Here is a 121562-nt window from a genome sequence, read left to right as displayed (position 1 = left end):
GGAGAGGCAGGGAGGGGCATAATTTATATTTGGTACTTCCATGATGAGAGATACCCATATTTAATTGCATCTAGATTGGTTATGAACAGTGTGCCATAATCACATGAACAGATTTCATTGATATGTATCACCAAATGCAGCAGTGCCAGAATATACTATTCTTCAATTTTAAAGTTTTTCTTGCTTCATATTAATGCAAATGTATTTTTTTTTTCTTAAGTTACATCGTTAGCTCTGAAGAGCACAACAGACACCTATTCCTTACAGTACCTAGTCTAGTGTAATAGTGTAGTAATGAAGCCTCAAATGATGAATCAAGCAGGACTAAGGAGATGGTTTGTGACATTCTAACTCCCATTCTATAGCTCATTCCAATTGGCATCATTCTCCAGGCCACTGGGGTCCCTCCTACCTTGATAATACTTCTGGTCACACAAGATCCAGAACTTTTCCTATCAAAATGTTATCTTGACTTTTAAATTCCCAGGTCTCTATTTTTCCACAGTAACCTGCACTCTGGTACTTTAATCTGTGATAATATTTCAATGGGGTTGAAAAACATAAAAGCTCCTTTTCACAGTCAAGCCATTAGACCCTCTGTCTCAGGTATCTTTCCTAAGCATCTTTCTACTTGCAGGCAGGCTCCAGGGATTTAGCCCGCTTACCTCTCTTCTTGCCAGCAATCATGCATCTACTTTACTTCTAGGCCTGGCTTTGCGAATGTTCTCTCTTAGATTCCTAGTGAAAAGGCCTGTGGCGATTTAAAAACTATAATTGTTTCTGGATGACTTTATCTTTCCTACATACTTTAGCCTGTCTCAGTAAACTCTCTCCAAACAGGGGATATGTTACAGGACAAGAGTTTGAGGGAGAACTAAATTAATACTGGCCATGGCCATGTTTGTATTCTTTTTCCTTGGTAGAAGGCAATGGGAATAGCTAGAGTGGCATTAGTTAACTCTAGGAAAGATTTGTAGGTCTAGGGAATAAATGTAAATGACTTACATGTGGATTCCATAATAGCCTCATGTAGACTGTATCTGTGACAAGTCATATTCTTCTAGATATCTGATTCCCCCCACACCAGCTCAAAGGTATATGGAAAGAATGTTATTAGGAGATCACTGATTTACTTCGTTGTGTCTGCCTTCAATAGATAAGACATACAAGCAATAAAAATGCATGTACATTCTCCTGGCTAGTCTCTGTAAAGAGGTGCAAATAGGCCCAGTGCCAGGAAATGCTACCAGGCATTGTTTTGTCTTTTGAGTAATGCTTCCTACTACTTTTATCATTTACGTGGGTATTCCAATCCAACAATATTAACAAATTTATGTTTTACAATCTTATTGACAAATTAAGAAACAATCCTGCAGTCAACGCCTATGACCTAATTTTTTGTATTTTCCTGTAAGTTAAAAAACATAGGTACCATCTTTGGTACTACTGATGGGGCCAATCTTAGAAACTGTTAAAATCTATAGTGCAAAACAGTTATCAATATATTCAATTACTAAAGACAAGCAGTGACATGAATAACAAGTGCTTTATATTATTGCAAAAAGTGGAATAGCTTTCTATTAATTGAGCAAAGGTGTTCTGTTTAAAAATAAAATTCACAGTTGAACACTGCTTATGTAGACTCAAAGTTACCACTCAGTAGTGCCATCTGTAACAAATTCTTATCTGAAAAATACATACTAAACTACTGAGCTCATTCTGAAACAAATTTGGGATAAAACATACATTCAAACTTGAGTTTAAAATAAATTAAGAGATTCCAATTATTAAGGTTTGAATATCTCTAAGACAAAATAGGGTTTAGAAAACCTAATACTTCTCTCCTTTTATAACATTTAGAGGTCTTGATTTGTTAGCTATTGTAGCATGCTTGTTTATTGGGTATTATGTAATATAGGCCACCACTAATAATTTTGGGGAGCTTTGTGTTCAGTTGATCATGGACATGAATTTTTTATTGTGAACTATCATGCAAGTTACTGCAAATCAAGTTTTTGGAACGAATAAAATAACTATAATACAAACGTTCTTTGTAATAAACGTTTGTATTATGTTTTTTGGGACTAGTAATTTAGAGGTATTTGTTTTTCACCTTTGCTGTCTAACAATTTCCAACACCAAGAAGGAGCCAGTTCTTAAGTCTACATTCTACTTACCTAGTATGTGGACTCTTGAAGACGAATACCATTGCAGCACTGTGCTCAAAAAGTGTGGGAAAATGGAGCAAAAGCTCAATTCCATTCTTTCCTTGCCTTTAACGATCAGAATTTTCAGTTTGCACTTTTCTGGAGGGATGAACAATATATCCCTCTTATCTACAATGTGTTTGTGATTTGCTAAACAGTTTTTGTTGTGTTTTAAAATTTTTTTTTCTCCTTTTGTTCTATTTAGGAAACAAATTAAGGAAGTTAAGCAGGAGCAAAGGTATAGGATCAGTAGGCAATCATTCCTAGATACAGATGTTAACTCTATGTAGAATGCTTGTCGTCTTCATTAGATCGTAAGTTCCAATGAAAGCAGGGGACTGTGAACACACCAAGCCCTGCTGTTTCCCCAGCATATTGCACTTGGTAGAATTCAAATATCTGTTTAATGAATAAAGAACCCTTTCACATTATGAGAAAGCCATCTGCTGCCCTAAAATAACTGATATACTTAGGTAAATTATCTTGGATGTAATTAACTTTCAAGAAAAGCAGGGTATGATATAGTTGACATATAATGAACTAGAATTTGTTGTTTGTTGTCCTTGTTCGTCGGTAAATAGCATGATAATGGATAAGTCACTTGAGCTCTCTGGATCTCAGTGAATGAATTTATGAAATTAAGGGACTGGACTAGATGAAACCAGATAGAAAATTCTAAGTCATTTAAGTTTTAAATTGCTTCCCAATTCTGAAATCACTTAGTGAGATTAGGTCAAGACCACAAAACTTTCAGTTCGTAAATAACAGACAAGGAATATTAGAAAATTTAAAATTTTTAATAAATGTGCTTTGTTCACAAAATGTGAAAAAATACAACAAACACAAACATACATTTTCAGGTAAGCCACCTCCCACCACTTGGCAACTACCATATAAACCACTTGATCTAGTCATAATCCTGAAGAAACCAAGCAAATGATCATTTGTTTTTGAAACATCAAATTATTTTGGAGAATACTGTTGTGAATGTGACAGGAGGCCCCTTAACTTCTTCATATCCAAACAAAATCATTCTCAAGAGTACCCATACAGTATTAAAGGCTCTAATAACTTCTTGTGTCATTACATATATAATCTGGCACCAAGCCACATGACTGCTTATATTTTAACATTTATATGTTGAATTGGCTTTGGTGGAATACGTATTAGTTTAAATCCTGCGCCAACCTAATTTTGAAGATGAATTTACAGTAGTAACAAATGAGATTTATAAATCCAAACAAATTTATACTAAGTGAGAGTATAGGTTTTTATAAAGAGATTTTTCTTTAAAGTACTACTTAAAATACATCATGCACACTTTGGAGCATAAGCAGAATCAACATCTGTAAACAATCAGAAGAATTTATAGCACCAACATTTTAGCTGTAACACATGGGCTAACTCCAAGGTCATATATCAATACTTACACCAGCCTCTCAAAAGCACTGTTTTCATTTACTTTCAAAGCGCTTTTGTTTGGTATGTTGCTTTTCTTTGCCTTTAAGATAGCATTTAGCCAAATCACAGAAAACGGACCGTATGGTAAAGGAGGTACTAACAACACACATTTTTCTATGTTACCCTGAACACAGTGTTTTTTTTCTTCTTTTGGGCGAGTTACAAGACTTGACCTGTAGTTCTTAATTGGAAAGAAAGTCCTAATTATTCCTTATTATTAAGTAATCTTATGCTATTGAAAGTAAACGAAAAACTTGAAGTTACTTCTGGCATATTTGAGCAACCAATATTTATTGCATTTACTCAACTGACTTTTAGGTTAATTACAGTCTTGTTACTTTCATTAATTTAGAATGTGAAATTTAATTTGAAATATTGGGTATACACACTCAACCATTTATATCTTAAAGGGTAAATTTTTTATTTCTAAATAAAGTTTGACATTCAGAGTTAACTACAGCAATTCACAATAAGCACAAAAACACTTTTATCAGAGTAAAGAAGTTCAGTTTATGAATTTAGGATCAACTATTGAAAATGCAAATTTCCTTTAAAAACGCACACACACAACATTAACCATGAAATCTGAAACTGTGATATTTCAGTGCAAAAACCTCAGTATGAGGTAATTTTAATGTAATAACCACTTGAAAAAAAATCCACACAGTGGCACTCTTAAAAATGATAGTTTACATGACAATTGCTGGCTGACAAGACAATGTGGACTAAATGTTCTTAGCCATTTAAACTAATCTTGTCTTGTTGGACATATATTTCTCCTTAATCATTTGCTTCTGATTCAGAAACACAGAAAGGCATTTATCAATGTGGAAAGGGAAAATTCCCACAGCCAACTAATGGTTTATATATTCAAAGAAAAATTTCTGCTAGGATTTAGATAGAAATTAGAATACCGAAACGTCAAAACCATTTTATGAGATTACCAGCAGAGGGTTAATTTAAAATTTTTCTATATAATTCCAGACTTGTAGTGCAGCACCTCCTAATGGAAAGGTGAGGACCCTATTAAGGTTGGTCTAGGTAGAACATAAGCTCTCTTACAAGTGCAAACCCTTTCACAAATGTGTTTCGGGTCAGTATTGAGTATTATATTGTTCCTTGCTTAAATAGAAAATTTTGTAAATGAAACCTAAATGTAAAAAAGTAAAAGTGAATTCTCACCGTTAAATATACTTTACACCAAGGCCCAAATCAACAAGAAAGATATGAAAACTCTATTTTGGCAATGGTGTTTACTGTACTATGCTAATCAAATTAGAATACATACTTTGGGGGAAATATCTCCCCAATGTCTGATGCTGCCAAATGAGCAAGCAAGAAAGAATAAGAATTATCAATTCCAAGAAGTTTGGGGAATGTTCAATCATCAGACAAAACTGAGCCAAAATGGCTTTCTATAACAGGTAACAATTTAGTTAGAAAAAAGAATAAGTGCATCACAAAACTACTAAACCAATCTATCTCTGTCACATTTAACTTGTGAGTCATCAAAGTGCAATCTACAGCTTTCTACATATCTTAGTTTCTCATTGCAATGGTTTAAAGTCAACACTGAAAAGATGAAAATAAGAAAAATACATAGCAAATTATGCTTCATTTTTCACAATAGCACTAAAGAGAAAAAGGTACCTTTCTATAATATCTTAGTGCTAAATGCTAAAATAACAGTGGTTTCTGCTATGACAGGAGTCACTCTGCATGAAACTTTAAGCTTTCTATATAAGAATAAATTTTAAAATCCAGAAGTAGAAAAAAATAGCAAACTCTGTAAACCTTTGCATTTCTTCTATGCAAAGCAGGTTTTAAGTACTGAGTTCATGTTAGTATTTCTGATTAGTGTAAGCAATTAAGTTTAGGAGTCTGGACTGAAAGGGCCTTTTGCTTTTATATTAACTTAAAAGTAATATGGGATCTTCTAGCTCATAGAAAGGAATAGAGCTGGATTGACTTTCTCCAGAATCTGAGTCGTATGGAGCTTCAGGGAGCTCTGTGAAACCATATGCTAGCTGTTCATCTTCTATATCTGATCGAACGTAGCAGGAAGAGTTAGAATATTCCTCATCTTCTATACTGTTGAAATCTTGAGGAATATATAACATCCCTGGGTAGTTCCTACTAACCAAGTCACTTGTGGTTTTTAGGGAGGTTTTTCTAAATGCCATCAGATGCATATGTGAAAATTTTGAATACTTGAAACGTTTAAAGCCCAGGGACTCTATAGCAATCTTCCAGCTTTTCATCATCATAGCGTGACGGTTCTGATGGGAGGAATCAGGTGTGATGATAAGCAATAAACCATTTAACACTAACAGTTCATGGGCTTTCTTGCAGCAAATCCATCGCTGGTAAGGTGATGGAAAATAGGAAAGAAGGAGAGAGAAAACAACCACATGGAAAAGTTCTCCAGGAAGAGAATCAATAGGGTTTTTTAGCTGCTTCAAAAAGGCATCTATAGCATCCTGTGCAAGCTGGAGTGGTTGCTGAAGCTGCAAATTCAGGAAGTCACATTTATACACACTCTGCAGAAAGGGAAAAACAAGGCATGTTAAGAATTTTAAGATTACCTCCACCTAATTACATACATTTTAAACCAAGCTATTTCATAGCATTTCTATATAATTCAAGCTTTAATTATGTACCTTTCCCTTATAAAGATTCCACTTGCAGAGACTTATTCAACCAAAACTTTTACTCAGAAAAATCTCAAAGTAATTAAGCCCAAAGAATTTCTAGTCATTATTAAAAAAAAATATTTCTGAGTAACAATTAATTAAGAATTAGAAATAATGTTTAAGTATATATTTTTTAAAAATAATAAGGGTTTATTTGAAATTTTATTTGGGTAAGAGCCTACAGGGATGACTTATTTCTAAACTTAGTCATATTTATAGTCACTTAAACATTTATAGTTACCAAAAAACAGGTTTACATAAAAATAACTTTAAACAAGAAATACCATGAAATAAAGATGAATCAAAGAAGTCAAAGAGGATAATTAAAGCAGTTATAAATGTGTAAAAACAAAATACCAGAACTTTTAAGGTCATGAAAAACATCTTTTCAACCATTAACTTTAACCATCTCAAAAGTAATTTTAATAATATATTGATTCTATTAAAAAGCTGATCTCCGGCTTGAAACAAACTATGTATTAAATTTAATTAACTGAGTCAAATGACCATGAGATACACTACAAGTAAAGAAATAAACAGCACTGTATCATTTGCTGAATATTAAAACTCTATGGAGACCCTCTGCCTCTGCCCTGAAGGGGCTGGATGGGCGAGTTTGGCGCGATGGCTCGATCCTGGGCGGCAGCGGCGGCGGCGGCTGGAGGCGGCAGCGCGTCCTCCTCCCTGCCCTGGCACCGGCGATGACCGGAGCGAGTGGCCGCGGCCCCCGATGAGACTGCTCGCGGGCTGGCTGTCTGAGCCCGGCGTCCGTGTGGCTGGCGCGGAGGATGTGGACCCTGCGGAGCCCGCTCAGCCGCTCCCTGTACGTGAACATGACGAGCGGACCGGGGTGGGCTGGCGGCAGCCGAAGGCAGCAGAAAGAACCACCAGTGGTTTGTGTGCAACAGAGAGAAACTATGCGAATCACTCCAGGCTGTCTTTGTTCAGAGTTACCTTGATCAAGGAACACAGACCTAAACAACAGCACTGAGAAATCGGGCTGGCTATTTATCCAATTATATCACTCTTTTGTGTCATCTGTTTTTAGCCAGTTTATGTCTAGAACATCTATCAATGGGTTGCTAGGAAGAGGCTCAATGTTTGTGTTTTCACCAGATCAGTTTCAGAGACTGCTTAAAATTAATCCAGACTGGAAAACCCACAGATTTCTTGATTTAGTTGCTGGAGACGGAGAAGTCACAAAAATCATGAGCCCTCATTTTGAAGAAATTTATGCCACTGAGCTGTCAGAAACTATAATATGGCAGCTTCAGAAGAAGAAATACAGAGTGCTTGGTAAAAATGAACGGCAGAATACAGGGTTCCAGTATGATATCATCAGCTGCTTGAATTTGCTGGACTGCTGTCATCAACCCCTGACTTTGTTAAAAGATATCAGAAGCGTCTTGGAGCCAACTAGAGGCAGGGTCATCCTTGGTCTGGTCTTACCTTTTCATCCCTATGTGGAAAACATAGATGGCAAGTGGGATAAACCATCAGAAATTTTGAAAATCAAGGGATAGAACTGGGAAGAACAAGTGAATAGTCTGCCTGAAGTTTTCAGAAAAGCTGGTTTTGTTATCGAAGCTTTCACCAGACTGCCATACCTGTGTGAAGGTGACATGTATAAAGACTACTACGTTCTGGATGACGCTGTCTTTGTTCTCAAACCAGTATAAACATGTGGAGGTTGAAGTCTTCAGAGTCCACCCCAAGAATGTATGCTCCGGAAGAGGGTCTGTGTTCTCAATTTTGTGAAGGGAGGACATTTGGGGGCTGCCATTCTAAATATCATGCAGGAATTTTAAAAGCCAAAATACTAATTATTTCTTTGTAGTGTGTAAAAAATGTTTTTGAAAAACAAAACCCCAACTCTTTGAGGACTTTTATTAACTCTTTACTCAGTAATGCAGGTCACACTCCGATTATGGGAGATATATGTATTTTTTTGAATTTTATTTATTTTTTATACAGCAGGTTCTTATTAGTTATCCATTTTATACATATTAGTGTATATATGTCAATCCCAATCTCCCAATTCATCACAGCACTCCTCGCCCCCGGCCACTTTCCCCCCTTGGTGTCCACAGGTTTGTTCTCTACATCTGTGTCTCTATTTCTGCCCTGCAAACCGGTTCACCTGGAAGATATTTTTTTTATACTTAATTGCAGTAGGGACTCATTCTCAGGCAAAGCAACAGTCATGACTTCACATGGAACCAATAAATATGGATTGTCTTTAATAAAATGAAGACTGGCAATAAAGCTGTCCATCCAGTTGCAAATACTGGTTACAGGATATAGCCACTGATACTCTTTTACGTTTAGAAATTCTATCATTATTCAAAAAATGTTTTTAATCATGCTAATAAACTTCTTTGGAGATGGAAAAGAAAAACAAAACTCTGTGGAAATAATCCAGAATAAGAAAGCAGTTTTAAAATTAGATAAAAATTAGTTACCCTTATATACAACAATAGTTAATTAATTATCAAAGATATGAGCTAATACCTTAGTCCCTCAATTCTGTTAGTGTGTAGACAAGCTGGTCACATAAGCATCTGGACTATCTATTAGGAAATGCAACACAAAGTTCTACTACGTGGAACTACGCGGAAAAAGATTTTCTTCCTTTTGCTCCTTTTGGGGCAGGGGGATAGCTTTATTGAAGTATAACTGATGTACAACCTGAAGTATAACTGACACACAAACATTTAAAGTGCACACTTTGGTAAGTTTTAACATTTATACACTCATGAAACCACTACTACAATCAAATTAATGAATAGATCCAACACCTGCCAAAGTTTTCCTGTGCCCCTTATATAATCCCTTCCTTGTACCCTCCCTGTTCTTCCCCTGCCACTAGGCAATCTTTGATGTGACTCTATCTCTATAGATCAATGGGTATTTTCTAGAATTTTATGTAAGTGGAATAATACAGAATAATGTACTATTTTCATACAGCACAATTATTTTCAGATTAATCCATTTTTTTGCTTGTATTGATAGTTTATTCCTTTTTAATTGCTGAGGTAGGCTACTATATTAAGATATACCACACTTCGTTTATCCATATACCTTTCATAGATAACTTGGTTGTTTCTAGTTTTTGGCTATTACAACTAGAGCTGCTATGAGCATTCCTGTTTGTCTTTGATTGAACATGTTTCATTTGTCTTGGGCAAATACTGAGGAAAGGGGTGGCTGGATCATACAGTTCCTGCATGTTTAACTTTTAAAGAAACTTCAAAACTATTTTCAAAAGCACTTATACTGAGTTTTACATTTCTACCAGGAGTTTATCGCAGTTCCAGTTCCTCCAAATCCTCATCAACACTTGGAATGGCCAGGCTTTTAAATTTTAACCATAGTCACAGGTGTGTAGTAGTATATTGAAGTTTTAATTTGGATTTTCCTAATGAGTAGTAATGTTTACCTGAGTATCTTCTTTGGTGAAGTGTTTGTTCAATTTTTTTGCGTAGTGAAAAATGATTGGGTCGTTTTAAATGTTAAAAACCTATTTTCTTTTTTTTTTTTTTATAAATTTATTTTATTTAATTAATTAATTTATTTATTTTTGGCTGCGTTGGGTCTTCGTTTCTGCGCGAGGACTTTCTCTAGTTGCGGCGAGCGGGGGCCACCCCTCATCCCGGTGCACGGGCCTCTCACTGCTGTGGCCTCTCCCGCTGCGGAGCACAGGCTCCGGACGCGCAGGCCCAGCAGCCATGGCCCGCGGGCCCAGTCGCTCCGCGGATGTGGGATCCTCCCGGACCAGGGCTCGAACCCGCGTCCCCTGCATCGGCAGGCAGACTCCCAACCACTGCGCCACCGGGGAAGCCCCAAAAACCTATTTTCTTATTGAATTTTGAAAGTTCTTTATTCTTCATTCAAGTCCTTAACCTGATATATAACTTGAAAATATTTCTCTCAGATTATGGCTTGTCTTTTCATTCTTTTAACAATGTCTTCTTTTTTAATTGAAATATGGTTAATTTATAATATTAGTTTCAGGTGTATAGCCCAGTGATTCAGTATTTTTAGAGATTATACTCCATTAAAAGTTATTATGAAATGGCTATATTCCAGAGTGCTGTACAATATATCCTTGTTGCTTATCAATTTTATACACAGTAGTTTGTATCTATTAATCACATACTCCTATCTTGCCCTTCTTCCCTTCCCTCTTCCCCACTGGTAACACTAGTTTGTTTTCTATATCTGTGAGTCTGTTTCTGTTTTACTATACATTCATTTGTTTTATCTTTTAGATTCCACATATAAGTGATATCATATAGTATTTATCTTTGTCTGACTTATTTTACTAAGCATAATATTCTCTAGTTCCAAACATGTTTTTGCAAATGGCAGAAATTTCATTCTTTTTTATGGCAGAGTAAGGTTCCATTGTGTGTGTATGTATGTGTATATACCTGTGTGTATGTATATATATGTGTATGTATTTTCTTTATCCATCCGTTGATGACACTTAGGTTGCTTTCTTATCTCAGCTATTGTAAATAACGCTGCTATGAAAACAAGGGTGCATTTATCTTTTTCAATTACTGTTTTCATTTTCTTCTAATATATACCCAGGAGTAAAACTGCTGGATCATATGGTTATCTATTTTTAGTTTATTGAAGAAGCTCTATATTATTTTCCTTAGTAGCTGCACCAATTTACATTCCCACCAACAGTGTACAAGGGTTCCCTTTTCTCCACATCCTCTCCAACATTTCTTATTTGCAGACTTTGAGGACAGCCATTCTGAGGTATAAGGTGATATCTCATTGTTGTTTTGATTTGCATTTCTCTAAATTAGCAGTGTTGAGCATCTTTTCATGTTCCTATTAGCCATCTGTATGTCTTCTTTGGAAAAATGTCTATTCATGTGTTCAGCCCATTTTTCGACTGGGTTGTTTGTTCTGTTGATATTGAATTGTATGAGTTGTTTATATATTTTGATATTAACCCCTTGTCAGTCATATCATTTGCAAATATTTCCTCCCATTCTGTGGGTTGTCTTTTTGTATTGTCGATGGCTTCCTTAGCTGTGCAAAAGATTTTAAGTTTAATTAGGTCCCATTTGTTTATTACTGCTTTTATTTCTTTTGTCCTAGGAGACAGATCTGAAAAAATATTGTTACAATTTATGTCAGAGTGTTCTGCCTATGTTCTCTTCCAGGAGCTTTATGGTATCATGTCTTATGTTTAAGTCTTTAAGCCATTTTGAGTTTATTTTTGTGCATGGTGTGAGGGCGTGTTCTAACTTCATTGGCTTACATTCAGCTGTCCAATCTTACCAGCACCACTTGCTGAAGAGACTGTCTTTTGCCCACTTTATATTCTTGTCTACTTTGTCATAGATTAATTGACCATAGGTGTGTGGGTTTATTTCTGGGCTCTCTATTTTGTTCCATTGATCTATGTGTCTGTTTTTGTGCCAGTACCATGCTGTTTTGAATACTGTAGCTTTGTAGTATAGTCTAAAGCCAGGGAGCGTGATATCTCCAGTTTTGTTTTTCTTTCTTTTTTCAAGACTGCTTTGGCAACTTGGGGTCTTTTGTGATTCTATATGAATTTTAGGATTAATTGTTTTAGTTCTGTGAAAAATGTCATGGGTATTTTGATATGGATTGCATTAAATCTATAGTTTGCTTTGGGTAGTATGGCCCTTTTAACAACCTTAATTCTTCCAATACAAGAGCACAGGATATACTTCCAAGTTTATGTGTCATCTTCACTTTCCTTCATCAATTTTTTATAGTTTTCAAAGTATAGGTCTTTCACCTCCTTGGTTGAGTATATTCCTAGGTATTTTATTCCTTTTGATGTGATTTTTAAATGGGACTTTTTTTTTTTACTTTCACTTTCCAATAGTTCATTACTAGTGTATGGAAAAGCATAAGATTTCTGTATATTAACCTTATATCCTGCAACTTTACTAAATTCATTTATTAGTTCTAATAGTTTTTTGGTGGAGACCTCAGAGTTTTCTATATAAACTATCATGTCATCTGCAAGTAATGACAGTTTTACTTCTTCCCTTTCAACTTGGATGCATTTTATTTCCTTTTCTTGACTGACTGCTGTGGCTAGGACTTCCACTACTATGATAAATAGAAGTGTGAGAGCAGGCGTCCTTGTCTAGTTACTGAATTTAGAGGAAAGGCTTTTAGCTATTCACAGTTGAGTATGAAGTTAGCTGTGGGTTTGTCATAAGTGGTCTTTATTATGTTGAGAAATGTTCCCCCTATACCAACTATGATGACAGTTTTTATCACGAATGGATGTTAAATTTTGTTAGATGCTTTTTGTGTCTATTGAGATGATCATGTGACTTTTATCCTTTTGTTAATGTGGTGTATCACATTAATTTGCAAATATTGAAACATCTTTGCATCCCTGGACTATATCCCACTTGATGATAGTGTATGATCTTTTTAATGTATTGTTGTTGGATTTGGTTAGTTAATATTTTGTTGAGGATTTCTGCATTTATTTTCATCAAAGATATTGGCCTGCAATTTTCTTTTTTGTAGTGTCTTTGCTGTTTTTGGTATCAAGGTAGTGTTGGCTTGTAGAATGAATTTCAGAGTGTTCTGTCCTTTTCAATATTATGGACTAGTTTGAAGAGGAAAGGTATTAGCTTTTCTTTGTATGTTTGGCAGAATTCCTCTGTGAAGCTATCCAGTCCTGGACTTTTGTTTGCTGGGCGTTCTTTTAAATTACAAATTCAGTTAAACTACCAGTGATCAGTCTGTTCAAATTGTGTTTATTCTTGATTCAGTCTTGGCAGGTTGTATGTTTCTAGAAATTTATCCATTTCTTCTAGATTGTCCAATTTGTTGGCATATAACTGTTCATAGTATTATTATTATTTTTTTTGGTATCTCTGTGGTATCAGTTGTTATTTCTCCTCTTTCGTTTCTTATTTTGTTAATTTGGGTTCTCTTTTTTCCTTGGGTGACCCTAGCTAAAAGTTTATCAATTTTGTTTGTCTTCTCAAAAACCAGCTCTTGGTTTCATTGATCTTTTCCATTATTTTTGGCGGTCTCTATTTCATTTATTTCCTCTCCGATCTTTATTATTTCCTTCCTCCTGCTGACTTTGGGCTTTGTTCTTCCTTTTCTAATTCCTTTAGGTGGTCCACGATTAGGTTGTTTGAGATTTTTTTTCTTGAGGAAGGCCTGTATTGTGATAAACTTCCCTCTTAGAATTGCTTTTGCATCCAACAGATTTTGGGAAGTTGTGTTTCCGTTTCCATTTGTCTTGAGGTATTTTCTGATTTCCTCTTAGATTTCTTAATTGAACCATTGTTTTTTTTAGTAGCATGTTGTTTTAGTCTCCCCGTTTGTTCTTTTCCCATTTTTCTTCCTGTAACTGATTTCTAGTGTCATACTGTTGTGGCTGGAAAAAATGCTTGATAGAATTTCTATTCTCTTAAATTTGTTGAGACTCGTTTTGTGGCCTAGCATGTGATTGATCCTAGAGAACATTACACATGCACTTGAAAAGAATGTGTATTTTGCTGTTTTGTGATGGAATGTCCTGTAGATACCTATTAAGTCCAACTGGTCCATTCTGTCATTTAAGACCACTGTTACCTTATTTTTTTCCTATCTGGGTGATCTGTCCATTGATGTCAGTAAGGTGTTAAATTCCCCTACTATTATTGTATTCTTGTCAATTTCTCCCTTTATGTCTGTTAGTTATTTGCTTTATATATTTAGGTGCCCTTGTGTTGGATGTATATATGGTAATGAGTGTAAAACTTCTTATAGTGATCCCTTTATCATTATATAATGCCTTTCTTTGTCTTTTGTTATACACTCTGTTAAATTCTATTTTGTCTAATATGAGTATTGCTACCCCCACTTTCTTGTCATTGTATGAAATATCTTTTCCATCCCCTCACTTTCATTCTGTGTGTATCTTTAGCTCTGAAGTGAGTCTCTTATAGGTAGCATATAGATGGGTCTTGTTCTTTAGGCCAATCAACCACTCTATGTCTTTTGATAGGAACATTTAGTGTATTGGCATTAAACTGATTATTGATAGGTATGTACTTATTGCCATTTTATTACTTGTTTTCTGGCTGTTTTTGTAGCTTTGTTCTTTTCTTCTTTTGTTTCTTCCCTTGTGGTTTGATGAACTTTCTTTAGTAGTAAGCTTGTGTTCCTTTTTTTAAATTTTTGTCTATCTATTTTAAGTATTTTTATTTGTGGTTACCACAGTGTTCATATGTATTGACCTATAATATAAATACTTATTTTGAACTTACAGTCATTTAAGTTCAAACACATTCTAAACGATCTACATTTTTAATTCCCCTCCCATTTGTGTTTTGACGTCATATTTTACATCTGCATGATTCTCCCTTAACTGTTTATTGCAGTTACAGTTGCTTTCACAATTGATTCTCTGTCTTTACTATATATTTGCCTTTCCTAGTGGGATCTTCCCTTTCCTGTAGATCCTTACTTCCTTCCACTTAGAGAAGAGCCTTTAACATTTCTTTTAGGGTAGGCTTAGTACTGATAAACTATTTTTTGCTTGTCTGGGAAGTTCTTTATCTCGCTTTCTATTCTTTTTCTTTTCTTTTTAAAATTTTTTAATACAGCAGGTTCTTATCGCTTTCTATTCTAAATAATCGTTTTGCTGGGTATCCTAGTTTGCAGGTTTCCCCTTTCAGCATTTTGAATATATCATGCCACTCCCTTCTGGCCTGCAAAATTTCTGCAGAGAAATCAGCTGATGGCCTTACAGGAATTCCCTTGTATATGACTCTTTGTTTTTCTCTTGCTGTCTTTAAATTCTCTCTTTAAATTTGCCATTTCTATTATGCTATGTCTTGATATGGGTCTGTTTGGGTTCATCTTTTTGGGACCCTCTGTGCTTCCTGTACCTGGATATGAGTTTTTTCTCTTTCAGGTTTGGGAAGTTTCCAGCCATAATTTTCTCAAATACATTTTTGATCCTCTTCTCTCTTCTCCCTCTGGGACCCGTTTAGCCCTATTTGTGGACTCTCTGTTATATTTCATTGATAATCTTGACACTAATACCACACTGTTTTTATTACTATAACTTTAAAATAAATTTTGAAACTCTCCAACACTATCCTTTTAAAAAGTTGTTATTCTAGGACCTTTGGATTTCCACACAAATTTTAGAATACATTTTTCAATTTCTACAAAAAAACCTGCTAGAATTTTTATCAGGATTGCACTGTATCTATAGATCAATTTTGGGAAAATTGATGTGTTAAAGATTTTGAGTTTTTCCGCCAATAAATATAGTATATATCTCTACTCATTTAGGTCTTCTTTACTTTCTCTTGATAATTTATAGTTTTCAATATACAGGTTTGCCATATATTTGTCAGCTTTATATTTCATATAAATATATGTTCCTATATTAAATACTTCATATTTCTGATGCTATTATAAATGGTACTATTTTTAATTTCTAGTTGATTGTGGCTAGTATATATGAATTGATTTTTATATGTTAATCTAATATCTTGCAACCTTGTTAAACTCACTTACTGGTTCTAGTAGCTTCTCTGTAGATTCCACAGAATAATGTAATAGATGATCAATGTCATCTGTGAACAAAGACAGTTTTACGTCTTATTTTCCAATCTGGATGCCTATCATTGCTTTTTCTTGCTTTCCTGCACTGGTAAAAACCTCTAGAGAACGCTGAATAGAGATGGTGAGAGTAACCTTATCTTGTTCTTTTTTCAGTTTTTATTGGAAAAACATTTTTCTTTCACTATTAAGTATGATGTTAGCTGTAGGTTTCTTTTTTAGTGTATTACTGTGATGAAAAGAATAAGTGGAGTTTTTTTATGGTATATGTAATTTTATTTTTAACCATTTTAAAACTGAAGTATAGTTAATTTACAATGTTGTGTTAGTTTCAGGTGTACAGCAAAGTGATTCATTTATATATATATTCTTCAGATTCTTTTCCATTATAGATTATTGCAAGATACTGAGTAGAGTTCCTTGTGCTATACAGTAGGTCTTCGTTGTTTATCTATTTTCTATATAGTAATGTGTATATGTTAATCCCAAACTCCTAACTTATCTCGCCACCAAACCCGTCCCCCACTATCCCATTTGGTAACCATACATTTGTATTCTGTCTGTGAGTCTGTTTCTGTTGTGTAAATAAGTTCACGTGTATCATTATTTTTAAAGATTCTACATATAAGTGATACCATATGCTATTTATCTTTCTCTGTCTGACTTCATTTAATATGATAATCTCTAGGTCTATCCATTTTGCCACAAATGGCATTATTTCATTCTTTGTTATGGCTGAGTAATATTTCATTGTGTATATATACCACATCCTCTTTATCCATTCATCTGTTGATGGACAGTTAGGTTGCTTCCATGTCTTGGCTATTGTAAATAGTGCTGCTATGAACACTGGGGTGCATGTATCTTTTCAAATTGGAGTTTTCTCCAGATATATGCCCAGGAGTGGGATTGCAGGATCATATGGTAACTCTATTTTTAGTTTTTTAAGGAACCTCTATACTGTTCTCCATAGTGGCTGCACCAATTTACATTCCCATCAACAGTGTAAGTGGGTTCCTTTTTCTCTGCACCCTCTCCAATATTTATTATTTGTAGCCTTTTTAATGATGGCCATTCTGACTGGTGTGAGGTGATGCCTCACTGTAGTTTTGATTTGCATTTCTCTAATACTTAGTGATACTAATCATCTTTTCATGTGCCTGTTGCCCATTCATATGTCTTCTTTGAAGAAATGTCTATTTAGGTCTCCTGCCCATTTTTGATTGGGTTGTTTTTTTGATAATAAGCTGTATGAGCTGTTTGTATATTTTGGAGATTAATCCCTTATTGGTAGCATTGTTTGCAAATATTTTCTCCCAGTCTGTAGGTTGTGTCTTTTTGTTTTGTTGATGGTTTCCTTTGCTGTGCAGAAGCTTTTAAGTTTAATTAGGTCCCATTTGTTTATTTTTGTTTTTATTTCCATTACTCTAGGAGACGGATCAAAAAACAAATATTGTTGCGATTTATGTCAGAGTGTTCTGCCTGTGTTTTCCTCTAAGTGTTTTATAGTATCTGGTCTTATATTTAGGTCTTTAATCCATTTTGAGTAGATTTTTGTATAGGTGTTATAGATTATTTTTTTTAACATTAAACCAATCTTATACTCCTAGAATAAATCAAACTTAGCCATGATGTATTACCCCTTTTGAAATACTGTTGGGTTCAATATGCTAGAATTTTGTAGACAACTTTTCTATGTTTATGATGGATATGGTCTATAAGTTGTTGTTGTTGTTGTTCTGTAATGTCTCTGGTTTTGGTATTAGGGTAATGGCCTCATAGAATAAGTTGGGAAGTGAAGCCTTTTGAGCCTGGAATTTTCTTTGTGGGAAAGTTTTTAACTGCCAATTCAAATTTCTTTAATACATTTAGGGCTACTGAGGTTATGTATTACTTCATGAGTGAGCTTTGGCAGTATGTGTCTTCCAAGGAGTTTGACCATTTCACTTAAGTTGTAGAATTTATTGGCATAAAATTTTTGTAATATTTATTTTCCTTTCTTTTAATATTGGTAAAATATACATGATGTCACACCTTTCTCTTTATTTCCTAATCAGTATGGCTAGTGATTTATAAATTTTATTGATCTTCTCAAAGAGGTAGTGTTTGCTTTCATCAGCTTTTCCCTACTATTTTCTGAAGGTTTTCTATTTCATTGATTTCTCCTGTAATCTTTATTATTTTCTTTCTTGTATTTTAGATTTAATGTGGGTTTGTTTTTTTTCCTAGTTGGAAAGTTGATGTCATTACTTTGAGACCTTTCTTATTTTTCTAATAAAGGTGTTTACTATTGTAAAATTTCCTCTAAGTACTATTTTAGTGATTTTAGTGGCATCCTATGCATATCTTATGTTTTTGATATCATATGTTTTTATTTATCTTCATTTGAAAATATGGTCTAGGGCTTCCCTGGTGGCGCAGTGGTTGAGAGTCCACCTGCCAATGCAGGGGACACAGGTTCGTGCCCCGGTCTGGGAAGATCCCACATGCCACGGAGCGCCTAGGCCCGTGAGCCATGGCCGCTGAGACTGCACGTCCGGAGCCTGTGCTCCGCAACGGGAGAGGCCACAACAGTGAGAGGCCCGCATACTGCAAAAAAAAAAAAAGAAGAAAAGAAAATATGGTCTAACTTTCCTTGTGAGTTCTTCTTTGACCAATGTTCTAATTGTTCCATCAATTATTGAGAGGGGGTAATGAAATCTTCAACTATAATTTTATAAATGTCTATTTGTAATTGCTACCTTATCAGTTTTTGGTTTACGTATTTTGAAGCTCTGTTATTAGATGCATATATACTGAGGATTGTTTTGTACTCTTGATGAATTGACCTTTTTATCATTATGAAATGGCCATCTTTACTGCTGGTAATATTGCTCTGACATCTACTTTGACTGTAATAGTGCCACAGTGTCTTTCTTTTACACATCCTATTTTGTGTGTTTATAATTGAAGTGCATTTCTTATAGGCAGCATATATTTGAGTCTTGCTTTTTTTAATCCAATCTGACAATTTCCACCTTTTAATTGGGGGTATTTAGGCCATATCTATTTAATGTAATTATTGGTAAACTTAAGTTTAAATGTATGATCTTGCTATTTATTTTCTATGTTTCCCATCTGTTCATTGTTTCCTTCCCTTTTCTGCCATCTTTTGGATTAAAGAAATTTCTTTGTAATTCTATTTTATCTCCTTTGCTGGCTTATTAGCTGTAACTTTATTTTACTGGTTGCTTTAGAATTTATAGTCTACATCTTTAACCTATCATAGTCTACCTTCAAATAGTATTTTACCACTTTATATATATTATAAAAACCTATTACTATACATATAGTATATTTCCCTTTCTCCCCTCTTGTGCTCTTGTTATCATACATTTTATTTTTATATAGATTATAAACTCTACATTACAACTGACTCTTGAACAACACGAGTTTGAACTGCACAGGTCCAATTATACATGGATTTTTCCAAGAAATATACAGTTAGTCCTCTGTATCTGTGGACATGGAACCCAGGGATATGAAGAGCCAACTCTAAGGACCTGAGCATCCACAGACTTTGATATCTGTGGTGTGGTGGGCTGTCCTGGAACAATTCCCCTGGGTGCTAAGGGTCAGCTCTACTATTAGTTAGCTTTTATCAAGTTCAGAAAAATTCTGACCATTATTTCTTTCATTCCTTTCTTGGGGGGACTCCAATTATGCTTATATTTGGCCATTTGAAATTAACTCACTGCTTGCTGATGCTTTTCCATTAAAAAAAAATCTCAGTTTAATTTTGGGTAGTTTCTATTGCCATGTCCTCAGTTTAACTTTTCTTCTTCAATATCTAATGTACCGTTAATCCCATTTAGTACATGTTTCATATCATAGATCATAGTATCCATCTCCAGAAGTTAGATTTGGGTTTTTTAAATTACCTTCCATGTCTCTACTTTACTTTTTGTTCATACAGAATACAGTCATAATGTCCCTATCTTAATGTCCTTGTTTCCGAATTTTAACATCTGTGTCAGTTCACAGTTGGTCTGTGCTGGATGACTGACCTCCTCATTGTGGGTCCTATTTTCTTGCTTCTTTACTTGGCTGATTACTTTTTTATTGGATGCTAGGCATGGTGAACTTTACTTTGCTGCGTCCTGGATGACTTGGTATTGCTATAAATATTCTAACTTTGCTCTAGGATGTAGTTAAATTATCTGGAGACAGTTTGATCTTTTTGGTTTTTGTTTCAGGATTTGCTAGGTGGGACTACAGCAGCCTTCAGTCTAAGGCTAATTATTCTCCACTACTGATGCAAGGCTTTTCTGTGTACTCTACCCAGGCTACTGTGATTCTTGAGGTTTCCAGTGTGGCTGGTGGGAACGGGTGCTACTTCCAGCCTGTGTGAGTGTGCTGGGCACTATAACCTCTAGATCTTTGAGGTGGTACTTCCTCCAGTCTCATGTAGTTTTCTCACAGACGTGTACTGATAAGTACTCAGCTGAGTACTCAGGGAGGATTCTTTGCAGACCCCTGGAGTTTTCTCTCTGTGTAGCTCTCATATCTTTGGTACTTTGTCCATGAGCCTTAGCTGTCTTGGTCTCTCAGGACTCTCACCTCTGCTTCTACAACTCAGTACCAGCTGGACTCTGCTTGGGATCCCCTGTTTGTGCCACATGTTGGAAACTCTCTGAAGGCTGTATGCTGGTGCAACCATATGGCTCATCTCATTTGTTTTCCATCTCTTGGGGATCACTGTCCTTCATTACCTGATGTCCAGTGTCTTGTATATTATTTTGAATATTTTGTCCACTTTTTAGTTGCTGCAGGCAGGGGGAAAGTGGATCAGTCTGGTCCCTGTCACTCCATCTCGACTGGAAGTATAAGTTTCTTCCCTTTGTTTTAAAATTAGTTATAGGGTTCTGGAACTATCAAAGTCTGATTCTACTACTGAACTCATGTATAGTAGTTCTTTTGCCTATCTAATGGCTTTACAGTTGAAAATTTATAGCTCTCTATATAAATAAGCTTAATATTTTAATATTTGAGCCTTAGGTTTAGATCAAATGGTCATCATGTCTTACCAGTCCTTGAAGGACATCTCTAATGTGTGTCTTGAGGAAGGAAGGGGAGAGAATCCATGTACAAATCCACCTGCACTTTAAAACTATAGCTTCTAATGGCCCAGGAATTCTCTGCAGTGGTAAGCTAAGAACAGCTGTTTTACCATACAGCAAGTATCTGTCTACCTTTAGGAGATAATAGTAACGCTTTTAGCATTTTCTTATTCGTCAGTGTTAGTCACATAGATTCAATATAGACAGTCAAGCTCATAAAAATTAAAGAATAAATTCATATGAAAGTTGACTCTTCATGCAGGAACTTTTCAATAATAACAGCAAACATTTCTTTAGCACTCACTATATAACAGGTGCTTTGTTAGGTGCTTTAAATACTTTTTCTCAAGTAAAGACAACAACAATCTTATAAGGTATAGTCCATTACAAACCCCACTGCACAGACGAGAAAACTGAGGCTCAGAGAGTCAAATCAAGGTTGAAAATAAGATTTCATTCTTTATTCAAGAAGTATTTAATGAGTACTTAGTATGCCAGGCACTCTTCTAGGTACTGGGAATATAGCAGTGGAGGAAAAAAATCTCTGAGCCTGAGTTTATACTCTACCACAATCTCTTTATAACAATAAAAATTTGTAAAAAAATTTTTGTGTCTGGTACCATATCAAAAGTATAATGGCAAATGTTATAAACTTATGTCATTGAGGGGAAAAAAATCTAATTTTAAAAGCAGAGGAAACATTCTTTGTAAAGTTGTTTAATCTACTAAGTACAAATAGCTGGGATTTAATAAAGTTTTGGCTGTCTCCAAAGCCCTTGCTCTTTCCACTATTCCATAATAGCTCTACATCAGAGTACATTTCAGAAAGAGATGCATTAAAAAATAAAATAAGGAATCTTTGCAACTTACTGAAGTTTCTTGATTGAAATGATAGATGATAAACAGGGAACAAAACAAAATGAAGACAAATATGGTATTGGTCAAATTAATATTAGTTAACTAAATGCTCAAATTTTCACAAAATATACTTTTAGTTTTGAACAGAAATAGTCTCTTATCAACTTGTACACAAGAAATATATTTGCTATTTCAGGAGTGTAAAGACAGTGCTTTCCTTTGTACATATATATGTAAAATATTCATCTCAAAACAAACAGAACTATGCATACCTCTACAGCAGGTACGATGTCTATGCCAACAGTTAGAAATTCTTCAAACTTCAGAAATGGGTTAAAGCAGCTGCCAACATCAAGTAATCTGATCTTTCCTGAGGTTTGTAGCAACCTAAAAATAGATTATTTTCATTATGCTTTTTTAAGATGAAATAAAATATAAGAAAAATTCAAACATTTGAGAATAAAAAAAATCATATAGATTACTGGCTCTCTTTTTGGTCTCATGATCCCTTTACATGTTTAAAAATTACTGAGGGCCTAAAAGAGCTCTTTTGTTTATGCAGGTTCTATCAATAATACCATATTTGAAATTAAAACTGAATGGTTTAAAAACATCAATTCATTTATAAAACAATAACACTATAGTATATGCTAATGTAAATTATACTTTCTAATGAAAATCTAGATTAGAAAGACAGTAAAAATGAGTTACTGTTTTACATTTTTTCAAGTCTCTCTAATGTTGGGCTTAATAGAAGACAGATGGATTGGCATGTCTGCTTTGCATTCAAGCTGTTGCAACATCACATGCCATGAAGTTTCTAGAAAACTCAACCGTACACTCAAGAGAGGATGAGAGTAGAAAAAGCAAACGATATTTTAGTATTATGATGAAAATAATTTCCTCCCCACAGAGACCCTAGAAGGGTCTCAGATCCCCAGACCACACTTTGAAAACTGTCTTTGTAGATGAAAGAATCCATTCACAAATTAATTCTCAGTAGTCAATATAATGATGTCTTTGGACTTTAATTTGTCTCAATTATTTAAAAGGACCAAAGAGCAAAGCAATGATAGGATAGTATTTCTTAAGTTATGAAAAATTTTATTTTGTTCAGGAGCATTCCTTGTGTCCAAAAGTAGTAGGAAAAAAGAAGGTAAACAAAACCGGACATGACCATTAAAGTTAGTCAAATGCAACTATTGATAATACGGATCTACATAGCGGCAAATAAGGATGAAGGAAAACAGTGGATTTTTGTTGGTCTGAAGCCTATAGTCCTAGTGTTCAGACAGTAAAGCAATAATAAAAACCAACTTAAGACATATGCCATTTTATTGATATTAAGACAATTTTGCTGAAAAAAATTATGAGTAGACACTGGAAACATAAAGGAAAGAAATATAGTGAAATAACTGGGTAAAAACAGAATCTTGGTTCTTTAAAGCCTATAGGGCAGAGAAAATCTGCCCAGCTTCTGTTCCTTTTACCTCAGCTAGCATATTGCCATAGTGTCCATTAGAGAGGTGTTAAACTACAGACTGTAGTCAAGCTCCTGGAAAAGGCACTGTAAGTCAAAATAAAATAATATAATCTAAAGTTGATTTTTTTTTTCAGAAAAGGAATGCAATAAATAGGGGTTACATTTTTTACCAAGAGCCTGATGTCCTAACATTTTATAGAAATGACCATAATCACCATTTGATTATAAATAAACTGTATACAGGACCTGTTTAATATAGTACATGGCATTTTATAGTACCATAAAAACAATATGAAGCAATTAAAAGATTTTTGTCAACAAAATTTTATTTAAGAACTCATCCAAAGAAGGGGTTATGAGGGTATAAGCAAATAAAAGGAATAGCTAGAAACTCCCTCAGCAACAAGAGCTGATCCTAGGGCTCAAAAGGTAATTTTCTGTACTGCAGCCAAATCAGGAAGTAGATTATTATGTAGTTTGGGTGATGTGTATAACAAATAATCATCTGTAAAGTTGAATTAAGTTTAGTGATACTTGAAATATCACAATACACTAGCTCTAAGGAAGAAGGAGGCCAGCGAACTACTGTGGTATAGGTTCCAAGTTGCTAAACAGAGCAAAAGATCCAGTAGATAGGTACCTTGAAATGCCTGGCATATAGCTGACATTCACTGCTAAATTAACAAATTTGAATACTCAAATCATAACCAGTTTGAATAAATGAATCTATAACAACATGTAATACTAAGTACACTACTAGATTGCCATTCTAATCCTTATGTGGGGCTATGGTTAAGAACAAGAGTTCTGGAATCAGAGACACTAAAATCAAAACCTGATTCTGCCCTTTACCTGTGTGATATGGGGACAACAATGGTACCCACACTCAAGAGTCGTTTCTAGGATTAAATGAGATAATGCGTTTATAATTCTTGCCCTAGTATCTGGTACATGGTAAACGCTCAAAAAGTGGTAGATATCATTGTTAGCTATTAATATCATGTTATATATAAAATCTTTTGTGGTTTGTCCACTAATGATCTTCCTGAACATGGTAAAAGCAGAATTTTACTATCTTCCTGAACATAGTAAAAGCAGAATACTGGTAGACTCTAGTAAATTGGGTAACAAAAAATTTCTGATAGTCTTTAAAAAAGTGCTTCTTAGAAATTAACCTTTCTACCTGGATGGAGTATTCCAAATCATTCAACTTTAAAATATAATTACCAATAACTTAATATCATGGATTAACTTAATAACATTAACTCTCAGTAATACACTTAATCCATTTCAAATTCTTTGGTTGAGCTCTGTAATTTTTTTTGCATCAAACATATATTTAGTTTAAAGACTAATCACAAAGTGAACAGAACATCCAAGTAGTTATCACCCAGGTCAAGAAATAACACATTGCCTGCACCGTAGAAACAGGATCCTCCCTGATGACATCCCCTACCCCTTTCTGTAATGGTAGCCACTATCCTGATTTTAGTGATAATCGTTCCCTTGATTTCCTTTTATAGTCTTGCTACCTATGACTGAATGTCTTCTGAATAACATAGTTCAGTTTTACACTACACATTTGCTTTTGTGACTTTCTTCTTTCATTTAATATTAAGTTTGTGAGTGTCATTTGTGTTTCTGTAGTTAATTCATGTACATGGCTGTGTGACAGTACCTTTATACAACACATCCCATTGTGATTTTGATTAGAGTGGCACTGAATCTAAAGATCATTTGGGAGAATTAACGTCTTTACAATATGGACTCTTTTAATCCATGGACATGGCATAGTTCTCCATCTATTTAGTTCCTCATTGTCTCTCAATAGCTTTAACAATTTCTCTTAAAAGGTCCCATGTATATTTTGTTGGATTTGTATTTCTTGTTAACTCATATTTTTTGGTGCTTTTCCCCTATGGATAAACCTTGTTATTTTTTAAAATTTGATTTTTCATTGTTGGTTACAGAAATGCAATTCAGTTTTGTACAATGATTTGTATCCAGCAACATTACTAAATTCCTGTTATCTCAACTGCTTATCTGTATATTATTTTGGGTATTCTAGTCTAGGTACGTAGTTACATAATCTGTGAAAAATAATATTATTTCTTCTTTTCTTATCTATCCATCCACCCACCCATCCATCTATTTTTTGCCTCGCTGCTTTGCCCAGGACTTCTAATACAATATTAAACAGGACTAATACAAGCAGGTACTATTTTGTTTCCAGTCTCAGAGGGAACATTAAGTATAATGTTCACCATTAATGTATAACTCACCGTTAAATATAATGACTGTTGCAGGTTTTATATAGAATCCTTGATAAAGCTGATGAAGCTTTTATATTTTGCTAGCTCCTTTTAAAAAAAAATTTCACACAAATCTATGTTAGATTTTATCAAATGTACTCAGCTACTGAGATATGACTTTTCTTTGATCTGTTTATGTGATACAGTATACTCATTAATTCTGTAGTGTTAAATCAATCTTGCCTTATTGGGAAGAATCTAATTTGGTTTTGATAAATTACTGTCTTCATAACTTAAAGGATTTGTTTTATATATGTATATATAGTTGGTTCTATTTGTGATGGGTATGGTCTATAAAGTCACCACAATCACCAAACCATGCTCCTAAGGGAAATACAAGACTAGGCCTCTGGTTACAATACTTTCAACACCAGAGCAACACATAACCTGGATTTATGTGTATTTCTGTTTAAAGGTAACTTATTTAATATGTATTATGATGCATCAACACTGAACTCACAGCCAACATCATTATAACTCATGCCTAAGGGAAGCATATCTAATACACTACTTTCTCTGTAAGGCATAATACAGCATTCCTGTGCTTAGATAGGCTCGATAGAACTTTAACATTATGCTTAAGGGCCATTTTTAAAGCAAAATAGGGCTTCCCTGGTGGCGCAGTGGTTAAGAATCCGCCTGCCAATGCAGGGGACACGGGTTCAAGCCCTGGTCCGGGAAGATCCCACATGCCGTGGAGCAACTAAGCCCATGTGCCACAACTACTGAGCCTGCACTCTAGAGCCCACGAGCCACAAGTACTGAAGCCCGCCCGCCTAAAGCCCGTGCTCTGCAACAAGAGAAGCCACTGCAATGAGAAGCCTGCGCATCGCAACTAAGTAGCCCCCGCATCGCAACGAAGTAGTCCCCACTTGCCGAAACTAGAGGAAGCCCGCGCGCAGCAATGAAGACCCAATGCAGCCAAAAATAAAATTTTAAAAATAAACGTAAAATCAATAAAGCACAAAAAATGTGATATTAAATAGACTGAAAATGGGACATTTTTATACTTGAGAGCTGAAACAATAAGGCAGAGCTTGCACTGTTCAACTTCAGCTGGGAAGGTGTGTGTCAGATGACAAATTTTTCACCACCCTCAGCATGTCCACAAGTGAGTCTGAAAATGCCATGAGTACTCACCTTGGAGTTGAATTTTAGTGAGTAGGTGAATTTGCAGATATGGAATTTCTGAATAATTAGGATAAACTGTGTGTGTGTGTGTGTATGGATTTTTGCATCTATGTTCGTGAGATCAGACTATAATTTTCTGTGCTAGTACTGTCCATGATGGGTTTTAATATCAAGGTTATGCTAGACTCTTAAGATGAGTGTGGGATAACTCCTTTCATTCTATTTTTAAAGAGTATGTATAAGAACAGAATTCATTTTTCCTTAAATGTTTACTAGAACTCGCTGGTAAAGCCATTTAGGCCTGGAGTTTTATTTCTGAGATCTTTAACCACTGATTTAATTTCTTTAATATTATTACAAAATTCCAACTTTTATCTCTGGCTTTTTCTATCTTCCTGCTCTTTACTATTTCCTTTTCATTTGGAGGGGGAAAGGGCCTTATTTGCTGAGTTATCTTTAATGTCTTGAGATAGATTCTTAGTTCACTAGTTTCAGCTTTTCTTTATAATATATGCATTTAAGCTATACATTTTCCTTTAAGCGATGCTTTAGCTATATCCACAAGTTTTAATAAAAAGCACATTTGTAACATTTTTTGACAAAAAATTTCTTCACAAAAAGTATCATTATTATTTAGTTGAAAATATTTTCTAATTTTTATTATAAATTTTCATCTAATGGATTTTTTTTTGGAAGGTTATTTACTAATTTCTAAACCTTTGGGTATTTCCTTATTGCAATTTGGTACCAATTTTTAGCTTAATAGCATTGTCTACATAATTCAACCCTTTGAATCTTACTAACATTTGACTTATAAATTTTTATAAATTAAATAATACCTTAAATATTTAATATAATTTTTTAAATTCACAATTTTTTAAAAAACATTTTTATAAATGTTACCTGTATGCTTGAAATGAATATTACTTTGTAGCTTTGGGGTACACTATTCTATATATGGCTATTAGATTGTTAATTATGTTGTTCAAATCCTCTACAGTCTTACTCACTGTGAATGCTTGCTCTCTGTTATTGAGAAGGTGTGTTAAAAATCTTCCAACTTTTTTTTAAAGAAGCAGATAAAGATCGCCATAAATTGATTTGAAATAATAGTTATTGAAATTAAATAATTATGAACACAGTATTCTGATTATAATCATATCAATGGGTGAAATTTTAAGGACAAAAAACTGCAAAGAAATCCTGAATTTTACTTAGTATGTTGTTGTGGTACTAGTGCAGCCACTTAAAAATTATTTTGTGTGTATTGAAGGGCTGAGCAAATAGGGAAATAAACTAAAGTTGCTGGGAGATACAAATTCAGAATGAGGGAAAGGAGAGAAAGAATCCTTCGGAGATAGACTAGAATTAGAGGTTTCATATGAAAGGGTGTAGATGCAATAACACCCCAGTAGCAGTGAGGATACCTAATGCCAGAATTTGGTCCCTTGCTAAAAGGAATTGGCACTTTTTACAGGAAGGCTTATTTCAGGGTTGAAGCAGAGAAAGTACAAGGTGAGCTTCAACTATCTTGTACAAGAAAGTAAGGTAACGCTCAAAAACTAATAGGAATATATCAAAAGGTCAAAGGAGCTAGCTTACAGGAGTTTCCACTGGCCTAATTTGAGATGATTTTAGCATCATAATAATGATAGGAATGAATTATAACACACTGAATTTTTTAAAAAATCTATCAGTCTACAGAACTTTAAAAAAGAGGGGGAAAAGGGAAAGTTTTTCTTTATGGAAGAATACCAACCAATAAATGTGTAAGCAAGCTAGAAATAGAAAAATCACCTATTTCCAACTATTATAGTAAAAAAAAAAAACCGAAACAAAACTTGACTCAGGCAAGACCATGTTAAAGTTACAGTGAAAATTGTCAAGGAACAGGAAATTGTCTCGATCTTCACGTATAACCCAACAGATTAGAGATTAAAGGTGCCTTTACAGTGAAGAAATCTGGTGGATACCAATTTAGTCAAATGATGAAACTTAACATGAATGATAATGGGACAAACTGACATATACCCTCTTAGTGATATACTGAGAACACAGTATCATCTATACCTATCAAAAATGTTTAACATGGATCTATCATGGGGAATTTTCTAGATTAATCAAGCCTAAGAGATATTCAACTAAATACAATATATAATATTTGATTGGATCTTGGATCAAACTACCAACCCACAGTTATAAAGAACATTATTAGAACAATCTGGAAAATTCAAATGTGAACTATGTAAACATGTAACTATATCAATGTTAAATTTCCTGAATGTGATGACAACTGTATTGTGGTTATGTAGGAAAATGTCCTCAGTCTTTGGTGATACATGATAACGTATTTAATGTTGAAGTAACTCAAATGGTTCAGAAAAGAAACAAAAAGAAAAATGTGTCTATATATACACACATAGATTTATGGAGTAAATGTAGCAAAATATTAACTGTTAATGAATCTTGGTAACAAACATAAATGAGGGTATTGGTTGTACTACTCTTAAAATCTCCCTTAGAGTTTTGAAACTTATCAAACTTTAATGCTGGGGAAAAAAAAAACAAACCTCCTCAAAACAACTGTAGGTTTGTCTGTCAATTTTTGCTTTATGTATATTGAAGCTATACTATTAGGCACATACAAATTAAACACATATTCTCCTGTTAAATCACACCTTTTATTATTATGAGAAATATACTTTATCTCTAGAAATTATATTTATTCTACCATCTTATATTTTGGATATGTCTCTCATAAGCAACATAAACTGGATTTTTATGACAATAAAAATTTTCTTTTAACTAGAGTATTTAGATCATTTACTTTTAAAGTGATTTACCAACATATTTTGATTTATATATAGTATCTTACCTTGCACCTTCTATCTGCTCTATCTGTTCTACGTTTCTTTTCCTCTGCTCCTTGCTTTCTGTAGAATCACCCTGGGAGCTTCAAAATTACTTAAAGACTCTGATTTAATTGGTTTAGGATGGAGCCTGGGCATCAGGGTTTTTAAAAGCTCCCCAAGTGAATGTATTGTGTAAGCCAAGGTTGAGAACTGGTTTTAGATTTTTTCCTTTTAAATTTTAATAATTCCATATTGTTTCATTTTACTGATTTCAAAAATTTATAGTTTGTCCTTTTAGAAAAATATATACTTAACTATTGAATAATCTTAGCCTTCTCTCAAACCATACAAATGCTTGAGACCACAATTCTGTTGTGTGGTTATGTTAGTCTTTTTGTGTATTCTGTTTTATAAATGTTTGTCCATATTTACCTTTTCGGTTGTTGTTGTTGTTGTTCATTCTTTCTTTCACTTCAGACTTTCCATCTGGGGTCATTTTCTTTCTGCTTGACACCTCTAGAATTTCTTTTAGTAAGAGATTTCTCTCTCCCATTCTTTTCTCTCCTTCTGCAACTCCATTAAGAAGTTAAACCTTACTTTATCTTCTATGTCTTTAACCATTTTAATTCATTATTATTTTTTTTCCTTGTCCATATGTGGCATTCTGGATAATTTCATTTACTCTGTCTCACTCAGTTCAATAATTTCCTCTTTAATTCACGTCATACACTGAGTTATTTTAATTATTTTATTTTTTATCTCTAGAAGTTTTCTTTTTAATTTTGGCTTTCCAAATGGCTTGTAGGTTCTTAAAGTTTCTAGTCCCTGCAGAAACTTTCAAGCATTCTTTTATTTTTAAAATATTATTTTATAAACAGTGACTCATAATTCTAGTGTCTGAGGCCTTTAAATATCTATTCTTGATACCTGCTGATTTTAGATCATGGCTCCTTGTTTCCATACATGCTTCGTAATTACTTCTTACTGTGAGATGTTTTTCTTAAAAAATTATTTACGAAGTTTCTTTGAGCAGAAGTATTCATTTTTGCTCTGTCAGGCAATCTGGGATACCACCAGTGCCGGACCACTTTCAACCAAATAAACAGGGTTTAAAGTCTTTTGGACCACCCTCGTGATGTGAATTTAGGAGTTTATGCTTAGGATGTCCTGTAGTTTCAACTTGGCAGAGTCTGTCATGCTGTGGACGAACAGGGTAGATTTATTCTGGTTCACCCTTAAACTGAGAAAGTAATTTTCAGAGTTGAAGCTCCAATCAGTCGAGTATAAAAACTAAAGTTGAAGTCTGCAGTTTGGAAAAATGCTCTCAAGGCTAAAGAAGCTTTGTGCTCTGCCTCCCTTTCTGGGTTCCTGCCAGCATTTGCATTTGGCCCTACCAATTCTTTGGTGTTTTTAAGATTTATCCAACATTTTATAAAAATTATTCTTTTCAAGTTTGAGAGATTAGAATATCCTGCTAGCATATTCTAGTTAACTTTCAAAGTAAATATATAAACAGATAAAATTAATTTAGTCTAGTTGGTCAGCATAAAATCAGTCTGTGACAAAGAGTCAATAATTATAAAAGGAGTATAAGAAGTATTTCATTATTGTTCACAGATATGAAAATACTTATTATGTGAATACATTAGGTGTGCTAAGAGCAAAAACAGCCTCTGAATAATCTATCAAATGACTTTGAAGTTTCTTAATCAAAAAAGGCCAGAGGGCCAACCTTAAGTGACCTTATATGACAGACTTCATAGTTAAAATGCCAAATACAGATATGACTAAAATGACATTGAATTACCCAATTTTCTCATTTTAATCACTATTTCAAATTTTTCTGCAAGAGAAATAAGCAAGTCTTTTATGTTAATACTACGTAAAAGCTATCCTGGTCTCTCTCAGGTTTACCCTTAATAAATTCTTATGGGATTTGTAATCCCATAGTCCAAAATAAATAAAATTTATAAGGACTACTGTCACATCAAGATGATTTTTATTGATAATGACTAAATCCTGGCACCTATATTTCTGTATTTGAAGCACCAATACTTCAAAATTAAGCAACAAACATTACTACTTATGCAAATTCTCATATTATAAATTTACTTGGAGGAAAAGTCCGTTTTATTTGCAAGTTAAATGATGGGTAAGGTGGTGGTTAGGTATCTGGAATTCAAAACATTGGCCTCAGCAAAGTAAGAATAATTCATTTAACAAAAGAAATACTTAAACAGTATAATAGGGTGTTTTTCTTTTTTTTCTCAATAGTACCAACAAACTACTCTTCCTCACTGAAGCTGAAAGATCTTGAAATTCCAGTATCCTGGCACCCAAATTATATTTCAGAATACCTTTCATTCACAACACAAAAACAAAACAAAATCTTTGTCAGATCGTATGCTCTAATTTTTGATGTGGAAATGTAAGTCTGAAGCCTCAAGGTTCTAAAATCAAAAATAAGATTAGATTTTGGAAGGAAATTTTCAAGTTTATACTAAATAGTTATAATCATAAATATATAGTTAAGACTGTTTAATCTTAGCTTAGAAATTGTTTTAATTTGAAATTATTCATCGAAACAGTATTTCAAATCTTCTACAAAAAACCTGAATACCTTTAGTATCATTTTTAAAAATACTTTAAATGTATACATAACTGTAACTTGACAAATACTTATTGAATACTTATTGTACCTGTCTACCTCTTTTTAGGAGCTTGAGATTCCCAAGTAATTCAGTTCAGTAAAGAAGACACACATGCAAATACAACATGAAAACAATGCAATGACTGTATAGTAAAGGAGTGTATAAAATGTTATAGGAGCAGAAGAACACTGGTAGAAGAGAAGGGAAATCCATATCTGGGACCTGCAGGATAAGCAGGCTTCTCCCAGGAGAAAATGGGAAATGGGGGGTGAAGAATAAAGGGAAGGACTGTTGAGGTAGGTGACTGTCATTCCAGTCAGAAAGCATAGTAAGTGCAAAGGTACATGTTTCCAAGTAGGTGTGGACTTTCCATAAAATCTGTGAAACTCATAAAGTGCCTTTTGAAATGTCCAGTAACTGATTTCACTGTATTGTAGTTTTTAAGTCCAGAGTGACAATTTTTTGTTCTTTTTGCCCTTAACATTTTAAAAACTTTGAATTTTAAAAACAAGCAAACAAACAAAAAAGCCTCTAAACACATTTCCTAGAAAACAGAGAAGAATATTATCTGAAATGGCTCTTTCATTGATTTATCCAAGACTTGAAATCTAATTCCACTACCAAGAATAAGTACATATATGTATATGGCACTATTTTTCAAACTGACTTACATATTTTAATAGAACATTCACAATGTAATTTCCCCAAGAAAATTTCCCCAGAAGAAATAGTTACTAAAATGCCAGTAACAGCACCTTCTTCATAGTGTTGTATAAACATTAAATGAGTTGACTATGCATCACAGATGGGGACAAGGAGTAAAGAAGTAATAATTATCAAAAGTTTGGTACAGTTAAAAAAAAAAAAAGCCTCTGGAGACAGTCAACAGAACTCTATCTTCACTTCTGCTTTACTACCAAGTGACCTTGGAAATTTTACTTACCCTTTTTTGTGTCTCAGTTTCCTCATCTGTAAAATGAAAGGCCATTCTAATTCTAAAATTCTAGATCAGTTCTTGATAGAATACCACCCTCTTGCAGATTTGAAACCTGTCTGTATCAATGTCCCATTGAAAATAATCAAATAAACAAAAACTAAGACTTCTTAAAAAAATTACTACCTAGTGAATTTTCCTGAGGTCCAAATTTCATGAAAATCTATTTTGTCAGATTGTTAATAGACATCTAACAGCAGCAAAGCTCTAAGGGGCATCTTTTTCAATGTTCCATATATAGGATAAAAACTGGCATAATTATGGCACTGTCAGATGCAACAATAATGAACCAAAGTCTTTCACTGCCTCAACATGGAGGCAAAATGGAAAGGGACTCTGTCACTTAGGATGCCTCTGCATGAGGCTCTCTACCAACAGTTCTTAATATTTTTGGGTAACAAACTTCTTTGAGTATTTGATGAAATCTATGGCCTTTTCCCCCTAGACAACAATACACATATGATACATAAATCACATTTTTATATAATTCAGGGTGGTTCACAGACTCTGCTTGGATTATCTGAGTTTCCATGTATAGGCAGTGATGATGAGGATAAAGTTTTATAGAATCATTGTCTTGGTCTGGTATAGTTTTGTTGCAAGGAACAGAAAACCACTTAAACTAGCTTAAGTAAAGTCAAATTTATTTTAAATATGAAAAGATAACTCATGGAATTCAACTTTAAGAAGCACAGTTGGTCTTCATGGGAACAGAAAAGTTACCAAGGAGACAGTCTTCTGTCTCCTTCTTTCCAGAAAGCTGCCTCAGTTGCCTACAAAAAATTTCTGGACTTTGATGACAAAAATAGACATGGTCCTATATCCCTGAACTATACTATTAAAGTATAATTATTTTTCACTTCAGTTTAGAGTAGTTAGTATTTACATACACACTCAGGATATGAGCTAGATTAATGTAATATTTGTGAACTCCTCTCTGAGTTAACGTTTAGCATTCTTTGTTAGGATGTGCTCTTTAAATCCCTTCCAAGACACCTGTAACTCTCAGATAGCCCTTCTCAGATTATACTTTTCATGCTTTATTCCTCTTCCCATAGCAACCTAAGACTTATTACAGCTATATCATTTTCTACTGAAACATCGCTCCAAAAATTAACATCAAACTCAACCACAATAGACAATTTGCCACCATTAAGAATGTTTAAAAGAAATGCGAAATGTAGGAGTTGTAACTTCATTAAACAGTTGTAATAAATTTTGTGGTCTACGGCAGCACTGTTGGAACATGTTAGTGTTCTCTGGAGACTACTCTGGGGCATTTAAACACATTTTTCTAAATGTGCACTAGGCTGTATGTAAGGCTTAGATTTTAAAGCCTTTTTTTGACACGTAAAATGTGATTCCAAAGAGATCAAGGAAAAGAAAAAAAAAGTCATTATACCTTATGAGAAACAAAACAAAAAGGAATGGCTGAATTTACTAATGTTGGTAAGGCAAATATTTGGAAAAAATTAGTTTTTCTGATCAGGAAAATCTTTATAACAGGTCAACAGTCTGACTAGTCAGGAAACAAATGGTTTTCTAAAGGACAGCTAATTGAAATACAGTTAGACTGGTTCCTAATTTCAGCATATATGCACTCACTTATTTACATTCTGTAAAGTGATAAAACATACTGATTAGAAAACAAAGTTTAGCTAGAAAGTTTGTAATGCTTCCTCTACATTTTAATGCCTCTTTCAGATGTTCATTTACATTCCTCAGTAAATTTTCATTTTGCTTCTTTAGACAGATTTAAGCAGAGAATCTTAAAATTGTATTATTTAAAAACATTTTTAAAACTTAAGAATTCATAGTCTTCTAACTTCATTTGCAGTTTTTCAAAAGTGTTAAGAAAAAAATCTTATATGTAAAAAACATGTATAGGCTGGTCAAATGATAACTTTCTATTTAAATTTCCCATGTTGGTGTTTACTCAATATTGTCTTTGTTCTCTTTTCCAAAACAGTTATAGTAAAACATCACATTTCTTTACTCTCTCCCCCTCAATTCCCATCCACTGGTTAAGGAGTTTAGTAAGGAAATGCAGGATTTTATTTCCTACAGAATTTTCTGTCTGGCATGCTGCCAGTGTCAACAACAGCATCTTGAACTCCTCAAGACATATTAAGAGGGAGCTGTAAACTCTAAGTAAAATTTTTTGCTCATTACATAAGAAAATCTGGCAATATTTACCCAAGTATGCAGTTTACAACAGTTTTTCAAAGTGCTCTCTACAAAGCTGTAGGTATTTTCCAGAGTCCATTCAAGGGCCAACAAAGGCAGGTATGGGAGATATCTGGAGGCTACAACTTCTATACCCTTTGACCGTACCATAAAATGTTTCCTCTGAAGAAAAGGTTCTATGGTTAAAATGGTTGAAATCAATGGTCTAGGTCTTATTAATTATCCCTGCTGGTTTGATGTAGAGGAAGGGAGAAATTAGATTTCCATATCTTATCTTTTTGAGAAGAAAAAACAAGAAGAAAATGCATTTTTGAGAGTTAGTATGTAAAACAACAGCACTGTCACTCTGACTCTGAATTCATGACAGTCATATATATGGAAATTTTTCTAAAGCCAAATTTTAGGGCTGATAGATGACAAATAAGTGGGGAAAATTTATTAGTAGATACCTTGGATCATATAAAAATCCTTAGTTCCACCTATCCTCTTGTCTCAATCATTCCTTCAAGGAACAGCAAAAAAACCCAGTTAAAATAGAAAACTTCTGACTCTGATGACTTGGTTTATTATCATTTATTTAGCAACTCGTTCTTAGCATTGTACATAATCCATTTCATTTCTATATGTATTACAAATCCCTGAAATGACGCTAACAATTATTGATTTTGATGGCAATGTGTAAAGCCAGACAACAGCTTCCCCTCCGTATTTTGGTAGTAAAGAACAAAAAATATATTGGAGGGAGATTAAGTGTGTGAGTAAAGGTTGTTTATAGGCTAAATAATCTGCACTAAGTAGATGAAGTCAGGCTTTAAGAGGAAAAGAGAAAACAAGAGTTAGCTCATGGAGTTGATTTATATCTGAAGGGACAGTTTTTCCCAAAGCGCATTTCACGAAATAGTCTTGCAAGTCGCTTCTTTGTCAATAGGTCAATGAATGTGGAAAATATAATCTCTTTTTGAAGAGCTACAGGCATGTAACCATATAATAGCTCTACAATTAAGAAACTCAATTTAATTTTAATGTCCAAATTTATTTTGTTGACAAACTCCCTTTCAAATTATGTATTACTTATTTTACAGAACTTCTCTGGGAAACTTTTGAGACGAGATAGGGATTCATGAGAAAGGCAAGGATATCTAGTTTTTAAGCAAAACATCTGAAAAAAACTGAAAGGATGACCCAGAAAATCCATATACAGAGATCAGAGAAGGGTATAAAGAATTAAGTGAAAAGATCTCAGCATGGTTTCACATGAATGCCCAGATTCCTGCTCTTATTGACAACATTCTTTGTGTTGCCATCATGGTGATCATTATAATCATATAACAATGGTCACTATATCGGCAATGTAAAATTCTTATGAGTAGGTACTACTACTCTCATTTTATAGATGAGGGGAATGAGGCTTAGAGAAGTTAAATAACACATGGAAGGTCATATGCTAGTAAGTGATTGCAGGTGGAATTAAAATCTGTCTAACTCAGCAGCCTGAGCTTTTAACAATTATGCTCACTACATTTAGCATAGAAGGAAGTAACAGTTTGGATACAAATTAACAGTTGTCCATGCATAAAGTAAATATGCTATGGAAATATATACTATAAATGTAGTTCTTCATTTTGAATACAAGCTAGTCATATGTATTAGTTTTCTATTACTATATAATAAACTACCACAAAGCTAACTTTAAAATACAACCTAATTCTATAGGTTAGAAGTTCCAGTATGCTTGCCTGGTACTCTGCTCCGGGTGTAATAAAGCTGAAATCAAGGTTTCAGCAGGCCTAGGCTCTCATTTAAGAGTTTTGTGAGGGAAGAATCCATTTCTAGGCTCATTCAGGCTGTTGGCAGAAACCAGTTCCATGTGGATGTAGGACTGAGAGCCCTGTTTTCTTGCTGGCTGTCTGCTCAGCTTCTAGAGGCCACCTGTATACTATGGCTCATGGCCCACCTCATTTTCAAAGCCAACAACAGCATACTGAATCCTTCTTATGCTTCAAATCTCCCTGATACCCTCCTTTTCCCCTCCTCTTCTGTTGCATTTGGAAAAAGTTCTGTGTTTTTAAGGGCTCATGTGATTAGATTAGGCCTACCCAGATAATCTTCCCATCTTAATCAATGGATTAGTAACCTTACCAGAAAAGACTAAGGTCACATGAGGAAGAGGGAAGTCTGCCTCCAGACTACTTTTAGACTCAAGATGCAACATTACCACTTCCCTGGGTCTCTAGCCCGCTTTCCTGCCCTGCAATTTTGGACCTGCCAGTCCCTATAATCATGTGAGCCAATTCCTTAAATCTCTGATCCTCTACACACACCCACATACTATACTGGTTCTATTCCTCTGGAGAACACTGACTAATACACACTCCCCAAAAGAATCCCTGTATCTGGTGGTCAAGCTTCCTGTTTTTGTGTAGGGTTACCTGAGAGATGAGAAGGAGTTCCAAAACACAGAGGAATACCAGTGGCATATCCCTGCTATTTGTTCTCTAGCAGCATACCACAATATATTGAGTTTCCTTGCTCCCAGGTAAGTCAATAGATGACTGAATCATTGGTTTTAATTAAACTAAGCCTCATGAAAGAGTAGCTTATCAAGATTCCTGGCAAAGAAGCTTAAAGGTTGGGGCTTCCATGGTGGCGCAGTGGTTGAGAGTCCGCCTGCCGATACAGGGGACACAGGTTCATGCCCCGGTCCAGGGAGATGCCACATGCCGCGGAGCGGCTAGGCCCGTGAGCCATGGCTGCTGAGCCTGTGCGTCCACAGCCTGTGCTCCACAACGGGAGAGGCCACAACAGTGAGAGGCCCGCGTACCGCAAAAAAAAAAAAAAAAGAAAAAAAGAAGCTTAAAAGTTGAAGATAATCTAAAAATGGAAACGCAAGGGAGTTACAAACAAAACAAAACAAAACAGATCTGACACTTCGATTCCTAGTAAAAACATTTCTTAGCTAGACTGAAGCAAGCAAAAAAAAAAAAGACTAAATCAGATCTGGCAAGAAATTGGAAAAATTCAAAATTATAAAGTTAATTGAAATGCAGATTTATATTCACTCACGACCTTGTCCTAAGTGATATTTTAAAATACTGTTTAGGGCTCCCCTGGTGGCGCAGTGGTTAAGAATCCGCCTGCCAATGCAGGGGACACGGGTTCGAGGCCTGGCCTGGGAAGATCCCACATGCAGCAGAGCAACTAAGCCCATGCACCACAACCACTGAACCTGCACTCTAGAGTCCGCAAGCCACAACTACTGAGCCCGTGGGCCTAGAGCCTGTGCTCCGCAACAAGAGAAGCCACCGTGATGAGAAGCCCGCGTTCCACAACGAAGAGTAGCCCCCACTCACTGCAACTAGAAAAAGCCAGCGCGCAGCAACGAAGCCTCAATGCAGCCAAAAATAAATAAATAAAATAAAATTTAAAAATACTGTTTATTTCAACTTTCTCACCTGTTATTTATGAAATAAACAATTTGTTGGTAAACTACACTTCAGTATTTTTTAACAACTCAAAATTTTGTGATAGGGCATTATTCTTTAAAGGCAAGGATCTAGTGCTTGAGTGACAATATATTTTATATGTAACGGAAATCTTTTAAGAGTTAATATAGTCTTACCTGTCTTCTTAAAAATGACTTGAACATTACCTTTTCTGGACATCAGAGGTATTCATCATGACCATTAATCATCTTTATAGATATATAAGACTCTGCCCCTCCAAAAAATTTGCCTGTTTCTAGAATTATTTGTTGCTTTTCTTTAAGATAGTTGGTCTTTTCTCTGTCACATTTTGTTATTATGTAAACTGACTCTTCTGTTTTCTTAAGGTTTCTAATCTATTATGCTTTGAAAAACTCTCTCCTTTATTTCCTCTTCTTCATTTTTGTGTATGAAGGCCTAATTCCATGGCAATTACTTGAACTGATCTCATCTTTATTCAGGGTGGTTAAATATAAGTCGGCTAAAACTAGATATACTGTCTTTTATTAACCAGGGTAAGAAGCCAAATAGTAGAGATATTAGATTACCAATGTTTTCTGAAGATATAAAGTGTCACACACAACACCCCCCAACATCTGCACCCCCTTTTTAAAACCTTTACTTAGTCTACTTCTAACATTTTAATCCTTTGTTGTTTCTCCTTGGGATCACCCATAATCTGTTGTATTTATGGCTCCATCCTACTCTAAATACTTTGGGCCAACATCACCATACTCAATGGTATACAGAACTGAAAAGATATTCTAGGGATAAAAAGAAAATAAAGGAAACAGAGTACTACTAATTTTCCCTGTTTCTAACCTCGATTAAGTCATCTTTTTCTAAAGTCACAGTTAACTTAATCATGAGATTTGCACTATTTGGGGTTTTGGTTAAAATTAATTTTACAGTGCCTTCTAACAGAATTCATTCATTCACCGATTTAGTGTGTTCCTTTATGTGCAAGGTTACTGTGTTAAGCCCCCAAATTATAGCAGAGAATAACAGAGTTTGGACATCTGTCCTCATGATGCTTTATACACTAGTACATGGTCTGGAAAATTATAATGGTTAGGAAGATTATAATGCCCCTTGGGCCAGTTACTAAAGTGAATAACTTAATTCTTTTAGAATTTTCTAACCCTTTTTTAAAGTTCTCAACTACTACTAAAGCCTAAAGAAAACCTGGCCTTTAGACACAGACACAAGTTCTCTTGTGATTTTATGATAGAGTAGATTATTTTACTTAGAATAATTTACTGTGAATTCTGTCAAACATACAGCCTTTCCCAGGTTTTCAAAATTGTTTCTACCTTTGAGAATGTGTATTCAATCTAGAGTTAATCCATAACAGTACAGAGATCTTGGGAGGAATAGGCTTTTCCTCTTAAACGGAAATAGACATAAACATTGCCTAAAGGCTTAGAGATTGAGTGAGGTAGACAATGTCATTCTGAAATACCTTACTACTCTACACTCATATTTATAGTTTAAGTGGTAGGCTGTGACCTCTATCACTGTTGGCTTAGATAAAAATTAACACAGGTAACATTGTTTCTTTGAAGGCTAAAAACCACTGCTTTGGAAAACTGAGGTAGAGAAGAATCCAGCTGGCTAAGGTTCTTTAACAACTTACATATTTCACAGAAGGCTTCCACCTCAGATTCACATTTCATCTCTGGTCATGTTCTTAAGGCCACATTCTTAATTTTAAAATATTCTCCAGAAGTAAAGCAATTACGCTCATACTTTCTATATTAGATTACTCAATTGTTTCCATTTTTCTTTCATTTATTCAAATATATACTGAGTACTTATTGTATGCCAGGTATTCTGTAGGTACTGATGATACAGTGGTAAGGCAAACTTACTGTCCTTAAACTTACACAGCAGGAATCTAATTTAGGTAAGTGCTGTATAAATAAAACATCATGAATTATTTTCATATGGCTTTCTATAAGTAGAGCTGAACTGAGTGAGAATGGGAAATACACACAACATAATAATTATATAGTACTACATGAGGACCACCACTTCAAAAAAGAGTCATAAATAATATATGGTTTGGGAACTGAAGTGTCTATTCACTCCTCCATATACAGTTACTCAGTATCACTAATTTGGCTATTACCAGTATAGTAAGAATAAACTTAGTAACAATGTGTTATTAAATTTGGTGCAGGGAAACATTTCAGAATTCTGTGCAACACTGTGACTAATCTAAAGACTCCAGCTCTGACTTTGGCAGATCCTCAAGTAGGCAGTCTCCATGGGCCAAGTGAAGCACGGAGAACGGTCGAGAATCAAGGAAGGAAAGCTATTGGGTGAGAATCAAGGAAGGAAAGCTATGAACTACTTGCTGCTGCCTGGTGAAACAGAAGAGGTCAGGAGGGAGTGGGCTGAAACCCAGGAAGGCGGCTGTTTATTGTTTACAGAGTTTCAGTTCCTATTTTATCTCTAAATAGCAGCTTTCCCACAAGCTTCATGGTTGAAGGTTTAGAAAGCCAGACACTAACTATTCTTCACTATAGATCTCAAACTATAGATCCTGTCTAGGCCTAAGTACTAGATCTCAGAAGAGCTTTATAAAATCTGTAGAGTACTATCCTTAACCATGACAGTTATCACAGCAATATTTTGACACTTTCATATCAAAATGCTGTGACAAAGATTGAGTTACATTTATCAAAAGGCAAGTGACTGAAGAAAAAAATGTCAAAGAAAACATATGTACCATCACTCTCGAACACTCCATATAAAATTAGTGAATGTTTTCTAAGGTTCAATACCAAAAAACCAAGTTATCCTAGTTAACTAGGAAAGATAGCACTAACTAATAGAAAATCCATTCTCTGAGTGTAATGAATGATTTTAAAAATTACGGACCAGAAGGACTTACCTACAAATGAGGGGGGGGATAAGAACAAAGCTTTCAAGTAAATAAAGCATTTCTTTTGGAGAAGTACTAAACAGGAGATTTTTATTAAGAAAGTGATTCTCCTAGGGATAAGAAGGAGGTGATGATTTAAAGTTGCAGCACAAACAACACAATTTACTCTTCAACCCACTCAGTTCTATACATATACATACATCTTCTGTTCCTTGACTTTAGCCAGTTGCTTGTATATCTCCATCCTCTAATTTAGTTAATGCTGTTGTATTAGCATTAAAAATAAATCCAGTTAAATTCTTATTTAGATGATTCAAGATAATAAAAAAATTTACTCTATAGACTTACAAGTACAAAATAATGTGTGTGTTGTAGTCACTTGGGGAGAACTCCTGAATTTCCCTAAAGACATTATCCTATCTTAACCTTTTCACTTGCTATCATGCTTCTCTTTAGAGTATCATTACTCTATAAACACCCCCCCCCCCCGCCCGAAGAACATCCTCTCAATCTGTATCCAATTAATGATTATCCTCCTAACTCTTACATTCATTATACCTTCCTTTTCATTCCTGTTATACATAAGCATTCCCTAAAGTTCCATAATTAAGGTTTCTCTCTTTCCTTCTCTCTTTCTACTTTACAATTTTTCTCCAGACTGATTCAGGTGATATTCTGTATATCCAGATGATGTCATGTACTTCCAACAATCAAAATAATCCCCAAATGCAGATGATACTTCTATATCTACTTTATGATTTTTAAAATGTTTTTCCTAGCTCTAGACTCACATTTCAACAATATGCAAGATAATAATAAACACATGCTGTTGAATTCAGTAATTTAACAAGTATCTATTGGGGACCTTGTATGTGTTGGCACTATGCTAGGAGCTGAGTTACCCACAAGGCAGACATGGACCTTATCTTCATGGGGTTTACAATGTGGTCTAAGAGGAAAGACAAACCATAAACAGAATAAGGAAAATACAATGAGTTAGAGCAGGGGTTTTTAAACTTTTTGGTTTCAGAATACCTTTCTACTCTTAAAAGTTACTGAAGACATCAAAGAACTTTTCTTTATGTGGGTTATATCAATTGATATTTACTGTATAAAAATTATAGCTGAGTAAATTTTTTAAAAATTATTCATAAAAATGGCAATAATAAAATCATCACAGGCTAACTTTATAAATAGCATTTTTGGAGAAAATTATATTTTCCAAACAAAAAATTAATGAGAAAAGTGACACTGTTTTACTTTTTTTTTGCAGATCTCTGATGTCTAGCTAAACAGATAATAGCTGGATAATCATGCCATCATGCTTTAGTGTGCTTTTTGTGTATTTCCCATTTCATCACATGACATTAAAAAGACAATTACTCAATAGTTAAGTTTAATACAATTTATAATTTTTATTGCTTCATCACCAACAATCAAGTTGAAACTGGACTTTTTTTTTTTTAAATTGTGGGTTCATGGCGAAGAATACGACTATTAATATAATTTGGTTTCACTGCCTTGATTTGTGCTAAGATGTCAGCAACTTTATCCACCATTGCTTCTGAACTATCAGTACAAATAGCAACATGGTAAAAAAGGCAAATAATATTTTAATATTAACATGGAAATACTGTGAACTCACAGACCTCCCCAAAAGGGCCTCAGAGACTCCTAGAGATCCATGGATCATACTTTGAAATCTGCTATGTTAGAGGATTCTGGCAGCCTTGTTGATGATACCAAATCTAGGAGTAAAGGAAGTTCCTCCTCAGAGTGTTGAATGTTTAAGACTATATGTAAGGATTAACAGGAAATTATCCAGGTGAAGGGGTTGAATGATGGGTTGTGAGAGGATGCTCTGGGCAGAAGGAAAAACACCAGGCCGAAGCTGGAGTTCTACATGAATGAAAGAAACATCAGTATTATTAGGTCATATAGTTAAAAAGAAAAGGTACTGAGGAAATGAGGGATGCCGAGGTCAATAATGAAGGACTTTCTATGTTATGTTAAGGAGCCTGCATTTTATCTGAAGAGCAAAAGAAAATCCCTGAACAGTTTTAGGTAAGAGAGCTGGCATTATCAGGTTTATGTTTCAGAAAAAAATTCTCAGGATGAACTGTGGAGAATGAATTGCAATAAGACTGGAAATAGAAGTCTATTGTAATTGCCCTGGTAGGAGAAGAGGACAGAGAGAGGTAGACTGACTGAAGTGATATTGAGAACTTAGAAATGATAATAGGACTTGGTGATTAACTGGATGTGGGAAGTGAGACAGGGAAGGAGTCAAGATAAAATCTTTAAGTTTCTAGCTTGGGCATACAGATGCATTTAATGAAACAGGGAACATTGGAAGAGGAACAAATTTGGGTGATTCAGAGAGTAGGAAAGGGGAGAATATTAGCTTGCTCATGATACAAGGGTATCTCACAGGCACAAACGCAAACAGAGTTTAGTAGGCACCTAGATATATGAAGCTCAGATCAGAGCTCTGAACTGGAAATACAGATTTGGTATCACCAGCATATACGTGGTAACCAAAACTATGGAAGTAAATTAAGCTGCCATGAGAGGATATGAAAATGAAGAGTAGAGAGCACAGGACCAGCATTTAAGAGGCAAAGAAAGGGGATGTACTGCTATTAAGAAATGACAAGAAATGTACTGATAAAAGGACGTGTCCTTACAGCACATGTATTAAGATGAAGACATTTATTTTTTAAAGATAACACTGCAGTCATAAGGAGAAGAATACATAAGTTGATTGTTAATAACCACTAAATTACCATTAAGACTCATAAAATAGGTAATATAGCACATGCCTCTACCACCCCCATAAAATGAATAACATTCATTGATATTTGTTTCAGGACGAGTTTTATTAGGCCTTAGGTAACTCACTAGAAAATGGTAATTTGTTAGTTAAAACACCAAAGACTCTATTTCCTAAATTATACTTCTATAATTCCATGTAAGTCTAATTAGCTTTATATTTTTTATTAGATCAAATTAGATTCAACTCCAGTTACCAAAATAATAAACAACTTGTTTTAGATAGTAAATCTTTAATTTACTATCTGTTGAGGACATAATATACAGAACTATAATAAAAATCCTATAAACTGAAGTTAACAGAATTTGGGGGGAATGCTTTAAATCTTACTAAGGAAGCACATTTACTTTAAGAATTCCTCCAAACAGGGACTTCCCTGGTGGCGCAGTGGTTAAGAATCCATCTGCCAATGCAGGGGACACGGGTTCAAGCCGCGGTCCAGGAAGATCCCACATGCCATGGAGCAACTAAGCCCATGAGCCACAACTACTGAACCTGCCCTCTAGAGCCCGCAAGCCACGACTACTGAGCCCACATGCCTAGAGCCCGTGCTCTGCAACAAGAGAAGCCACCGCAATGAGAAGCCTGTGCACTGCAACGAAAATTAGCCCCCACTCACCGCGACTAGACAAAGCCGCTGCGCAGCAAATGAAGACCCAACACAGCCAAAAATTAAATAAATAAATAAATAAAAGAATGCCTCCAAACAGAATTTTTCGTAGAAAATATTTTTTGGTCATCATTTTCCTTTATATATACAGTCAGATTATAGAGGGCTGGATCACGGTATTCTTCTTATGACAATTTGCCCATTGTGCTATTGTTACCCAAATGATGCTTTGAACCTATATAATCATCACTACTTTCATTCTCAACATCTAGTACTTTGGGTCATTATCTGAAAGCTCAGACCTTTGGGGTCTTTATACATAGTTCTTCCTATTTTTTTTTAACAGTTAGAAGACTATACAGCATTATTTTATTTTTATAAATAAAGGGAGACTCAGGAATGTTAGATATTTTCCCAAGGTTATTCTCTGAGCCAGTGTTAAAATTGGGAAAGGAACTATCTAATGTTTTAAAAAGGAGCAACTGATAAGCACGGATTATTAGCATTCAGCTTATTCATAATCTCCAATATATATATATTTTAAATGAAGAAAACATATGGAGGAAAACTTTACATTTTGAATTAGTAATTAATACACATTGTTTCTGTAGAAATAGCTTTAAAATATTATACATGGCTTTAAATGGGACTTAATATCTTTTCTTTTTTTCACAAAAGGCATCAGCCACCATGTCTGTCTCTTTTTTTACAACTTTATTTATTTAGTTATGTATGTATGTATGTATGTCTGCGTTGGGTCTTCATTGCTGTGCGCAGGCTCTTCTCTAGTTGCAGCGAGTGGGGGCTACTTTCATTGCGGTGCACGGGCTTCTCATTGCAGTGGCTTCTCTTGTTGTAGAGCACGGGCTTTAGGCGCACAGGCTTCAGTAGTTGTGGCACACGGGCTTCAGCAGTTGTGGCTTGCAGGCTCTAGAGCGCAGGCCCAGTAGTTGTGGCGCACGGGCTTAGTTGCTCTGCAGCATGTGGGATCATCCCGGACCGGGGCTCGAACCCGTGTCCCTTGCACTGGCAGGTGGATTCTTAACCACTGTGCCACCAGGGAAGTGGGACTTAATATCTTAATATTTCTAAAACTCCATATTTGATACTTGTAATCACAATTTTATCCATTTAGTGTTTCAGTGAAATAAATGAAGAATTTTACTCTCAGGTTCAAATTTATATTTGTATATATGCTTTGATTAATATGTAATGCATTTCAAACTAAGAGCAAAACACCTGAAAAGCACTACTGAAACAAATTTTTCATTTATATACTGTATTATGTTCAAAAGACATTTAACTTCCTCCTTTACTACCGTAATATCTTTTACTTACTAGGATAACCTTCAACGTTAGAAGCCAAAGAAAATACGAAGAATGCTAAAAACTGAATAAAAATCAACTGCTAACTAAAACTTTGAAAAAAAAGAACACTAAAATGGTATTCAAAACCACTATTTAATTATTATAAACCGAACTCTCAAAACCAGCATTAATATGTCAAATTAGGTCCTCTTTATTAGATATTACCTATCATCATGTATTGTATTCTCTTTCTGTCACAAGTCTTTTAAGAATATGTCCAATATCTTACATCCTAAGGTAGTATGCAGGTAAAGTCCATAAGACTCTTGGATTGGCAGTGACCATCTAATAGTCTTTCCTTTTGCTCAGTGCCACCTCTTCCTTCCCCCTTTCTCTACCAATTAACTAAATCTCAAGTAGATGATTAGAAAAACCTGATTCTACTGTCCTAAATATGTCTTTCCTTCTTTCATTTCCTTCCATCCATCCGTCCATCTGTCTGTCTGTTCTTTTACCCATGAAGCATGTGTTAAGCCCCCCCTCAAATCACTATAAATGTCCAGTAATATCCTGAGTACTAAAGAGCTCATACAAATTGACAGACTTAAGATCATAAAACTTAAGAGAGCAAATGACATGAACAGACAATCCTTAAAAAAAAAAAGAAATAATGAAATGATCCTATTCGAAGCCTTGGCTTAGATGCTAAGAAACTTAGAGTCAAAACTGTGTGTTCTATTTGTAACAACAGTAATGGACATAAATGGCAGATGATGAGTTTCTTCTCTTATATTGACTGATTAATTGGAAACAGCTTCTTAGAGTGCTGTGTAAAAGGGATTCTGAGGCAAGTCCAGGCTCTGAAAGAAAGATCCAATGACCAACTACCTACATTTATCATGGATTTTGGAAAGTATTATGAAAGCATGTATGCCATGTTTCTACCATGGCAAGTACTAGAACATCACAGAATGAATTTTATATTTCTGATTTCATATGATTTTCTTTTATTTAAAAATTTTCCTTTTTACTTTAGATTGGGAAATGGGAAGACTGGTTTAACATCTTAAATTACATTCTGCTGGCCTCACAGAATGAATTCAGAAGTGTTGCCTCTAATTCTATATTGTGGAACAGACTGTAGGGAATTGGTATCTTTTTCCTTAAATGGTAGATATCACCAGTACAACCAACTAGGCTTGATGCTTTCTCTTTTGGAAGACTATTCATTATTGCTTTAACTTCTTTAATTAATTAAAACCTATTCAGATGATCTATTTCTCTTTGTGTGAGTTTTGGTAGATTGTGCCCTTCAAGGAATTTCATCTAAGTTATCGAATTTGTGGGCATAGAGTTATTCATAATATGCCTATATTATCCTTTTATTGTCAATGGGACCAGTAGTGATGGCCCTTCTTTAATTTCTAATATTAGTAATTTGTCTTTTTTTTTTTTTTTTTTTTGGTTAGCTTGACCAGAGGTTTATCAATTTTATTGACCTTCAAACACCAACTTTTAGTTTCACTGATTTTCTCTATGGCTTTCCTGTTTTCAATTTTGTTAATTTCTGCTCTAATTTTTATTATTTCTTTTTCTCTGCTTATTTTGGATCTAACTTGCTCTTGTTTTTCTAGTTTCCTAAGGTAGAAGTTTAGATTACTGATTTTACATTTTTCTTCTTTTCTAATATATGCATTCAATGTTAAAAATTTCCCTCTAAGCATACTTTCACAACATCTCTTCAATTTTGATAAGATACATTTTCATTTAGTGCAATTAGTGCAAAGTATTTTAAAATTTCTCCTGAGACTTCTTGTTTGACCCACGTGCTAATTAGATAATCAATGAATATTTTGGGGTTTTCCAGTTCTCTTTGTTATTGGTTTATATTTTAATTCTATTGTGGTCTGAAAGAATACTTTATATAACTCAAATCTTTCTAAATTTGTTAAGGTGTGTTTTATGGCCTAGAATATGGTCTATTTGGTAAATGTTTTGAAAAAATAATACTTTTTAAAAGGAAGCAAAGTACTTATTTTGTATCATTTACAAGTATATATGTACAACATGAAGGAGGGTTGGGACACAGCTATCTTAGTATTAGAAGGATTGGTAGTAATTGGGGCTTGGGATAAAACTTCCATCAACCACATTATATACAGATTCAAAAAGTGTCACGTCTCAATTCTGAGCTATAGATGACTTTAAAAAGTGACTCTAAAGAGGAAATAGGCAGTCTACCTGAAAAAGAATTCAGAATAATGATAGTAAACATGATCCAAAATCTTGGAAATAGAATAGAGAAAATACAAGAAACGTTTAACAAGGACCTAGAAGAACTAAAGAGCAAACAAACAATGATGACCAACACCATAAATGAAATTAACAATTCTCTAGAAGGGATCAATAGCAGAATAACTGAGGCAGAAGAATGGACAAGTGACCTGGAAGATGAAATAGTGGAAATAACTACTGCAGAGCAGAATAAAGAACAAAGAATGAAAAGAACTGAGGACAGTCTCAGAGACCTCTGGGACAACATTAAATGCACCAACATTCGAATTATAGGGGTCCCAGAAGAAGAGAAAAAGAAAGGGTCTGAGAAAATATTTGAAGAGGTTATAGTTGAAAACTTCCCTAATATGGGAAAGGAAAGAGTTAATCAAGTCCAGGAAGCACAGAGAGTCCCAAACAGGATAAATACAAGGAGAAACATGCCAAGACACATATGAATCAAATTATCAAAAACTAAATACAAAGAAAACATATTAAAAGCAGCAAGGGAAAAACAACAAATAACACACAAGGGAATCCCCATAGGTTAACAGCTGATCTTTCAGCAGAAACTCTGCAAGCCAGAACGGACTGGCAGGACATATTTAAAGTGATGAAGGAGAAAAACCTACAACCAAGGTTACTCTACCCAGCAAGGATCTCATTCAGATTTGATGGAGAAATTAAAACCTTTACAGACAAGCAAAAGCTGAGAGAGTTCAGCACCACCAAACCAGCTTTACAACAAATGCTAAAGAAACTTCTCTAGGCAAGAAACACAAGAGAAGGAAAAGACCTACAATAACAAAACCAAAACAATTAAGAAAATGGGAATAGGAACATACATATCGATAACTACCTTAAATGTAAATGGACTAAATGCTCCCACCAAAAGACAAAGACTCGCTGAATGGATACAAAAACAAGACGCATATATATGCTGTCTACAAGAGACCCACACACACTGAAAGTGAGGGGATGGAAAAAGATATTCCATGCAAATGGAAATCAAAAGAAAGCTGGAGTAGCAATTCTCATATCAGACAAAACAGACTTTAAAATAGAGAATATTACAAGAGACAAAGAAGGACACCACATGATGATCAAAGGATCGATCCAAGAAGAACATACAACAATTGTAAATATTCACGCACCCAACATAGGAGCACCTCAATACATAAGGCAAATACTAACAGCCATAAAAGAGGAAATTGACAGTAACACAATCATAGTAGGGGACTTTAACACCCTCTTTCACCAATGGACAGATCACCCATAATGAAAATAAATAAGGAAACACAAGCTTTAAATGATACATTAAACAAGACGGACTTAATTGACATTTAGAGGACATTCCATCCAAAAACAACAGAATACATATTCTACTCAAGTGCTCATGGAACATTCTCCAAGATAGATCGCATCTTGGGTCACAAATCAAGCCTTGCTAAATTTAATAAAATTGAAACCGTTATCAGATATCTTTGCGGACCACAACGCTATGAGACTAGATATCAATTACAGGAAAAGATCTGTAAAAAATACAAACACATGGAGGCTAAACAATACACTACTTAATAACCAAGTGATCACTGAAGAAATCAAAGAGGATATAAAAAAATACCTAGAAACAAATGACAATGGAGACACGACAACCAAAAACCTATGGGATGCAGCAAAAGCAGTTCTAAGAGGGAAGTTTATAGCAATACAATCCTACCTTAAGAAACAGGAAACATCTCGAATAAACAACCTAACCTTGCATCTAAAGCAATTAGAGAAAGAAAAGCAAAAAACCCCCAAAGTTAGCAGAAGGAAAGAAATCATAAAAAACAGATCAGAAATAAATGAAAAAGAAATGAAGGAAACGATAGCAAAGATCAATAAAACTAAAAGCTGGTTCTTTGAGAAGATAAACAAAATTGATAAACCATTAGCCAGACTCATCAAGAAAAAAGGGAGAAGACTCAAATCAATACAATTAGAAATGAAAAAGGAGAAGTAACAACTGACACTGCAGAAATACAAAAGATCATAAGAGATTACTACAAGCAACTCTAAGCCAAGAAAATGGACAACCTGGAAGAAATGGACAAATTCTTAGAAATGCACAACCTGCTGAGACTGAATGAGGAAGCAGAAATATGAAGAGGCCAATTTCAAGCCCTGAAATTGAAACTGTGATTAAAAATCTTCCAACAAACAAAAGCCCAGGACCAGATGGCTTCACAGGCGAATTCTATCAAACATTTAGAGAAGAGCTAACACCTATTCTTCTCAAACTCTTCCAAAATATAGCAGAGGGAGGAACACACCCAAACTCATTCTACGAGGCCACCATCACCCTGATACCAAAACCAGACAAAGATGTCACAAAGAAAGCAAGCTACAGGCCAATATCACTGAAGAACACAGATGCAAAAATCCTCAACAAAGTATTAGCAAACAGAATCCAACAGCACATTAAAAGGATCATACACCATGATCAAGTGGGGGTTATCCCAGGAATGCAAGGATTCTTCAACATACGCAAATCAATCAATGTGATACACCATATTAACAAACTGAAGGAGAAAAACCATGTGATCATCTCAATAGATGCAGAGAAAGCTTTTGACAAAATTCAACACCCATTTATGATAAAAATCCTCCAGAAGGTAGGCACAGAGGGAACCTTCCTCAACACAATAAAGCCCATATATGACAAACCCACAGCCAACATCATCCTCACTGGTGAAAAACTGAAACCATTTCCTCTAATATCAGGAACGAGACAAGGTTGCCCACTCTCACCACTATTATTCAACATAGTTTTGGAAGTTTTAGCCACAGCAATCAGAGAAGAAAAAGAAATAAAAGGAATCCAAATTGGAAAAGAAGTAAAGCTGTCACTGTTTGCAGATGACATGATACTATACACAGAGAATCCTAAAGATGCTACCAGAAAACTACTAGAGCTAATCAATGAATTTGGTAAAGTAGCAGGATACAAAATTAATGCACAGAAATCTCTGGCATTCCTATACACTAATGATGAACAATCTGAAAGTGAAATTAAGAAAACACTCCCATTTACCATTGCAACAAAAGAATAAAATATCTAGGAATAAACCTACCTAAGGAGACAAAAGACCCGTATGCAGAAAATTATCAGACACTGATTAAAGAAATTAAAGATGATACAAATAGATGGAGAGATATACTATGTTCTTGGATTGGAAGAATCAACATTGTGAAAATGACTCTACTACCCAAAACAATCTACAGATTCAATGCAATCCCTAACAAACTACCACTGGTATTTTTCACAGAACTAGAACAGAAAATTTCACAATTTTTGTGGAAACACAAAAGATCCCGAATAGCCAAAGCAATCTTGAGAACGAAAAATGGAGCTGGAGGAATCAGGCTCCCTGACTTCAGACTATACTACAAAGCTACAGTAATCAAGGCAGTATGGAACTGGCACAAAAACAGAAATATAGATCAATGGAACAGGATAGAAAGCCCAGAGATAAACCCACGCACGTATGGTCACCTTATCTTTGATAAAGGAGGCAAAAATATACAGTGGAGAAAAGACAGCCTCTTCAATAAGTGGTGCTGGGAAAACTGGACAGGTACATGTAAAAGTATGAAATTAGAACACTCCCTAACACCATGCACAAAGATAAAGTCAAAATGGATTAAAGACCTAAATGTAAGGCCAGAAACTATCAAACTCTTAGAGGAAAACATAGGCAGAACACTCTATGACATCAATCACAGCCAGATCCTTTTTTGACCCACCTCCCAGAGAAATGGAAATAAAAACAAAAATAAACAAATGGGACCTAATGAAACTTAAAAGCTTTTGCACAGCAAAGGAAACCATAAACAAGATGCAAAGACAACGCTCAGAATGGGAGAAAATATTTGCAAATGAAGCAACTGACAAAGGATTAATCTCCAAAATTTACAAGCAGCTCATGCAGCTCACTATGAAAAAAACAAACAACCCAATCCAAAAATGGGCAGAAGACCTAAATAGACATTTCTCCAAAGAAGATATACAGATTGCCAACAAACACGTGAAAGAATGTTCAACATCATTAATCATTAGAGAAATGCGAATCAAAACTACAATGAGATATCATCTCACACCGGTCAGAATGGCCATCATCAAAAAATCTAGAAACAATAAATGCTGGAGAGGGTGTGGAGAAAAGGAAACCCTCTTGCACTCGCACTGTTGGTGGGAATGTAAATTGATACAGCCACTATGGAGAACAGTATGGAGGTTCCTTAAAAAACTACAAATAGAACTACCATATGACCCAGCAATCCCACTACTGGGCATATACCCTGAAAAAACCATAATTCATAAAGTGTCATGTACCAAAATGTTCATTGCAGCTCTATTTACAATAGCCAGGACATGGAAGCAACCTAAGTATCCATCAACAGATGAATGGATAAAGAAGATGTGGCACATATATACAATGGAATATTACTTGGACATAAAACGAAACGAAATTGAGTTATTTGTAGTGAGGTGGATGGACCTAAAGTCTGTCATACAGAGTGAAATAAGTCAGAAAGAGAAAAACAAACACCGTATGCTAACACATATATATGGAATCTAAGAAAGAAAAAAAAGTCATGAAGAACCTAGGGGTAAGATGGGAATAAAGACACAGACCTACTAGAGAATGGACTTGAGGACATGGGGAGGGGGAAGGGTAAGCTGTGACAAAGTGAGACAGTGGCATGGACATATATACACTACCAAACGTAAAATAGATAGCTAGTGGGAAGCAGCCGCATAGCAGAGGGAGATCAGCTGGGTGCTTTGTGACCACCTAGAGGGGTGCGATAGGGAGGGTGGGAGGGAAGGAGATGCAAGAGGGAAGAGATATGGGAACATATGTATATGTATAACTGATTCACTTTGTTATAAAGCAGAAACTAACACACCATTGTAAAGCAATTATACTCCAATAAAGATATTTAAGAAAGAAAATGTGATACACACACACACACACAATGGAATGTTATTCAGCCATAAAAGAAGGAAATTCTGCCATATGCAACAACGTGGATGTAACTTGAGGGCATTATGCTTAGTGAAATAAGTCAGACAGAGAAAGACACTTATGATCCCACTTAAATGTGGAATCTATAAAAACCGAACTCATAGAAACAGAGAGCAGATTGTCGGCGGCAGGAGGTGGAGGGGGAGAAAATGGTAAAGGCGGCCAAAGGGTACAAATTTCCAGTTATAAGAGGAATCAGTTTCTGGGGATGTAATGTAAGGTAATGTTCTGTACGTGAATATAGTTAACAATACTGTATTGTATATTTGAATGTTGTCTAAGAGAGATTTTAAAAGTTCTCTCCTCACAAACACACACAGAATTCTAACTATGTGAAGTAACTGCTGTATTAACTAACCTTATTGTTGTAATCAGTTTGTAACATATGCATGTATAAAATCATTACATCGTAACCTTAAACTTACACAACGTTATATGTCAATTATATCTCAATAAAGTTAGAAGAAAAAAAAAAAAGTGACTCTAGTAGTAATAAATTTTTGGTTTTCATGAAATGTAAGTTAAAAAAACCCAAGGTATTTTTGCTATGTGAGCCATCACTATCTGAACCCGGAAATCAAAATGACTTGTTTTTGTGATAACACTGGGAAAAAGATAAACCTTGCTAGCTACACTTGCTATCCAAAGTCGGAAGTCAAACAGATTTAGATAGTAACAAATACATATCTTCCTACATAATAATATCTATAAATAAAGAGATGACCTTTGACTATTTCATCTACCTCTCTAGAAGTGTGTATGTGTAAGAGAGCGAGAAATTCTCTTTGGAAAAATTGATTATTATTTTGTATGAGTATCACTTTATATTTAGACACATAAAGTGGTAGATATTTATGATAAAATATAATGCAGAATGAGTGTTTTAATAGCACAGGAAGAGCAGTTTACACAAAATTTTTTATACTGCATGGTCTCTATTGTGTAAGAAAACAGTGCCTATTAAAAAGACTGGAAAGAAATACACCTAAATGTAACCAGGATTGAGTAATAATTTTTCTACACCTATAATCTTCTCTACATGCAAATTTTTCATACTGTTATCTTATTTGCAGTCAGGAAAATATACAATACTGATTTTAATACAACATGATAAGTACTGTAATAGAGATATTAAAAGTTTGATATTGGTACCAGAGTACCAATTCTTTTGAGAAGTTAAAGTTAAGTTCTGGAAGGGAAGATGCTTCAAATATAGCCTAATATAATACAGCAACAGTTGATCAGAAAGAGGATATATTGTACTTGCAAATGCCAGAAAGTGAGAACATGCATGTGCCACTAGGGGAATTTAAACAGTTCCATAAGACTAGAATACGGGCTGCAATAATGGTAGGAGGAGTGGGAGGGATAAGTCTACATACACATGTTGGGGCCAGATGCTATACAAAGTAGTTTCTAGAATGAAGAAAATCTAAACCTAGCCATCCTAGGCTAAGATGTTTCAATGCTTAATTTCAATACTAAGTAAGTCCTGACCTATAACAATCATATTTCCTTTAAATACTTAAAACTACTTTTTCTCCTTTAAAATTAAAACAGAGACTGAAATTTCTTGACTATGGCAGGGGAGAGGCTGGCAAATCCACTCCTCAGTAAACAACTATAACAAAGAACACAATCATCAAACACAACCATTTCAGGGCTCAAACCTAGGCAAACACGTTGCAAAGTGTTCATTCATGAAAACCAGCTAAATCTTAGCTAACAACAGTGGGGATCTGTGGTGTCTTTGCCTGAAGCCACTCTCATCATCCCCACCCTTTGCTCAGTTGGTATGGAAGTTCTTTGAGGACAGGGCTGGCTGTGAGAAACAGCAAATTCCCTGCTGGAAGGGGTTAACGGGATTTGGAGCAGAGGGTGAAAAACCCACAGAACAATGTCAGTAAAAGTAACAAAATGGTAAGAAACAAACAGGGCAAGTCAGCAGCTATGCCAGCTTCAGGCTGCAGTTTTGGTTGGCCAGAGCTGTAGACTGGAAGACTGGTCAGAAATTTAGGAATTCCAGAAATATCCTGGAAATGAAAGAGGCACAGAAGGGCTAAATAAGCTTTCCACATAGCCTTGGTTGATTGGGAGGCTAAATGAACATGCACGGGAGACCCACGAGGGCCTGATGGAAAGCAAAAAGTGAGGCAGACTTGGAAACTGCCTGAATTTTAAATGTACTCCCAAATCAACACACATCCACTGGCAGAGGGTGGGAGCCTTAGAGGCTGGAGAGGTGTTTGAGCACAACCTCTGACCTATCATTGACCCCTAATCTGTGCAGACACAAGTGCAAACTGTAGGAAACCAGCCTAAAAAAATAAAAATAATAGTAATGTACAAACTACCAGGGAAACAGACTCCACAGATTAAGTGCAGGGAGATTACTAAAAACCACCACCACCATCACCACCCTCCTCGGGGAAAAATCCAAAACAAGAGTTTCTATAACTTCAAAAATATATTGGACAGTTTTCAACAAAAAATTATGAGACATGCAGAGAAAAACAGGAAAGTGTAGTCCATATTCAAGAAAAAGGCAGTAAATAGATTCAGAGTGAGCCCAAATGTTGTATTTAGCAAAGACCTCAAATCAGCTATTATAAAAATGTTCAAAGAATTCAAAGAAACCATGTTCAGAAGAGTAAAAGGAAAATATGACAATGACTTAACAAACAAAGTAATCTCAACAATGAAACAGAGACTATAAAAAAGAACGATATAGAAATTCTAGGGTTCACGTTTTCCATATGTACCTGTTTTTGATAGCACTGTTAACTATATAATTTCTTATGCTGGTCAATATTTTAAAAATATTCAAGAATGTTCGTAACACCTGAGTTATAAGATGTTTAGTAACTCATTATGCTTTGTAAGCTTTGTAGTAACCTTTGAATAAAGGTAAAGATCTTTTCCTACAGAACTAATCAAAGGTATATTAAGTTTTGAATGAAACTGCTTATACCTAACTAGATAATATTTCAACATGGTATAAAATCAAAGTAACCAAAGGTAATGTTATGTTGATATCTACAGGTTTGGAAATGTTTTAAGAGGTTAATTTAATTTTATTTCCATGGTTAGCCTGCAGTGTCTACTAGGAATGTTTCTAGAGTTATTCGAGCTTAACATTTTCAAGAGAGTAATACAATATTACTTGATTCCACAAATTTATTCTGGTACTAAGGTATATAAATAATTTTAATACTATTAAAATTAATTGGATTATAATACATACAAAATGAAATATTATTTAGCCATAAAAAAATGGGAAATCCTGCCATTTGCAACAACATGGATGGACCATGAGGTCACTGCACTAAGTAAGTCAGACACGAAAAAACAAATACTGTATGATCTTACTTCTATGTAGAGTCAAAAAAAAAAGTCAAACTCATAGAAACAAAATAAGATTTGTGACTGTCAGATCACAAATTTAGGGATTGGGTGAAAGGTACTTCCAATTATAAGATAAATAAGTTCTGGAGATGTAATATCCAGCATGGTAACTATAGTTAACAATACTGTATTGTATATTTGAAAATTGCTAAAAGTTCTCATAAGGAAAAAAAATGGTAGTTAGGTGAGGTGAGGGATAGTTAACTAAACTTACTGTGGTAATCATTTCACAATATATACATATATTAAATCACTTTGTTGTATGTGTTAAACAGTGTTACATGTCAATTATATCTCAGTAAAACTGGGAAAATACTCATGTACTTATTAAATAAAATTTATGCCTATATGCATATATATATATTACCAGCAGGCAGATTTTTATATTGAAAATAAAATAATGGGAATTGGTTCTATTAATAATCTTCCATTAATTCCTTATTTGTGATTTGTCAGTGGATAGACACTTTATATTTAATTTAATTGGATTTCACTGTTTTGATTCTTTGTATTACCATAAAATGTAACATTTAATGAATGATTCTTTCTCATTTTTAGTGAGAACAATCGATGTTATGGAACTACTAGTTTCCCAGATATCCCTTAAAATTTTATGCTACTTTCCTACCTAATAATATAACAAATTTACATTTCTCAGACTAACATATGACCAGAGAAGCAAGCAAAATGCCCACTACTTGGTGTAAACCATTACACTATTTTACATTATTAACACAGCAATCCAGGATAATGTTAATAATCTAAGTAGAAAAGTATACTTACTCAGTTATAAATTCAGGGTTTGTAAAGCTGAGGTTGGTTAAATGACCTTCAAGTTTAGAAGATTCATGCGTATTTAAGGCTGGAGTGGTCTTAGTGGCGAGTACAGCTCTTTTTTCATCTTTTTCAAGTGCTTTTCTCTTCCCACCATTTTGAAAATATTCTCTGCATACACTACAAGGCAAAATAAAGTTATATTTTAAAACAATAGGTATGAATATAAAATAAAATGGGAAAATATTAACCTTTATTAATCAAAATGGGAAATTTTCAAATTATAGTGTCCTATTTTTAAAATGTCACATAGAGGTAAGTTTGAGCACCTGTAGCATTTTCAAATTTTTAAAATTACCATACAACAAAGCATGATCATAGATTATGTTTAAAAGTGTTTTTTCAGAAGTACAATGTGCCTGTATGTTTTGCTGAACTTTATTCTTAGCTAAAACATAAGTTCCTCCAGAAAAGCTTAGATAACTCTGTTATTCAGTGACAGAATCCAAAAAGAATAGTAGTCACAGTTAACTCTGAGCCAGCTCTGCTGGTAGTAGACAGTTGTTTTTCAGATCCCTCCCGGTTTATAAAAACAAAGTCACACATATATACACTAATATGTATAAAACAGATAACTAATGAGAACCTGCTGTATAGCACAGGGAACTCTTAGTGCTCTGTGTTGACCTAAATGGGAAGGAAATCCAAAAAAGCAAGATATATGTATACATATGGCTGATTCACTTCGCTGTACAGTAGAAACTACCACAACATTGTAAAACAACTATACCAATAAAATATATATATATATGTATAGTTATCACACAAAAGAGAAGCTCCATTAAACTATATCCAATTGCTGTTAAAAAAAAAAGTCACAAAATCAGGTTGCCAAAATATTAAGAATCATGCTATTTGCTCTGAAAGAAGAGCATAAAAATCTGGTTAAGGTAAAAATGGTATCATATTATAAAGGTATACATTCAGAGAGAACAAAGGTTTTAACATAATAGTGATTTTTATAACACTTGGAAATTATTCCTGTCCATCAAGAGACCACTACTGCTTGTCCCAATTCTTATAATATAAATGGATATTAAAATGCAGATTTTTCAAGATGTATTATTTCAAACTCAATTAGTTTAGCCCATATCAGGTTGTTATCCGTAATCAGAAACTGATGACTGGCATTAAGATTAAACAATTTTCTTCATACCTAATACAATTTTAGGGTGAAAATAGTAGGGTACCATGCCTGGGTATGTAACAGGACAATAAACATGAACCACAGAATCAACTCAAAACACTTACTAGCTATTAAAGACAAAAAACTTAAAGGAAGCAAGACTGGTATGATCTGCCTCTGGCCCTTGAGCTTACAATATGACAGGAGATACATACTTAGACAATTAACTGATATACTTATCAAAGCTTAAAGTGAATGTAAATGGAAACTAAACAAATTTTCTTTATTTTTAGATTCTTAAACCACATTATTATTCCATATAGCTCATACTCTGAACAAGCTAGACTATTTTTCTCCATAGACACTCCTTGGTGCAGTTTCAAAAACACATGGCTAGAGAAGAAGTGAAAAATTAATTTAAAACTGATTTCAGCAAGTAGAACTATGGTGTCTAATGAAACAATGCTCATTTCCCCTCACACTTAAAGGATGTTATTAGTTCAATTTCAGTTTGTCTAAGTATCTAATAAAGACTTCTTTAACTTATCCTATGGGATTTAATTTTAACTCAAATTATATACAGGAGTTGAAACTCACTTATCATTAATCAAACATTTATTAAGTACCTATCATGTGCCAGGCACATATGTGATGGAAAAACAAATTGAAGAAGGCATTGCTGCCCTCAAGGAGCTCAGACTAGTGAAGGAGACAAATAATTATATATTGGGTTGGCCAAAAAGTTTGTTTGGGTTTCCAAAAGAAATTTTTGGGCCAACTCAATAGTAAAGAAAATACAATTGATAAATACTTAACGCCCAATCTAAAATCAGTAGTATAAGCTGATTTTAGGAAGATAAGTAGGAATAAATCAGGCTAGGAAGAATGTTAGTTAAGGAGGAAAGTGCTTTCCTGGCAGAGAGAACAGCATGAGCAAAGGCATGGAAGAGAAAAGCATCATGGATCCCGCAGAGATAGACATCAGTTCAAGGCATGTGAAATTTAAACTGCCAGGCAGAAAATGGATGGATGAACTCATAAGTGAAAAGGCCCTAAGGCCAACACACATATAGAGAGGAACGACAGCCACATGACACTGGAGGGGTAAGCAAACTTCAGATCATGCAAGGCTGACAGGCCTATTTAGGAATGTGGTCTTTTTTAGAAATCTAATCTAATGACAGAAATGGTTTAGTGGTTTCTTTGAGTGGGGGGTGGGCTGACTACAGAGGTGTACACTAGAGCTTTTTAGAGTCGTGGAAAAGTTCTGTATCTAGACAGTGGTGATGGTTACACAAGTGTAAACAACTGTCATTACTCACTGAACTGTACACTAGAATGGGTATATTTTATTGAATATTAATTAAACCTCAGTAAGGTTGATTGAAAAATATAGCCTGAATCACCTTGGAATTAATACTAAAAATAATGCCTTTATCATATAATATTTCACTAAGGCATGAAACACAAGGGTAAAGAGATTACTTACCTTTCTATTAGGTGGAACCACAAAGAGCTGCTGATATTCAGTAGTTCTTGACCCACAAAAATTGCAATTTTATGTGGTTCAATCTCAATGTTACCTAGACACTTGACTGCAAAATACTTAAAGGGCTAGAATTCCAGATACTCATAGGATAATAACCACCATCTAAACCCCAATCTCCCTACAAAACTTCCAAAAAATATACAAAACATTAGAAAGAGCAAATAAAAGCACACACAGTTCACACCCATGGCATAACTAGGAAACAGGAATAGCACCTTATTTTACATGTAATTGGGGAAATAAAAATCTGAGGCCAACTGAGTTGGCTTTGGAGTTACCCGAAGTACAGAGTCAGATGAGGACTGTGTAAGAGAAGAAGGTATGATGGGGTCTTAGAGATGGCACAGAAAAATCGATAATACCAGCTAAGGTTCACCACAGAGAGAGTCCAACTCTGAATGGAGAGATCTTAAGACTTATGGGACGTAGTGAAACAAGGCATTAGGCACAGGAAGACCAAAAGGAAAAAGTTTGGAAAGTATATGGGAAGGGCTGTCACCAAAGGTGAGAGCTCTGTGAAGATATTATTTCTGAGGGAGAAAGGAAGCACCTTGAAAAAAGGGGGTATCTCTGGAGGTGTGTTGATAAAGGGAAAGAATGAAGCAACTAAGAATAAAGAGCATACTGACATAAGTTAAACCTATTAAAAATTCATAAATCAGCCAAAAGAGGACAATACTTATTAAAGGAACTCCACTTTCATATCTGTAGCAATCAAGCAAGGATCTTTGGAATTAAGAAACAAAGCAAGCACCCAAACCTCTACCTATACCTCTATACACAGTCTAACATAAAAGACAAAACACATAAAAGAGATGTCCAATGAATCCAGCAATCGTACAAGTTTCTATTAGAAGGGAAGAGAAAGATATCAAAACTTTTCAGTGGATTAAAATTCTCAAAAACACAGAAAATAACCGCTATAAAAGAGAAGAAAATTGTAACCTAACACTTCAATATTAATTATATATAATTAAGCAATGCAGATATGAAAAACATTTCAAATTTGAAATTAAATAGAAAACTGAGGATAAAGAAGAACTACATAAATAGATATTCCATGAATATGGATAGGAAGACTCAATACTGTCACTATGTTAGCTCTTCCCAAATTGATTTATACATTCAACACAATCCCAATCAAAAGCAGAGCAAAATATCTTATAGATAAAACAAATGGATTCTAAAGTGTACATGGATAAGCAAAGGACCCAGAATAGCCAACACAATATTGAGGGAGATGAACAAAGTTGGAGGACTGACACCATCTGATTTCAATTCTTAATATAAAGCTATAACTATACTATTACTATTAGTAATCAAGGACAGTATGTTGTAGGCAGAACAATAGACAAATAGATCAATGGAACAGAAGAGAGAGCCCAGATATAGATCCATGTAAATACATTCAAGGAGCAGTGGAGTAATACAGTGGAGTAAAGACAGTCTTTTCAACAAATAGTGCTGGAACAACTGGATATCGACATGCCAAAAAATGAACACTGACACAGACATTACACTCTTGACAAAAATTAACTCCAAATGGATCACAGCCCTAAATGTAAAACACAAAACTCTAAAACCCTTAAGAGAGTTTTATAAATTTTTAGGAGAAAATCTAGATGAACTTGGGTGTTATATCTAAAAAGTCATTGCCAAATCTAAGTCACAATCCTTAAAAAAAAAAAATTGAGACGCTAGACTTAATTAAAATAAAAAACTTCTGCTGTGCAAAAGACAATGTCAATAGAATGAGAAAACAAGCCATAGACTAGGAGAAAATATTTTCAAAAGATCTATCTGATAAAAGACTGTTATCCAAAATATATGAAGGACCCTCGAAACTCAACGTTACGAAAACAAACAACCTGATTAAAAAATGGGCAAAAGACCTAACAGACACCTCACTAAAGAAGGTGCAGATATCAAATAAGCATAAGAAAAAGACGCTCCATATCACATGTCATTGGGGAAATGCAAATTAAAATAGCAATGAGATACTACTACACATTATTAGAATGACAGAAAACCAGAACACTAACACCACCAAACGCTGGTGTGGAGCAACAAGAACTCTCATTCACTGCTAGTGGGAATGCAAAATGGTATAGTCACTTTGGAAGACAGTTAGGTAATTTCCCACAAAACTAAATATACTCTTCCCATATAATCTAGCAATCAAGTTTCATGGTATTTCCAAAAAGAGTTGAACACTTACTTCCACACAACAACCTGCAGATGGATGTTTACAACAGTTTTTTTTTTTAAGATTTATTTATTTTATTTATTTTTGACTGCTTCGGGTCTTAGTTGCAGCACACAGGGTCTTCATTGAGGCATGTGGGATCTTTCGTTGTGCCACACAGGCTTCTCCCTAGTTGTGGCGTTTGGGTTTTCTCTCTCTAGTTGTGGTGCACGGGCTCCAGAGAGCATAGGCTCTGTTGTTTGTGGCACGCAGGCTCTCTATTTGAGGCACTCGAGCTCAATAGTTGTGGTGCGCAGGTTTAGTTGCCCCACGGCATGTGGGATCTTAGTTCCCTGACCAGAGATCGAATCTGCGTCCCCTGCATTGTAAGGTGGATTCTTTATCACTGGACCACCAGGGAAGTCTCTACGGCAGTTTTGTTCATAACTGCCAAAATGTGGAAGCAACCAAGATATCCTTCAGTAGCTGAAAGGATAAACAAGCTTTGGTCCATCTAGACGATGGAATATTATTCACCACTAAAAAGAAATAAGCTATCAAGCCAAGAAAGACATGGTGGAACCTTAAATGCACATTATTAAGTGAAAGATGTCAATATGAAAAGGTTAAATACCTTAATTCCACCTACATACATTCTAGAAAAGGCAGAACTATGGAGACGGTAAAACAGTCAGTGATTGCTGGGTATGGGGGGAAGTTGGGGGGAGAAGGAATTAACAGTTGGAGCACAGAGGATTTTTAGAGCAGTGAAACTGTTCTGTATGATACTATAATGGTGGATACTTGTCATTATATATTTGTCAAAACCCATAAAATATATAATACCCAAAGTGAACCCTAATGTAAACTATGGACTTTGGATTCTAATGATGTGCCAGTGTGGGTTCATCAACTGTAACAAACGTAGCACTATAGATGGATGGTGATTGTGATGTGACTGCCCATGTGTGGAGTCAGGGTGTATGGGAACTACCTGTATTTTCTGCTTAATTTTGCTGTGAACCTAAAACTGCTCTAAAACAATAATGACTATTTGAAAGAAAAAAAAAAAAGAACACAGAATAGATCATGTGCCTCTTGATGCAGTACCCTGAGAAGGATACAGTATCACCTATGTGATATTCTTGCTAATAATATGCTTAACTTGAACCTAATCACAAAGAAACAACCATACAAATCTAAACTGAGAGACAGTCTGTAAAACTTTGACTTTACAAAATGTCCATGTCATAAAAGACCGAGAATTTTCCTAGATTAAAGAAGACCAAAGAGGGATAACAACTAAGTGCAATGATACACACTGAAGGATTCAGGAGCAAAAGTCTTGTGATCTCTGCAACTGACTTTCAAATGGTTCAATAGAGAGTGCAGGGAAAAGTCGAGGGGGGTGTGGCGGGGGGAGAAAAAGGGGAAACGATATAAAATGAGACTAAAATAGAGCAACATTTTTTTTTTCAAAACTGAAGGAAAGAAAGTGTGAGTCAAGGATTTTATATCTAGCCAAGTTATGCACCTTGTAACAAAACTACAGAAAAATAGCTTTTGGTATGTAAGAACTCATAGAATGTCACAGTTGTAAGATTATTAAAGCATGAACTTCATCTATGACATGACTGGGAAATGTTGAAGAAGAGGCTGGTAGAGAATAAAAAGCATTAAATGAATTAAAAAAGGATACTTTATCATGCTGAAGACCACAATTCCCAGTGAAGCCATGTACTATGTATCATAGCAGCCATCCTTACAAAGCAGAAACTCCATGAGATGCATGGAGAAACAGGCAAAACTAAAAACAGGGAACTTTAACACACCACTCTCAATCAAGTAAATGAACAATAAGTAAGGTTACAGAAGCTCTAAAGAGCATAATAAGGTTTATCTTATCACTGCATAACAAACTTCACTCTATCCTTTTTCAAGTGCACATGGAATATTCACAAAAATTACCATATACATGTATTAGGTCACAAATAAAACTACAGTAAGAGCCATAGGAAAAATAATACAGACAAAATCATCCAATCTCAACGCAATAAGGCTAGAACTAATAACAAAATAAAACAAAAAATTCATTTCACCTGCAAATTTTTTTAAAAGTTAAATAACTCTGGAGCCAAAGTACTAATAAAAATCACAGAACTTCTAAAAAACAATAACAAAACCACCACAAGTCAGAATCTAAGAAATGCACTAAAATAGTGACCTGAGGAAAATTCAGACCTTTAATATTTATATCAATACAAATGAAAGAATCAAAATAAATAAAATAAATATCCAACTCAAAGGATTAGGGGAAAAAAGTAAAACAAAAAAAAGGGAGTAAGATATTAATGTTAGAAAAAAACAGAACCAACAAATAAATACATAAACTGGTTCTTTAATTTGTATAACTTTATACAAATAAAGCTGAAAACTTAGATGAATCATAATTTTTCTAGGTAAGTATATTAAATATAGGATATAGGAATATAGGAAAATTTATTAAACTTGACTCTTGATTACTGGTAGAATTAATAAACTGCAGTTAATTTTGCAATTAAATTGCAAAATTTAAACAAACCCAAAATTCATAGATGAAATAAGAGAAAGTTATCAAAGAGCTGCTTCACCAAAAAGCATCAGTATCCACTGAGGAATTCTACCAAGGCTTCAAAAATCAGATAACCCCTGTATTTATCAAGCTTTTAATTTTCTGTAACTTAGGATGTTCTGATATCTGGGAGGGCCTTACAGACCCAGGGAGAAACTGCCTCTCCAAGGCTAGCTAATTCCTAAAGATAATAAACAACTTACTTGGGAGCGCGCCTCTCAGAGTTGCAACTATGGGTTGCAACCCAACCATTTCCTTTATTTAACTCTCACACAAGTCCATGTTTCCCAAACCCTAAATTAACTCAGGTCCAGGTACCAGACAGTTAGGGACAGCTCCTATGTTCCAAAGCCCACCAAAATTATTCAAACTAGCCAGTCCTATACTGTTTACACTGCTTTGCCTTTCCCATGTAAACCCTATAAAGGATCAGGTCTATTTTTTCCCCTCACTCCTGCTTCTGCCTCCTGACCAAATGTGGTGCTTCCCTGTGTGACATGGCATACCCACTTCTCTCAGGGCATGTCAGTAATAAATTCTTTCAATGGCAATGACCTCTCCATGCCATCACTCAGTCACCTCTATAAATAAAACACACAAGTACAAATTAGGCAACGCCAAAACTGTTTAAACAGTTCCGGACCATATAAACAAAGGAAAATTTTCTAAAGTCATTTGTTATGGAGCAAATACAATGATAATCAGGTGTGAGAATGTCTACAAAAAATACAGAAATATAAAATACAAAATATAAAAATAAATATCAATGTAAAATATGAAATAAAATTTTAACAAACAGAATCAAATATGACCGAGTATGTATCTCAAGAATATGAGGATTATTCAAGATAAAAAATCCTTCCATATAATTCACTATATTCACAAATCAAGGAGAAAACATTCATTTCCATAGATGCTGAAAGGACATTCAACAATATCCAACAGCTATTCCTAATAAAATCAATCAATCAATCAGAGCTTGGTGAATACTTCCTAACAGTTAAATTGTATCTATATATCAGCCAAAAAAGCCAGCAACTTATATAATGGGGATATACCACACACATCACTGAATGAGTAAAACATAGCTAATGTAATAGACAAGAGAAAAATAATTAGTCAAATGAATTGGAGAGAAAGAAATAAAACTCTGTGTATACACAGATATGATAATATACCTAGAGAATCCAAAAGAATCAATCACAAAGTAATACAAACAGTAAGAGAATTCAGTAAAACAGGATGTAAAACATACAAAAATCAAAAGCCTCCACATGTATACAAACAATAGCCTGTTAGGATATACAACGGAAGGAAAGATTTCATTTATAATAGCAACAAATGATAAAGTACCTAGGAATCAACATAATAAGAAATGTGCATAATCACTATACAGAAAACCTTAAAACACTACTGAAAATTCAAAAGTGGACTAGAACAAATGGAAGGATATATAACTTTTTCATGGACACAATGACTCAACATTATAAAAATTCCACTTTTTTCCAGTTATTAAAAAATTTAAGGTAATCCCAATAAAAATACAAACTTTAAAAAATTTAGTTATCAGCCATAAAAAGAAACGAAATTGAGCTATTTGTAATGAGGTGGATAGACCTAGAGTCTGTCATACAGAGTGAAGTAAGTCAGAAAGAAAAAGACAAATACCGTATACTAACACATATATATGGAATTTAAGAAAAAAAAATGTCATGAAGAACCTAGGGGTAAGACAGGAATAAAGCCACAGACCTACTGGAGAATGGACTTGAGGATATGGGGAGGGGGAAGGGTGAGCTGTGACAGGGTGAGAGAGAGGCATGGACATATATACACTAACAAACGTAAGGTAGATAGCTAGTGGGAAGCAGCCGCATGGCACAGGGAAATCGGCTCGGTGCTTTGTGACCGCCTGGAGGGGTGGGATAGGGAGGGTGGGAGGGAGGGAGACGCAAGAGGGAAGAGATATGGGAACATATGTATATGTATAACTGATTCACTTTGTTATAAAGCAGAAACTAACACACCACTGTAAAGCAATTATACCCCAATAAAGATGTTAAAAAAAAAATTTAGTTAGACCAGTTGATTCTAAAGTACATATGGTGAAAAAAAAAAACAAGAACAACCAAGAAAATCCTGAGAAAGAAGAATGGTGGTGGGGAGGCGGAAGAATGATATAGAATAGCATGGATTAAATGATATAGACAAGGAATCATTACAGGAAGTCCTAAAACAGAACCAATTATGTGGGGAATCTTGGTATATCACGTAAGTATGTGTCAAATCACTGTAGAAAAGGTAGACGTTTTCATAAATGATGTTGGAGAAATAAATAACTATTGGGCGGGTTAGATCTATACTTTGCAACAAACACTGGAATGAATTCCAAAGAGGTCAGAGATCTAAATGTCAAAAAAAATGATTACCATAAACGTACTACAAGAAAACATGAGTGAATTTCTAACAGGAATTCTTACAGTCTGGGAATCAGAAAAGCTTTTCTAAGACAACTGGAATCTTGAAGCAATAAAAGAAGAGACAGATATATCTGATTATGTGAAAACAAAAACCTTCTGCATGGCAAAACAAAAATTTGCATGGCAAAAGATACAAACTCAAAGAAAAAGAGCACATATCTCTAAATTATATAAAGAGCTCTAAAAAATAATCAAGAAAAAAGGGACCAAAAACCGTTAGGAAAAAAAGCATCAAAAACACAAACACATAATTCACAGAAAAAAAAGGCAAATATTTCCTAAGTATATGAAAACGTACTCAACATCATTCGTAAGAGACACGTAAATTAAAATCACATAGAGATATCAATTCCCATCTATCAGACTGGCAAAAATTCAACAGGTAGGCAACATACTCTGTTGGTAAGATTTTGGAGAAACAGGTATTGTCATTTTTGCTGGTGGAATTAAATGATATAACCTCTATGGAGGGTGATGTGGCAATATCCAACAAAATCACATATGCATTTACTCTTTTACTCTGCAATTCCACGTCTACAAAGATACAATGCCAAAAATACTAAATGAATATGCACAAGGTTATTCGTTACAGCACTATTTGTAACAGAAAAAGCTTGTATGTAACTTAACAAAATGAGGAAGACATCTATATACTTGTGATGGTCAATTTATGTGTCAACTTGACTGGGCTATGGGGTGCCTAAATATCTGGTCAAACGTTCTGGGTATTTCTGTCAGGGTATTTCTGGATGAGACTAACATTTAAATGGGTAGACTGAGTAAAGCAGATTGTCCTTCTTAATGAGGGTAGGCTGTATCCCATCACTTGAAGGTCTGCGTAAAACAAAAAAGCTGACCCTCCTCAGAGTATGAGAGATTCTTCTTGCCTGACTGCCTTTGAACTGGAACACTGAATTTTTCCTGCCTTGGACTCAAACTGAAACAGCAGCTCTTCCTGGGTCTCGAGCCTGCTGGCCTCAGGATAGGAATTATACCACTGGTTTGGATCTCCTGGGTCTCTGGCGTGTCAACTCATCCTGCAGATCTTGGGACTTGTCATCCTTTACAAACACATGAGCCAATTCTCTGGAGAACCATGATTAATACAATATCAAATAGAATGATCTCCATGACATAATATTAAGTAAAAATGAAATGTACAAAAGAGAGTATATGACATGTACCACTTGAAGAGATAAGACAGGGTGGATACATGTATATACATTGTATGAATTTGCTTATTTCTGCAAAAAGGAGAAACAAGAAACAAATGAAGAAAATGGAAGGGAGCCTATTCTGAGTATACCTTTTTGTAAAGCTTTGAGTTTTGAACCACGTAAATGCCTTATATTCCCCCAGATTAAAAGAAAATAAGAAAAAAGCCCATAAAACAAAGTGAAACTAACTGCATAGTAAATTGGTAACATAACCATACACAAAAGAATTGTTTCATGTAACTTTTAAACACAGTATTCTGACCCTTAGTGAGATATGTTCTAAAGACGAAAGAACTAACTGCAAAGAAATCTTAAACTTCACTCAGTTTATTGTTAGAAGTAGAATTGGTACTGTAATTTTGAAACCATTTTATGTGAACTATAGAACAAAGCAAATATGTTGATGTTATTCCAAACTAAGTCCTTCAGAGTAACAGAAGAGATAATATACAAATATAAAACAAAGAAGTTAGGCAAAAAACCTGTAATGTTACATTTGAATAGCAAATATCAATTATGAATTTAAGACTATATAATATTTCTGTTCAGTGAAAAAGTCTAGAAGAAAGGACACCCCAGAAGCATATCTAGTGCCCAGATCTTAATTTCTATTTCTCACTACAAGAAACTAAGGCTCCTTGATTGTAGGTCTTGACTGGGAAGGTAAAGCTTATCTTGTAGTAGATAGCAAGAAGTGCTCAAAGGTGACGTCAGAACCAAGAAGCCAGCTTTGAAGGGGCTCCCACTGGCTAAATACAGATTAATTTGAACACAAACACACACTCAAACACAAATCAAAGACTGATGGAAAAAGTGAATCCAGGAGCCTGCAGTGATATTCCAAAAACAAACAGACAAAATCCACCAAAACCAAACCAACCAACCAAACAACAACAAAACCACAACTCACTTGTCACAATTGGAATTGACCATTACACCAACTCCTTACTCTGAAAATTGCTAATTAAACAGAAAGAATTACATGTATATGTTTACTTTTACCTAGCCTCTCCAGAAAACATGTAATCATTCCCTGTTCATAAGGGAAAGTTTTTATTTACAGAAGAATGACCACTAATAAATGCAAGGAATGATACAATTTAAAAAATCATTTTACCACCCCAGATTTATTTAATAAATGGAGTAAACCTGTTAGTTGAAAGATTGTTGGGAGACAGGATTGATTCACAAGCCAAAAACGTCACTCTACGTATGACTTGCTAATTACAAAAGGAAAACGTAAGTTTACAATGGAAGGATCTAGTAGTTACCACCTTAACCAAATGGCAAAATTTATCGTCTCTAACAGTGGAATAACCTGACAATAAGAACTTGCTAACGTGATGCAATGTGAAGTATGCAGTTTCACCTAATAAATATTTTGGCAAAAATCTGGGACCTGAATCAACACTTTAGACTCAATGTTCAGTTTACAAGAAATAAAGGAGACTGAGGAAGTAGTTAAATGGCACCATGATAAAACAATCAAATAAATCCAAAACAAAGACACAAAGCTAGTTTTGGATTAGGATACAGATAATCACAATAGACCCCTGGTTGTGCTATAACTAGGAAAAAAGAAAAAAACCTAAACAATCTAAAAATAATGTATTAAAAAGAAATCAAGAGAACTGAGTATGCAAAGAGGTCTAATGGAAGGGACCACAGGCACTTTGTGCATTTGCTGAAAAGGAGCATGAGTGGTGAAGGATCAAGCCTTCCAAGGTAGAGGAATTTTGTTCGATTAAAGGAAAAGCAGCAGAGCTTTCAATGGCTGCTTAGAATGGAGTGACACACTGGAAACTTTAAGAAACCCAAATGCAGAGATTGTTCTCCCCATTTTCCTGCCTTCCCCCATAGGTCTTTTTTCAAGTAAGAAAAAGATGGGGGAGGGGGGAGCACTGGAGACTTGGAGTGGGACTAAAAAAGCAAAGAAAATTCTCTGCACTCTTCCATGGGCTTAGGTCCCAGAGTCCTGCTACAGGTTGGTACCTGTAATATACACAGAACAGGACTCACTCTCAAGGCATTTGAAGCCAGATGTGAACTGAAACTATCTAAAGTGGTAATCAAGCTTCAACCCAGCCTAACTCCTGATAAGATCAAAGTGTTCAATCTCTTATCCCAGCTGCCTATCAGAGAAAAAACCATGCCCTCTCTGGGAAAATAATATTTACCCCAGTCTCTTCTAAACATAATGCCAGTATATATGGGTTGGCCAAAAAGTTCGTTCGGGTTTTTCTGTAAGCTGTTACGGAAAAACCCGAACAAACTTTTTTGGCCAACCCAGTGTACTTTTTAAAATTACCAGACATACAATGAAGCAGAAAAAAATGATCCATAACCAAAAGAAAAAACAGCCAAAAGAAACAGAACCACAGATTAATTTTATGTTGGAATAAGCTGACAAGGACTTAAAATAACTATTATAAATTTTTTTAATAGAGAAAAATATTAACTGAATAGATGAAAATATGGAGAACTTCAATAGAAAATGAAATCTTTAAAGGAGAGCCGAATTATTATAGAAAAATTAAGTAAAATGATATCTTGGAAACATCTCTTTTGGTAACTGATAGAAGGCCAAAAAGAAAAATCAGTAAGGATATATAGAATATTTGAACAATGCTACTAATCACCTCAAACCAACAATCACAAAATACAGAACGTGGTATATTTTACAAATCAACTAACATTTCTCTAAAAACAATGCAATGTTAGGGAAAACAAAAACAATAACCTAAAAAATTTAACCACCAAAGCACAAGCCTTGATTTAGGGGAAAAAAATTATAAAGCATGTTATGGGGACAATAACAAAAATCTGAATTTTATGAACTAGATATTTTAGGAAATTACTGTTAATTGTCTTAATGTGTTTACAGTATTGTGGTTATGTAGGAGATGGAGATGAAATGTCATGTCATCTGCAATTTACTTTCAAATGGTTCAGGAAATGGTGTGTTTATATGTTCCTCTGTGTGGAGAGTTAGAAAAGGTAAATTCTTTTATTAAACATACAACTATAACTTTATATTGTGTTTTGTTTCTAATTTAAATACTTCATATTACAAATAAAATTTTACTAATTTTTAGAAGGAAATCTTATGTATAATTCTTCAAGCTAAACAGTCAACAAACTCTCAGCAAGGTAATGTCAGTAAGACTTATTTCACATATCAAATTCCTCTAAAGTTTTAAGTATAACTACTGGAAGCAAACTTTTGTCAAACCCCTTTTAAAGCTGATTTTAGCTTTTCAGAGTGACACTGCTCTCTTAGAATTGTCAACAGGGAAAGGAAATACATATAACCCAAGTTAGAACTACAGATAACTCATTTCAAAATTCAATATTGCTTTGAAGCCTTTTTTCCCCAACCTAGTTTTAAGTTTAAAGTAAAGACACTATAAAACTTCTCTTGGGATTACTTTCCATAGTAACATCTTTTTACCATATTTTGCCACTGTTATTTTTCAGCAGTTTGACCTAAATTCTTATTAATGTTCTTTTTCAGCAGTTTGACCTAAAAATAACCTCTTTCAGAACACATGTAGATACAAAAACTACTGATAAAAACACAAATCTGAGGAAAAAGAAAGAAGAGTGAAGTGTGAGGCATATTCATTATTCAAGTGGAAGGTACAAGCAAATGCTCCTATGAGAATACCACATATCAAAGTGGTATTTGAAATAAAGTCTGAGAGCTTGCCTGATGTATTAGAATACTAATTTAAAAGCAGTGCTGCTAAGAGCAAAGAATGTTGGTCTTAAATAGCGATGGTACTGACTTCCTGATTGGATTACATTATTACTTTGTGTCACAAGGGAAATATTTGGCTCAGTAGTATGCCTCAATTTGCGTTTCTTAGCTTGAAGGAGAAATGTATACTCCGTAGAACAGTCACATTTATAACCATTTTTTCTCTAGAAAAAGCAAAAAAAAAAAACCCAAACATTTTAATCCCAAGCATCTCATTTCTTATTATTCTGGCTCCTTCCTTTAGTTCCTCAACTCCACAATTCTTTGGCTCCACAATCCATTGATAATACCAATCTTTTCACTGTTCCTCACCTACCTCACATTTTCAGCTCACTTCTTACATATCATCATAATCACCACCATGTATACATCACCATCTCCCCTGCTCCTCTCTTAAGTCATTATACTCATTTGAGCATTAATCCTACCACACCGTCTGTCCATTCACTCTCTCCTTCTCCAAGAAAACTGTTTCACTATAACTTTGTGCCTTGATTACTGTAGCAGCTTCCTAACTGGTTTCCTTACTAACATCCTTGCCTTTTCTATAGTCTATCTTAACACTACAATTAGTTCTTAAAAATCCTTGACACATTTCAAAAGATTAGTAAGATCCTGTAACTTCTTCTTAAAACATTTAATGACTTTGCATCTCACGCAGAATAAAGGCCAATGTCTTCACAATGGTCCACAAGATCCTACAAAATCTAGCTGTTTGTTACCTTATTTTCTATCACTCTCCCCTTCTCATTCTGTTCTAGCCAAACTGGTCTCCTTGCTGTTTCTGAAACATGCCAGCAAGCTCCTGTCTCAAGGCCTCTGGACTTGTTAAGGCTTGCTCTCTTACTTCCTTCATGTCTTTTACACATCACTTTAGTGAGGCCTTCTCTGTCTACCCTATTTAAAATTGTTTTATTTCTCCTTGCTTTATTTTTCTCACAGCACTTACCATTATCTGACCTAGTGTATATTTAACTTATGTATTGTTTCTTGCTTCTAACCCTCACTAGCATGTTAAGTTCAATGAGAGCAAGGATTTTATCTGTTTGGTTGAGTGCTATACTCACAGTGCCTATGATGTGACTGGTACACAGAAGACAATCACTTAAAATTATTTATTAAAATGAATAAATAAAAGAACAAAGTAAAATACATATTTTTCTCTGGATTATTTATTGAATAAATGAAATAGGCACTATTATATAACTTTTAAATGAAATCAAAATAGAAACTTTGAATAAAAAATAATTGAAATGAAATATAAACCTAAAGTTACCATAAACTTATTGTCCAAGCAGAAAGATAATGTTTTGTTTTCTGGAAATTGATTTTTAAATTCAGTCAATATACAAATTCATTCTTATTATTTTACCACTTGAGAGAAATGATCAGCAGTATTCCATTTTCTGATGTTTTTAAAATTAGAAGCTCTGCTATGAGAAAATAAACATTATCCAAAGTCAATATAAGTGCTGGAATACCCTGAATCACATATAAAAATTCAGGATTTGGAAACTTTTAAGATGTTTTCAGCTTTAAAGAATGGAAAGTGTTCATTTTTACTTGAATCCAAATATAATTATCTAAAGAAATTTCTACACTATAACTTATTAATGATGAGTCAAGTGCTAAATCTCATATTTTAAATGTACCAATGCTTAATTAAACAAATGTATTTAAAGTTATACATTTAAAAAGTTGAAACAAAGAAATTTAAGTTATATCAAAAAAAACATTTTGATTAAAAGAAGGTGAATGAAATAAACATAGAGAAAGTGAGGCAATGGGGAGAAGCTATTTAAAAGACATCATCTGTTTTAAAACATTTCTATTTTGGTACAATGAATCATATACGGCATTACTTAGACTTAAGGATTTAAATAATACATTAGAAACCAAAACTGTTAGTTCATAAAAACACTCACCTACAACACCATTCAATACGACCTTCGCCCTCACAAGTTTTTGCCCAATGATTATCTGCCAAATTTTTCATTGCAACAGCATATTCACAAAGTGTTTCCTCATCCTCACAATGTTCTCGCCAGATCTTATCAAAATCTCCCACTAAAAACAAGGAAAAAATTAAATTAAGTTGACTTAAAATACATCAGGCTCCTAAAAGCTTCAGCATAATCTACAATTATTTAAAGATGAATAAAAGCAAACTCATGAAGTAAAATTCTATGAAGTTTCAACTTCATAATTTTCGAAGTTCCTTTATGCAAATTGGATTCATCATTTTAACCATGATGATTTGATAACCAAATAAATTTTACCATTTTAAACAGATGGATTTGTGAAGCTGAATAAAACTAATAAATATAAGTAGACATATACAAGTTATCAATTTATAAACCAAAAACATCCTGGTAGGGGACAAGTATGGCTGGGCATTCAAACATTAATTGTCCTGCTACCATTGGGCAATACGACCTTGCAGCAACAGAGAAGCCACTTAATCCTTCTTCTTGTCTGTTATTTTCTTGGATCTCTACAAATTTATCAGTTTTCTATATTAAAAGGGGTTGATAAGTGAGATGGCAACATAAATTAGCATGCAAGTTAAATGGTTGTGTATTGATACACTTGGACTTGCTGTAGGCATACTACACTTAAAAAATTATAATCCTAGTGCAAAAACGTTGCTAGAGAAATTACCTTGGAAAACTCTCCAAAGTTTTGAGTCTTTATAAGATGAATAAAAATTATAAGCTGACTACATTATCTGGCCACAGCATTACTTCCAGCTACTACCTTTTTTCCTTTTTAATTAGATCAGTAATCATATTTAATTTGAAAAATCAATGTGAGTTCTGATAAAGAAAGGTATGAATATGCCACAGCCAAATAAATAACATTTACATAATTGTAAAGGTAAAAGAGTAAACAAAAATTATCAAGTTGGCTTCAATCAATGCTCTTAGACATAATCTAGGTTCTCTTGCCACATGTTCAAATATAGGCAATTGTTTAGTGACAGAATAAACTTAAAAACATAAATACAACAACCAAATTTGGGGATGATAATTATAGTCAAGTTCTTTCCCCAGGTGAGACAATTAGATTCCAGTATTTAAGAGTTGGGTTTTTTTTTAACAGAAAAGGAATTATAATAGTTCAAATTTAACAACACTTATCTATTCAAAATTTGAAAAACTTTACTGGTTATTTTAAGCACTTAGCCCAGCACATACTGAGCTGAAAACCAAACTATTAGCCTTCTAGTTTGACCAATACCAGAAAGAGCAATAAGGGTACAAATATGCCCTCACACTCACATTGCTCAGTTAAGATGAATATGTATCAGTCTCAGCCTTGGTCTGAATATTGACTTTAAACCCCAAAAGAATGAAAAGCTTTCTCTTTTTTCATGGTTATGTTCTTATACAATAATATTTTCATTAATCACTAATATTTGTGTAGTGACAGGGCTCTCAATTTGTTATACAGCAGGTTGGCAATAACTGTCCACTGAAAACAAGCAGGCAAACAAATTTTTCTACATTCTCAAAGAAAAACCCCTCAGTTTTAGTAACATCTTTCAGATGCAGTTATTTATCAAGTATCTAAGTAGGACTACAGGAAGTAAAGTCTTTGAAACAAATACTTTGATTAATGATACCTTAATAAACCTATGATGTTCATAAGACTATTCCTGACTTTACTCATCAGACTTGATGTCAAATGATTCATTAAGGTACAGTATTATTTTAAAGGTGCTTTATCTTTTTTTGAGATGGATATCATCAACTCTAAAAGGCCCTTTGTTTGAATATGTAAGTTTCACTGTCTTACATAATGTACATATTATAAATAAATACATAAATTTACTACATTTTCTGGTAATAGAAGTCATTCAAACAAAAGTTTTATGATCAAATACGTTTGGGAAAAGCTATGTTTAACATACTTAAACAGATTTCCTTTTTTTAAGACTTCTTAGTTTAGATTCTACAGAAGGTACAACTTAAGACAAGGACCTGGGTTCAAGCAGTCTATTTAGGAGGGAACCCTATGAAACAGGAGTGAGGGAGTGGGGAGACCAAGTTAAGGGAGGAGAAAATGCTAATACAAGGGTGCATTACTGAGGCTGCTGCTGTGGGCAGCACAGAAGCATACAAAAAGCCTCTGGAATTGTATACCTAAAGGATGGGAGGCTGGAGCATTTATCTATCAGTTACTATCCCCCATTAACTGAGGGTTGTTAACAACCTGTACCTCTAAGTCTACACTTAGGCACTGAAAAAGGGGATTCCCTCAGTGGGCTCCATCAGTGTTGGAAAAAGGTGAAAAATAGAAAAGAAAGCAACACACATTTAAAATGGGACTCGGTCAGGGTCAAGTGCCTCTGAGCTCACAGTGTTTGTCCACCACACCCAAGGACCAATGGTATGCTGTGTGAGCCGCCAAAGGCATCTACTATAAATTCTCAGAGTCCTTACTATAACATTGTATACTGTGAAACTCAATTTACTCTAGAATTATTCTACTAGTTATGAGATACAAAGACGAGTTTATATATATGTGGAAACCTACTGCCCTTCAGCTTTTTAGATGACCTCTAGTTTCTCACACTCAAAATTCTCTTTAAATACTTCAATTTTTTATGTAGTTTTAAGGCTTACTATCTGCTCTACTAAAGTTTTGAGGAAGGATTCACATTTTGTCTGTAAGCCTATCAAACTGATTGTAAACTTCTATTTAATGTTTTCACTAACATTTAAGAGTCTCCAGACTCTCTAAATATGCTGATACTGAGATTAACGTGATTAATAAAGTCAGTACACTTAATATATAATTGAAACTAATGCAATTGTACATACTTTTCATTCCTTCAACAGATTTGCTGGGAAAATACTCTAGGTCAAACACTATAGAGAATAATAAAGTTAACGAGCAAGCACTGGCATCAAAGGAAGGGGAGAAGATGTATTAAAATGTGGTATCTGCTCTAATAGAGATATGAACCTGACATATTCACTATGGTCCATGTAAGCCATTCTGGACCCAGAACTTTTAAATCATGTATTTATTCAACAAAAAGTATCAAACCCCAACTACTAGGTATACACTATGTTACATGTCTGGTGGTTACAAAGTTGAACAAAAAATACAATTAGCCTTCAGAAATTCCACTTTCCAGAATACCCTTGAAAGGTTATTTTTAAAATAAATAAATTTATTGAAAACAGAATGGGAAAATTCAGTATTTTTTCATAATAGCCCATTATTTGTTTTTACAGTATTCAAAATAGTGCTATTTACCTTTTAATCACTGCATTTTCAAAATGATTTATGATTTGGGTTCCAAAAGTCAAAAAAAGTTAAAGTTCACCAGTGCCCAGTATACAAATTCAAAACTCTGCTGCTAACTTGGTCAAACTGCATATGCAAAAAATGTGTTAAAACTCAATTCTGAGGATTTTTTGGTTGTTGTTATCTTTTAGTTAGGTCAACCAATATTTAAAAGACTGTCTTATTTAAAAGGAAATACTTTTTCATTATCAAAAGGTAAATTAAGAACTAAGAACTTCCTGAGGTCTGCATCAAAGATCTACTCAACAGAACAAGAAATGCTTAAGTATTAAAGTTCAATCAATCAGAGGTCTCAATGAATTAATAATTAGCTTTATAATGATTTTTATATATTGGTATTTGTGATGACTCAAAATCATTGTGATTAATAATCTATTTTCTTACTTATTTCTTACAGGCATCCTATAAAAATATGCATGTATCTTAGTTATAAAGAGAGACAGAGAGAGAGAAAAGGGGGGAGGGGGGAAGTGAGGAGAAGGAAATGGAGAGAAGGAGAGGAAAATCTCTAGTTAACGCATACATTCGAATTTGTCCTAACACAGAGAAGTCTCGGCAATTAAAAAATTATATTTAGAAAGCACAATTAAATATATATATGTCCTGCAGCCTAACTTGAAATTAATAGTTAATAAACATTTTATAGTCAGACTAAAATAATAAATCTAGAGAAGAAATCAGTATTCATTTGTTCAAATACATCATTTTAAGATCAACTTAAAGCTCTGCCAGGTCTTAAAGATAAAGCCACCTGATGGTCTCATAAAATTCTAGAATGAAGTTCACATTAACATGACTTCTATTCATTATATTCTCTTTACATTTAAATTTTTAAAAACACTAATTAATAAATTAATTAATAATTCAAAACACAAGTGATGCCAACTTAAAGTTGCCAAACCAAATTCAGTATGGAAATCGGATGAACCAAATTATTCTGAAGCTTGGTCCTACTGTCAGGAATAATACCATAATTATTGACTAAACTCACCTTCACAAACATATGCAACAACTAAAGAATAAATATGTTACTTCCTATGAAAAGACAATAACTAGGAAAAAATAGCACATTCATTAGTTGATTAAAAAGACAAAGTTCTGTGGAATCTAAGAAGGAAAAAAAAAAACCAAACAGCAAGCTCATAGATACAGAGAACAGACTGGTAGTTGCCAAAGGCAGAGGGTAGGGGAGTGGGCAAAATAGGTGAAGGGGGTCAAAAGGTACAAACTTCCAGTTATAAAATAAATACGTCATAGAGCTGTTAAAAAAAAAAGTTCCATTTTTAAGAATTTTGTGATTAGTTTAAGATAATTATTACTTTGACTGCAGGTGTCTTTGTAAGAACCAAGTATAATAAGTTAAGGAGTTATTTATTGTTGCTCAAGAACAGCTGTATTACAGGTCCAAACTCAGGTGAACCAATGGAATCTCTAAACTGTCTCTTTAGAATGGATACTCTTTAGAATGGATACTATTCTTCCTTTTTGAATTAACCTCTCTCATGCCTTCAAAACATAACTGAATTCCCATGTTCTTCAAGAGGATTTACCTGCCTCCCATTTGATCATCTTACAATTCCCCCCATATGCATTTGCCATCCTTATAGTACTCTGTCACTTGTTTATATAAAGAGTCTTCTATTAAAACCAGGTGTGATTTTTCCCATTAGAAAGTATAAATTGAAAGGCAAAGACTACTTTTGATTTATAACTTATATAAGCTATAGAAGTTAATCATGGTACCCCATTAATGGGGGAGAAAATATTTAAATTTTCACCGTGCTCAAAAATTATAAGAAGGGCTTCCCTGGTGGCGCAGTGATTGAGAGTCCACCAGCCGATGCAGGGAACACGGGTTCGTGCCCCGGTCCGGGAGGATCCCACATGCCGCGGAGCAGCTGGGCCTGTGAGCCATGGCCGCTGAGCCTGTGCGTCTGGAGCCTGTGCTCCACAACGGGAGAGGCCACAACAGTGGGAGGCCCGTGTATGGCAAAAAAAAAAAAAAAATTATAAGAAACACCAAAAATTACAAATTAAATAGTTGCTAGAGTAAAATTCAAATTACAGTTCATAACTGTCAATAGGTAATAGTGATGAATAAGCAGTAAAATTTGAATACTTCAAACAGTGTTCTCAAAATATTAGTTATGAGACGTTTAGGAAACCAATAGGTTCAAAGTCAATTTGAGAATCTCTCCACTGTTTTAAGCTAATTTATCTTTTTTTTTTCACTTCACATTATTGTCAAAAAAAAAAACAACCAAACTTGCAAGTGGAAACACAATCACATCTATTAAATTCTTTGATTAAAGTACATGGGTCTTTTTGGAAAATCTATAAGGTTAAGAAGAAATTATTGGTAACACATTACATAGATAAAGAATTACTTGTAAATGAATAAAATGAATAAGAGGTGCTAAGGTTCATGCATTTTTTCATGCTGGGACCATTTGATGTTTAGAAGTACATTAGAAATAATACTATTTTTTCAATAACTCTATTCTAATTCTCAGTATAAAAAGACAGAATATAAAGCACAGAAGATAAGACATTTAGCAAATGTAAATCTGAGGCCAATTTAAGATAAGAATAGCATGTCATTCTTGTCAGTTTAGCCTTGTGAGTCACGATACCAAAGATTAACATTGCACTATTGTGGTCCTTAAGTGGTGTACAATGCAATGGAGAAGCTATCACATGATTCCATGTATATAAAATTCTAAAATATGAAAAAAAATCTACAGGGACAAGAGATCAGTGGGACCAAGAGTAGAGTGAGAGAATGACTGCAAAGGAGCACGAGGAAATTTGGGGGGCAACAGAAATGTTCTGTGTCTTGATTGTGCTAAAAGAATATAGGGTGTATACATCTGTCAAACCCAGTGAATTATATACTTTAACTGTGTGTAGTTTATTGTATATAAATTGTACCTCAATAAATTTCATTTTAAAATATGACATGCTGTGAACACAGCAAAAGTTACAAAATAAAAACTGTATTTCATTAAATTTGAGCGTCCTCAAATACTCTGAAAACAAAAAAAAGGAGTTACCTTGAGTATCACAAACAAGTCTTAAACTTTTAGAAATTCAGAAAATTTTCACTTTTACTTAGGTATATTACCAAATAGATGACCAGATTACCAAATTCAAGTTCAAAGAACGTTTAAAGGTCATTTTCTCTAATATGAAGTAAGCAGAGAAACTCATGACCAAGTGGAAACAAGTTCAGCAGCCATTCCAAGACATTAAAACAAAGTGATCAGGACAAGATTGTCTCACGAACATAGTTAAACCACACACAGACCAGCTTTCTCAGTATTCTTGAGCGTCTGATATAGTGACACACATAGAGGTGGGACAAAAACATCCAAGACGTTTGGTGTTGAAGCAGATCCTGAGAATCAAACAAACGAACCACCTGAAAACCTGCATCTTACACCTAACATGTTACGACTAGTCATTTCTCTGATAAGGGGAAAAAACTCAGTATTCTAATGTGCTAAAAAGGTTGGACCTTTCACATAAAAAGTTAAAAATACAAAAAGCAAATGGGTCAAGAAAAAAAAGAAAAGAAAAAACACTACAGCAATCCTAATACTGAAGAAGAAAGACACTATAGAATAGTCTAGATACAAATTCCAGAAACCATTCAATCTTCAATGCCCTTAATGCATCCAGGTGGTAGCTACAGATACACCTTTAATTTTTAAAATTATGTATTTAACACAAGTAATGCTTCCTATGTGCCAGATACTGTTTTAAGCACTTTACAAATATTAATTCATTTAATTCTAATACCAACCCATTGAGGCAGATATTTTACTTTACAGATAAGGAAATTGAAGTATAGAGAGATTAAGTAACCTTCTCAAGGGTACACATCAAACCTGGCAGTCAAGTGCCTAAGTCCATGCTCATAACCGCTATACCACCTTGCCTCTCTTTATGAGTTTTTAATTTATAAACTTCCATGGATATGAACAAAGCTTTGCACTAAAGCAAAGTACACTGACTCTACTAGCCACAAACAAATGGTCTTTTGTCAGTCAAATGCAGTTATTTAGTCTCTGCAACTGCATTATTTGTTAGATTTCTGGCAGTGATTTCAACTCTGGCTGCACACTGGAATCCCCTAGAAGTTTCATTTAATTGGTCTGAGGTGGGAACTGGTCATTTATTTCACTGCTCCCCAAACGAATCCACTGTGCAGCCATGGCTTAAAGCCATGGGTCTATGGCAAGACTGTAAACTCAAAAGTCTGGTGAAATAATACACAGAGCAATTGAGACCTGGGGCAAGCTGAAGAGTCAAATTTAATTAAAAAACAAAACACTGCATAGATAAAAGTTCACATTTATAAACACAGTTTGGCCCATGGTGCATCTTCTGTGCATGGAGCACTCTCTTACTATAAACATATTTATGATAAAAACAGTTAATTGAAATATAAAACTTTGAACACATCCTGTACAAGAGATGAAAAAAATCAAGAAAAGTTAGAAATAATGGCATCAGTATCTGTTATTCCCCTGTGAAACAACTTTACCGAAATGTGTACCACCACACAGATCTCTTGTTTAGTGTAAGCAAAGGACTTATGGAGAAACTTCTGGGACTTAAATTTTTATATAAATGGGAATAGGAATTTCTATATAAGTAGAGCAATTTCTGTATAAATGAGAATAGGGGATACTCAGATGTCCCTCTAAAGGCATGGGGTTCTAAAATAACCCTTGCAATGAGCATCAATATACCTACACTTAAAGCACAATAAATTAGTACAGTTTAGATCAGTGGTTCTCAGATGTTTGGATTTTACAACAAGTACAAATTTCACCTCCAAAATTTAGGCAATTGATATTGGGGTTGCAAAATTTTGTGTGTGAAATTAGAGGATATAATATATATACACATACACAAAATTATCATCTTCTTATACCAACACAGAGACACATTATACCACACACAATATCCTTATTAGTTCTCATTTTCTGAGAACAAAAATTTTTTTTATCTATATTTGCCACTATTTACAGTTTTTTTAATAAAAAAATGGAATGATACTAATAATGATAATTTGGACCATTTTCAAAAGGTTAAATTAATCTAATATACTCACTTTAAAAGATATGACCATAAATTCATTACAAAAAATTTGTATCCAAAGTTAAAATTTTAAAGTTATGAATACAAAAAGATTAGACTCAAACTATAAGGAAATATGTATATCAGCTTCTTTCTTTTGTGTGTGTGTGTCTTAAATCTACAAGGCAAGGTGCTAGGTACTAGGGATACAAAGATAAAAGGCAGAGTCCTACTCAAGTAACTAAATTCAGTGAGAAAGACAAGTGAACTGATAAGTGATAACTATGATAAAAGCAAGGCAATTGTGCCATGGGAGCATACGGTAGAATGGGCAGTACTTACGTAAAACTGGACACTACTGGTATCTTCCAAGGATCTGTCCTCAGTTATACATTACCATCACTCCATTGGGTCATTCATCTGCCCTCAAAGCTACAACTTCAAGAGAGAGCTTCCAATCCTTCACTTCCAAGGGATACATTCCAAACTAAATCATTACCACTATCCCTATGACAAGCCAACCTGCCTGTCTACTCCTTTCTCCCTGCTCCCACCTCAACACAGACATTTCCAAACTGGATGGAAATGGCTATTTATATTTTTCCAGGCAAGAAATCTTGGCATCATCAATGACTCTTTTCCCCTTTACTTTCATTAAAACTGCTCACTTTGACTTCGACTTATGTTTGACTATTTGACTTATCTTTCTCTATTTTCATGATCACTACTGTTATTTATGCTATTATTCACCTTTAAAAAATAGATTAGTGTAAGAGTCTCCTAGCTGATCTGCTTTCTTCTAGATTCCTTCCTACTCCAATCTAGAGTACTTTAGCTAGGTGTTCCTCAACCCTTTTGTCCACTGTATAATCTATGGAGCTTTTAAATAATACAGATGCCTGTGTTCCACAAAGTTCCAGAGATGATACTGATGTGGAATCAAGGCTAATATCCACTGCATTTGTTGTTATATTTTTTCCCACAAAACAATCAAAGGATCTATACCAATACTTTTTAGTTTTACCGTATCTTTTTAAATAGAAAAAATTCCTAAAAAGATACAAAGATGACTAGAAATCAAATAATATACTATGTGTACCTCACTGAGCTGACTGTTTATCAATGTTCCTTTTATCTTTTAGTGTTACTAATTATTAAACTCTTTTCATTTTTTCTCCCCCTGCTAGAATGGCAGTTCAAACTCTCCTAGGGCAAAGTTAACAAGCATTTCTGTGGACACTTTTCACCTTATTTTGTTGATTGAGCAAAGATTCTACCAAAAAACCCAGCATTTTCAGATTCTATATCAGAATCAGAAAAGACCATGTAAAGAAAAAAGAGTAAAACTTCACTTGTTAAAAAAGTAAAACAGGGCTTCCCCGGTGGCGCAGCGGTTGAGAGTCCGCCTGCCGAAGCAGGGGACGCGGGTTCGTGCCCCAGCTGCGGAGTGGCTGAGCCCGTGAGCCATGGCCGCTGGGCCTGCGCGTCCAGAGCCTGTGCTCCGCAACGGGAGAGGCCACAACAGGGAGAGGCCCGCATACCGCAAAAAAAAAAAAAAAACAAACAAAAAACCCCCCACATAGTCTGTTATCCTAATTTTAAAAACAATTTCAAAACTTTGTTTCAGGAAAAACTCTAACGATACATTTATTCTTTCATTTTTAGACCTTTTGGTTTTAGTTTAAAATTATTTCTAATTCAAATGTTTTTTTCCTTCCCCCCTACAATTCTCATTTTAGATGTATGCTAAAGAAAACTCAATCACAAATATATTTTTCAGCTTATCCTAAACTGCTATTCTAGCTCACCCTTTGTCTCAAACAAGGAAGAATAATTTCAATAATCAATAAGAATTAAACATCTAAACTAGGCTATTTAGTAGTTGACTCTTAAAATGCTGCTCACAGCTGTTAACCTTTGTAACAATGTTTTCCAGACTTAGTCTACAGAACCAACCTACTCTGTGTTCTCCTTTTCTGTTTCAGTATCAGTAATCTGTTACTTACTCTAACCACTTTTATAATATTATCATTGCTACTAATAAGATTGATTTTTTTTTAGATCTCCCATTAAACCATGACTTTGAGAATATCACTGTTAACAGGGTAACGTGCATTTTTGTTTTTGTCTGATTGATAACCTACACGGGTTTATGTGACAAACTTGTTTAACCTGCTTTGGCATACAGAATAAGTAAATTCAGAGGCTTAATTAAGTTGATGAAAATTGCTAAAGTAAAGACACTCACATGATAAGTTAAAAAATCAAAACTAAGGAATGGGGAATCATACTTTTATTCCTAACAGCTGTAGCCTTTACATTTTCTTGTAGTTTTTACACGGATACTTTCAATTTAAAAAGAGGTGCCAAGCATAATAACAATCATTACAGGAATAAGATTATGTGACTAGGATTATGGAAAAAATCATACAAAGTCAACTGAAAATACACACGGCTCTACTTCAGTTCTCAATTAGATATGTACTTATCAGGCAGATTTGATTAAACAATGACTCCCTGTTCCAAACTCCCTGTTTGGAAAGAAAAACTAGCTGTTTCTTATTTAAAAGCTGTCTCCAATCCTATGATATATTTTAAAATATTTTTGGCTTATATCAAGGCCATTATTTTGAAAATTCTGTATAGCAAAGACAGAAAACACCTACATCTGCAAGCATATTTCCATTTATATAAACTCAGTCTAAAAGACTGTCCCTTATCTATAAATGGCTGACACCAGAAACACCCCTTCTCATCACCATTGCTAAACATTTCCCTACCATTTCCTTTTGGTAACTACTTCAGATATCAGCACTGCCTGGAACACTGACGTTTATCTCCAGTTCTCACTTTACTCTTATACAAATAGAGAAAGGATCTCTAAGTGGTGACACAGGACAGGCAGTAAAATGGAGCAGAGAGGGGAAAAGTGGTAAAAGAGTACATTAAACTTACCTGCTAGTCTTTACAATCCTATCCACTACCCCCTACCCCAAGCCTGCTCACTGCCACAACAAGCATCAGTTTGGACAAATGGACTGGGAAGGATGGAGAAAAACCTTTTTCTACCACATCAGAAAAATCTTATTTTCAATCTTATTCCTGCTTCATGTTCAATTCCACTACCAGAGATAAGGAAAGGGAAAACTATATTATCCAACCCTACACTCATTATCCAGGTCTCACTCCTGTCTATATCCAGTGAATGTTTTGCCTCCTTCTTTATTCTACCCCAACTTATTTCCTTCTTTGCCGTAACTCCCTAAGAAACCCACACCTCACATAGCCCTAACTCAGCGAACCATACCTATCCCATGGATTGCCCCATTCCCGTCAGTTTACATCCTCTTACCCAACACAAATTCTAGGGCTACGTCCTGCTTCCCATTTTCCCTACCACTCCAACATTTGGAGACACCATTAGGCTTTGAATTGGAAAGAAAAACACATTATTCCCATAAAATACGTTCTGTGCTAATGATAAACTATCCAAACTTCAAGCAAGCTATTTTACTATTTTTAGGATTCAGCTCACTCATGTGTAAAAAGGAAGGAAGTAGTTTAGATTACCAGTCCAAAATCTGGCTGACCAATTTCCAAGCACCACTGATAGGGATTCTGAAACTGTACATCTGAGGTGGAATGGAGTAATTTTCTAAAAGGCAACCATATAAGTCTATTGTTTATCCATGTTTGGGAATCACTGATAAATGCTAAAGTTCCTTCTAGTTTAACATTCCAAGATTCTAAGCTGGAATTTTCATTGCATTTTCTGATAGGAATATTGTTATAAAAGGAGTAAAGTTTCCATAGTTATTGGTGTTACAGTGCAGGCATGTTACTGATCAAATAGGCCTTTGTAACCTGACCTAGAACCTAAGCACCATTTATATTATTATTTTATAACCAGAGATGACTTTGCAAATGATATTATAATGATACTAAGACCTCAAAGGAGAGCACTAAAAATTACTTCTTTGGTATTATTATGTGCATAATCAGACTTTTTCACAGATGGCTTTTTCATGGATTTTTGTCAAATCACAACTAAGATTTGACCTACAGGTCAGAAATAAAGGTAGAAAGGGCAGACTCTTTAGGATCTTTTACTTTGCTAATTCACTGATGGGGCTTTGTATATCTTAGAGTAAAGCCTAGAGAAGTCTAGATCACTGGTGGAATTCAGGGCATTAAAACGCCTAAAGAACAGTCTCATTCATATGTTTACAGACTGCCAGGACTTTACCTGCCCTAAAGCACACTAGATCATTCACTTATGTACTACATGTATCTATTCTAGCTCTCATAACTTCCAAATACTAATTCTCATTATAAACAAGTGTGCCCTTGGTTAATATTCAGGCTTAAAGACATGTTTCAACATGTGAGAGCTAAGCAAATATAAACAGCTCTTGAACGCATGATGACACATTAGTAGTATATTAAGTGGAATATATTCATTTATGAATAAGTTAATAATGAATAATAATTATAAAAAGGTAAAAATGGAAACTGAATTATATGCTACCCATTTTTCTTTAAAAAGATGTACTTGCTTAAGTTTATGCAAAATAGCATGATAAATTAAAGTGTGTCCATTTTATTTGCTCATTTCTCCAAACAACACAAGAACCTACACTGAATGCCATTATGTAAGTGCACTCTCTGAATATCAAGAATGATGCAACGATTGCTATGGTAACTACTCATTTTATTGAATAAATTGTGGGTTGGGGTTTAAAGCATTCTTTTAAAAAACAAATTTTAACATCTCAGTATGCCCGATAAGTCTCTTTCTATTGCTACCTATTAAACAATAACTATAGGCTAGCTTTGAGGAGGACTATTTAAGCAGCTATTAAAAAATTGAGGCTTGAGTTGCCAAGGGGAAAAAACTCTTAAAGTTTGAAAAATGAAACACATCACCTACACTAAAGAGAACAAAAGACACTTAGTTTTTATCTTCCAGAGTAATTGAAAAGTGTTTGTAACTCGAAAGTAACATGATCTTACCTATCTGTTCCTTCACTGTCATAATTTTGCTTCTAATCCTAACTTAACTAAGACTGCCGACTTTTGTTTGCAATTAAGCTAAAGACAGAAGAAAGTTATCCCTCGTTTTGATCTTTAGAAGAAATGTCTCCTGAGCGCATGAAAAAACTGGGAATTTTCACTGTTAGTTTCTTATAAAATAGCTCTGTAAAAAAGCCTATATTTTAAAATACCAAGGATAACTGTAGATCCCAACTATAAACCTTCCTCAGGCCCAAGCAAAAGCTACTATGGCTTTTTCCTTTGCTCAAGACCTTCCATAAGAGGGGTTCCCAGCGACGGCCGGCTTCACCAGGGTCTGTATCCTTAGGAGGCTTGGTAGTTACGGATTAGTCAAATCTAAACAGTATTTTGAGAACCTGCCCCAGATCTCTTCCTCTCCCGCCTAAATAAACCCTAAGATGCAGCATTTGAAGAATGGGGGGAGCAAGGATGGAACCCCTCCCCCTTTTAACAAGGTGAAGTCTAGTCAGCTCTAAGGCCTGCTGACTTCGCAGCCCTGGAAGCCAATGCGAGGAAGCTCCGGCCCGGGCTAAAGCCGCAGAAATTAGGTACTAGGAAGGGGGTCTGACGGGGCAGCAAATCAAACAGGCTCATCAGGCGCGAGGCAGCGAAGGGTAACTCGGGCTTCTTTCAGTTCGTCTTTCTCGAATGGATTCTACCTGCCTTCGTGTTTTAGCTTCATGTCTCTCGCAGCGAGCGACCTCCACCTCCTGTGAGAGGATTTACGTGCTTGTGTGTGTGGTGACAACAATCTCAGCACCCCGGCTGGGGACAGGGGATGGGGGAGGTGGGCACTCGGCTCCTCCACAGGCCTGGAACTCTCCTGAAGGGCCCTCGAAGAAAAGGGGGCGGGAGGAGCACGCCTGACGCCGACCGAGTACTCGACCGAGAAGGGGGCGTCCGGACCTGGGAGAGCGGCCCTAGCAGAGGCTGACGTGCAGCTCCTTCAGGTTGTAATGGTGGCCCCTTGGGGGGAGGGGAGCGGTTGACAAGGGGCTGGGGGCGACGAGGCCTCCCCTTCCCCCCGCTCAGCTCGCTGTTTACCTTCCCGGTACTTCTTGCGGAGCCGCCGGTGGACGCTCTTTACCACCCCGGAGAGCTTCTCCTGCTCCAGCTTCCGCTCCTGCTCCCTGGGCGGCGGAATGCTCGGGGGCCTGGCCCCGTGCCCGCGAGCAGCGCTTCGGCCGCCGGCCCCCGGCTCCATATCGCTGCCGCCGCCGCCGCCCCTCGGGCCCCCGCAGCCGCCCGCCTGACGGAGGAGGTGGGGAAGGAGGAGGCAGCAGCGGAGGCAGCAGCGGGAGGAGACAGAGAACCTGGAGCGACGGCCTAGGAGGTGGCCACTTACCCAAATGCACAAGCTGATTGGTGGACTCTGGAGGGCTGGGCGGAAACGGAAAAGGCCAACGGCCAATGGACGGAGAGCGCCAGGGACGCACCCGCTTGTTTGGGAAGGCGAGCAGCTGAAGGAGGCGGAGTTTGCAGGCTGGAGTTGCCGAGGCGGTAGGAGCGCCAGGCCCGACTGCTCCTCTCCTCTCCCCGCAGCTCCGGGGATCCTGTGCGCAGGCGCTGTGGTGAGGCCACGGAAACGCGCCGTGAGCCACGCGCTTGCGCGTCTGAGTTTGCTTAGGTTGGGCATCTTTCTACCGCCTAGCATTCTTTCGTCTTCTAGCTATTCCCCCTTTTGCGGGTTATATTCTGGTGTGTTGCAGCCAGGGTCCTCTACCTGAGCCCCCGCTGCACCTTGTCGGTTGTAGGTTCCCTTTAGCTGTGTAGCCCTGAGAAGCGCTTTAGAGGTGAATTGGCACCACTAGAATTTTAGACTTTAAGGAACCCAGGCATGGATGCTTTGGTGGGCGCAAGAGAGGTATGGCTGCCAAGTACTGGCTTAATTCACGGGCCAACAATGGTTAATGCCTGTAGTGCAAGTGCTGGGCGAAAAACACAGAACTTGGGGAGAGGAGAGGGCCAATAAAAACAATATAAGATGGAAGAGGGGAAAGGAAAGATGCGGAATCCACAACAGATGCCCTCAAGAAGTTTCGTGGTGGCCCGGGTGTCAGAGAAAGCCTGCGTTGGTCTAATTTGCGTCAGATCTCTGAGCGCTTTTAAAGTTGGGTTGGGTGACCTCCTGCCTTTTATTTGGTAGGTTAATATATGCGAACGTCTAAGTGGGTATGGCAACCTATTCTACCTCCGTCCTCTTACATCTTCTCATGGGAAGCTTATGGAGAATATGGTTACTGACTTCTGCCCCAGAAAAGAGAGAGAGAGAGAGAGAGAGAGAGAGAGAGAGAGAGAGAGAGAGAGAGAGAGAGAGAGAGAGAGAGAGACTCTGCATTGGTAGAGACTGCTGGAGTGTGAGACAGTCAACCAGCTGAGAGCCCTTAATGAATTGTGTTAGGTTGTAGCCCCCGCACTCCACCGACCACTGCTGTTGTCGGTTAAATGATGTTGTTTGGAAATTGTTGCAGTAACTATCTGATCAGTAATTTTATAAGTATGAATGAAGCCTGCGTTATGTAACCGTTTTGTATGGCACCTTCTGAATAAAGAAGACCCTGAAGAACGTAGCATACACTCTCGAGAACATAGGAGAAGCAAGAGGGAAGAAGTGAAGGGAGAATACTGGTGAAATTTAAGATGGAAGATTATGTCCCTACCAGCACAGAGAAGCAGCAGATGAAACACAGATAAACTTCATAAGAACTAATTGTAATTATGAGGAGAAGTTACATGGACATGCCTAATAAAATGAGGATATGCTTCATGAGAATATGGGGGTCTTATTTGGGGGGATTTCATTTGGGAAAAAAGGGAGCTTGAAAAGACATACCTCGTTTGGCTCTTACGTATTTTAATATTTATCGGAGGCAGAAAGAGGTGCAAATATTTGGAAGTTATAATCATAGTAAAGAGAGCATTAAATTTCATTTATACTGAATTGTAGTTAAAAAAAATTTTTTCCCTCCATGCGACTACTAGCACATGAATTTTAAAGTCCTTTTAAAAAGTAAAGATTACACTGAAGGACACCTGGAAAATACAGAAAGGAGTAAAGAAAGTAAAAGTGCTAAGAGAGTAGATCTTAAATGTTTCCATCACAAAAGAAGAAGTGGTAACTGATGAGATGGAGGTGGTAGCTAATACTACGGTGGTAATCATTTTGCAGTTTATAAAAGTTTCAAGTCAATTGGATGCCTTAAACTTACACAATGTTATGTGTCAATTACATCTCAATAAAGCTGGTGGAAAAAAAGTAAAAGTCACCTGGAAACCCAGCATTGAAAGATAACAGTGCTTTTTTTTTTCCTTTGCTTGTACATACTTATTTCAAATGAGATATTTCTTATGGCTGTGTGATAGTCTATTATACGAATAGCCTATCATTTTAGTAACCAATTCCCAGCTATTGTATATTTAGGTTTTTTCCAGCTTTTCTGTATTCCAAGTAATGCTTTGATGAACACCCTTATACACAAATGCTTGTCCATTTCTTTAATTATACATTTCACTAGACTAAATTTCTAAAAGTTGAATTTCTGAATCAAAGGATCAAACATGTTAAGGTTTTTCACGTACATTGTCAAATTGTCTTTTCTGAAAAGTGGTAGCAGTTTATGTCACCTCCAGCAGTAACTGTGAGTGTTTATTTGATTGCACCCTTACCAACTATAGGTAGTACAATTTACAAAGTCATTAATGAGATTTTTTTAAAGGTCTCTATTTTTAAGAAACATGTGGGAATTTTCTGCTGTTTCTTAACTGGCTATTCTGGTTGGCATAATTTTTAACACTAAATACTAATATAAGAGCAAGTAAAAGGAACTTATTTAAGACTATCTAGTTGTCATTTTTCAAGCAAATTGAAGAGCTCCACATTTTTAATTTGTTTTTTGATTTCATATTTTCTCGAGAAGCAACTCAAGATTAGAAACTAAACAGCTGGATTTTATTCTAAATTTGAATGAATTCACATAGGGCAGAAGGCCAACATGTCCTGAGATACATCAATACTGAATTTTCTTTGGAGGGCTATGGCAACCAGCCATAGACCACAGTATAAAAAGGAGTTTATAATCTTCCTCCAGTGTGATTAGCAATATTGGGAAAAGCTTTCTGGCTGTTAAGGTAGCAGAAGAATGGTAGCAATATTTTCCATTTAAGTAAAATAATTGTCCCAATTGCTGGTAAGAAGAACTCACTGCAGAAAGTAGGTTTGGTGCCATATTCAATGAGCATATCCTATGCTCAGGAAAATATCAGCATCTTCCCCCTACCCTCTCTATGTGTGACAGAATTTCATTTACTGTAAATATCTTTAAAATTTTTTTCTCATTATTATTTTAAATGGCTGTTGGGAAAAGGGATGTTGGAATAAAACAGTATTCACTGAACGGGACAAAACAGTCTGGGAGGAAGAGACATTCCTAACGACTGCACTAAACCCCTGATAACTAAGTTTCTCATCCTCATTCTTTACCTTACCTGACGGACTTTTGCACCCTTTCCCATGCACATTTGGTATGTCATAGTAAGCTTCCTATGTCAAAGGACCACTCAGTATAGGAAAATATCCTTGGCAAGAAAAATACCGTGTCTTCTTTGTTTGCAGCTATGTTCTTTGTAAGGAAAACAAGTTCCCACAGGCAATGAGAAGAGACAACATGTAAAAATAAAGTGCATTCTATTTTCAGTATGAGTTCAAAACATATTAACTGGTGATGAAAAGTAAACTTGTAGGATCCATATCAAAATCTGGGTGGTGGCACTGAGTTAGCAAATAGAAAGATCCTGGGTGCACTTTGCAAAAGTGTTGTACTTTTCATTGCTACATTTATTGAGTTTTCCTGTAGGAGGGAGAAGCCTACACAATGGAAATTGGGGTTCTTTGATTATCTAAAGCATTAATCATTGGTATTTTTTACTCCTCTTTGACCCTCTTTATCATCAAAATCTTAAAAGCAATTAGGTTTTAATGTGTAATTGAAGTATTTATATTAAATTTCTGTTTATAAAATACACAGTGGTGTGCAACAGTGCAAAAAGACTTGATGAACCTCTTTATTATTGAAGATAGAGATATTGCAAGCTGGTTAAATCTTTGGCTCATGGCTGTTTAGAAATAGAATTTTTAGAAATTCAGTTAAAATGAGGACTGGAAAAGTAAAATCTATATTATTTTTTAAAATATTTATATATTATTTGTATAACTCTTACCCCTTAATATAAAAATATCCATGAAGTTTAAGTACTTTGTTTCTAGTAATTCAAATTTTTAAAGTGTAGAGGTATCATTAATTGGGCACATTTAGAGAAACCGTTGAGAAGCTTTCGTTTTTCAAATTTTATTTCAAATCACAGAAACTTTTTTTGGAATATGTATTTAATGTTTTGATAGAAACAAACATAGCAGAGAACTAGCAAGAAAAGAAATATTTTCAATGATATATCTTCATTCAGTATGGCAGATTACAACTTTAAAATTCCTTCTATTTATTGAAAATAAAATTATTTTCTTTAAAAATTTGTTTATAGTAACTAGTACAATGTGTCACCTGCAATTCTTAACATATCTGCCAACATAAAAATCTTTAAAATAACAGAGGTTAGCTGTCTTTCCAGAGTTAAAATGCAGAATGGTGTTAAGACTAGTATTAACTACAGCAAGTGGTAACAATTAACTACTGCCTCACTCCAAATGCAACTATAAAATTTACAATATTTTTGTGATTTACTAATTATGAAATACATTTAATTACCACAACAAGGCTAATGTAGGAGAAGATCTACATAGGAAATGGGAAGTATTCTTCTAGGTGATAGATAATGTCCTTATAATGCAGAGTAGGACTGAGAGATTTTCTGCATCTTGATTCCAGCTTTATGCTAACCGCCAGAGCAAGGTACTTGATTTCTCTGAGCCTTATATGTAAAATGAAGAGATTGGATTAGACTAGCATTTTTCAATTTTTTATATTCACCACGACTCACAGTAAAAAATACATTTTACATTGGGGCTTGGGATGTACCCCAAGCCCCAATGTAAAAAAAATATATATATATATACACACACTATATATATATACAAATATAAATATATATTATACATATGTATGAATACATATATATTGTACATATACATATATATAGACATGTAGACACACATATACAATTAGGACAAAAGTTTCACCAGACAGTACTTACCTTCCCTAAGTGCAATCCATAGTGGTATTTTCAATTCTATTTTAATTTTTAAAACTATGGAGCATACTACATTGATTTTTATGATGTTCTAATGAGTCATGGCTAAAATTTGGAAAATACTGGCAATTTAAAAGATCCCTGTCAACCCCCAAACCACTGTCATTCGGTGACTCACAATGATTTTCAGAATGCTTTGTGACATGTACCTTGCCATGTTGAGGCTATTCACTCCTTTTTAAATTTCATTTTTATGTTTGGGGAATTTCCCCCATTATGAATGTAGGCTCAAATAAGTGACTGGACTCTGCTAATCATATTCTCTGGAATGACCTGTCTGTTCAGAAAAGGGCAGAACAATGAAGCAGAAGCTACAGGGAACCTTTTGGTTCGTTGAGGGAGACTGTGCTGGTGTGGGTCTTTTAGGATCATAGTGACCGAGGTCCTGTCTTCTAGTGTCCAACATTTGCCCTTTAAGCCAAAAAAACAAAGGTAGTGAGGTCTGATCTAGCACATTAGTCACTGAGTCTGACTTAGGTGTTGATCTGGGCTGGGTAGTCTGCAAGTCTGCCTCACTGGTCCTTCTGGAGATTAGGGGGACACCTAACATCCTTTAATAAATGCCTTTTCTATTCGAACAGCTAGAGTGAATTCTATTTTTTGCACAGAAGTGTCTAATGAAGAAACATCTCAGAAGAGAATTAGGTGACCTGAAAGCAGTTTTCACTAGCTCTCACTGTGACTTTTGGTGACCTGTTATCTGCTGGGTTCCTCAATTTCCTCAGCTGCCAATGATGGCGACTTGTCATTCTTACTTCACAAAGTTGTATGAATAAAAGAAAATCGTGAACTGAAAGTGTTTTGAAAAGTTAAAAAATTACAAAAGCAAATGAATGTGATAGGTATTATTTGTTTTTAAGGGGCCTGAAAAAGTGAAATTGCCTGGATGCAAGAAGCTAAATCTAGACTTTCTTTTATTGAATGTTCATCTGTCTCCCTTTAGATTTTAATAGTTTGTCACCAAATCACTATTTTCTTTTTCTTTTTCTAAAGGTAGAGCATGCTCCAAAGATCTCATATTAGTTCTGAAATTACAAGGTGTTATATGTCAAAGAATGAAGCAATTACAATACATTTCCTAAAGTTGACCGTATCTCCCCCAAATTTTGAAAGTATAATTAGAATGTTTTTTGAAAAGCCAAATCAAAATTCCCCACCATAACATTTTAATAAACATGATATTTCTAATTTACCTAGAGTTTCTTAAAATTCTTTATTCTAAAACTGAACTTCAACAATTCTTCTTTTATCCCTTAAAAATGTATTCAGCCATTGGTCAGAAGACTCAATGTTGTTAGAATGCCGATTCTCCCTAAATTGTTGTAAAGCTTCAGGGTAATCCCAATCAAAATCCAAGCAAGCCTTTTTGTAGAACTTGACAAGCTGATTCTAAAGTTCATGTGGAAAAAAAAAAAAACTCAGAAGATTCAAAACAATTTTGAAAATGAAGAACAAAGTTGGAGATCTCAAGATTTAGTATATGGCCACAATAATCAAGACAGTGTGGCAGTGGCATAAAGAGAAACAAATACATCAAAGAAACAGGAGAGAACATTCAGAAATAGACCCATACATGTATAGACAACTGGTTTTTCCACAAAGTTGCAAAGCTTATTGGTGGAGAAAGGATAGTGTTTTTGACAAATGTTGCTGGAAAAATTGGACATCCATATGCAAAACAATGTTCTTCAGTCCCTGCTTCATGCCATATATAAAAAATAACTCCAAATAGAACACAGACCTCAATATAAAACCTAACACTGTAAGACTTTTAGATGAAAATCTTTATGACCTTGGGTTGGGCAAATAGTTGGCAAAAAGTGTGTGAAAAAGTGCTCAATATCGTTAGTCATTAGGGGCAAGCAAATTAAAATCACAATGAGCTACCACTACACATCAGTGCTAATGACTAAAATTTAAAAGTTTGGCCATACCAAGTATTGGCTTGAACACAGAGAAAGGAGAATTCTCACACAATGCAGGTGCAAACGTTAAATGGTGCGACTACTTTGGAAAACGGTTTGACACTCTTAAAAAACTAAAAATACACCTACCATATTATCCAGCCATACCACTCCTAAGTATTTACCCAAGAGAAATGAAAGTGTATATCTATATAAAGACATACATGAATGTTCACAGCAGCTTTATGTGTAACAGCCCCAAATGAAACAACCAAAATGTCCCTCAGCAGATGAATGGATAAACAAACTGTGGTTTAGCCATACAACAGAATACTAGTCAGCAATAAAAAGAAATAAACTATTGATTCACACAACAAAAAATAATCTCAAAATAATTAAGCTGAATAAAAGAAGCTAGACAGAAAGCAAACCATACTTTATTATTTCACTTACATAGAACTCTGGAAAATGCAAACTAATCTATAGTGACAGAAAGTGGATCAGTAGTCATGATAGGAGGGATTACAAAGTAGCATGAGGAAACTTTTGAGGACAATGGATATGTTTATTATCCTGAATTTGGTGGTAGTCTTATGAGTCTGTACAGATGTAAAAATTTGTCACACTGTACATTTTAAATGCATGTTCTTTCTTGTATATTAATTGTACCTCAATAAATCTGTTAAAAATAATATATTCAGCAACTATTATATGCCAGACATTCTGCTAGGTATTGTAGCTTCAGTGGCAAAAAAAAAAAAAAAGAGAGATTGTCTATATTTTCATGAAGTTAGCAGTTACTAGTAAGGGGATGCAAACCAATGGAATTCTTATTTATGTACTATTTATAAAATAAAGTAAGTGGAAATTTGATACAAACTAGTTACTTATTTTGCTACCTAGATAAATTTAGTGTAAACATAGCAAGGACTCAGCATATCTGTTAAATGAGAAGATATATAAAAGTGAAAGAGAGATATCAAATACTTCTTGACTATATCTCTTAACAGCGTCCATAACTTTAAAATAGAAAGCGATAGACAAAGTTTTAAATTCTTTTTTTTTTACATCTTTATTAGAGTATAATTGCTTTACAATGGTGTGTTAGTTTCTGCTTTATAACAAAGTGAACCAGTTATATGTATACATATGTTCCCATATCTCTTCCCTCTTGTGTCTCCCTCCCTCCCACCCTCCCTATCCCACCCCTCTAGGAGGTCACAAAGCACTGAGCTGATCTCCCTGTGCTATGCAGCTGCTTGCCACTAGCTATCTACTTTACGTTTGGTAGTGTATATATGTCCATGCCACTCTCTCGCTTTGTCACAGCTTACCCTTCCCCCTCCCCATATCCTCAAGCCTATTCTCTAGTAGGTCTGTGTCTTTATTCCTGTCTTACCCCTAGGATCCTCATGACATTTTTTTTTCTTAGATTCCATATATATGTATTAGCATACGGTATTTGTTTTTCTCTTTCTGACTTACTTCACTCTTTATGACAGACTCTAGGTCCGTCCACCTCATTACAAATAGCTCAATTTCGTTTCTTTTTATGGCTGAGTAATATTCCATTGTATATATGTGCCACATCTTCTTTATCCATTCATCCAATGATGGAAATTTAGGTTGTTTCCATCTCCGGGCTATTGTAAATAGAGCTGCAATGAACATTTTGGTACATGACTGTTTTTGAATTATGGTTTTCTCAGGGTATATGCCCAGTAGTGGGATTGCTGGGTCGTATGGTAGTTCTATTTGTAGTTTTTTAAGGAACCTCCATACTGTTCTCCATAGTGGCTGTATCAAGTGATATTCCCACCAGCAGTGCAAGAGTGTTCTCTTTTCTTCACACCCTCTCCATCATTTATTGCTTCTAGATTTTTTGATGATGGCCATTCTGACTGGTGTGAGATGATATCTCATTGTAGTTTTGATTTGCATTTCTCTAATGATTAATCATGTTGAGTATCCTTTCATGTGTTTGTTGGCAATCTGTATATCTTCTTGGGAGAAATGTCTATTTAGGTCTTCTACCCATTTTTGGATTGGGTTGTTTGTTTTTTTGTTATTGAGCTGCATGAGCTGCTTGTAAATTCTGGAGATTAATGCTTTGTCAGTTGCTTCATTTGCAAATATTTTCTCCCATTCTGAGGGTTGTCTTTTGGTCTTGTTTATGGTTTCCTTTGCTGTGCAAAAGCTTTGAAGTTTCATTAGGTCCCATTTGTTTATTTTTGTTTTTATTTCCATTTCTCTAGGAGGTGGGTCAAAAAGGATCTGGCTGTGATTTATGTCATAGAGTGTTCTGCCTATGTTTTCCTCTAAGAGTTTGATAGTTTCTGGCCTTACATTTAGGTCTTTAATCCATTTTGAGCTTATTTTTGTGTATGGTGTTAGGGAGTGACCTAATCTCATAATTTTACATGTACCTGTCCAGCTTTCCCAGCACCACTTATTGAAGAGGCTGTCCTTTCTCCATTGTACATTCCTGCCTCCTTTATCAAAGATTAGGTGACCATATGTGCGTCGGTTTATCTCTGGGCTTTCTATCCTGTTCCATTGATCTATCTTTCTGTTTTAGTGCCAGTACCATACTGTCTTGACTACTGTAGCTTTGTAGTATAGTCTGAAGTCAGGGAGCCTGATTCCTCCAGCTCAGTTATTTGCTCTCAAGATTGCTTTGGCTATTCGGGGTCTTTTGTGTTTCCATACAAATTGTGAAATTTTTTGTCTAGTTCTGTGAAAAATGCCAGTGGTAGTTTGATAGGGATTGCATTGAATCTGTAGATTGCTTTGGGTAGTATAGTCATTTTCACAATGTTGATTCTTCCAATCCAAGAACATGGTATATCTCTCCATCTATTTGTATCATCTTTAATTTTTTTCATCAGTGTCTTATAATTTTCTGCATAGAGGTCTTTTGTCTCCTTAGGTAGGTTTATTCCTAGATATTTTATTCTTTTTGTTGCAGTAGTAAATGGGAGTGTTTTCTTGATTTCACTTTCAGATTTTTCATCATTAGTGTATAGGAATGCTAGAGATTTCTGTGCATTAATTTTGTATCCTGCTACTTTACCAAATTCATTGATTAGCAATAGTAGTTTTCTGGTAGCATCTTTAGGATTCTCTGTGTATAGTATCATGTCATCTGCAAACAGTGACAGCTTTACTTCTTCTTTTCCAATTTGGATTCCTTTTATTTCCTTTTCTTCTCTGATTGCTGTGGCTAAAACTTCCAAAACTATGTGAAATAAGAGTGGTGAGAGTGGGCAACCTTGTCTTGTTCCTGATCTTAGTGGAAATGCTTTCAGTTTTTCACCATTGAGGACCATGTTGGCTGTGGGTTTGTCATATATGGCCTTTATTATTGAGGAAAGTTCCCTCTGTGCCTACTTTCTGGAGGGTTTTTATCATAAATGGGTGTTGAATTTTGTCAAAAGCTTTTTCTGCATCTATTGAGATGATCATATGGTTTTTCTCCTTCAGTTTGTTAATATGGTGTATCACGTTGATTGATTTGTGTATATTGAAGTATCCTTGCATTCCTGCGATAAACCCCACTTGATCATGGTGTATGATCCTTTTAATGTCCTGTTGGATTCTGTTTGCTAGTGTTTTGTTGAGGGTTTTTGCATCTATGTTCATCAGTGATATTGGCCTGTAGTTTTCTTTCTTTGTGACATCTTTGTCTGGTTTTGGTATCAAGGGGATGGTGGCCTCGTAGAATGAGTTTGGGAGTATTCCTCCCTCTGCTATATTTTGGAAGAGTTTGAGAAGAATAGGTGTTAGCTCTTCTCTAAATGTTTGATAGAATTCACCTGTGAAGCCACCTGTCCTGGCCTTTTTTTTGTTGGAAGATTTTTAATCACAGTTTCAATTTCAGTGCTTGTGATTGGTCTGTTCATATTTTCTATTTCTTCCTTATTCAGTCTTGGCAGGCTATGCATTTCTAAGAATTTGTCCATTTCTTCCAGGTTGTCCATTTTATTGGCATAGAGTTGCTTGTAGTAATCTCTCATGATCTTTTGTATTTCTGCAGTGTAAGTTGTTACTTCTCCTTTTTTATTTCTAATTCTATTGATTTGAGTCTTCTCCCTTTTTTGTTGATGGGTCTGGCTAATGGTTTATCAATTTTGTTTATCTTCTCAAAAAACCAGCTTTTAGTTTTATTGATCTTTGCTATCGTTTCCTTCATTTATTTTTCATTTATTTCTGATCTGATTTTTATGATTTCTTTCCTTCTGCTAACTTTGGGGTTTTTTGCTTTTCTTTCTCTAATTGCTTTAGGTGCAAGGTTAGGTTGTTTATTCGAGATGTTTCCTGTTTCTTAAGGTAGGATTGTATTGCTATAAACTTCCCTCTTAGAACTGCTTTTGCTGCATCCCATAGGTTTTTGGTCATTGTGTCTCCACTGTCATTTGTTTCTAGGTATTTTTTGATTTCCTCTTTGATTTCTTCACTGATCACTTGGTTATTAAGTAGTGTATTGTTTAGCCTCCATCTGTTTGTATTTTTTACAGATCTTTTCCTGTAATTGATATCTAGTCTCATAGCGTTTTGGTCAGAAAAGATACTTGATACAATTTCAATTTTCTTAAATTTACCAAGGCTTGATTTGTGACCCAAGATATGATCTATCCTGGAGAATGTTCCATGAGCACTTGAGAAAAATTGTATTCTTTTGTTTTTGGATGGAATGTCTTATAAATATCAATTAAGTCTATCTTGTTTAATGTATCATTTAAAGCTTGTGTTTCCTTATTTATTTTCATTTTGGATGATCTGTCCAGTGGTGAAAGTGGGGTGTTAAAGTCCCCTACTATGAATGTGTTACTGTCGATTTCCCCTTTTATGGCTGTTAGTATTTGCCTTATGTATTGAGGTGCTCCTATGTTGGGTGCATAAATATTTACAATTGTTATATCTTCTTCTTGGATCAATCCCTTGATCATTATGTAGTGTCCATCTTTGTCTCTTGTAATATTCTCTATTATAAAGTCTGTATTCTCTGATATGAGAATTGCTACTCCAGCTTTCTTTTGGTTTCCATTTGCATGGAATATCTTTTTCCATCCCCTTACTTTCAGTCTGTATGTGTCCCTAGGTCTGTAGTGGGTCTCTTGTAGACAGAATATATATGGGTCTTGTTTTTTTATCTGTTCAGCCAATCTGTGTCTTTTGGTGGGAGCATTTAGTCCATTTACATTTAAGGTAATTATCGATATGTATGTTCCTATTCCCTTTTTCTTAATTATTTTGGGTTCATTATTGTAGGTCTTTTCCTTCTCTTGTGTTTCTTGCCTAGAGAAGTTCCTTTAGCATTTGTTGTAAAGCTGGTTTGGTAGTGCTGAACTCTCTCAGCTTTTGCTTGTTTGTAAAGGTTTTAATTTCTCCATCAAATCTGAATGAGATCCTTGCTGGGTACAGTAACCTTGGTTGTAGGTTTTTCTCCTTCATCACTTTAAATATGTCCTGCCAGTCCCTTCTGGCTTGCAGAGTTTCTGCTGGAAGATCAGCTGTTAACCTTATGGGGATTCCCTTGTGTGTTATTTGTTGTTTTTCCCTTGCTGCTTTTAATATGTTTTCTTTGTATTTAATTTTTGACAGTTTGATTAATATGTGTCTTGGCGTATTTCTCCTTGGATTTATCCTGTATGGGACTCTCTGTGCTTCCTGGACTTGATTAACTATTTCCTTTCCCATATTAGGGAAGTTTTCAACTATAATCTCTTCAAATACTTTCTCAGTCCCTTTCTTTTTCTCTTCTTCTTCTGGGACCACTATACTTCAAATGTTGGTGTGTTTAATGTTGTCCCAGATGTCTCTGAGACTGTCCTCAGTTCTTTTCATTCTTTGTTCTTTATTCTGCTCTGCAGTAGCTATTTCCACTATTTTATCTTCCAGGTCACTTATCCGTTCTTCTGCCTCAGTTATTCTGCTATTGATCCCATCTAGAGTGTTTTAAATTTCATTTGTTGTGTTGTTCATCATTGCTTGTTTCATTTTTAGTTCTTCTAGGTCCTTGTTAAATGTTTCTTGCATTTTCTCTATTCTATTTCCAAGATTTTGGATCACCTTTACTATCATTATTCTGAATTCTTTTTCAGGTAGACTGCCTATTTCCTCTTCATTTGTTAGGTCTGGTGGGTTTTTATCTTGCTCCTTCATCTGCTGTGTGTTTTTCTGTCTTCTCATTTTGCTTATCTTATTGTGTTTGAGGTCTCCTTTTTGTAGGCTGCAGGTTTGTAGTTCCCATTGTTTTTGATGTGTGTCCCCAGTGCTAAAGTGGCACCGATCCTCTGTGCAGAAATCTTTCCGCTTTTCCCCCCGCACCCCTGTTGCTGTGCTCTCCTCCGCGGCCCCGAAGCTTTCACCCTCCACCACCCTCAGTCACCACCCACAAAGGGGCTTCCTAGTGTGTGGAATCCTTTCCTCCTTCACGGCTCCCTCCCACTGGTGCAGGCTCCATTCCTATCCTTTTGTCTCTGTTTATTCTTTTTTCTTTTGCCCTACCCAGGTACGTGGTGACTTTCTTGCCTTTTGGGAGGTCTGAGGTCTTCTGCCAGCGTTCAGTAGGTGTTCTGTAGGAGTTGTTCCACGTGTAGATATATTTCTGGTGTATCTGTGGGGAGGAAGGTGGTCTCCACGTCTTACTCTTCCGCCATCTTCCCCCTAAATTCTTAACTTGGTTTAATTCCCAGAAGTTGACAGTGATAGAAACCGGATTTTTGTGTTGAATTGAAATATGTGCTACTTAATTTTAGCAGAATATGTTTTCTTAAATGGAAAAAGAAAATTCCCATTAAAGTATCAGACTAGTTAAAGATAACTAGTGGCAGACCAGTTGAAGAGGAGTATAATACATTTTTGTTTTACTCTTTGGTTCACTTTACATGTTTTAGAAAAAGCATGAGATGGGGAAAATCTTTTGTTTGTTGATTATTTTAAAATATTTATCTGTCAAGTTGATTTTAGCCTATAATAAATTGGCATATGAGGTTTATAAAGCAATCATAGTTAGTAATTAACTTTTCTCAACTGAAAGAAAAAAAACCTACGGAAGTGACATACACTTTTAAGTAGAGAAATGAAGCAAAGAAAAACTGTGATCTAGATAACCTGAAGCAATATAGCTTAAATTGGATGTTTGGGACTTTTATATGGTGATTTTATACTTTTCCTTTTCTTTCTTTTTCATTACATTCCCACCCTACATCATTTTCAGCACTTGCATCTTAAAGATATTCCTATCTGGGACTTCCCTGGTGGCTCAGTGGCTAAGAATCCACCTGCCAATGCAGGGCACACAGGTTTGAGCCCTGGTCCAGGAAGATCCCACATGCCATGGAGCAACTAAGCCTGTGCACCACAACTACTGAACCTGCGCTCTAGAGCCTGCGAGCCACAACTACTGAGCCTGCACGCCACAACTACTGAAGCCCACGCGCCTAGAACCTGTGCTCTGAAACAAGAAAAGCCACTGCAATGAGAAGCCTGTGCACCACACGAAGAGTAGCCCCTGCTTGCTGCAACTAGAGAATGCCCTCATGCAGCAATGAAGACCCTACGCAGCCAAAAATAAATAAATAAATAAAAAGATATTCCTATCTTCCTTTGTTAAAAGATAAATAACATTAGAAGGAACATTTTGTCCATGCCACTCTCTCACTTCGTCCCAGCTTACCCTTCCCCATCCCCGTGTCTTCAGGTCCATTCTCTACATCTGCATCTTTATTCCTGTCCTGCCCCTAGTGGCATGGACATATATACACTACCAAATAGCTAGTAAAATAGCTAGTGGGAAGCAGTCACATAGCACAGGGAGATCGGCTTGGTGCTTTGAGACTACATAGAGAGGTGGGATAGGGAGGGTGGGAGGGAGATGCAAGAGGGAGGTGATATGGGGATATATGTATATGTATAGCTGATTCACTTTGCTATAAAGCAGAAACTAACACACCATTGTAAAGCAATTATACTCCAATAAAGATGTTAAAAAAAAAGGAACATTTTGACCTTTTTTAAAAATAAATTAACCAGTCATCATATGATATGGATTTTGAGGATAAAGATTTATGCTACATGGTAAAGAAGACAAAGTTGGGAAAGTGAATAATACTGAAGCAAGAGATCTTCACAGATAAATTTTGCTTGTTATAATTTTAACCCATATCAAGAAAAGAGGCAGTGATTCATTCCAAAATTTAATGATTTAAAATAGTATCAATCATTTATTTGCTCAAAATTCCAAAATTTATGCAGGGCTGAGCAATGGTATCAGGTAAGTAGCTCAATTACTCCTAGAAAACCCACTTCCAAGGTGGCCTCACTCATGTTTCTGGCATATTGGTGCTGGCTGTTTCAGCTGGGAACTCAGGGCCAGTGGCCTCAGGTCTCCATGTGACCTCTCCACATGGGTAGGTGGGGCTTCTCACAGCATGATGATAGGCTCAGGGTAGTTAGACTTTATTCATGGTGGCTAACTTCCTCCAGAGCATGAAAGACACTTGCAGGCCTTCAGGCCTGATTCTTCAGCAATTCTACATCTCCTCTGGATCATTGTTTAAGTTTTGTGCTCTGCCTATAATGTCTTCCCCATGCCTTTTTGCTAGCCTATGTCTTATACTTCCTCCAAGATCCAGCACAAGGAGCACTTCCTTCATGAAATCTTTTCTAAATTATTCCATATCGGTATACTAATACCAATATGGAATCTGATAGATCTTATAATCTGTAAAATTCATTTTGTGTCTGAAAATATACTGTCTTATATTATTACTTACTTTCCTGTGGATAGGATATTCTTTCTCCTCAACCCACGATATGGTTTTCAAAACACAAACCAAGGCCCATATCTCTATATCACAGTGACCACCATGAAATATGTACTAAATAAATATTTGATAGAAAGGGCAGCTGAATACTGGGGCATCTTAGTTCTTTTTAGGAGACGTTATTCTGCTTGAAGTGATGTATGTCTTGAACTTATTATAGATGCTTTGTAAAAAAATCTATTTGAGGAGATGTTTACCTGTACTACCAAAGAAGATTTTTAATTACTCATTAGGTATAATGAGTTTGGATCATTTATCTTATTACATTTTTTTCAATCTTTTTTTTTTTTTCTCTTCATGTCTCTTGGTCTTTCTCACTGATCCAAAGCAGCAACGTTTTTTTAGGATGTTCAGCATCAGTGAGGTAAGCCAAAAAATGCAAAGATAAAACTAGTTAGCATGCAAATAAATGAGGAGAAATGTTTATTAACCTAGTTGTCTTCAACTGGAGAGAGAACTAGAGTAACATTAATAGTATACATTTTCTGAACCACATAGCTCTATCAACACAGGCAGAGCTGTGATCAACATATTAACTGATTTTTGTCCTCTACTACTCCAGATGTTTGCAACTGTTATGACCTGGAGAGTAATAAATGTACCATTACAGTGAGGAAGGAAAACTGGTGAAAATAGGAACTTGACAAGGAATAAGTTGGAGCTGTAAAACAATGAATTCAATCTAAAAAATGTCTTGGCTTACAGATGTGTCAGCATCTTCAAAACTGCAGTTTTGCAGGACACTGCAGTGATTTCAGTTTGAAGTTTCTAAACTTTTAACTCAAGGTAATGAGCCAGTTAATAGGAGACTGGGTTTTGTGTAGGAAGAAATTACCCAGATTGATAGGAAACTTGAGAAAATGAGCACAAGCTTTAATGAGATTGGCAAAAGGGTCATGTGTCTGAGAGCTGAGATGGAGTAAAAAGGAATGATAATGGGAGAAATCATTAAAGACCATGGCATGAAAACCAGTAAAAATAAAGATGAGATATAGTACCATTGGATCTACTTCTCTAAGAGGCCACAGAATTAATTTATTTAAAGATAAAGTGATCTCTAGATATTTGGGAGTAAGGAGTCCATGGTTCAATTGGAGCTTTGTCAATGATTTAGTTTTAGTTCAATCCAAAATAATGAAAAAATAAGTTTTAATAGAATAAATCATTCTATGCTGGTATATATTCTAGTTTATAGGCAACTTTTGGAAAGAGCAGGTCATAAGCACTGCCTCCACTTCCTCTTCTCTCAGTCACTTCTCAAACCACTGCAATCTGGCTTCCACCCCCACCACCCTACTGAAATTGCTGTGAAAAAGGTTAGCAATCATGTGATTGCCAAATACGTTAGCCTCTTTTCAGCTCTCAGCCTATATTTCCTTCCAGCAGAATTTGATATCGTTGATCTTTTTTTTTCCTGTAAAGCTCTTTCTTGGCTTCTAAGACACAGTTATCTCTTATTCTTCCCTAACGTCTCTGACTGCTCTTTACTTTTCTCCTAGTTCCATCTCTTCTGATGGAGTTTCCCAAGGGAGTTACTATCTTTTCTCACTTTACATGATCTTCCTGTATGATCTCATGCAATCCTAACATTCCAACTATTGCCTTTGTGTCTCTGAAATACTGATTTTTCAACTCTTTATTGAGCTTTGGATTTGTCATTGGATTTACTGTAACTCTTCAGTCTTGATATTGCCCCCTCAAACCTTGGTGGGGTTTTTTTGTTTGTTTCGTTTCTTGTTTTTCATGTCTCAGTTATCAGCAATCATATTTACCCTGTTGCCCAAGCTAGAAATCTTGGAGTAATCTTTTCTTTTTCACCATTCCTCACTGCTTATATTAAAGTCTGGTCCTTTTTCACCTTTCCTCACTGCTTATATTAAAGTCTGGTCCATCCAACCTCTGAAATGTGTCTGATATCCGTCCATGACTTTCCATTGCTACTACTGCTATCCCAAACCCAGTTCGTTTTATTTTTTTGCTTGGCATTTTTCTTAGTGTTTTCCTAACTCGACTATCTTTCTGAATCTAGTTTGTCTCTATCTATGTATTCTTTATATTGCTGCCAGAGTTATCTTTTTAAATGTTGGGTTTGATCATGTTACTTCCGTATTAAAAAAAAAAAAAAATCCTCCTATGTCTTGATGATTTGAGGGCTGCCTGCTAAACTTCTAAAAATATTATCTTCTATGAACTCAGCTACTGATCCACAAGAATGGGCTTCCAGAAACCATATTTATTCAGTGACAACCCACTCTCCAGCCATAGTTGATTGGAACAGAAGTAGATACCTGAACTGGCTCAATCTCTCTCCCTCCTGTAAAAACTTATGAGCAATGGGGTCACCATATTCTAATATATGAAAGGGAGAAGAATTAAACAGACTGGAAAAGAAAAGAAAAGGAGAAATGAGTGACAATAAACACACTATATTCCAGTGCTTCCCAGGCCGTTACTTCTTTTTCATTCTTGAATTCTGTAAGACATCTATATCATTACCCCTTTCATTGTAGATACCACCCAAGTAGATATCTGTTATTTGCAACTCAAAGAGTCTTCATAATTATGGTTGTTAACAAATTAAGTTCAAATTCTTTGGCAGTCATGCAGTATCCTTCAAAAGCTAGCTTTCAAGTTTCATCTCTTTTCACTGCCTCCATTCTCCATAATAGTCTCAGAAGACCATACAACTTTTGCTCAACCTTATGTCTCCATGAGGTCATCCTCTTCCTTTTCCAAACATGCTTCCTTCTCAGAAGGTCAAGTATTCATTGCTCTTTCTAGCTTTCTTTATTTTTAAATTTATATTTATTTATTTATTTTTAGCTTTCTTTATTCATAGCTTTGTTTAGCTTTCATATTCTCTCCCCTCCTTGTCCAGCTTAGATTCCACAGGTCATCATTGTCTCAAGGACATCCTCAATTACCATGCTCCTTCCTCAGACTTCTTTACTAATACTCCCTCTTTCCCTGAACCATCAGTCTCTTTGTACTAGAGCATCCCCATCAATGTACAAATATGCTCTGGTATCTCCTCTTGATTCAATACCACCTCTCATTCCATTTTTCTGCTTCCCTTTGAAACTAAACTTCTTGAAACTGTTGTCTACTCCTGCTTCCTCCATTGCCTTCCTTCCCATTTACTCTTCAGTCCTCTTTCATCTGAATTTTGTTCCAATAATTCTACTGAAATTGCTTTAATCAAGATTGCAAACAACCTTCATTTTTCCATATCCAGTGGATACTTCTCTGCCCTTAGCCCCATTGAACATATTTGATCACTTCTTCCTTCTTGAAATACTCTCCTCTTTTAGGGAGATTTTTAGATTCTGAGATACCTCATGCTCTAGAGTTCTCTGCTCCCTCTCTGGTTATTCTTTATTCTTCCTTGGTTCCTTTTCTATCCAAACTTTAAATGTTGGAGTTGACCTATTCTTCCCCATCTATGTACATATTTACTTGATCCTCCCATTCTTGTAAATCAGAAACCTATGGGTCATTACTGATTCTTCTCTCTCCCTCACTCACGTTCAATTCCTCACCAAGTCCTATCAAATCTGTCTTCGGATATATTCAGAGCAGCTCACTTTTCTCCATATGTACTGGAATCTCTGTAATTCACTGCCTCTGTCATCGCTCACCTGGACTTCTGTAAAACTTCCTAACTAATATTCACACCTCCGTTTTGTCCACCTTCTAATCTATTTTACATTTGGAAAAAGAAATCTTTTTAATCTTTTAAATATATAAATTGTATCATGCCATTTTATTGTTTAAAACCATTTAATAGATTCATATTGCCCTTAGAATAAAATCCAAACTTTCTACCATGGCCTACAAGGCTGTGAATTTAATAACCCCATCTATTAATCCACTTTCAACTTGTTCTACTTTCTATCTATGCTCTAGCCATTGGATTCTTTCAGGTCCTTGAACATGCTAAGTTCTTTCCAACCTCAAGTATTTTGAACATATTTCTTCTGCTAGAAACTCTCTATGCACTTTGCATTCTTGACTTCTTCTCATCATTAAAGTTTCTCCCTAGAGAGGTATTTCCTGACCATCCAATACAAAACAGTGCCTTTTACCTGACCCAAATTCTCCATCACAACATTATAATCATTTCCTTCATAATATTTATCACAAATTGTAATTCTTTTTTTTCCTCTTGTTTATTATCTTTCTCCCTCACTAGACAGGAGGAGAGTTATCATATTTGCCTTGTTTACCACAGCATATACTGGCACATATGTCCATGACGCAGAGTAAATAATTAATAAATAAGTGTTGAATGAATGAATAAATAGATGTATGTTTTTGTGCTAGACTTTCTCTTTACCATTAATCCCTAACAGACTGGAAGCTTCTCAAATGCAGAACTATGCCTTATTAACATTTGTATACCTTACTCAGAGTATAATTCCTGATGCATAGGAAATGCTCAATAAATGCTTAGTATAATAATTTTCAGCTAAAATGAATACACATGAACCCCAATGTTCATTGCAGCACTATTTACAATAGCCAGGTCATGGAAGCAACCTAAATGCCCATCGACAGACGAATGGATAAAGAAGATGTGGTACATGTACACAATGGAATATTACTCGGCCATGAAAAGGAACAAAATTGGGTCATTTGTAGAGATGTGGATGGACCTAGAGACTGACATACAGAGTGAAGTAAGTCAGAGAGAGAAAAACAGATACAATGTATTAACGCATATATGTGGAATCTAGAAAAATGGTACAGATGTACTGGTTTGCAAGGCAGAAATAGAGACACAGATGTAGAGAACAAACGTATGGACACCAAACGTATGGACGTATGTGTGTGGGGGTGGTGGTGGTGGGATGAATTGGGAGATTGGGATTGACATATATACACTAATATCTATAAAATAGATAGCTAATAAGAACTTGCTGTATAAAATATAAACAAATAAAATGAATACAAATCATCAGACATTTTTGTAAAATAACTTCTTCACACTGCTGTATTCTTTATTATCTAGAAGAATTCTGCCATTTTGAACAAGACCAAAATTGTCCTTGGCTTGTAATAACTTGTTTACTCTTCACCGGTTCATCAAATATTGAGAGCATACTAGTGCCAGGCACTGTTCTAAGCTCTGGGGATATAAGAATGAACAAAAGAGAAAAAAATCAAAAAACAGCTCTTCCCTCATGAAGTTTTTATTTCAGTGAGAATAATAACTCAAGGATTCTGCTGTAATTAGTGAGGCTTAAGACTTAGTATTTATTATTTTACAATCTGCCTAGGTTATTCTAATGTACAGCTGGAGTTGAGAACCATTGCTTTAGGATGACATACTCCTTTATTGCCTTTTGTTTGTTTGTTTTTGACCATGCACCACTAGTGACAACTTTTTCTATCAGAATGTGAGTTCACTTTCAATATGTCACTGTTTTTTTAACTTAAAATATTTTAGGATAAGATAAGTATGCAAGATAAAATACCATGTTATAAAGAATTATTCTCTTTAGCTGGACACAGAATCCATTCCAGAGGAGTGGAACAATTTGAATTCTCTCCCTCTTAAAATGTAAATTGGAATCCTGAAGGCAAAAAGGGTCTTAACGAGGAACAGAAAATACCTTTGCAGTTTCCCTCTCCCAAGTAAGCACTGTTTTGTAAGTTTGGAAAATTTCTTGCTCCTTTTTTTTTTTTCTCATTGCTTTCTATATTTAGAATTTATATTTGATTGCATGGAAAACTATATATAGTGATAACTATTCATGGAGGACAATTATATACAATAGGTCCATATTCTCTAATGATATCGAGGAATTTAAATTTTATAAGTGAATATGTAGTCTACAGATACTTTCTGATACCATTTTTTTTTTTTTTTTTTTTTTTTTTGCCGTATGCGGGCCTCTCACTGTTGTGGCCTCTCCCGCTGCGGAGCACAGGCTCCGGACACGCAGGCTCAGTGGCCATGGCTCACGGGCCTAGCCACTCCGCGGCATGTGGGATCCCGTGTCCCCTGCATCGGCAGGCGGACTCTCAACCACTGTGCCACCAGGGAAGCCCTGATACCATTTTTATTGAGAAAAATTTACATACAGTTTGGTGAGTTACAACAGATGAATACGATCATGTAAGCATCAATTCAAATAAGATTTGGAATGTTTTTATCACTCCAAGAAATTATACTGTGCACCTTGCATTCAGTCTCCACTCCCCATTTACAACTGATGTTCTGATTGTGTCACCATAGGAATGTTTTTCCTGTTCTTCAGCTTATTATAAAAGGAATATAAAAGGAATCATACAGTAAATATGCCTTTGTGTCTGGCTTCTTTCAAATCAAGCCTCCACAAGTTCATGGATATCAGCCAGTAACTTAATTGCCTGGTCACACTAAAATCAACACTTCTCAGAGAAATATAATGAAATCTGGAGTCTTTACAGTATATCACCCACAATATTCAGTGTGCAATCAAAAAGTAATAGACATATCAAGAAACAAAGAGTCTCCCTAGTCAAGAGAAAAAAGAATCAATAGGAAGAAATCCCAAGGTGATCTAGATGTTAAAATTATCAGGCAAGTACTTTAAAGAAATAATTATTAAGATGTTCATGACTTAGGAAAAAGATGATCAGAATGAGTGAATGGATAGGCAAATCTCAGCAGAGAAATGAAACTATATAAGAGAACCAAATGGAAATTCTAGAACTAAAAAGTACAATAAGCATATGAAAAAGTGATCAATTTCATTAGTCATCAGGAAAATGCAAATTAAAAACACAATGAAATACCATTTCATACCCTTAAAATAGCTAAAATTTAAAAGATGACAATACCAAATGTCAACAAGGATGCAGAGCAACTGGAACCTTCATACATTGCTGGTGGGAGTGTTAAATGATAGAGCCACTCTGGAAAAATTTTTGGCAGTTTCTTATAAAGTAAAATATATATGTCCTATGACTTAACATTTCTATTTCTAGGTAATTAATCAAGAGAAATGAAAACATATGTCCACACAAATACTTGCAAACAAATGTTAATAGCAGAAACAATTCAAAACCAACAACAGTTTAATAAACTAATTATGATATATTTATACAATGGAATACTACTCAGCAATAGGAAAAAATGTCTTAAAATGTGTTATAATTGTGTTATAATTCCTCTGTATTCTTCTCCTGAAGGTAAAGGCTAAAATTATAATATGAGAATACTGAGATGTTCCTTCTAATTGAGAATAAATTTCTTGCAATTGTCACAATTAATAAATACCTTATGCCAGTTATTCCTAGCTTGACCTAAAGTAGAGAGAGAAATATTTTGAGGGGTTTCCAATGGATACCAAATATTATAAACTGAATCATGTTCCTACAAAGTTCTTATGTTAAAAGCCTAACCCTCGGGGACTTCCCTGGTGGTCCAGTGGTTAAGACTACGTGCTTCCACTGCAGGGGGCACAGGTTCAGGGAACTAAGATGCCACATGCCGCATGGCCTAAGATACCACAAGCTGTATGGCACAGCACAAAAGAAAGGGAAAAAAAGCCTAACCTTCAATGTGACTGTACTTGGAGATAAGGCCTTTAAGGAGGCAATTGAAGGTAAATGAGGTCATAAGGGTGAGGCTCTAGTCCAACAGAACAGATGTCTTTATGGGAACAGGAAGAGACACCACAGCTCACTCACTCTCTCTGCATGTACACACACAGAGGAAAGGCCATGTGAGGACACACTGAGAAGGTGATTCTCTGCAAGTCAGGAAGGGAGGTCTCACCAGAAACCAAACATTGCCAGTGCCTTGCTCCTGGACTTCTGTGAGAAAATGAATTTTTGTTGTTTAAGCCACCCAGTGTGTGATACTTTGTTATAGTAGCCCAAGAAGTATAATACATCAAGATTGAAATCTTCTTGACTATTCATTATTAAACTCATGATGTTAATTACTAGGGTTTCTAACTGAAAGCTATTTAGATTTCTTTGACCAGGTAATACTATTATTTTCCTTAAATTTTCTCTTCCTCTCCCTATGCTTTATATTTTGAAATAATTCATATTCACAAATAACAAGATAGGACCTGATTCTTAAGATTTCTTGCATGATTCTGAAATTCTCTAGAAACATAGAAACTGACAGTGAAATGCAGTATCTCATTGTATTTGAAAATGTGGCATCAAACTTACTCTAGATTCATATAATGTCAAATGTGCCACTCAAGATTATCTTCAGAGGTAGGCATCACTGAAATCCAAACATTAAACAAACAGAATAAGGAATCTTTCATCATTCCTGTGTGTACTCTTGACAAAGTGGTGAGGGGGATTTTTAGTTTTTCCAGTTTAGTTCATTTTACTATATTGCTATTATTGCCAAACAAAATAAATATTTTATCATAAGAATCTATAACCCAATACCATAATTGAGTTTTTATAATTTTATAATAGTAATGTATGATGTTTTACTTACTAAGCGTTCCAATATATGGTATAATGCTGATTTATTGTCAGTTTTTTTTTCCAGTTCTAACCACACAAAGGAAATAGTTCAAAATTTAAGTGGGAAAAAAGAGCAATTACATGGATTAGACAGTTGCAACTTCATAGAATGTATGTCATCTTTAAAATTCTGAATACTTTATAGCAAGCTGATTAGGCTTACCATAGTGTCTCTCATATTGCATGTGTTATAATTTTATAATTTTATAATCAGACTATCACTTCATTCATCCTTTTGGTGTTTTGTGACTGCATTTAACCTATAGAGTAATTTAGAAAGGAAATGACAATATTGTCTCCCTTGTATACAAGTGGATAGTGTGCATAATAATTTTTAAAATTATCTCTTATTCTTCCCTAACGTCTCTGACTGCTCTTTACTTTTCTCCTAGTTCCATCTCTTCTGATGGAGTTTCCCAAGGGAGTTACTATCTTTTCTCACTTTACATGATCTTCCTGTATGATCTCATGCAATCCTAACATTCCAACTATTGCCTTTGTGTCTCTGAAATACTGATTTTTCAACTCTTTATTGAGCTTTGGATTTGTCATTGGATTTACTGTAACTCTTCAGTCTTGATATTGCCCCCTCAAACCTTGGTGGGGTTTTTTTGTTTGTTTCGTTTCTTGTTTTTCATGTCTCAGTTATCAGCAATCATATTTACCCTGTTGCCCAAGCTAGAAATCTTGGAGTAATCTTTTCTTTTTCACCATTCCTCACTGCTTATATTAAAGTCTGGTCCTTTTTCACCTTTCCTCACTGCTTATATTAAAGTCTGGTCCATCCAACCTCTGAAATGTGTCTGATATCCGTCCATGACTTTCCATTGCTACTACTGCTATCCCAAACCCAGTTCGTTTTATTTTTTTGCTTGGCATTTTTCTTAGTGTTTTCCTAACTCGACTATCTTTCTGAATCTAGTTTGTCTCTATCTATGTATTCTTTATATTGCTGCCAGAGTTATCTTTTTAAATGTTGGGTTTGATCATGTTACTTCCGTATTAAAAAAAAAAAAAATCCTCCTATGTCTTGATGATTTGAGGGCTGCCTGCTAAACTTCTAAAAATATTATCTTCTATGAACTCAGCTACTGATCCACAAGAATGGGCTTCCAGAAACCATATTTATTCAGTGACAACCCACTCTCCAGCCATAGTTGATTGGAACAGAAGTAGATACCTGAACTGGCTCAATCTCTCTCCCTCCTGTAAAAACTTATGAGCAATGGGGTCACCATATTCTAATATATGAAAGGGAGAAGAATTAAACAGACTGGAAAAGAAAAGAAAAGGAGAAATGAGTGACAATAAACACACTATATTCCAGTGCTTCCCAGGCCGTTACTTCTTTTTCATTCTTGAATTCTGTAAGACATCTATATCCTTACCCCTTTCATTGTAGATACCACCCAAGTAGATATCTGTTATTTGCAACTCAAAGAGTCTTCATAATTATGGTTGTTAACAAATTAAGTTCAAATTCTTTGGCAGTCATGCAGTATCCTTCAAAAGCTAGCTTTCAAGTTTCATCTCTTTTCACTGCCTCCATTCTCCATAATAGTCTCAGAAGACCATACAACTTTTGCTCAACCTTATGTCTCCATGAGGTCATCCTCTTCCTTTTCCAAACATGCTTCCTTCTCAGAAGGTCAAGTATTCATTGCTCTTTCTAGCTTTCTTTATTTTTAAATTTATATTTATTTATTTATTTTTAGCTTTCTTTATTCATAGCTTTGTTTAGCTTTCATATTCTCTCCCCTCCTTGTCCAGCTTAGATTCCACAGGTCATCATTCTCTCAAGGACATCCTCAATTACCATGCTCCTTCCTCAGACTTCTTTACTAATACTCCCTCTTTCCCTGAACCATCAGTCTCTTTGTACTAGAGCATCCCCATCAATGTACAAATATGCTCTGGTATCTCCTCTTGATTCAATACCACCTCTCATTCCATTTTTCTGCTTCCCTTTGAAACCATAATGGGAAAATCTCATAATTATACCTTTATGGACCTTTCAGAAATGAATGTTTATTAAAAACCTGAATTTAGTAAAGCAGCATGAAAGGGGAGATGCATTTGCTGGCTAACAAATTGCTGGACCATATTATTATCTGATTATATTACCATGATATAGCATGGGATAGACATTGAAGTGGCTATTTTAATTTCCTATAATTAGATTTTAGGTTATATAGCTTAGCATCCCTGTTATACAGATGAGGAAAGAAAGTTCACAGAAGCTGATCACTGAGATTCCATAAGGAAGTGAAAAAACATTTTAAAATTGACATCTTTCATTCTCCCATATCTGAATTCAGTTGATAATCATTTCTCCAAGTCTATCATGTCTCATGCATGTAGAAACACAGAGTTTTCTGTATGCAAATGTTAAATGTTTATTTCTGGTACTTGAAAAGAAAAAAGAGCTACACTACAAGAGTGAGAAATGGGATTGCATTGACAGTGCAGATTAGATAGCAAAAATAACTTAAGAGTTTTTTAGAGAGGGATACTCAAAAGCTCAATACAACATATATGATCAAATAAAAATAGAAAATGGGAGGGCTTCCCTGGTGGCGCAGTGGTTGAGGGTCCACCTGCCGATGCGGGGGACGCGGGTCCGTGCCCCGGTCTGGGAGTGATCCCGCATGCCGCAGAGCGGCTGGGCTTGTGGGCCGTGGCCGCTAGGCCTGCACGTCCGGAGCCTGTGCTCTGCGACGGGATAGGCCGCGGCGGTGAAAGGCCCCCGTACCGCAAAAAAGAAAAAAGAAAATGCGAAACTAAACCTTTAAAAATTTAATCAGCAATAACTTAACAATATTTAAACATTTCTAAGTTATTGTATATATTAACTCACTAAGTTATTTTGCACCTTGAATGGCTCTAACAGATGTTAGATTTCATACATAATTTGGTAGATGTCAACCTTGCTTTTTCTGGGTAGCATACCCCATATTATCACTATCATTTCTGATGCCATAGAGTCTGTCAGTCATTTGGATACAATACCATTGAGGTTCTTTGCCAATTATCAGAAAGCATTAATTATATATAACTGAAAAATTACCTTGGTTTCAGAATGGAAGAACCCAGTTTACAGCCTCATTCATTTATTGACCTATTTGTTCATCCTTCGTCAATTCATGTAAAGCTAAAAAAAAAGGACAAGGAAAAAAGTTGACAGTTTTAGGGTTAGAAGCAAAATTATTACACAATGAATGGAACGTGAAAAAGATGCTTCAGGAATGGCTCAATCAGAGCAAGAGCTTAAGGGTTCTTAACTTTATGTGATGGCTCCAAAGAGAGGAAAGAGAAATAAGACTATGGTCCTCTTCACCTCCTATAATCTGGGAATATAAAGAAGAAAGTATAAAAGAGATAGTATTTTTGTTGTTGTTAAAAACTGTCAAAGAATTAATGTTGCTATTCCTAGGGTATTTTTCTAGATCTAAATAATAAAGCTTGAAATTTCCATATAGATTTTATTTCAACTTCACCATATTTCCACTGCTGAAATGTTGGCTCTTAGTGATTCAGACAATTGAATAAGGAAGTGGTGTGGTATCCTTGGGGGATATGGCCTAAGGGAGTAAGGAAATTTAGGTTCTGAATAATTCAGCTTTGACCCTAAGTTGATGAATAACTGAGAGACTTGCTAAACCTCTCTGGGAAACACAGTTTACCTCTAAAATAAGGATGCTGAACCAGATATCTCAGAGACCTTTCACAGATTTTGTTTCTAATAATCGTTAGACATCTGTTTTCACAGATAGCAGTTGATCTGAGAGTGTAGTGAGCTCATGACGAGATGTGGAATGAACTGTTTCCAGATGAAAAGATTAAATTTGTTTTGCTAAGGGACACAGGGAAGGATGGTATGAGACTGAAGAAACTGATTATAATTTGAATTAATAATGCTAGAGATTGAAACTTGAGATGGCAAGATTGAAACTATCCGTCAAATACACAGAAGATTTAGATTTGCAAAGGTAGGGCATTCAAATTTCTGTGAACTATTCTAGAGACTACATTAGATTTTAAGAAAAAACTTTCTTTTTCGTTGCGGAGCACAGGCTCCGGAAGCGCAGGTTCCGGACGCGCAGACTCAGCGGCCATGGCCCACGGGCCCAGCCACTCCACGGCATGTGGGATCTTCCCAGACTGGGGCACGAACCCGTGTCCCCTGCATGGGCAGGCGGACTCTCAACCACTGCACCACCAGGGAAGCCCAAGAAAAAACTTTTAATAGACCTAAATGAAATTCCAAGAGTTGATTAATAAATGTACAAAGGATTAGATAATTTAAATTTTTGTATGGGGAATTAAGAAGCGACACATACCTATAAAGTTAGCAAGAAAATAAACTTTGCCCAAATGTTTATTATTTCAGGTAGCCTGGCAATTCTAAATGTGGACAAATGGAATGAAAACAGAGAAATTTACATTATGGAGGTTCTATTTTTACTGTTAATTTTTCAAGTCAGCAGAGTTTGTCAGGGCTTTCAGCAGAATGATCAAAGGCCCTAAACAAGCCCTTGGGTATTGCAAATTCAGAAACCAGCAGAATACTTAGCATATCTCCAAAAAATAGTTGGTAATACACCTGGCAAAGAGGCTCATTGGGGTGGAGAATTGGGAATATAATAGTGACATAGAAAAGGGAGGATAGATATCTCTATAAGCTTAATAAAGAGATACAAAGACCCTTATCAAAGCCATGATTAAATCTTACATTTTGGATTCTCTGTCTATATTTCTGGAGACTAATTATGATAACTGGGAGGGAGGATACCATGCTGAGATTGTTTCCAAGCTTTCTCCTTCTCAGAGCTGCCACCCGTAAGACCCCTATTATAAGTGTGTTGTAAATTGACCTAAGGTAATTTGGTCATTCATAATAATTAAGCTCCTGGGGTAGATAAGTGGAGTGACCTCCCTTAAAAGTTAGGTGAGACTGTAGGTCTTCTCCCTCATAGCTTCACCGTAGGGTGAAATGTCATAATGAAAGCAAGCTCAAATTTGCCACACATACAAACATTACATAGAAATGTTTATTGGGAAAAGTCATCATGCTCTATAAATTGCATCATTTTAGTCACTCTGACAGAATCTTGCATACAAGCTTCAATATAGATGAATGTGATTATATATATATTATTTATTTTTTTGTGTGTGTGGTACGTGGGCCTCTCACTGTTGCGGCCTCTCCCGCTGCGGAGCACAGGCTCCAGACGCGCAAGCCCAGCGGCCATGGCCCACGGGCCTAGCCGCTCTGCGGCACGCGGGATCCTCCCGTACCGGGGCACGAACCCGTGTCCCTTGCATCGGCAGGCGGACTTCCAACAACTGTGCCACCAGGGAAGCCCGTGATTATATTTTAATGTCAAATATAGCTAACGTTTTAGTTAGAGTCAGTTGAGAAAATCTGTCATTAGGCAGCGAAACAATTTATTTATAATCCTAAATCAGTGCTTTATTCTAAAAGGCGTAGGGTATTGGATTGCTTAGATATTAGGTTATTCATTCAAAGGTATGAAAATCTGTATAATATTTCTAGCCAATGCATATATCTTAAACACTATTCATTTCACAGTGAAAAATTACTTCTAACATATATCAAAGCCTCTTGTGCTGATTGGAGATAAAGATATTTGAAAGGCTGGTGTAGGTGTTTCTGGATTGTTTTAGTTAGAGCTATTCAAAGCCAGTTAACCACCCATGAAGTGTATGTTCCTGATTAGGACACTTCAATGATAATTACCTGCTCCTACGGTAAAATTAAATCGAAACTCATATATATTTCCATTTACACTGGGGTATTCTAAAGTAAATTACAGACAATATAGAGCAATTTCCTTAAAATGTTAAAAATAACAATAATATGGGTTTATTTATAAATAAGTAAAATAATGAAAATAAATATTGGCCTAAAATCCTATCGCCCAGGTAATATGTTGACATGTTAAATGAATACATACTTGAATATAATTAGAAAAATCCATGTTTAGAGAAAGATACAAACTGAAAGGTAGAGCCTCTTTTCCCCATATCTCTCTAAACAGCTTCACTCACAACCACAGTCTTCTTTGTGTAAAGTAATGATAGGCACCATTTTCTTGCTTTTTTCCAGAAAAAAAAAAAAATCAACTCATTCCTCTTATTCTCTCTTACAAAATGATCCTTTCTTTCCTTATTAATTTATATGAGTTCTTTGTAAATTAATCCTTTTTTAACACGTTACAAATATTTTTTATATATGTTCATTAACTTTGTTTACAGTTATAATTTTAGTTTTAGCCATACAGAAGTTTTTCCACATCGACGTGAAACACAATTTTAATATAAAGGACATCTCTGTGCGTCCTGCACACTATTTCTTGACTTTGTTCTGTTTCATTGATCTATTTCTTTTCATGTTCCAATCTGTTTACTTATGGAAACTACACGATGTCTTAAGAGCTAATAGGGCTAGCCCCATTCACTCTTCTGTTTTAGAATTTTCTTCAACATCTTTGTGTGTTTATTTTTCCAAATGATCTTTAGTATAACTTTGCCCAGGTGCAAAAATCATCCTTTTGGTGTTTTGTGACTGCATTTAACATATAGAGTAATTTAGAAAGGAAATGACAATATTGTCTCCCTTGTATACAAGTGGATAGTGTGCATAATAATTTTTAAAAATCTTTTTATACACTCCTCAGTGTAGTTTTAAAGTTTTAGGAATAGAGATTCTGTAAAATTCCTGTAAGTTAATATTTAGACATTTAATCTTATTATTGTTCTTGTAAAAGATAATTTCTTCGACTGCAGTTTGTATTGTTGTTGCTTAAATATTGGAAAGCAAACGTTATTTTTAATATTAGCTCTGTAAACCATGGGCATGAATTTTCTTATTATTTCTAATAGTTTCAGTTACCCTTAAATACACACACATTCCCTGATGTGGAAATTGTCAGTAGAGATGTGGACATATGTACGACATTTTTTTTAAACTATTTTTTATTATAAATTTATTTATTTATTTATTTTTGGCTGCTTTGGGTCTTCGCTGCTGCACGCAGACTTTCTCTAGTTGCCGGGGGATACTCTTGGTTGCTGTGGGCAGGCTTCTCATTGCTGTGGCTTCTCTTGTTGCAGAGCATGGGCTCTAGGCATCCGGTCTTCAGTAGTTGTGGTATGGAGGCTTCAGTAGCTGTGGCTCATGGATTATAGAGCGCAGGCTCAGTAGTTGTGGTGCACGGGCTTAGTTGCTCCACGGCATGTGTGATCTTGCTGGACCAGGGCTCGAACCCATATGCCCTCAATTGGCAGGTGGATTCTTAACCACTGCACCACCAGGGAAGCCCCATGTATGACATTTTGAATCTCCACAAAATTCAACGCTAAAAGGGTAAGGTATCCCGTAAAAGTTTATTTCCACTTTAAGCAGAATGGACAGACCAGATACGTATATTTT

General features: G+C 35.3%; 1 protein-coding gene and 1 pseudogene across 1 annotated transcript; one reads left to right on the top strand and one right to left on the bottom strand.

Moving 5' to 3' along the window:
• Positions 1–4267: 4267 nt before the first annotated feature.
• SAMTOR (S-adenosylmethionine sensor upstream of mTORC1) lies at positions 4268–89959 on the bottom strand. Its single transcript, XM_022582894.2, has 5 exons — positions 89668–89959; positions 75087–75228; positions 58183–58353; positions 22185–22299; positions 4268–6208 (listed from the first exon to the last, which is right to left on the bottom strand). The coding sequence occupies exons 1-5, from the start codon at positions 89825–89827 to the stop codon at positions 5579–5581; spliced, it is 1218 nt and encodes a 405-aa protein (XP_022438602.1). The 5' UTR covers positions 89828–89959; the 3' UTR covers positions 4268–5578.
• Positions 6930–8724, top strand: LOC111179388 (protein-L-histidine N-pros-methyltransferase pseudogene; annotated as a pseudogene).
• Positions 89960–121562: the final 31603 nt, after the last annotated feature.

Source organism: Delphinapterus leucas, chromosome 9 (assembly GCF_059928025.1).
Source record: "Delphinapterus leucas isolate spDelLeu-1000000601 "Yukka" chromosome 9, BTC_Dleu_Yukka2, whole genome shotgun sequence".
In the NCBI taxonomy this organism is placed as follows: domain Eukaryota; kingdom Metazoa; phylum Chordata; class Mammalia; order Artiodactyla; family Monodontidae; genus Delphinapterus; species Delphinapterus leucas.
Note: the sequence above shows the minus strand (reverse complement) of the source record. Positions and strands in the feature narration are given on the sequence as shown.

Bases quoted from the DNA above. Each gene is read 5' to 3' on its own strand.
- SAMTOR (XM_022582894.2), bottom strand. From the start codon at position 89,827: ATGGAGCCGGGGGCCGGCGGCCGAAGCGCTGCTCGCGGGCACGGGGCC. The intron at 58,354-75,086 runs GTGAGTGTTTTT...TTTGCCTTGTAG, and splicing joins CGTATTGAATGGTGTTGTAG to TGTATGCAGAGAATATTTTC. The intron at 6,209-22,184 runs GTATGCATAGTT...CCCTTTCTGCAG, and splicing joins ACATCGTACCTGCTGTAGAG to AGTGTGTATAAATGTGACTT.